This window comes from Macrosteles quadrilineatus, unplaced genomic scaffold, assembly GCF_028750875.1.
Source record: "Macrosteles quadrilineatus isolate MER2022 unplaced genomic scaffold, UCM_ALF_1.0 Scaffold_3__2_contigs__length_128488019, whole genome shotgun sequence".
NCBI lineage: Eukaryota > Metazoa > Arthropoda > Insecta > Hemiptera > Cicadellidae > Macrosteles > Macrosteles quadrilineatus.
In genome coordinates, this window is record NW_026542596.1 from 100,383,203 (window position 1) to 100,527,381 (window position 144,179).

At 37.0% G+C, this 144,179-nt stretch overlaps 3 protein-coding genes across 3 annotated transcripts in view; 1 reads left to right on the plus strand and 2 right to left on the minus strand.

Annotated features, from left to right (window-relative positions):
• The first annotated feature begins 10,454 nt into the window (after positions 1-10,454).
• Positions 10,455-66,320, plus strand: LOC128989409 (mucin-5AC-like). Its single transcript, XM_054411299.1, has 14 exons — positions 10,455-10,562; positions 10,662-10,715; positions 11,130-11,183; positions 11,442-11,495; positions 11,910-11,963; positions 12,378-12,442; positions 12,846-12,961; positions 31,634-31,834; positions 34,742-34,838; positions 42,572-42,634; positions 46,508-46,571; positions 58,288-58,404; positions 63,137-63,217; positions 63,372-66,320. Exons 1-14 carry the CDS (start codon positions 10,455-10,457, stop codon positions 65,865-65,867), a joined length of 3,624 nt encoding a protein of 1,207 aa, XP_054267274.1. The 3' UTR covers positions 65,868-66,320.
• Positions 66,321-79,553: 13,233 nt separating this feature from the next.
• On the minus strand, positions 79,554-118,291 carry LOC128989410 (uncharacterized). The gene is made up of 7 exons (XM_054411301.1): positions 118,172-118,291; positions 115,325-115,411; positions 113,425-114,658; positions 110,207-112,387; positions 109,227-109,412; positions 107,583-108,595; positions 79,554-79,754 (listed from the first exon to the last, which is right to left on the minus strand). Exons 1-7 carry the CDS (start codon positions 118,289-118,291, stop codon positions 79,554-79,556), a joined length of 5,022 nt encoding a protein of 1,673 aa, XP_054267276.1.
• A 16,490-nt stretch (positions 118,292-134,781) lies between these two features.
• LOC128990994 (fatty-acid amide hydrolase 2-like) overlaps positions 134,782-144,179 on the minus strand; it is a 13,806-nt gene continuing 4,408 nt past the window's right edge. The window contains exons 4-11 of the mRNA XM_054413685.1: positions 141,337-141,554; positions 140,853-140,964; positions 139,602-139,759; positions 138,743-138,883; positions 137,312-137,407; positions 136,775-136,933; positions 136,354-136,536; positions 134,782-135,883 (exon numbers count right to left, since the gene is read on the minus strand). Of these exons, the coding sequence (XP_054269660.1) occupies positions 135,782-135,883; positions 136,354-136,536; positions 136,775-136,933; positions 137,312-137,407; positions 138,743-138,883; positions 139,602-139,759; positions 140,853-140,964; positions 141,337-141,554 (1,169 nt within the window). The 3' untranslated portion in view covers positions 134,782-135,781. The remainder of the gene's footprint in view (positions 135,884-136,353; positions 136,537-136,774; positions 136,934-137,311; positions 137,408-138,742; positions 138,884-139,601; positions 139,760-140,852; positions 140,965-141,336; positions 141,555-144,179) is intronic.

Consider the following 144,179-nt stretch of genomic DNA (forward strand, 5'->3'; position numbering starts at 1 on the left):
ACTCCCTCCGCCACAATAACCATAACAGTTTCCGGCACGTCGACTTCCGGTTCCGCTGTAATCACTTGATTATCTTCTACTTCCGCCGCGCCATCTCACCGCGTTGTCTTTATCTTGTTCTTCAAGACGCTGATTGCAATTTAATGTGTTCTGCAAGAACTTTTCCCCGTACGTACCAACCGCTTCACTTCAGTAGGCTTGTATTTTCTACTTTTCTGTGATCGGGAAGTATAAGCTCTGTGTATACTCCCAGGAACTAAGGACTGTTCGTGTGTATTATTGTGCGAGATTGTGACAAGAACATTGCTCGTATATATGTTCTTGTAAAAAGCAAAGTAACAAATTTACATTTTTGACTACGATAGGTATAAAAGATTAAGATGTTATAAATAATGTATGTTTGGTTTCTGATAAGTCACACCAGCTTGTCTTATTTTTATATTTTTCGACATCAATTTAATTTATTAATAAAATACTATGTATAATTTGTGCTTCAAGCACACTAAGTTGGATATAATAAAATTGAATTAGTTTCATTAGATATTATTTCTCACAATCATATATATTTTCGTCTATTGCTATTACCATTCCTTTACCTCCATAATTTAAGTAGCTTAAATTTTCTATTTTCGAATTTCTTTCAGTTTATTTACCATAATTATCATATTATATGTAACTTATATATAGTTTCTTTTTCTCCTATTCTCTTCTCCAATTCTTGTCTCCAATCTTTAATGAAATGCAATGAAAGGGGTTAAAGGTCCTGAATATTTATTTCACATCTACTTAATCCTGTTGTAAACCACGATCCAAACGCTCTGATAACGTGAATGTAGGATAAACAAACCGTTCAGGTTGTAAAACACGTTGGCCGTGCAGTGATAAGCCCGACTGATAAGCGGCGATAAGCCTGAACTGCTCTCGCCCTCATACAGCTCCGATTGTGACACAAACACATTGATTGACTATTTTTATGAACAACCAAACATTTGTACTGTTTGTTTGGTACAATTGTAACGCCAATGTAGGATACACCAACGATTGTTCAGGTAAACAAACCACGCTTGTCGAACACGTTGGCCGTGCAGTGATAAGCCCGACTGATAAGCGGCGATAAGCCTGAACTGCTCTCGCCCTCATACAGCTCCGTGACACAAACACATTGATTGACTATTTTTATGAACAACCAAACATTTGTACTGTTTGTTTGGTACAATTGTAACGCCAATGTAGGATACACCAACGATTGTTGTAAACAAACCACGCTTGTCGAACACGTTGGCCGTGCAGTGATAAGCGGCGATAAGCCTGACTTACAACCATACTGCTCTCGCCCTCATACAGCTCCGATTGTGACACAAACACATTGATTGACTATTTTTATGAACAACCAAACATTTGTACTGTTTGTTTGGTAATTGTAACGCCAATGTAGTATACAACGATTGTTGAGGTAAACAAACCACGCTTGTCGAACACGTTGGCCGTGCAGTGATAAGCGGCGATAAGCCTGACTACAACCATACTGCTCTCGCCCTCATACAGCTCCGTGACACAAACACATTGATTGACTATTTTTATGAACAACCAAACATTTGTACTGTTTGTTTGGTAATTGTAACGCCAATGTAGGATACACCAACGATTGTTGTAAACAAACCACGCTTCAGGTCGAACACGTTGGCCATGCAGTGATAAGCCCTACTGATAAGCGGCGATAAGCCTGACTTACCACGACATACGGCTTGATAGTGACAAAACACACTAATTGATTGACCCGGCCGGGATTGACTGGGATTAGGCAAATTTGAGCAGGGATTGAGGGGGAGGGGTGAAGTTTGTAAACTCGCTTAACCCTCAACTTGCGCATAACTTGGGATTAGCCCTTTAACCATTTCCGTGCAGATGCTAATTCCACGTACGTTTTCCGCTTTTAGAGCTTCAAGTCGGGAACTTACGCTTGTACTTAGTTTACTTTGGAAACAATTCTAAGTGTTATCTAAATTATCTGTTTGATCATCCGTATCCTAGATTGTGCTACTTCTGGTTTGTTTCTAGTTAATTATATTATCAATTTCAGTTCTTCATTATTTGAATAGTTCGTGTTCTGCAAACTTTAATTACAACAATAATTAACTTTCTTAATTAAGTGGCCGTTTGGATTGTGCTGGAATAAGTTATTGACCAGACCCGTATTTTAATACATAGAGTGATCCTACTATAGATATTTTATATTTTAAATTTTAGGGTTTCACACTAAGACATCTGTAGTTGTGCCAAAAGTCAATGGTTTGATGCAGAGACCGAAGGTAATACCGCCATAGACATAAAACGAACGTTACTTTTGTTTTTCCACAAATGTTTACAACTTATTTTAAATTATCAATTAATCATTTTCTTGTTGCGTCTAGTTATATTCAAAGACATGACTACCATTACTATTGACAGTTTAAAGCTTTTCTCAGAACACCCCAGCGACAAAATAACGAAAACAAGTGAAAAACAAGTTTAGACGCCCCCTCATTACAAAAGTCCCTTGGCAATCCTTTTGTTGTAATTAAACAGATCTTCCAAGTTTCCTCCGGATTGTAACTTTGTTCTTTTACCTCTAAAGCTACATTTTCGTTTTTATTTTGATTTTTTTAAACTAATACATCAAAATTACTTACAATACAATTTATCGGCTTTGACGGAATTATAGGTACGTAATACAACAGTTTGGTAAAAAATGTTTCTAGCAATGCTATAACCAAAATCGTCAATTGACCATTTAAATATATTTTGATTATTTATATCCCAGTTTCTCTAAATTCATTTCATTTACAATAACTTCCCTATCAATCTTTCCTTATTTCCCATAATGATTTATACGATGGTTACAACAAAGAAAATTTCATAACTCAATATATTTCAATAACTAGCATCATATCCTATTCTCTAATACGAGCAATGTGTGTCTGTCTGTCTGTATATCTCGAAATCCAGCTGATGGAATTTGACTGAATTTTGGAATTAGGGCCTTTTAGCCCAAAAAACGTGATTGGCAACAGCCGAAAATTCGTACTTTACTACACAACTCATTTAAAAATTTAACATTGGCCTTAACTAAAGATTACTCGATAGGGGAAAATTTTTCCGATCATATAATTTACTGATTATTTTACTTGGCTCTCTTCTTACAAAACTTAATCCCCGAAGTACCGAGACAAATTGTTGGTTTAACAGTGAAATAAATATTTAATAATATTATATTTATTTTATTATTTCTTTTAAAATCTATATTATCTATACCGAGCCATGACTCGGTCCCCCGGTATATGCAAATTTAGTTAGCATCATAACTGCATTCTGAAATCTTACCGTCAAATGATCTCCATAAATATTTTGCTAATGATCAAATTATTTGCGAATGCAGTCATGATATTAACTACATTCGCAAATAATCTGATTGTCAACAAAATGTGGTGATCATTTGACGATCATATTTCACAATGTAATTATGTTGCTTCGAAACTTGCCATCTGTAGTTAATAGTGGATAAACAAGGGCAAACTGTTGGCAATAATTTTCACCCAAATCGCACATACATTGTCACATGGACAATGCTAAAGCTTACGTATCTTCTATATAAATAAAATTAGAGTTTTGTCTGTACATTGCTCAGAATTATATACTTTTAGGTTATTTTTACGTTTTATACATTAAAGAAGTAGAAACGAGTCTTATCTCAATTTCTGTCTGTCTGTCTGTCTGTCTGTCCCTTTGTCTGTAACACTCAAGATGGCATTTTACGCAATCTTCTCCGTGAAAACCAGAGTACATATCAAGATCCAAGTCATTTTAATGTATTCACTGGATTGGCGAGAGTGTCTTTAGTGATTTAAATATAGCCTCACTACTTTGTAAATAAAATTACGGACGTTCAAAAATGCAGTTTTGTGCGATTTTTGTCAAATTTTCGTTCAATTTTTATCACATAATCGTCTATGAAATAACGAACAGCTGTTCGGATCAAGATTATTTTTTCTAGCTGTCAATGACATGTTTACAAATGTTGTTTACAAATACCGCAACTATTTCGAATCACGTTTTGAAAGCAAATCCCAACCAAGTGAGATTAAAAACGTTTTTCTTACATAACGGATTTAATTAATCGCAAGTGCAATAATATAGTCTAATAGTGTAACCGTAAATGAAATTAAATAACTAGACATCGTCCAAATCGGAACCAGAAATTCTTTGAGTATAAAATGTTTCTTGAGTTTTGAAACCAGAAAGAAGAAGACCTTGAATCAGTGTTGTATAGGGCTGTGACACTGAAATTATCGTCGCCAATAGCTTACAAAAAAAGTTTCCACTCATTGACGGCGCTTCAATGGCGGTTGTGTAAAGTGCAAAGTAAAAAATCACAACTGCAGTGGGTGATTGTAACAGAGGTTTAACAGAGGAAGAGCTAAACTCGCTTTTCCAATGTGTCACTTTCTGTTTCTACTCACCGTGTGATGCAATCGCTGGACCATACAGCCAATAGGCCCATAGCTCATATCTTGGGTACGTAAGCCTACATATTTATTCATAACAACCTTTTTGACGACGATCCTTGATACCGGTACTTTTCCATATAATACATGGCCTACCTACTTAAAAAATAAAATTACAAATGACCAAAACCCCAACATTGTGTGATTTTCGTCACATTTCCTTCTAATGTTAATAGATATACTAATCATTGTTTAGAGAATGCGTAATCCATTAAATAACAAAAAGTTGTTTGGGTAAGGTTGCTTTTTTTTCAAACTGACACCGATAAGTTTACGCTATAACTTTTTACGAGAAAATCCAAAAGCAAGAGATCAATAACCTCGGGACTAGATATTAATGTATTTAATTGGTCCGATTTACTATAGTTCTTAGGTAGGTTCTTACGTAGGTACTGGTTCTTTTCCTTAGAACCGGTAGTTTACAAATTTGATATCGTTGGTGTTGCACCTTATTTATTAGAGCCGTCCGTATTCAATTTAAGTGATGTCTTAACTCTGTATAAGTTTTGCTTTTTCTGTCTGGATTCCAAATCTTAGCTTACCCGGTATGCTAAGAAAATGATAACCTATTTGAGTAAAACATTTGTTGGGCAAACCATCATGAATTGTTTACGCCTTTATATTGTTTATGTATCAATAGTTCGTGGCCTATGTTGGATTGTTGTATTGTGTTGTTTTGTTGTATGTTGGTAACGCATTAATGTCCTTATTTCTCAGTGTTTCACGGAATGGACAAGAGCACCTTTGATACTGAAAATGTCAACCGGAATAAAGTGTTAAATGGTGAGGTTGAGGTAGTACTTTAAATACGTTTAAGTTAACCAATGTGGAAAGTAACTTTCAATTATAGGCCTACTTTAGGGCTACGCTTCATGGATCTATAAAACATTTTTTAGTTTAATCATTGGACATATGGACCAACACGATCCGGGTGACATTTAATTGCGAAGCATTTATTTTGGCTTGAACTGTCAGATACTGTATTTGCGAAGGTTTATATATAATAGTTTTGCCAGCATATCTGCAAATATGCAAACTAATTGCTGTTCTTAATCTTAATATAAGAAGGTTTCAACTTACTACTATAAGATCCCCGTGCGTAGAACGGGCACACAGCTAGTTAAAGTATAAAGGGTAAGTCAACATGTTTCGTCCCTCCCCTCAAATAGGAATATTATAATTGCACTTCCCCTCTGTAGCATCACTTGCAGCCTGTTTCCTCCCCCCATCCCCCCCCACTTGCCCCCACCCACTTACTAAATTAAACCGACCATCTGTTGTGTTTCTGTGTCCGTGGTACTTGCGTATAATCCCTCTCTACACACGCACACACTCTCACCTCGCTGGAGGTCCGGAACATTAACACCTCCGTTGATAACTGTTGACAGATTAGAGATTAACAGGTGGGGAGTCGCCTTCCTGATAAACGGTTTACAGCGGAACACGAAAACGATGAGTTGGAGGAGAGTTGACTAGGCTTTATTATCAGGAATATGTGGAGGAGGGAAAATTCTTTGATTGGAAATAATGGTTGTATGAGTAGTATTAAAGATATTTCGCAGTTTAGAATTTATAGTAAACTAGCTGTTACCCGCGGGCTTTGCCCCATTTAACTTCTTAATTTTCAAGATGATCTCGTTCGCATGGCTCAATCACGACCTGGTTGAAGTTCGTTCGCTACGCTCACCCACCTTTAGGTTGGAGCTCGTTCGCTACGCTCAATCACCTTTAGGTTGGAGCTCGTTCGCTGCGCTCACTTGCCTTCAGGTTAGCTCGTTCGCTACGCTCACTTGCCTTCAAGTTAGCTCGTTCACTACGCTAACTCGCCTCCAGGTTGAAGTTCGTTCGCTATGCTCACTCACCTTTTGGTTGCAAATTAGCTGTTGTCATAAATGTAAAAGAAATAATAATGCTGCACCCTGTTGGTAATCCTTGTAACTTTAATGCTATTGAACATCATAGAACAAAACCAACTTGTTTAATTGAAACAGCTGTTAAGATTCATTAATTCCATTTCTCATAAGGTTAACATGGGAAACTCTAGAGCCACTGGGGCGGAGCCGATTGGACGGATCACGAAATTGATGGTGTATAAACCTATTCCATGAAATTCTACACGTATGTACCAAGTTTCGTGACAATCGATTCAGCGGTGTCTGATTTTATCACTGCCAAATATATATATATACAAACATCCTCTTTTATAATTATAGATTCACTTTGATATTTTTTTGGGATATGTGGAATAGATAATGTGTTGACCATGATTTATAATGTTCGAGAGAAAATTCTTTGACCATATAGGATTTATGATTACCGTACATAAAAGTAATACAGTGAAACTTGGTGTATTGGGCGTATATCGATTCAAGATTAAAACAAATTAGGTTATGAGAACGAGGGAGAATTCTTTGAACAGTATTCGTGATCGCTATTCGATGTTGTGGAAATTTTGTTTTTTTGGGATAATATTTGTTCAAGATGAAAGCAAATAGTACAGGGTATGATTGTTCGGCTAGGGTTATGATGCTCCCTCGAAGAAATATTGAAGGAAAGTATTATTGACTCAATTTGTATTACGTATCCAGATAAAAGTATATTTTAAATGTGATACAATGGTTTGATAGCTAGGATTAATAATTGAATATTGATTAAATATTGATATGAATCCAGCTTTTGTTTGATTTTGACTTAGCCAATACAAATTGTATATTGTTAATTCTGGCTGAATAAATGATTTGATTTGATTTGAATAATTTATAGTACTACTACATGAAAGTGGATTTTGTACGTGAAAGGGTGGAGAGTTCGTTTATTTATGATTCATTCAAGACCTATATTAGGCTAATTTGAGGATGAAAATTTTATAGACTTGGATAAATGGTCGTGGATATTTGGCGAACTAGGATTCTTTCATTGATGCACAGATGGTAGGTATAGTTTTAATCGTTATCGTAGAACGTATATACAACAAAAACATTCGCATAGGCCTCAGTATGTAATCGAAATAATCTAACAATCAAACAAACCAAATGTACATAACAGGCCAGCAAGAAACAATTCAACTAGAGCTGCAAAACTTGAACCGTGACAGTGACAGTAACGATGTACTGAGCGATTTTGGCGCGGCTCCAGAACTGGAGGGGATTGGTGAAGTGAGAGGGTAATTTCTTTGGGGTTGGAAATCGCTGCTTTGCGACGGAAAAAAGTTTAGAAGAAAAATGAGAGTCGGCGAGTCAGGGACGGTCGTGAATCAACCTGAGCCGCTCGTTACCGTGGACAACTGTGAATCGGTCTTGCGTGGCATTCCGGCCCCGTTGTGAACCAGCCGAACTTATCTTGGTTAGTTAAAGAGAGGATTGTCAATTTTGATTCTCTTTGATGTTCACGATGTTTGAATAAGTTTCAATACTGTGGTCCTTTTATGAACTCGTGCAAAATATTGTTTATACTTTTAAAACAATTAACTGATTTGTAATTTTTTTCCGATTCTAAGTAGTAAATGCATCAATTAGCTACTTGGCGTGCTATAATCACTGCGAGGAAGCCCACTTTTCAGGTGACTGTAGGAAAATATCGCTTTGACCATGGATGTTGATGTTTATTCTCTTTACTTACAAAAAATAAACAGCATAACTACGTCTTAGTCAAAGCAATCGCTCCCATTTTAAATGCGCTTACAGGGTGCAATAAATAAAAGAAAATGTATGGAGCAATTTCTACAATGGTCGGAGAGGTATTTATTTATGCATAAGCTGGTGGAAATCAAAGAGATGTAAGCTATGTCCAAAGTCGTATATTCCAAACCTATGTGTTCATTTACTATTGACATTTCTATGACCCAGTGGCCACCTCGTAGAGGAAAGATAGGTCTCTTATTTCAAATGCAAATATATTTATTTAGGATATTACAAGCATGGCCTCGCCAAGTTTACAAAACTTGTCGGCGAGGACCAATAGATTCAAAAAATTACAAACAAAGTTTACAGATTTTTTTTCTTTTTCTTTTGTTTTGTTTTCTAAGTACAAAGAATTATGAAAACTAGTTCTAAGGCGGTTCGTGGCAGTCACTTATTAATAGCAAGAGTTTTTTGGCAGCTAAACTTAATTCTAAAAGCGTTAAAAAGAAGTGTAACGAATAAACAATAAATTCAAGACAACAGTTTTGTACTAAAAATGTTCCACTACGAAAAACCAAAGTATTTTTTACCACGTTAACTTATCATGACTATTCCAACAATGTAACTTTATATCGTTGGACTATTCAAGCTGATTCAAAAGGAGTTCCTGTGTCGCCATTTGTGTTGGCCAACATACATTATGGAGATTAATTCCACTTCCATAGACAATTGGACACCTAACACTGCCTTAAGAGTGTTGGATGTTAAGTGATAGGCCTACGCATAATCTATACGTTCCTCTAATGGTATTAGATTGTGTACTTGTGAAGGCCGCGATGGAATCTATTGAATATTATCGTTGAATTATCCTAATAACATGATACAACATAATGTCAAGGACTTTGAGAAACATTGCATTAATCCGATCGCTTGTTTATTTGAATTGTAAATCTTACACCTTTATGACTATTAGGCCTAATTATTTCCAAATTTACGCAAAGAGCTTTCAAACAATTTTTTGGAGTAGGTTAATTATATTTTTTGAGTGATCCGTGATAAGTTTTAAATGAAGAAACTAATTTGTGGTTCATTTTGTCATAGATGTGCGTGACTTACTAAAATTAAACGTGTCATCTTTATTAATGAATGATATTCATTTCACCGTTTATGATAGGCTATTATGAATTTGCGATAAAAATACAGCGTGTGTTCATTCAAGTGTACACATAACAATGCATGTATTGCAGTAAAGGATAATGTACATGCTTTAGAAGCAATAAATAAGTCGTGAATAGCATCCACGCAAGATCTTGGTTGATTCGTGCTAAAATAAAGCCCACAACTTCCTCTGACGAACTTATGTGTTGTTCTACACAAAGTTGTATTCGCACCACGCGAGAGCTGAATTAACACTTTATTATGTGGTTTTACCCTTTAAACTTGCTCATTACTTCACAACACGTTACGTAATGTGCTAAGTTGACAATTTAAAGATGTTACCAACTCCATATGATATCAATTTATATAATTCCATTATTATTTTTACTCTTATGAACAAACTAATGAATCCACAAAAAAATACGTGTTTGATACTTTCTGACGACGTTATTGGCACTTAAGGCTCACATTATGATGAAACAAACTATTAATTTATACGATTTGTTTTTTCCGCCCTACACGATAGCTAAATAAACACCTTATTATGCGGTACGTTGCTTTAGGGAGGGCGGGGATAGCATCTGTCCCCGCAATAAAAACAGCATCTCCCCAGTATTATAACTTCCGTTCAACGTGCTCCTAACCAGATTTGTATTTGAGGAATTGAGATTGAACGATTGTTTTTGTTGTCTCCAATAACGTTTTTGTTAGATGAAGATTCGTTAAATATTTCAAACCATATTTTTACCCAAATTTTCTTGCATAGCCATCTTGTTTTGCAATGAAAGAATGACTTGATGTTACAGGAATTATTTGTAACAATGTGTATGATTTAAATACTACAAGGTTGTTGGTGGGCCTTGCAACAATATTTTCCGAAAACAGTACTTCGAACCTAGAACAGCCTCAGTCCAGCCGTACCTAGCTAGTGCTGTAATCTGTGTCATGGATACTTCATTGACGCGACCACAATGGCAGAATGTCCTCTTCTGTAGACATTCCCCCACCAAAGTCTACTGATGTATGTTTACAGGATGCAGCATACCTGGAGCCGTGTCAGACTGACAGAGGTCAACCCGCACCTAGTGTGTGTCCTCTGTCATGGATACTTCATTGACGCGACCACAATGGCAGAATGTCCTCTTCTGTAGACATTCCCCCACTAATGTCTTCTGATGTATGTTTACAGGATGCAGCATACCTGGAGCCGTGTCAGACTGACAGAGGTCAACCCGCACCTAGTGTGTGTCCTCTGTCATGGATACTTCATTGACGCGACCACAATGGCCGAATGTCCTCTTCTGTAGACATTCCTCCACTAATGTCTGGTGTATGTTTACAGGATGCAGCATACCTGGAGCCGTGTCAGACTGACAGAGGTCAACCCGCACCTAGTGTGTGTCCTCTGTCATGGATACTTCATTGACGCGACCACAATGGCTGAATGTCCTCTTCTGTAGACATTCCTCCACTAATGTCTTCTGGTGTATGTTTACAGGATGCAGCATACCTGGAGTTGTGTCAGACTGACAGAGGTCAACCCGCACCTAGTGTGTGTCCTCTGTCATGGATACTTCATTGACGCGACCACAATGGCTGAATGTTCTCTTCTGTAGACATTCCTCCACTAATGTCTTCTGGTGTATGTTTACAGGATGCAGCATACCTGGAGCCGTGTCAGACTGACAGAGGTCAACCCGCACCTAGTGTGTGTCCTCTGTCATGGATACTTCATTGACGCGACCACAATGGCTGAATGTTCTCTTCTGTAGACATTCCTCCACTAATGTCTTCTGATGTATGTTTACAGGATGCAGCATACCTGGAGCCGTGTCAGACTGACAGAGGTCAACCCGCACCTAGTGTGTGTCCTCTGTCATGGATACTTCATTGACGCGACCACAATGGCTGAATGTTCTCTTCTGTAGACATTCCTCCACTAATGTCTTCTGATGTATGTTTACAGGATGCAGCATACCTGGAGTCGTGTCAGACTGACAGAGGTCAACCCGCACCTAGTGTGTGTCCTCTGTCATGGATACTTCATTGACGCGACCACAATGGCTGAATGTTCTCTTCTGTAGACATTCCTCCACTAATGTCTTCTGATGTATGTTTACAGGATGCAGCATACCTGGAGTTGTGTCAGACTGACAGAGGTCAACCCGCACCTAGTGTGTGTCCTCTGTCATGGATACTTCATTGACGCGACCACAATGGCTGAATGTTCTCTTCTGTAGACATTCCTCCACTAATGTCTTCTGATGTATGTTTACAGGATGCAGCATACCTGGAGCCGTGTCAGACTGACAGAGGTCAACCCGCACCTAGTGTGTGTCCTCTGTCATGGATACTTCATTGACGCGACCACAATGGCTGAATGTTCTCTTCTGTAGACATTCCTCCACTAATGTCTTCTGGTGTATGTTTACAGGATGCAGCATACCTGGAGCCGTGTCAGACTGACAGAGGTCAACCCGCACCTAGTGTGTGTCCTCTGTCATGGATACTTCATTGACGCGACCACAATGGCTGAATGTTCTCTTCTGTAGACATTCCTCCACTAATGTCTTCTGATGTATGTTTACAGGATGCAGCATACCTGGAGCCGTGTCAGACTGACAGAGGTCAACCCGCACCTAGTGTGTGTCCTCTGTCATGGATACTTCATTGACGCGACCACAATGGCTGAATGTTCTCTTCTGTAGACATTCCTCCACTAATGTCTTCTGATGTATGTTTACAGGATGCAGCATACCTGGAGCCGTGTCAGACTGACAGAGGTCAACCCGCACCTAGTGTGTGTCCTCTGTCATGGATACTTCATTGACGCGACCACAATGGCTGAATGTTCTCTTCTGTAGACATTCCTCCACTAATGTCTTCTGATGTATGTTTACAGGATGCAGCATACCTGGAGTCGTGTCAGACTGACAGAGGTCAACCCGCACCTAGTGTGTGTCCTCTGTCATGGATACTTCATTGACGCGACCACAATGGCTGAATGTTCTCTTCTGTAGACATTCCTCCACTAATGTCTTCTGATGTATGTTTACAGGATGCAGCATACCTGGAGTTGTGTCAGACTGACAGAGGTCAACCCGCACCTAGTGTGTGTCCTCTGTCATGGATACTTCATTGACGCGACCACAATGGCTGAATGTTCTCTTCTGTAGACATTCCTCCACTAATGTCTTCTGATGTATGTTTACAGGATGCAGCATACCTGGAGCCGTGTCAGACTGACAGAGGTCAACCCGCACCTAGTGTGTGTCCTCTGTCATGGATACTTCATTGACGCGACCACAATGGCTGAATGTTCTCTTCTGTAGACATTCCTCCACTAATGTCTTCTGATGTATGTTTACAGGATGCAGCATACCTGGAGTTGTGTCAGACTGACAGAGGTCAACCCGCACCTAGTGTGTGTCCTCTGTCATGGATACTTCATTGACGCGACCACAATGGCTGAATGTTCTCTTCTGTAGACATTCCTCCACTAATATCTTCTGATGTATGTTTACAGGATGCAGCATACCTGGAGCCGTGTCAGACTGACAGAGGTCAACCCGCACCTAGTGTGTGTCCTCTGTCATGGATACTTTATTGACGCGACCACAATGGCCGAATGTCCTCACTCATGTAAGTAAATCACTTCTTTCAAAACTAAGTCCGTAGTGTTTTTAGTCGAATACTAGTGAAATACTTATGTTCTCCAGTCATGCTTTTGAAAAATAAAATGAATCTTTTTTGAAACCACATTCTGATGCAATAATATACAGTGGATAAAAATGTATGTGCTCGGACAAAATGCCTAGATAGTGAATTTCACATATCACTCTCCAGCACGTGGTTAATATATATCTTTTAACATATTTTTTAGGTTTACTTTAAACGCCAACTGAGAGAGGACGCCTCTGCCGTATTTTACGGCCAAATATAAATTATGGTTAAAATGTAAAATATAAATAAAATTAACAATAGATGGTTTATTTAGCATTGTTACAAGATAAGCCAATCTGTTTCTTTATCCATTATTATTGTTAATTAAAGTCCCAAGGATAAAGTGCAACTGGACCTAATATGGATGTACAACAGCATCATGAAATACCCTGATGAAGTGTACAGTATGTCTTTTCCGCCAGAATACAGTACCAAATAGGGAACCTCGAATGTTCCTATCACTAGGAATGGTTAGGCCTAGTCTCTCCATTTCACTGTACCCCTCTACTATCCACTACCGCTTCCCCTCCCTCAATTGAAGGAAGTAGCACCAGCCTTGCCTTCTGCGCCTCCGCTGCGCAACGTGTTGGAATGCGTTGCGCTGCGCCTCCTGAATCGTGTGCCATGCTTGCGCTTGTGCGTGTGTGCGCGTGCCGCTACAACTCTCTAATTATCCATCACTGTCGTATAATTGGTTTTAAATTTTACCATGACCTGTTTATTTGCTCTTGTATAATTTGTAGTCCCCAGTTTTGTCTGTTTACTGTTTTTTGTGGTTGTGTTTGTTTTTTCCCTAAATTAAGCGTTAACATTCTTTTTCGAAAGATCCAAGTTATTTTAGCAAATTTCCCTATAGGGAAGTAGCTATTACCGTAGGTGGCACGATAAGACATAGACCCGGGACCGATTTACTTTTTCATTTTGATGTCTCCAGAGGGCAAAAACACCATTCGTTCAAATTTATATATATACGTCCGTGAACGCGATAACTTAAGTAATTTTTGTCCGATTTTGATGAAATTTGGTTTAAAGGTGTAAAGCTGGATAAACTTGAATGAGTTCGCGAACCAGCATGATCGGACCATAGGAACGGGGATTTACGGGGGGTTTTTATGGGGTAAAAATTGGCTTTTCTCACTTTTGACCCTCAAAACACAAAATTTCCCAATTTCTCTTTAGACCCCATTAAAGAGCTAAAAAAAAATATATTTTAGTATATAAAAGTATTTTTTTCGATTATTGGTAACGGAGAAAATTTACAAAGTTGTAAATTTAAAATTCCCATGTTATTCTTATGGAGAATATTGTAAAATGTTGCAGTTTGCTTGTTTATGGATTTATTTTGACCAAACTTGGCAAATTTATTTATGTTATACTAAGCTATCAATATCTTACTAAAAAACACACATTATTAGTTTTATTGTACTGTAGCAGCAAACCTAGGTACTCTTTAAAGGGCTGTACCGAAACTGCCACGACGTTTTATGATCATAATCCATACCGAAACTGCCACGCCAATTAGTGAGGATTATAAGGGTGTTTTTGAGAATGCTAGAAACACTGAAACTGCCACGGCGGATTCCTCAGGAAGGGGAGGTTGGTTTGGCAACGTGCAGGGAGAAACGGGAATGAGAATATCCCTCACTCATCACAGTGACGATTTTGAAACACAACACTTTACTTTGCTCATAACTTAGTTAAATGCTTTTCATGTCGCTACTTAAAAGAGGCCATACTAACTTTGTACTTATTTAAATCAAGTATCAATAGAAAATCCATTTAACTACCGATGAAGTCAGAAATAATTAAATAATATTGTTCTAAAGGATTAAGATTGCAATTGAATGTAAAATGTTTCTTACTAAATGTATTATATGAATGCTCTTAACCCGTTATAGTGAATTACTGGCGTTAAAGAACTCGATAAACACATATTTTATCATTAGATTTGAAGTTTTCAGTTTATAAATATAACAAGGTGTAGGTAGGCATCGTCAAAATTGCACAAGAAGAAACATAATCTAATGCAAATAATAGCACAACAGGATACGTGTCCTGAAGTACAAATAAAACACAATTGTGATAAATATGTTGATCATATTTGGCGAATTTATTGATTTCATCCTATACTATTAATATTTTGCAAAAAAAAAAACACTTAACCTCGCCGTAGCAGTAAACTCTATGTATTTGTTAAATCTAATGTTATTTAAATGGGGAATAAATATGTCTTGTTTATGGACAATAAGAATCTAATCAAACAAATTGAAATTCACTTAGTGTGCAGGTTTGCTGCTGGCTGCGGTGGAGGTAATGTATTTAGAAATGGGCTGGGAATACCGTGAAAGGGTCGCCGGATTTCTACCCCCGGATATTTACCCCCATGAAAAAACGCCTACGTCACTTTGACGTCACATGTATGGGGGTAGATTTCCGGCCGCGAACTTTTAGGATGGATAAATTATTGTATATTCAATCAACTCGCATTTCACGGTTTACTTAACAGTTGTAATTAATCAAAATGCTAATAAACCTGACACCGGAACTTTACCCCCGGAAATCTACCCCCAGACATCCACCCCCGGACATCTACCCCCGGACATTTACCCCCAGACATCTACCCCCGGAAATCTACCCCCAGACATCTACCCCCGGATATCTACCCCCGGACATCTACCCCCGGACATTTACCCCCAGACATCTACCCCCGGATATCCACCCCCGGAAATCTACCCCCAGAAATGTACCCCCAGTGGTCAAATCATAAATGTCCGACCCCGGAATTATTTATTTGCGACCCCCAGAAATCTACCCCCCGTGCTACACTACGTATCGGTCAATATTCATTGTTGTAGTTGATTTTAGTAATTGGTTTATAAAAATAATCAATGGCTCTTCGTTTAATAATTACTCTCTAATATCTAGTATTAAGCATGTGATATGTCGTTGTCTTGTTTAATGTCATCTATCTTCCCAATTAATTAAGCTGTTACTGATTTAGGTGTAATTTTTAAGCTTTAAGATTCAGTGCAACGCAAATGGTAATTGAAAAGGATATTTTGATAAAGGGCTCCAAAAGTGTAACCCATAAGCATTTGATTTATTTTCAGACAGTGATTTAAATTGTTAACCAATTTTCACATACATTCATAGCTAACGGCACATGCACGAGCGCAGATCGTGAAATTTAAAACATATCACTGAAGGAGGTTATTTTCTGATTACTAGTGGTAAAAATGCAATAAAATGTTGATAAAAAGCCTGCCACAGGTAGATTAATGAATTAATAATTTTTTCATTATCAATTACCTCCTAGTAATAAGTAGTAATTACCTCCTATGTCGTAGACACTATCCGGAGTTTTACATTGGCTAAAAAGTCTAGTTGTTTACACATATAAATAATCGTAAAAAATAAAACATAAACATATTTTATGATTGGTTCTGGTTGTCAGTGCTGGTTGTGAAATAACGGAGAATAATGTAAAAGCATAAAATTGGATATTTCGGGATAGGGAAGGTATTTTTACCTCATGGTTCTTTTGGTTTTACAAATTTATTTTAATGAAATTGGAGTTTAGTATGAACATTGCTTAAAATTATTTATTTTTGTCATTTTTACGTTTCATACATTAAAGAAGCCAAAACAAGTCTTTATCTCAATTTCTGTCTTGTCTGTCAAGGCCCAGAAGGCATTTTACGTGGCCTTCTTCTCAAAAACTAGAGCATCGATCGTGATTCGATTTAAATAGCCTTTTTGGATTCGGTGGATTGACACGAGTAACTTAAGCCATTAAAATATGGCCTAACTACTTTTGAATTAAAATAAATTTGGTTCAAACCCCCAATTTTTTGAATTTTTGTCAAGTTTAGTCTACTCCTAATGTTTACCAGTAATTAATGAAATACTAATAATTTGTTTGGAGAATACGACATCAATGAAATACCGAACAGCTGTGAAAGATGAAAAGCTGGATAAAGATGATTTTTTTCTAGCTGTCACTGGAAATTTGTTATTACATTTAGTTTACAAATACTGCAAACCATTTCCGATCATGTTTTGTCATAAAATCCAAAACCAAGTAAGATTAAAAACGTTGTGACTCACGTAAATAAACGGATCAAATAAATCGTAAGTGCAATAATATGTATTTAGTGTACATGTTGCTCGAATTCGAGCAATTGCAAAGTATTAAAGGAGTTATTTCAAAATGAATAACAATGAATATTTACAATGAGTTTAAATGAGTCAACTCAAAGATTACCGGTGTGTAACTAAAACCATGTTTATCTTCGTTATTGATAAACCTAAAGCATTCATCCGGCTGGTTTTCTCCTTCTCAAAATGCCTCGCTGTACAGGCAACACAGGTTATTGATAGAGGGCCAATTGAGAACGAAAAGTCGTTTTGGGGTAGTGTTCCATCTCTTGTTTACAGATGCAGACGATCTCTTCTGGTTTTCAACCTGACTTAAAAATGGAACTGATTAGTAATCTGCTCACATTTCACCTTTAAAACTGTAACTGTATAGTGTGAAAGTTGGTCAACCATTGGAAGCACCTTCTAGGAATAAATCAAAGGCTTAGGGGTCAACCTTTTGAAGCCCTAATCAAAATATCCTTTTTAATTGCCATTTTGCTCTGCGCAAGATCTTAAGCTTTAAAATGACACCTCAATCGTAACAATCGGCGAAGAAGGTCGGGTGAAAAAAGGACTGTTACAGCTTATTGAATTAGGAAGATAGATAATGTTAAACAAGACAATGACATATCGCATGCTTAATACTGGATATTACAAGACAATGCTTAACCGAAGAGCCGTTGATTTCCGGGGGTAGATGTCCGGGGGTAGATGTCCGGGGGTAGATGTCTGGGGGTAGATGTCCTGGGGTAGATATCTGGGGGTAGATTTCCGGGGGTAGATATCCGGGGGTAGATATCCGGGGGTAAATGTCTGGGGGTAGATATCCGGGGGTAGATTTCCGTGCTATGGCAAATCACTTTATAATCAAACAATTACATGTTGATTATTTAATAATATATTGGGGGTAAATTTCCAGTCGCGGGCTATTTCTCGACCGTGTATAGGCCCCGCCCCTCGTGACGTCAAAATGACGTAGGCGTTTTTTCATGGGGGTAAATATCCGGGGGTAGAAATCCGCTACCCCCCGTGAAAACATGCTTTTCAGCAATGAGTTGGAAATACTGCGCGCACTGCGTTCCAATTGTCTTAGGAATTGGCGTTGAAGTTAGAGATCCTTTGTGATGACTAGAATACACAGAATTGAGTTCGAGTCTGTCCAGATTTTGTTTAGTACGAAATACAAATAAAATACAAGACTAGGCCAAGAAATATACAGATACAATTATACTTGTATACATAAGGCGAATAATGTGTAGGTTTACATTAATAATACCAGAAAAACTTCAAAATTGATAAGTATACATTTTAGATACGGTTAATAAAAAATAAATCCTAATAGCCTAGGCTACTTGTAGTGATAATTCAGGGTCACCTAATTCTGCCAACCTAGCAACCGGGAATAGCACGTGAATTTTAAGAATCAGGAAAAAGTCCATGAGTTGTAATTGAATTTAGTAAGACACCGGGAAATAAAAATGGTCAAATATTTGCCGTAAAATCCACCCGAAAACACAAAGCTTACACGTTTTGCGTAATCGAAAAACGCCATTGCGAGAAACTACTGTAGAAATGACCACGAATATTGGCGCAATATCGATAAATCATCACACACTAAGCCGCAAGTGCAAGATGATCGTTAATTTTTCGTCGATCGCGAAAAATAGTTACGGGTGTTAAAATAATCGCTGGAGATGAATGCGAATGTTGCCGCAATTGTGAAATCATCACCGGTCATCATCATTGCTGTCGTAGTTTACCATCACAGTTATTTCTACGTTTGATCGCTAGAAATTATCACGGATTTGGCCACGATCGTAACATACGATCACGGATGTTCGTTTAAGTTTCTTACGCCGATTCTTTATTTTTAGGCGTTTCCGTGATCGCAAGTAATAATCTCGGTCGTTTCTATGATCACAGAAAATTGTCACGGATGTTACGCCTGGTGGGAAATCAACACGAATTTGTTTCCCATTTTCTCATGTTTAATTAGAATGAAATGAGACTCGGTGTATGTTTTTGCATATTTATTTAGTAATATACCTCAATTATAAATTTCGTTTATTCACATATACAGGGCTGGGCAAAAGTATGGACATCACCAGTTAACTTTTTAACGGGTTACGCCAAGAAAACAAAACTCTGTACACGTCTCTATATCACGCAAGTGAACTTTTTGTTGTATTCAAATTTTGTTCTTAAACCAAAAATGGGTTATTTTGGTGGCCCCATCGAGTGACACCTCATATTAATAGGCCATTAGTCGAAGAAATATATATCGAAGAAAGAATATCGACAAAAGCTAGAGGTATCTATCTAAACTCAACCCACTACAACAGTGACTGAAGAATGGTACGCGTTAAAATCGTTTCAGTTACTGTTACTCGTTGTTATATATATAATATGTGAAGTATTTTGCTCGACATCCTCCCCGATTTTTCTCTACCAAAACCACTTATTAACACCACACTTTGTATAACAAAACGGTAGCCGTCTACTAACAACGCCGCGCCCTTTCTCTTCGTTTCAAATATCTTATCCTCCATCGAAAGACTATCAACTAAGTATAACTAACACACCAACACCCTTACTACTAACTCTCTGAAGGATGGCACAAAACTGTTGAGAAATACGGAATTTGAAAAATATTACATGAGTCAAGCTAATAGGAGGGCATTCCACTGAGATTCCACGTGAACGCCCCTCTGCAGACCATGGAGGTTGGTACAGTATTTGTAGTTCTGCAACCTAGCGTCTTGGGCGAATAAAACTATTTTTGAATATTACAGTTTTACAGTATTATATTAGTATTTGATCACCTCTCGTGTAATTAAAAGCGTCGAACAGATCATATAAAATGCAGTGTTATAAAAGTGGTAAATGAAACATAAAACTTGTTTCTTAGTGGTAAATAATTATTCATTAAAGCAAATATATTCTCAAGAGACGGAATAAATACTTATAAAGTAAATACTCTAACAGTCGCAACACTAAAAACTTAAATTAACGTAAAATAACTCCTATACGAAAGGGCAAATCAATCACTTATTTTTCCAATCAACGTATTATTGTGAAAGAAAAGGTTAGGACAGAAATGGGAATTTTGAGTCTCCCGTTTCTCCCCGTCTATCTGGGGAATCCGCCGTGGCAGTTTCAGTGTTCCTAGCCCTCTCAAAAACACCCTTATAAAGGTGCATTGTCCCTGAAGCGACTCTTGCGATAGTAGCTGAGCGACAGTAGCTCAGCGATAGTAGCTCAGCGATAGTAGCTAACCATGTCATTGTCCCAGAAGCGATTGTTCTAGAGCGATTCTGTTCATTGTTTGCTGACTTTCGAGTGAATTGGTGCTACTGTATAAGTGCCATGACACCAGCTAATTTTAAAACGTTTTTATTAGCTCACTTTCTTGTCCGGTACAAACTTTGCAATCAATAACTAACTTCCCGACGAGCTAGAGAATTGAAACTTTAAAAATAGCTCACAAATGGACGACAATGCAATATTATATCATTTAATTTTCATATTTCCCTTGGGCTAAGCCCCATGGACTTCCAAATTTTTCACGTTTAAATTTTAGAAGAAGAATGTAGGCTTAAATATATCAATTGAAGTCAGCTGTAAATATTAAAATCAGCTCAAAGGAAAGATAAAACATATGATTACATAAAACATGTGATATGATAAGTGTCGGTTATGTATTAACAGGCCATGTAAAATAGATTTAACATATTTACACATTAAAGACTAAAAAGTATAAAATAATTATAAATAAAAGTAATTTAAAAAAATACTGTTTAAACGCACTAAAAAGTAAAAATAATTTATAAATATGTGGAGAGAATAAATACTTGTAAGATTTAAAACGAAAAACGTGGGGCGCATGCAATGGATAATAATAGTTCAATAGGTGAAGATAATCGTAAAACTAGTATGCGCCCCACGTTTTTCTTTAAATCTTCAAGTATTTATTCAATACATTTTCTGTACTTTATAGTGCGTTAAAAAACGTTGCATTTTGAAAAAGTTTTTTTTATATTTATAATTTATAATAGTAGTGATTTAATATTATGTACATATCTCATATCTTCTTCAGGGGTAAAAAGCAGTTTTGTATTCTTTGAAGACATTACGACCAAAACCCGTCCACACCTACAAATCGCTCAGCGACTGCGACTCTGACTCCCCTCAGAGCAGACCCGCTACAGTCGTTGTGTTCAGCCGCTAGCCGCTCCAGTCGCAGTCGCGTCAAGGACAATGGTCCCATTTAAAACGACGCTAACCAGTGCTCAGCTACTATCGCTGAGCTACTATCGCTCAGCTACTATCGCAAGAGTCGCTTCAGGGACAATGCACCTTAATCCTCACTAATTGCCGTGGCAGTTTCAGTATGGAGCATGATCGTAAAACGTCGTGGCAGTTTCGGTGTCCCCCTTTAAAGCTAATGTTATTTAAATATATTTAATTTAAAAACAATTCAGACAAATGGAAATTCGCTTAGTCGGCAGGTTTGCTGCGGCGGGGGTATTTTTAATGTGAAAAGCAATTACTTTTCGGCAATACATTACTTTTTGAAAGTTTTAGTTTACTGTTTTTGTAGACCCTTAAGTTTAAGGGGAACCGTGGATCTACAAAATCTATTAAGTTACCGTTGGTTTTATGGATCAACAATTAAATGTCTATAGATGTTAATGGATTAACAATTAATGGATTAGGTTAGTCTAAATTGAATCTCAACAGTCACTTATGCCCTCTGGTGGTAACATTTATCAAGGATTTTGTATTATACAACAAAACTGTATATAATCTAATCATGCAACAAGTACCAACAATAATTTGTGTCTGATGATAACACAGGGTAATACTAATGTTAATGATTTCTATTGATAAATATGTATAACTAAGTATTATAATGAATGTATATGACAAATGAGCCTACAACTAAGGTGATACCGTGTGCTCCCGCTATCTCCGCGTCCCGCCACCTCCGAACCGAAATCTGTCCCGCCACCTCCGAATTCTTGAGTGACCCTTATAATCACGTCACTGCCTGCGTTGGTAGCTGTCATTGCATCCACGGCTGCGAAGTCCCGTGGATAGAAGATTTAATGATAATTTAAACCGTGGGTTAGGTTAGGTTAAGTTAGGTTGGGTTAGGTTAGGTTGGGTTAGGTTAGGTTATGTTAGGTTAGGTTATGTTAGGTTAGGTTAGGTTAGGACGGAAAGTCTTAACGCTAGTAGTAACCGAGGATTATAGGGTCACTCTGAAATTCGGAGGTAGCGGTACACGGAGGTGGCGGGACGTGGAGATAGCGGGAGGTAACCGGTGATACACATTGTGGGACAGGGCCATTAGACATTTACAACGCCATTAGACTGTCATCACGTGACGTCACCGTTAGTTAATGACGTATTTAATGGTTACTTGACAACTCTTCCATCCCTTAAACACCGCCTCGCCTCAACCCTTCCAGACAATACACTGTTGTGATTAATGGAGTTGAGATTGGGGATTAATTGAGTTACAACAGCGTTTAGCCGTTACTGGGTTGTTATACATCGATAGTAGTTACATGCGCATGGAGAATTGTACAAACGATGGCTAAAACGTTTTAGAAAATATCATAACCTATTTTTATATTGGGGAATTGACATGTTTGTTAAAGGATTAAATTGATCCTAATTACGTGAGATGAAGTTATCATAACTTTCTCATTGTAATGCATTTTTCAGGTAGTTATTTGACACATTGTTTGAACGAAGGAACGTCAAGTAAATGGTAGAACGAGGTAGTTATTGCTTATCAGGGTATTCTCATGCTTCAGGCATCATGTTTAACTCTGTCCCAACAATAATTGTTGGGACAGAGATAAACATTTATTAATTATTAATAAACCCCTTCCGCCGAATTACCCCAAAATCGTTAAAAACTAGGTTGAAAATGTGATTGGAGTTAAAGGTCCTAAACGTGTCTGCAATTTTAAGATTTATTTGTGTTTTTACGCCACTGACATTGTTTTGTAAGGACTGGTCCAAGCTCGGTTCTTGTTACTATAACAACTTTTCGCTGGAAAATGATTAATTTATAATCAAATGACAAATATCTGGACCCAGAAGTCACATCACTTGAGACCTAATCAGCAACCTTCACATTTTAAGTCGGAGCACTACAACAACTCGACCAGGACAATATTCATACGGATCCCTCTAGATTAGAGTTAAGGCATTACAATGTATTTTAAATATCGTGGGGCTGACCACAGTATAGAGCTGTGTAGTTGGGTTTGGGTTATGAGAATGGGTAGAGCCTTTCCCTACACAACACAGTTGCACGGAGTCGCGCCGGGTCCGATAATGTATTCCCCCCACCACACTAGTGCCGGTTTCCGGTTCCGGGGAGGAACAGGTGCTACGGCTCCTGGAATCCTGCATCCTGCTGCTCCTGTTTGTGGTGACGTCAGCAGCTGCCAGTCCTGTCGTGGATGTATATGTATACAAACATTATTGTAGGAAACATTGTGCTCTTAGAAACCTGTAGTCGGCCGATCACTTGCTTATCAGCCTGAGAAAGCTCATGATAACAAGACAGTAGATGCTCAAAACCATACCCAGACATTGACCATTGGCTGTTTAACATGGTCCTAGCTGAAATAAAAAGGCCGGGCCATTTATTTATTATTATATCTATTATAGCCATATTGGAACCTTAACCAGTACGTAGCTCATTGCTGTCGTAGTTGAATTATTAAATTGTTGTAGAACTAATCTCACTAAAAACCATGCAATTGAATTTTTTGTGGTATATAATTGGGGCACGGTTGGTTTAGCAGTCTTTTAGCCCAGGCCTTGTACTGGGTTCCAGTGTTTCTCATCACAATTTAACCGCTATTTAAGTACTCAGTAGTCTCTTTTATCTAGAAGTAATCCTATCTTTAAAACTATTAGGTTCGATTCAAATGCGAAATAGATTTCTCTGTTTTGGATGATTTCCTCCACTAATAGTAATTTAATAACTAAGATATTAATATTATAAATAACATTTCAAGTTATTCAACATTAACAAATCGAATTTAAATTTAAGATGATGGTTTCACCAAGGTTAAATCAGCTCGAAAAAAATATGCATGGTACGGTATTTTTACGATACGTTTAAAACAATAGTTATTTGTGTAACTAGTGGTGAAAGTGGCACTTTGCTGCACACGAGAGCAATGTTTACGCACGAGCCGCAGGCGAGTGCGGAATGATCTCGAGTGCAGCAAAGGCCTTTTTCACTCGTGTTACACATTATATTTTTCCTACAGTCACTATAAAGTATATAAATAATTAATTAGTCTTTCAAACACTATACAACACGTTTTTAGGTTCAGCTGGCAACACAAATGGTGCCCTAGAGAAGTAGTACCCGCGGTCCGTATCACTCCGCTATTTTTCCTCGGCAAGAAATGTGCTCCGTGTTTTGAGAATATAGTTCCGTATGTTTTTGTAATTTGAAGTGGTTTCCGCGCCTAAAAAAAATGCTTTAAAGGTATTTTCTTGTTTATTAAGATCGTAGGAATGTTTTAAAAACGTTTAAAAGAAAAGTCCAGAAAGTTCAGAAATACCGAAACTATAAACACGAAATGACAGGTTAAATCGTAGTTATAATAGTCAATCAGCTGCTCATAGTATTATTATCTTTAAGTGTTGCCAACCTATTTCCAAGCGTACACGGATTACGTGCATAATAGAACCACGCTGTTTTGTGTTGTTTCGTTGGAATCCTGATGTGCGGCAAAGTATAAACCGTACGGCAAAGTATAAACCGTACGGCAAAGTATAAATATGCAGCAATTAGTAGCTTTCTGTACTATAAACAGTACAAGGAAGCCAACTTTGTCGGGTGACTGTAGGAAAAATCATTTTGCAATTTTAGACAATTAATATGTACAACTGATATAAATCCTATTCTCAAAAACAAGCACGTGTACGGAAAAACTTGTATTTTCCCTCAAGGATTTTTATTTATTATGGGGTATTTGGCCACGAGAAATCGATTGGAGTTGGTCACAAGGTTGGGTAAAGTCCAGTTTCCGACCTACAGCCGTAGACAGTACCAGTGTTATCGTCAATACCTTTTTGTAGCTGCAGTTAATAAAAACCACTGATACAGGTAGTTTTTATTGCAATCTATGTAGCCTATTTATAAAGGTGTATTGAAATGTTTTCTTCGAATCATCCTAAATGTATTCACATTGGTTACGATACATAATAAATTTAATTAATTTTGCTAAATAGCTTGTCTAATGAATTTAATATTTTGTAAAATCCGAGCAAAGCTCGGTCTCCTGGTACTATTTATAATAAAACTAAGATAATTGGCTAAGTTAAAAAATACTCCAGGATTAACCTTATCGGGCCAATGAGGAAGGTTTCACCTCACTAAAATAAAAACTCCTCTCAATCCCAGCATTATATTCGACCACAAAACTCTGTTGTATTCATCACAATGCAGACAATATTGAGTGGCTGGCCACAATGGCCGAGCTGCCGAACTCTGAATGAGAGCTCAGCTTCAATTGATCGCAGCTTCGCCTGCAGCGTCGTCGAGGCTCATTTACTAATGATAGGGAAAATTAAAACAGGGACGGAGGTGCGAAGTCGCCCGACGCCGCCATAATTACCCAGAATGCCTCGTTTGTTATCAATTTGGCGGGAGATTACACGCGGGAAATGAGTGGGGGGAGGGGAGTAGCGACTCGAGAAATTGTCACCGAATGGACGAGGGATTGATTACTTAGTTTAAAATGAAGCAAAAAAATATGTTTTCAGGTTTTTGTTAGTAAATAGTGTTCCTAAAAAAGTTATTTGGATTTTTGTTATGCTAAAACAATTACACACGTTCGCATCAACGAACAACTACATTACTTGGAACCCATATTGGAACTACAATTATTTACACTTATAAAACAATACAAGTTACAACAGTACTTTCAATATGTAGGATAGTATTTTTGTACAAAAATGTTACCGTTTTAAAATTTTAGTAAAACTCTGTTTGATAATTTATTGGAATTTCCACTGCGTTTGATCGAGTCTTATAGGCCGACCACTTAGAAAAGAACCCGCGCGCTAATGTTAATAGCATTAGCGCGCGGGTTCTTTTCTAAGTGGTCGACCTATAACAAAATATCACAAATCTCAATGTACTAAGATTGTCGTTGCGCCAATTACAGTACAATGAAGGCATGGTAATTATTGATATCATTTATCTATCTACAGCATTTTCTTTGAACAAATACATACGAGTACTTAGTGGTTAATATAAAAATGTATAACTTTTTAGTATTCAAATGGGTAATATAGGCCTACCTACAATAAATTGTCTTCGCTGAATTTTCTTATTTTGTCGTATTTGTAGTGAATTAGGCCTTGTATATTCTCACAAATACACATAAAGCTAGTTTCGTCTAAGAAACCTACATTTTTTTAGTTTCTAGGTTGGTGGTAAATAAAAGCTCATAGTAGGATCCGAACAATCATATCACAACTTGTCACATACAGCTTCAAATCTGGCGTTTGACGGGATTCGAACTCGCGTCTCTAGAACTGTCGAGCATACACTACAACTAACAAATAAATCATAGTACAGTACTAGGAATTTTAAGTAAAATGTGTTGTACCATTGTCTATTAGTCTACGGATCTAAGGATTAATAGTCAATGGTTCTATGCCTACATTATTTAACAAACTAGGCCTAGCTAACACAAAATCAAATTTCTATTACAATATACCACAAGCATTTCGTAAGTTTTAAAACGTTTCGGAAGGACCATATAATGCGGCTACTCAGTAAAGATTCATTTTATCGCCCCCGATTTTTCTCCGGAATCGAATTATTTTCTCGTTCCGCTCGTTTAACTCAATTCCGCAGTTCCCCATCCAATACATTACCAAGGATGCCACCTGCCCTCTCCTGGCTATTTACATTTTAACAGAATCACTTATCTCTGGCGGTTCTTCTTGTCGATGCATATTTAAATTGTCTTACTATTTATGTGAACACGAGATCTCCTATTGGGTTACTATTTAACCCATTGACTTAAAAATACCTCTCGTTCTTTTGTAAGGTAATGTATTAAAGTAACAATAAATGAATGGCATTGATGCAGTGAAGAAGGGAATGAGCTGTTCAAGGCTAACCTGACTAAAATTCCTGCAATAACTGTTACTAAAGCTACCCAAGTAATTTTACTGTATATCACAGCCATAACAATATGCCTAGTTGAGTTCCGTCCTCATTTTGAACAAAGTAGTCTGCAGAAACATCGTCACTTCAACTTTCTAATCTAAGCTACTCCTACTTCAACTTAGTTAAAAGACTAACCTACATGGTAAAGTTAAAGATCAATCAAAAGCCATACAGTATAATGTTTTAAGTACATAAGTAGGGGATATAACGAATTGAATAGAAATTGGAACGTTATTTGTTGCCATGAAGGTTTTATACTTTTCCTGTATTTGCTTTCTTGAATACGTGTTATTCACTAAGGTATATTTTTAGACGAGGTACCTATGTTATACGGATTAAAATAAATTCACAAACCAATCCATAGATGAAATGGGACTTAACTTAGCTAAAAGTTTTATCACCAAAATATTAATTTCCCTTTTAACGGGTAAACAACGTTCTACGATCAAAAATAAAATCTTAAATTTATCTAACCTAAAGCGGAAGAAGATCAAATTTGCAGAAAAAAATCAAAGTTAAAAATCCTTCACCAAAACAGTTTTCCCTGTTAAACATAAACAAATGCATTCATCTAGAGGTTGGATCTCGAGTCATCAGTTATCACGGGAAGGGAGTAGACAGGAGCATTATTTTGGCGGGAGCGCTCTATGTTTGGCGGGAGGGGTGCAGACAGTCGGACCGTCACAATCCACTCAGCTGATCTATTATTCACCCCCTCCCCCCCTCCCCCCCGGCTAGACTGCGGGTTTATCCCATTGCGTCGTCCCAACCATCGCCTTACCATGTCTAAGGACCTGCGAAATAGCGGGAGCCCCCGAGGGATTTGTAAAGGGATTTTTATTAGGTTTGTTTGCGGGTGAGGCTTATTGAGTTGTTTGTGTAATCCTGTTTTAGAGACTTTTTTAGGTTGTTTGAAGGTTTTTTTTGGATATTTTCCACCAGTAATTGTTGAAGAAGTCTTTCGACGTTTGAAAATCTGGAATATTTCTAGGCAAGAAAAAACAGTTTCTTATAATATACCGTTGGGTTTTTTCGAATATATGAAAACAAAAACTGTTGGACAGTTTATACATTAATCACGTTTCAACCAAAGTAACGTATGCAATGTGATGATACATAAATAAAATACATAAAACATGTTGTCTTTATGCCCTCATCTCTAATCAACGACGAAAGTGCAAGCTTATGAGTATAATTACTGATCATGTATGTTTCAAAAAAATGTTAGGGTATTTGACGATGAAATTATATATTTGCATACTGAATCAGTTTACTTGAAAATAAAGTTGTGTGACTTATGGTGATTATATATACATATATATATCCAATCAATATTATTTTACTCTCCAATATCAAGAAACTCTGTATTCTCCAATTGTCTTCACATTGACGTCCGTGGCATCAAGATACTTTTTTTCGTATCAATATGATAATATTGACTTTAGGGACTTTCCCTTATCCAAGTTAGCTACAATTGCATTCGAGACAAGAATTGGGAAACGAGGGAAAAACTTGGCCTGGTGAATATTTTAATACTTTCACCCTCCAAAATGGCGCATATCCGTCGCGGGGCTTAGTTCGCCCCAGCCTCCCCTTCCATTGAGGAATTAGATTCGAGAAATACCATTTTACTGCTACTTCAGTAGTGTTTCACATTCATATGTATAACACGTTGGGCGTGTGTAGGTTCAATTTTGGAAAGGTCTTACCTAAAACTGTTTACGAAAAGGTGCAAAATTTATAATGTACTAGTGGTCGTCCAGTGGTCGAAAACTCGACCGAAAATATGTAATGTGCTAGGGCAAATTGTTAAAATGCAATGCTAAGACCACCTTCCTATGAAAGTTCCCTTGTTCTTCAAGGGGATTTTTTTACTCGCGGCAATGGTATTACATGGTTTACCATAAATAATTTTGTATATTTTGCTAAACACTTCCACAGAGTCTGCAAGATTTCCAGTTAACATACCCGAACTTCTCAAACGAACCGCCGTAAAAGATCTAAAGTGAAAGGAACAACCTCACCAAATGTGAAACTAATTAGTGGCTATCTCCTTGAAAGTTTACCTCCAAGTGTTTATTATACGTTTAATTAATGGCTAACGGATCCAAAACCCATAAAAACGGAGGCGCTCAAAGCCAAGTGGGAAATTACAGTATCAAATACATATTCATGATGGTCGTGACAGGTTCGTTGCAATTAGAATATAGAAATGTCTTCATTAGACGATCCTGGCAATTATATATTAGTTACACTGGGTATAATTACATATGGAGAGTTATTCAGGAATTTCTTTATGCACTGATGCGTCGAGTGAGGAAAACACATTTAGAAAGTGAGATGTTCATAGTCTGCCTTGAGTGAATAACCAAACATGGTTATTGAAGATTTGTCAGAATGTATAACTTTTCCACTGAGTAGGCTACTTTAAGTTTTATCACTTATTTCTTCGCTTAGCTATACAATATAAATTGTCTAATTGCTTAGTTCGTTATTTAAATCCACATTTGTTTTCAAGAATTGGATTGGTTCGTGAGCCACGTAATTTGACAGAGGTTTTAAATCACTTAATTCATCAACATCATCATCATCGAAATCTTTGGGTGTTGAAAGGACTTTTCATGGGAGCTTGAAGACTTTTTGTCTCTTGGACATGGCTTTAAATTGCCAAGTAGTAATGAAGTTTTTAAGGAATTCCAGGAATGTAATAATATCAAACCAATAAGAGTACTTGTGGCTTTTGTAATAACTACATTACTTATAGACTGAAATGATTTCTCTACTAATTTTCATGCCTCTTGGTTAATGAATTTGCTTCATGAAATTGCTTGATTCGGCTGTTGTTTCAAAGAATCACCATCTAACACCTAGGGATAACCCTTTTTTTTGGGGAGGGGGGGGGTTAACAGTAGACACTCTTAATATAGCACAATATTATTAAAATAAGTCAAAAAAAAATTGTACATGAGAAAGAGGATGCACTCCCCTGCAATTAACTCATCCTTTTGCTGTTTAAGTAGCCCGATGTTTATATGATAAATATAAGATAAGGCCCACGTATTTTGTCTAAACATATCTTACATCCTATCATTGAAGGGAGCATTTTCCCTTACTCCTCTCCAAATCTTACTCCCGTCCCCCTATTAAAGAATCTACACAAATTCCTCTGAAAAGGTTTGCTTCTTGCTAAAAATCTTTTCTAACGAAAAATCGTTACGTACATGTAGACGAAGTTGTACACGGATGTTATGGGTTGTACAAGTAATTCCAACGAGCTGAGCACTGTGTAATTTAAATCCCAGCGGTCTAGACAGATGGAAAGGTAACACTAGTTATGTAACTAAGGTTATCCTCCGTCGTTGAATAATACATGTCTACATCACCGTACATCCGGGGCTCAAGTACAGTACAGCCAGAGGTGTCTTACTTCTCGTGTCAAATATGAAGACACATCATGATGTGTATTTGGCCACCAATGGATGCCCTGATTTGTTAACACTTACGCTTTAGTGAAGCTGAACACAGCACTAACGACTACAGTTGAAAAATTTGTTAGCAATATTTAGACGGTTTTGTGGCAATAAACTTTTTCCAGCGGCTTAATCACGATTATAACATTGGTACTTGTCTTAGGGTTCTGAAATGAAGTATCCAATTGTTTTGAGGTTCCAAAATGAATTCCAAAAGTCTTGCTTTCCTTGTTCATTGACTTTTGATAAATGGTGCTAGCTGAATAAAATTATCTAGTTTGTAACAAAGTTCTATAGCTTACTCTATTAGACCCTCATTTGCATTAATGGTATGTTCTAAATACGAATATTTAAAATCGCCGTCTCCAAAGTACTGAAGATAATTACATAACTCTATGTTCAATTTGGTGGTTTTTATTGTGAGGTATAAGTCTTAAACTGCTCAAATAAAGTGTTCCGTCGTCTTAAGTACCAAAAAATTGTTCATAGTCTTAGGGATCTAAAATGAAGTCTCCAACTGTTTTGAGGTTTGAAAATAAAGTTTTTCTTGACGAAAATATTCTGTCTTCCTTGTTCCTTGGGCGTTTGATAAAATGGTCCTGGAAACAGATTATCTTAGTTTGTATCTAAGTTCCAAAGCCCACCTTACTCCATCCTCACCCCGAAAATACCGAAGAATAATGACTGTAACATCTAAATCTCTATTATCTTTAGTTAAACAGTATAATATTTTCCTTGTACTTGTTACAGTCTGCCGCAGTTGCATCGTCCTGTACCTGGAGACCAAGGCTTACTGTCCCATCTGCGAGGTACAGATCCACAAGACCAAGCCTCACCTCAACCTCAAACCTGACAAGACTCTGCAGGACATCGTGTACAAGCTGGTGCCGGGGTTGTACCACGAGGAGATGCGACGTAGGAAGGAGTTCTACGCCAAGTATCCCAACAGAGGTGAGCGGAACAGAACTCTCTGCAATGTTGAAGATGGTATACCTATGATAAATACGCCTTTAATTTGTTGGCCTCGGATACACCAGATTGACGCTTTACATCATAACCATTGTACTATGGCCAGTACTAACCTAAGACAACGCTAAACATTATCTAGATTTTTTTCAATTTATCGTAAGAATATTTGTTGAATTTGATTAAGTATGGGTGGCCCAATCATTGTACACCGTGGGTTTGAATTAGTAAGTTTTCTCCCAAAACATAATTCTTGGAAAGTAAAGCCTCCCTCAGCTCGTTTCACTGGGTAATCTAATCTCAGATAGGCTTACAAAGAAAGTCGGGAAGAATTTAAAACATTTTTTCACACGTCACCCAATGTTTTACTCCTAATTACACAAGCTAGTGAACGCGTTAGAAGTACCAGCAGAAGCCCGGTGGCTGCCGGACCCCCACGATGTCTGAAGATCTTAATCCCAGGCAGTTTCGTTTATTGTTGACACACAAACCCGTTCCGGTTTTCACACTAGGCTGTTTTTGTCGGCGTTCCTACAAATAGTCTCGCATCCTTGCCAGGACCTTTCGAGGGGGCAAACTGTAGGGTGACGTTTTTACCGAGAGTCTGATTGAGTGTCGAACGACAAAATCCTTAAATCATGTTTGAAATAAACCAAATTGTGTGGAAATTGAATTGTCTTAAAATATTCACATCTATAAAATAAAAATTCCTTTTGTGTCACTAACGGCAATGCCGTTTGCGTAGGTAGTGAACAAAACACCAAAGAAGGTTTGTTAAATCGCAGAAAGGGGTTATAATACAATCAAAGGATCGATATTTATAGGGATGCACTGTGGATGCGATGCTCCCTGGTGTGGATTAACGTCCGCACTAGTGAGTACTACGACTATCCGCAGTACTATCCTGATAATTAGACCAATTCGAAAATTACAAGGAAAAAATGTGGTTCGGATTCCACTATAAACTGTAGGTCCCTTAGTTGACATTAGCTAACGGCTATTAATTAACAGCTGTGTCTAAGGAACATGTCGGCCTTAGTCACTAACAAGACTACAAGATCGTGCCACTCATCCTATACTCATCCTTCACTCATAATTGGGTTAAAATACACACAAAGTGGCGTCCCCATCTTAAATAATTGATAATTGATTCATAATGCTGTAAAAGGACGACGTTAGATAGATATATAGGTTTTACACAACAATGCCAGGTTTTTTACTTTTCCTTTAAAGGATATAAAATCACAGTAACCAAATGCTGTTCGTCGCTTACGTGTGTTTACTGTTTAATTTTTCACCATTTTCAACCTCCAGAACCACTCTCGCCGTTACTTCTGCTCGCTGTGTCGGGTGTAAAGGTGTGGGAAAGCCATTAATGCGTTTTCTCTGTTACGTAGACTCCGTGACTGATGCGAGAGTAACGGGTCATGAGAGGAGAAATTGGAGTGGATTTCCACCTCTTTCTCGTGATCAATTACTAGGACTGTGAAGAACATATGGGTACAGCCACAATATATGTTAGATATGTACCTTTCACTGTACACTTACCGTAGACATGTCTATGGTCTCCTTGTTGAAGGTATACCACTGAAGTTGTATACTGATTACTGAGGTAGACATTCCATCATTATGGATGTATTACTCGACGCCTTTTACTGAAAAAAGAACACAGTTGAACCAGCCTTTTAGAGAGTTTGCTATGACATTTTTACCTTTTATTTAGTTTTGCATACTGATAAGTCGGTGGCGACATGAAAGATGCTGTAGTTTACACTTTCAGTTTCTGATGAAAAAAATTTTTACCGATGAGAAATTATAATTTGAAGAAGATGAGAAAGGAGTATTTTTCAGGAACGTACTATTGTGACAGAAGTGTGATATTACAACGTTAAATATCGAAGCCTGGTTGTGTTTCTTAAATTTAAGGTTGTAAACAGTAAATTTAATATTCAAATTAAGTAATAGCGGTTCGTAAATCTCCCTATGGACATTTCCCTACGGTTAATCATACTTGTATGTACACTAAATTAAAATACGCCAATCGGAAAAAACAGAGACAAAATCTACTCATTATTTTGAGAAAACCAAGTCATTCGATAGAAACACCTGCACTAAATACCACTAGGTAATATAAGGATACCAGATAATATTCTTTTTATAAACAATTACATCCGAAAGAAACAAAAACGCTTCCCTTCACAAAATAGCTTTGTCACCAACACAGAATGTCTAAGTATTTGACGTGGGCGGTTCGTCGTTAGATGGTCAGAAGTGTTCCGAGGGGGAACTGGACGAGGGGAACGCTGGAACATGGTCCAGGCAACTGTAATGAAACAGGGAACTGATGAAAAATATCCGCGTCCGTTCTGCAGTTCCTTCCGCCGTCAAAACAACGCTCCCTCGCCCGCCGGGCATTGTCTCTGTGCTTCATTGGCAGTAAATTGTATGGCTTCTGAACCTCGGGCAGTGATAAATATCGGACTGTGTAGAGTTTATTTTGTAAATCCGAGATGTTTCTGGATTGTATGCAAAGTAGCTTCGTCCTCAAATCCTCAAAAAGAATCATTGATGAAATTGGACTCGCTCATTCATTTTGAGTGAATGTATTAGTGTCACGAAATTAATTGACCACTTGAGATACTGATAACTGTGGTTACTAGTGTTTTTAAACAATCTGGGCATACGCTCTTAGACCTAAATACGCAGATACGCATCTTTTGGCGATTTTGTTCACCCAAACACATGAAAAGGTGATTTTAAAGGCACTTAAAATTCTTCATCGACGTTCAAGAATCATGGGAGTTTTGACTGATTTAAATTCCCCAAAACTAATACAACTGTAGCTAAGTCTTTAGGGCATTTTCTTGTGTTGACTTCCACTTTCTTTTCTAGACCTGTACCTGAGCCCCGAGGCTCGTGGTGTCGGCGTGGAGAGGATCATCTACTCACCAGAGGATCAGATCAGCCTGTCCTTGGAGTACTACGACGAGTGAGTAGCCTTGAGATGAAGTAGTAGTAGCTATGGTAGAAGTAGAAGTATCATCATTAGTAGTAAAATAACACACGGGTGTGATCGCCTTCCCTTGCCTTTCTGTAGATCTTCTAGAACAGTAGATCATTCTCTCATTTAACATAGTATCATCATCTTCTTCTTTATTAGGAGTCAAATTATTGCAGGTAATACTGTTCTAAAAGGAATACGTCAGTTAAAGAGTCATAAAGAAGAGTTAAACCTCAAAATTAAATAGCCTAAAAAAAATTGCTGAACAATGTTGTAAGTTTTTTTTTCAATAACTTCAAATAGTTTGAAAATGTATCGGGAATGTTTCTAGTCAGCCGTACAAAATCAAAGAAATATATTTATAGATAGAGAGCACGCTATTGAAATTCACAAAGTATATCCCCTGTTTCGTCATTACCATTGAAACAAACCTCACAGAAGAAACGGAGAACATTTTATGGACGCAGAGAACATCGGATAGAGGGGGATGCAATCAGTGTTTTCGGTTGAGCGCAAAGCTCTTGAATCATCAATGACTGCGACATCACACATCATACGGTCGAGGGAGGGTTGGGGAACTCTAACGTTGATTTGCTGGAAAATCAGGACTTCAAGTGTAAATCTCATCATTCGGTTATGTAAAAAAGTGATTTCCTTTGCTATTATTAACTTTTTTTAAATAAATAATAGTTTTATTTTCAGTAAATTGCTATAGGGCACGAGTATTTCAATCAATTTACTATGCAATAAGTATAAAAGTGGCTTTTACAATTTAATTTACTAAAATTAAATAATATTCCTTTTTATTTCAAAACGGATGATCAAAATGATGTCCCTATTCTGTAGTGACAGTGAAGCTCAATGAACGCAGCCGTAGCTCTAGGGCGTGGCCACTATTGATCTACTACAAGGCCACGCTGCTGCATCTCTCTCATCCGTGTCACAGTTGTGTAGTGACAGTGAAGCTCAATGAACGCAGCTGTAGCTCTAGGGCGTGGCCACTATTGATCTACTACAAGGCCACGCTGCTGCATCTCTCTCATCCGTGTCACAGTTGTGTAGTGACAGTGAAGCTCAATGAACGCAGCTGTAGCTCTAGGGCGTGGCCACTATTGATCTACTACAAGGCCACGCTGTTGCATCTCTCTCATCTGTGTCACAGTTGTGTAGTGACAGTGAAGCTCAATGAACGCTGCTGTAGCTCTAGGGCGTGGCCACTATTGATCTACTACAAGGCCACGCTGCTGCATCTCTCTCATCTGTGTCACAGTTGTGTAGTGACAGTGAAGCTCAATGAACGCAGCTGTAGCTCTAGGGCGTGGCCACTATTGATCTACTACAAGGCCACGCTGTTGCATCTCTCTCATCTGTGTCACAGTTGTGTAGTGACAGTGAAGCTCAATGAACGCAGCTGTAGCTCTAGGGCGTGGCCACTATTGATCTACTACAAGGCCACGCTGCTGCATCTCTCTCATCTGTGTCACAGTTGTGTAGTGACAGTGAAGCTCAATGAACGCAGCCGTAGCTCTAGGGCGTGGCCACTATTGATCTACTACAAGGCCACGCTGCTGCATCTCTCTCATCCGTGTCACAGTTGTGTAGTGACAGTGAAGCTCAATGAACGCAGCTGTAGCTCTAGGGCGTGGCCACTATTGATCTACTACAAGGCCACGCTGCTGCATCTCTCTCATCCGTGTCACAGTTGTGTAGTGACAGTGAAGCTCAATGAACGCAGCTGTAGCTCTAGGGCGTGGCCACTATTGATCTACTACAAGGCCACGCTGCTGCATCTCTCTCATCTGTGTCACAGTTTAGTAGTGACAGTGAAGCTCAATGAACGCAGCTGTAGCTCTAGGGCGTGGCCAATATTGATCTACTACAAGGCCACGCTGCTGCATCTCTCTCATCTGTGTCACAGTTGTGTAGTGACAGTGAAGCTCAATGAACGCAGCTGTAGCTCTAGGGCGTGCCCACTATTGATCTACTACAAGGCCACGCTGCTGCATCTCTCTCATCTGTGTCACAGTTGTGTAGTGACAGTGAAGCTCAAGAATGTAGCTGTAGCTCTAGGGCGTGGTTACTATTGATCTACTACAAGGCCACGCTGCTGCATCTCTCTCATGTGTGTCACAGTTGTGTAGTGACAGTGAAGCTCAATGAACGCAGCTGTAGCTCTAGGGCGTGCCCACTATTGATCTACTACAAGGCCACGCTGCTGCATCTCTCTCATCTGTGTCACAGTTGTGTAGTGACAGTGAAGCTCAAGAATGTAGCTGTAGCTCTAGGGCGTGGCCACTATTGATCTACTACAAGGCCACGCTGCTGCATCTCTCTCATCTGTGTCACAGTTGTGTAGTGACAGTGAAGCTCAAGAACGCAGCTGTAGCTCTAGGGCGTGCCCACTATTGATCTACTACAAGGCCACGCTGCTGCATCTCTCTCATCTGTGTCACAGTTGTGTAGTGACAGTGAAGCTCAAGAATGTAGCTGTAGCTCTAGGGCGTGGCCACTATTGATCTACTACAAGGCCACGCTGCTGCATCTCTCTCATCTGTGTCACAGTTTAGTAGTGACAGTGAAGCTCAATGAACGCAGCTGTAGCTCTAGGGCGTGGCCACTATTGATCTACTACAAGGCCACGCTGCTGCATCTCTCTCATCTGTGTCACAGTTGTGTAGTGACAGTGAAGCTCAAGAACGCAGCTGTAGCTCTAGGGCGTGCCCACTATTGATCTACTACAAGGCCACGCTGCTGCATCTCTCTCATCTGTGTCACAGTTGTGTAGTGACAGTGAAGCTCAAGAACGCAGCTGTAGCTCTAGGGCGTGCCCACTATTGATCTACTACAAGGCCACGCTGCTGCATCTCTCTCATCTGTGTCACAGTTGTGTAGTGACAGTGAAGCTCAAGAATGTAGCTGTAGCTCTAGGGCGTGCCCACTATTGATCTACTACAAGGCCACGCTGCTGCATCTCTCTCATCTGTGTCACAGTTGTGTAGTGACAGTGAAGCTCAATGAACGCAGCTGTAGCTCTAGGGCGTGCCCACTATTGATCTACTACAAGGCCACGCTGCTGCATCTCTCTCATGTGTGTCACAGTTGTGTAGTGACAGTGAAGCTCAATGGACGCAGCTGTAGCTCTAGGGCGTGCCCACTATTGATCTACTGCAAGGCCATACTGCTGCATCTCTCTCATCTGTGTCACAGTTTTGTAGTGACAGTGAAGCTCAATGAACGCAGCTGTAGCTCTAGGGCGTGCCCACTATTGATCTACTGCAAGGCCACGCTGCTGCATCTCTCTCATCTGTGTCACAGTTGTGTAGTGACAGTGAAGCTCAATGAACGCAGTTGTAGCTCTAGGGCGTGGCCACTATTGATCTACTACAAGGAAACGCTGCTGCATCTCTCTCATCTGTGTCACAGTTGTGTAGTGACAGTGAAGCTCAATGAACGCAACTGTAGCTCTAGGGCGTGGCCACTATTGATCTACTACAAGGCCACGCTGCTGCATCTCTCTCATCTGTGTCACAGTTGTGTAGTGACAGTGAAGCTCAAGAATGTAGCTGTAGCTCTAGGGCGAGGCCACTATTGATCTACTACAAGGCCACACTGCTGCATCTGTCTCATCTGTGTCACAGTTGTGTAGTGACAGTGAAGCTCAAGAATGTAGCTGTAGCTCTAGGGCGTGGCCACTATTGATCTACTACAAGGCCACGCTGCAGCATCTCTCTCATCTGTGTCACAGTTGTGTAGTGACAGTGAAGCTCAAGAATGTAGCTGTAGCTCTAGGGCGTGGCCACTATTGATCTACTACAAGGAAACGCTGCTGCATCTCTCTCATCTGTGTCACAGTTGTGTAGTGACAGTGAAGCTCAATGAACGCAGCTGTAGCTCTAGGGCGTGGCCACTATTGATCTACTACAAGGCCACGCTGCTGCATCTCTCTCTTCTGTGTCACAGTTGTGTAGTGACAGTGAAGCTCAATGAACGCAGCTGTAGCTCTAGGGCGTGGCCACTATTGATCTACTACAAGGCCACGCTGCTGCATCTCTCTCTTCTGTGTCACAGTTGTGTAGTGACAGTGAAGCTCAATGAACGCAGCTGTAGCTCTAGGGCGTGGCCACTATTGATCTACTACAAGGCCACGCTGCAGCATCTCTCTCATGTGTGTCACAGTTGTGTAGTGACAGTGAAGCTCAATGAACGCAGCTGTAGCTCTAGGGCGTGCCCACTATTGATCTACTACAAGGCCACGCTGCTGCATCTCTCTCTTCTGTGTCACAGTTGTGTAGTGACAGTGAAGCTCAATGAACGCAGCTGTAGCTCTAGGGCGTGGCCACTATTGATCTACTACAAGGCCACGCTGCTGCATCTCTCTCATGTGTGTCACAGTTTTGCAGTGACAGTGAAGCTCAAGAATGTAGCTGTAGCTCTAGGGCGTGGCCACTATTGATCTACTACAAGGCCACGCTGCTGCATCTCTCTCATGTGTGTCACAGTTGTGTAGTGACAGTGAAGCTCAAGAATGTAGCTGTAGCTCTAGGGCGTGGCCACTATTGATCTACTACAAGGCCACGCTGCTGCATCCCTCTCTGCACGTTAACATTACGATTGAAGCTGTCTGTTTTATTTATATTTTTAATACATTAATCTCTTATCAATTAAATCAGTTAATTATCCTTTAATTACTTCAATAAAACAGTAGTTGTATTACATGAGTGTAGGATTAATTTTGTGTTCTTACATGAACCATCTAAATTCGTTTTTCATTTATTTAAAGTTATTTACCTTTCATTTTATTGAAGAACAATTTACTGTTTCTCGGTTTGGACAACAGTTTTTAAATGGTTGGTGATATTTCACAACTACATAACTGCAATTAAACAAAAGAATCTTCTTGTTGTTCATTTTAGCGAATTTCCCTATAGGGAAGTAGCTATTACCGTAGGTCTCATGGTAAGACTTAGGCCCGGGACCGATTTACTTTTTCATTTTGATGTCCCCAGAGGCCAAAAACACCATTCGTTCAAATTTTTATATATGTATATATATATATATATAGACTTATATATATATACGTCCGTGAACGCGATAACTTGAGTAATTTTTTTCCGATTTTGATGAAATTTGGTTTAAAGGTGTAAAGCGGGATAAACTTGAATGAGTTTGCGAACCAGCACGATCGGACCATGGGAAAGGGGCTTTACGGGGGGTTTTATGGGGTAAAAATTGGTTTTTCTCACTTTTGACCCTCAAAACACAAAATTTCAAAATTTTTCTCTAATCCTTCTTAAAGAGCTTAAAAAAACAAACAATTCAGTATGTCAAAGTGTTTTTGTACGGTTATTGGTTACGGAGAAAACTAAAAAAATTGTAAATTTAAAATTCCCATGTTATTCTTATGGAGAATATTGTAACATGTTGTAGTTTGCTTGATTATGGATATCTTTTGATCAAACTTGGCAAATATATTCATTTTCTACTAAGCAATAATTATTTTACTTAAAACACACACTTTATTAGTTTCCTTGTAGCAGCAAACCTAGGTACTCGTTAAACCTAATGTTATTTAAATAGATCGATTGAAAATCAATTCAGCCAAATGGAAATTCGCTTAGACGGCAGGTTTGCTGCGGCGGGGGTATTTGTTCTTAATACAGTATTTTATTCGTAACGAGTATTAATTTAAAAATCAACGAAGTAAAAATACCTCATCCACAATAGTGCTGTTGTAGCCCATTCCCACATTGATTATCACTCGGTCGACCATCGCCGCAGTATACGGGTAATTAGCGGTTTACGCGAGGTTAATTTCCCGCCAACATTAACATTAACGCGCCAAACCGTCCCCCCTCACCGCGGGGTCATAACTCTCTGTAGTACGATGAAAGATGTACGTGTCATTAAGGATGTGCAATGAGGTGTAACTTTATCGGCATTAGGTGGCTCGGCGTGCTCAACGTGGTAATAGCAAGGGCGCTATATCAGTCCCTTGCAGTAGTCCGCGCCCTTACAACCCCCCCCCCCAGAGAGGGGGGCAGGGGGGTTAAGCTCCCCTCTAATGTCTGAACTGCCCCTTTTTACTGCCTCAAATCACATAACAAGTGAATAAAGGATTGATCAAAGATTCGAGAGGGTGGGTCGATAGTTTACTCGGTCAGTTGGCTGTCTTTGCATCTACTTGAAGAGGTCGGGGTAGGATTTTGACAATGTTTCGCTACTCTCGCAAGTTACGTGTCGCCTGGTCTGAGTAATATGCTGTACTATCGTTCCCTCTATCTGCTGAATAGTTAAAGTAAATACGAATACAGCTGATATAATAGTGTATCTTGTTTTATCATAATGCTTACTTAGGCCTAACTGAAAAACTTGTACATCAAGCTAGGTTAATTAAAAGATTATATTTCCAAATAGGTTAAAATCCGCTAATTTCAGAGTCTAATTTTAACAAATTTTACTTGACGCCCTCCTCCTGATCTCCCCCCTTTTGGCCGATGTCCCGATTTAGGGTCAACACATTATGGTAACCTTAGCTATGACCCCAATGAATTTCGTTATAGTGTTTATTTAGCATGTTTTCTTTTTCAAAGCGGTTTTCTTTTTCAAAGCGCAAAGTGGAGACAAATGAGATATTTTTAAACACAACTACATTTTCGTTAGTACGGTTTTTGAAATAAAATTATTTTATTTTTGTTGGTGCTTTTGAGATTCTGCCGTTACGGAATGGTTGTTATAGAACAGTATCATATAGTGGTGAATTATTTTTGTAAATATAACATCACTACAATTTTGTCAAAATGGGTCACAAAATCAATATAAAATGCACACGCTTTACATTAACACGAGACTTCATGAAGATCAATATGTTTATTCCAGAAAGCGTTGATCCCACAACATCGTGATACATTTACATAAAGTAATACTAAACATAAATAAAAAAATTTCACCCTATCGGTGAATCCCGGTGGTCGTGGAAGGCGCCATGTTTCGCGCCCGCGCTCAGCCAGCTGGAACGACAAACACCTGTGTAAATAACACTATAATAAGCAGTGTTGCCAACGCTGTTATCAGATAAACGCGTAATTCCCTCGGTCGACTTTCACCAAGATAACATCGCACAGTTGTACCAACCTGGAGGACGGCGAGCAAAGGATTCCGGGAACCTTATCAGCTGATTAGTGCGATAGTGCGTAAGAATGTGTTTTCTATTGTTTCAGGAAAACTCGTTGGACTTTGTTAGAAATCGTTAGCACGGTAGTGTGGAATATCCCACGATTCACCGAACTTTCAATCTTCGGATATAATATTTTAATCAGGTCTCATTATTTTATTGCATTATTATATTATTATTTATTTCTGATTCAAATTCAAAGATATCAAATCCATATTTAAAATTCATAAATTGCTATTTGTTGTAAAACTTCGAGTTTTACTGTACAGAGGTTAACTGTAAGAAAGGACCATGAGGTCCTAAGTTCGCCTCAACAAAGAAGGATTTTCATTTCATTTCATTTCAGATGTGGAGAACATGTATCCCTTCTTCGGCGATTCTACACTTTGACCCGTGGTAAAATCAAAGAGTGGTCTTCAATGTATAATTGGACTGACTGTAAAATAAACATCTGTATTTTGTGTGATTTAGCGAAGGGGTGACTTGTTTCTATCTGTATTGCTTTGTACTCCCGTAGAACTGTTGAGAAAGGCTGTGTGATTTGTTTCAGAAGTGACAAAACCGAAGCAGAGGGTCACAGACTTCGCAAAAAGGAGAGAGTTTCGAATCGATCGTAAGTGGTTTGATTTTGTGTGTGTGTTAAGTTTAAGATTTTATATATTTTTCGCAACTTTTTGAAATTGTTTTCATATCCTACGAAAAACTTTATTTTAAATAATGCCAAGGATTTTTGCGAGGTTTTTTCCTATTTTTACGATTAAAAAAATGTATCATCTTTCTTATCGATATCATCATTATCATCTTTTGTTTGCATGATGTACTAACGTTTCTTTGGCATTGGTGTGGTATAGCTATTAATTTGTGCATGTTGACTGTTGATGTTGTTTTAGTAATCATAGATAGGCTTTATAGCGTTTAGTTCCTGAGTGTTAAACTAACACAACGCACAATGTACTTCCTTTAGGTTAAAAAAAATATTTTTGAAATGTAGCAATTTATTTTAGTCTTTAACATATAAAGTAAGAAAAAATATAGACAATAAAAGTCTACCATATTTTGTTGCGGTTTTCTATTTACATACTCACTTACCTGAAGTACGGGTTTTAATTCCTTATCAGTAAAGGAAGATAAGATAAGACAGCAGGTAGTCGTCAGATAAGCGGGAACAGCTGCTGCCGTTGCCATAGTAACGGTGGGGGAGGGGATCGATAAAGAGGGGAGGGGAGAGGGCAACAATTAAAATGTAAGTAATGCTTATGCATGCACCGAAGCACTTGAATAGGATGCAGTGCTATTAGTTGGTGCAATGTGTGCTGTTTGTTTCACTCTTTAATCCCAGGTGTAGGTTATTTTGGTTCTGTTCTGTTTATTATTATGAACTCGAATAGAATGGGTTTGTTTAAAATAATGAATTGGATTAGGTATTTATGAATTAATTGTGAGGATTTCGAATTAACTGTAAAATTTTTATTCGTATTCAATTAATAATTTGACCTAATATTCATGTTGAAGAATTACCTATTTTGTTCACACACTCAACTTCAACTGAACCTGTCATGAAACTAAACAAGCATACGTTTTTACATTAGGATGAGAGGTCTACTAGCAGTAGTCAAAATCAATCAATTTATTAATATAGTAGAAAGTTGTATATTGAACTATTCACGTTTTAATCTGCAATATCATTGAGTTTTGAGGTCATCAAATTGATTTAAACCAATTGATTCATATTATTACAGTGAAATAGGCTACTTCTATTTAACTTTCTACATTGGTTATCGTACGTAGCCTGACTATATCCCATAATTTCATTCTCACACCTGTTGTCTAGCACATTTGGCGCCATTTTTACAAGACTAAATTACCCGCGTAATTGCTTATAAGGAAGCATGTCTTGTAATGAAACACAATAGTTCTAATCAACTCATTTCATACTTACAGCTGTCACTTTTGTCGGGCAACAACGCGTTTTATATTGTTAGCCTAACGTGTGTTCATTGTTACTCATAAACGCTAGGTTTGATATTGTATGAAGACGCAATGGTCTAGTTAGCTGAAATAACCTAACTTATTTACAGCACCAACTTATCGTCAATTTCAACTACACTATTGACTTTGAATAATGTTACTAGACGAGTAATCCTATTTTAAATTGTAATACACGTGTTTTGATGTGAGGTTTATGCCCGGTTTTCTCCAGTGCGCTGGTAGAGATCCTATGATGGTATTTTAAACACTCCGTGTCTTCTATACAATTACTATTTCACTTTATTACAATAAATCTATAATTTCAACAAAACATTGAGAAATTCCTGAGGGTTTTTACAAATCTACCTTCGTTAAACCAGACCCTTCCAGCGTTACTAGCCGAAACCGGGAAAATTTTAATTTACTCATGCCAAACTTGATCTGTATTTATTAAACAATGCATGTTTGATTTTGTATCAAACATATTTTACAATTTCATTTCCTGCAATACTGATGTTGATGTACTTTTGATGCTCCACAAGATGATTTGTTCAAGAATCAAAGCTTTGCCGCAGACATCCTGCTTTAAGGATTACAAGCTTTGAGATGCTTTGACAGCTTTTCACAGGCGAGGAGCTAGAGAAGCTTGTCTCACAGTTTACCTCACACACTCACTATCTCTCTCACTCTTAAGACGCAATTCTTCATCTAAGCAACGTTTACTTTGCTCAGTGCCACTTCATGGATCATACACGGTGTTTAAAACATGTAGTGTGACGTAATCACTTTTGGAAATTGTAAAACTACTCAGTTTAATTTTATGTACAAATCTTTTCTCCATAAGGTTAACATAGGAACTTAAAAATCAATGGGGCAGAGCCCTGATGGAATTTCTTGAACACGCTTCTTATTGCACACTTGATTGAAACCTCCATGCCAATTTTTTAAGTTCTTAACTGCTTGTAGTTTTTGAGATACAGTGATCAGTGAGTCAATGGTATTTGACTTTTATAAGTATAGATACAATTTTTATAAATTTTTAAATTACGAGAATAGTCTTGGCTTAGACATTTCGAAACTCCTACATGTTGCTTTTATTTATTTTGTTACTATCGTGGAGAGGCAAAACAAGTTTTTTTTCAAAATACCACCTTGCAAAGATATATTTCAAAAAAGGTTTCACCAGTCGACTATATACAACATTGAAAGAATATTGGTAATAATTTAACCGTTAATTTGACTCAATATATTGTCAAATGGTTGAAATTGTCATCACACCCCTTACTCTATACACGGTCAGAATAACTGTTGAAATTTACCCTACACACTATCAAATGGGTTTAATAATCATGCACATTTAACTCTATACACCGTTGAACATTTATTTAACAAATGTGACCGTTTTACCAGTCATCCTTATACACTGGCTTTATTTCAAAGAGTCAATCCATTTACGAGTTAACTCTTTACATTGTAAAATACACTTCTCAACTGTAATTTTTTACTAGTCAACCCTACAAACTGTCAATAGTTCACAAAGATACCACGGGTGTGGTTCGTTTACCAGTTAACACGTGAGTGCGAGTGAGACAGATAGATGCAAACAGTGCATTACCCACAATTCACTGCGACACTTGTTAGTGTTTATAGCCCCCCCCCCTCCCCCCGAACCTCTTGCCGCGTCACATGTTGCCTCGTTTGACCTTTCATTTCCATTTTACGGTCTGATAACTACTTTTTATCGCCATGTCCTCACTATAAAATCACATCATCACGTGGCTGTGGGCTTATGATCGTTTCAATGTGCTTGTTTTGTGTCAAGCTTATCTTTGTGTGCATATGATTGTTACTATGGGTGACGGCATGAAATGTATGAATCTTATTTTGTAATGTGTTTAGACTGTTATGCAAATCCTAATATAGAAACTTTTTGTTGTTATTTGTTTTGTAATACTGTTCTTGCATTTTGTTGAAACTGCATGCCTATCAAACCTACTTTTTATTAATACTTTTATACTTTCTTATGAAATGGCGACCATACAAAGTAGGTATTTTAAGCCAAGTATGAATGGAGATTTATATGTATATGTTCTTATACTTTTTCACAAGTGTGAACAGTATTTTAGCTTTAATCTAGCAAGTTTCAAGTCTTTTATCCTCAAATGCTAATCGGCGCCTTCGAATCGGCGCATTCCGCCAAACTTTACTTAACCTTTTCTCTCACAGCATTCATACAAAACTCTTTGTCTTTGAATAAAAATCAACAAACTGTTAAAACATACATTTTGCATTTTGGTGGTAGTTTCGTGTTTTTGCAAACATTTTTACAAAACATTTTCACAAAAACATTTTTTTTATATAGTAGGAAGTGTCCTGTCACAAGTTATATCTCTGACGCAATAAGCTGAATTAAACATTAGTTGTATAATCTTACAATCTTATCTAATCTTATTAAAACCATATGAAATGCTAGGTTTGTGTTCCAATACAGTTGTTTCACTTGTTACTTTTGTTTCAGTGACCGAGAAAGAGAGGAGTGGGCTCCCACCCGGCCAGGCACCCAGCCCGTCGTCCCACTACAGGTAAACATATTACTAGATATTGAACCTTTGTAATTTATCATACCATATGAAATGTTGTAAAACTAAACACATGATCTTAATCTAATCTAAACAAACCAACCGTAACCATCATTATTAATTGGTATGGAGACGCCACCTCCATATCTCCTCCATATGTGCGTAACTAGCACCACATAAAACATACTACTATAACCCAGAATGCCAACCGCTTAGTAAAAAGCGTTAAGCACTTTGAGAGAGCTTTGCCTGTCAGTTCGTAGGCAGCGCTACCAGCGTTGCTATGCACTGTTTTCTGTGCTAGCACCCAAATATGAGTGAAAGATGAGGGTAGAATGGAGTGTGCCGATGTGTGTTGTTTCTGACTAAGATCAGCTGTTGTGCCAGAATCAAGCCCAATGATCAGTCATGGACAGCTAGGTCCAATTTTGAACAATCAAAAGTTACTGACTTTTCCCAAGATCGGTCCGGCATCCTTTTGTTAAAATTCATCAATACCCAACCCAAGTTCAAACCTAAATGAATCGATTCTTTCTATAACTAGAAAAGAGATAAGCTACTTCAACGTCTGTTAAGCATGCAATGGATGGCTAATAATCAAAAACCTTTCTAATCTTGAGAAACAAGTTATTTTGAATCCAAACATAGTCTTACCAATACTAACCTTTAAAATCATCCTTTGTCACAATCATAGCTTTTGAAGATAGTGCCTGAGGTTTGAATTTTTTCTGCAAAAGCAACTGCAAAAGAGCTTCTTGGTCTAGGAGACCCCCTAAAGCTTTCACCAGCTGATACGGTAATCAGTAATCGGCAAGGCAATCATAATGCATTATCCACCATCTGATTGAGATGCGCTCTACGTTCCCTTCCCCCATCCTCTGTCTCTGTCTCTCTCACTCCCCCTCCCTCGTCAGGAATGGTCCTCTCCTGGCTGTAACTATCAGATTACAATCACTTATCAGGTAATTGAGTCAATTACATCTAATAACAGGAGTGATTGTGAAAACCTTCAACCAGAACTTGCAGCCACATAGCTCGAGGTATCATATCAATTCCTATAAACGTTGTTTAGTGCTTTTGAGTGTTGCTAATGAGGGCAAATATTTTAAAATGTTTTTAACTACAATGTTTATCACCTCATTGTTCTTTTTGTGTCTTGTTATATTTGCCTATTATTGGCATTTCGTGGAGCAAGATAACTTTGACAGCTTAGTTGATTTTTTATTAGATTATTTATTTTTTATAACAATGCTGCATAACAGGATAAATCTAGCTACATTGTAGCATTAATATTCTAGAAATGGTTGCATACACATGTCCTTGACTCCAATGCAAATCTCATTTTGTATAATCAATCTAGTCTATCAAGGAGTACATTTTCAAGTCAGTTTCCCATATCATAATTAACATAGTTGTCGTTAAAAATCAACACAATTCGTTCAACCTAACTGTATCCTCCCAATTTTTTTCACCTCTAAGTGGGAGTTAGTTAGCCTGCCGCGCGAAATAATTTGTAACAAACATTAAGAAGGCATGTTTCATTTAGTTCTACGTAAAATAAAAACCTCAGATGATTATTGTCATTTTATGTAGTTAATATTATTATCCTTTACCAAACGAAGAAGGTGAATCTTGTTTTAGCGAATTTCCCATATAGGGAATAAGCTATTACCGTAGTACTCATGGTAAGACCTGGACGCGGGACCGATTTTTTTTTTCGTTTTGAGGTCCCTAGAGGCCAAAAACACCATCCGTTCAAATTCATATATATATATATATATATATATATATGTGTCCGTCAGCACGATAACTCGAGCAAAAATGATCCGATTTTGATGAAATTTGGTACAAACGTGTAAACGTACGTTTATTCGAACGAGTTCGCGATCCAGCATGATCGGACCATGGGAACGGGGGTTTACGGGGGGTTTTATGGGGTAAAAATAGGTTTTTCCCATTTTTGACCCAAAAAACATAAAATTTAGCAATTTCTTTCCAAACCATTTTGTAGAGCTTCAAAAAACAAATAATTTTGTATATTGAAGCGTTCTTATGCGCCTAATGGTTACGGAGAAAATTCCAAAAAATTGTAAATTTAAAATTCCCATGTTATTCTTATGGAGAATGAGTAAACTGTTGTAGTTTGCTTGTTTATGAACATATTATGATCAAATTTGGAAAATGTCTTTATTTCTTACTAACTATTAACATTTTACAAAAAAAAACAGTTTTACCCTCCCTGATGCAGCAAACCTAAGTACTTGTTAAACTAATTCTATTTAAATCGGGAATAAATGTTATATTTTTAAGTAGACATTTCAGTGTAAATCCAATCAGTCAAATGGAAATTCGCTTAGTCTGCAGGTTTGCTGCGGCGGGGGTATTTTTTCACTACTGTCAAGGTCAATTGTGTACCAACCCCTCACACAAGAGTGTATTGAACCACCAGTATCTTACTGTTAAATGCAAACCGTTATAATCGACCTCCCTTACACCCAGAGATGACGCTTAACTTGTGTAATTAATGGCCACTCGGTTAAAATAGCGACTGCTGAGAAAACGTAATTGTGGGATTAAAATTTCCGGGGTCGCCTCAGTAGGGGGGGGGGGGGCAAGTGGACTCCAAACACTTTATTACCCCTCGAGGGGCTAGGGTCGTCCCATTAGCAACGTAAAACAACGATTTGGGCGCTTTGCGTAAATAAAATATTAACCTACTCGGCCACTCTGCCTCTTCCAGCCTTCAAACTACTTGCTCAAAGCATATTTTCTTGTTTGTTTGCCTTTTCTCTCAGAGTTGTTCAGTTTTGTTTTTTTTGCACTCGGGAATACTTGAGATGAGTTTCAGCTGGCTTTGGTAGGAAATGGTCGGAATATTGTGTGATTCGTAAAAAGAGCATGCTGTTGAGGGATGGATCCTTTTAACTATTTTTTTAAGTATTGTTTGGTGCTGAGGTAAATCGCCTTGCAAGAAAGACAGGTTCTCAATTTCGTGGAGAACTAATTTTCACTTTTTATATATGTTGGAAAAATAACACCTCGTCATTCTGTGAGAGTTGTATATCGTTGGTAACGTTGGTATATGTTTTGGATTGTTACGCTATTTTATGTGAAAAGTACGGTTTGGTTACATGATGAAAGTAGAGCTTTCCTATTTTATAACTGTATATAGTTTTGTAATTCGAAAACCGCATTTCACGTCAAATAGACTTCTAAAGAAAAATACAATTGTGATTTATTATGTAATTAAACATTCAACTTACCTTTCCCAATTCTTGGGAACTTAATCCACGAACTAAACAATTCCTAGAACGATTAACTTAGTTAACTAATGACGAATCCGACCCTTGGATGGACGTCGACAATTTCCCGTTAATAAACACGCCGCCGTTATCTAGAGGGCAGTGGATGATAACGCCCCCACAGTCAGGGGAGGGGAGGGAGATCTATTGATATGCCCCACAGCCACTGCCACACGTATAGCGTCGTCGCCGCGGCCGTGAATATCCACTGTTGGATGAATACCAACTAGAAATATACATCGCGTCAAGTTGGCACCGCTGGTCTCTGCGGCCGAATATTTATGTCCGTGAAAAAACTGAATATTAATTATCAATTGTGTACACTTTTAATTTATGGTTAGTTCGTTATGAAATTAAATTAAATTAGGACTACTTGTTTCTGTGGCTTAATTTAAATTAGTTTGTTTCTAATTTAATTAAGTTGGTACCATTGCATTGTCATTTGCAGCTAAATATTTATGTATGTGAACCCGCTGATAATTGATTTCATACTTTTTCTTTTAGATTCGTACATTGTGTCCTTTATTTCACAATAAACTTCTTTCACTTCCAAAGATACCACGTTTGCTTGGTTATAAACAAGATTAATGTTTCATCAAAGTGGAACCTCGATAACAAGACTCTCAGTGGTAAGTCGCCCTTGATAACAAGTGCCCCTTAGATTTCATTTTACCCCTAATCACATGTTATTGCAAATCTCAAGAAGTCAACCTTGGTAACAAGTCTAATCAATTATCCCCGTGACTATGAGAGAGTCTTGTTATCGAGGTTCTAACTACAGTATACTTGGATTTACTTGTTGCTGTACGAGCAAACGTAATACGGAAAATAGATTTGATATTGAGTCGATTTGGTATGATATCAACTAGAATCTGTTTATTTTTTCATTTACTTACAGTTTGCAGTCCATTTTAGGCCCCGGCCACACGAGGCGAATTTAAGCCGCGCGGCTTATCTTCGCGCGAAGTTAAGCCGCGCGAAGTGCCTGGCCACACGGGGCGGATGAACCGCTTCCTGTTGGGTTTTCCCAGTATCAGTACTCTATTAAAACATAGTTCGGTTCTCTCTTTTTAGTCATTGGTGAAACACTTAAATGTTAGTTTGTGCATTAAAAGCGTGTGGTGATCTGGAACGTTAACATAAATCATTGGGTCCATCCCTTCATAACGGAAAAACAATTTTTTGTGTTCCAAACCTTTTACGAGCACATGCGAAACCATAGTTCGGAGTTCATATGTATCAACCATTGTTTGAACACCACACAACCGGTAAAAAATACACAAAACAAACTCAAAAACCACTGGAAATGTCCGAAGAATATCTCCAATAAGCGCGGCTGCCGCGCGGTCGAACCGTATCGTGTGGCCACTCTCATAAGACTACATGTGTCATCCCCTCCAACGCGGCTTAACTTCGCGCGGTCGGGGGACGACATGTTGCGGCTCAACCGCACATGCGGCTAAACTTCGCCTCGTGTGGCCACTCTCATTTGATTCAATGTGTTGTCGAAGCCCTTAACTTCGCGCGGCTTAACTTCGCGCGGTTAAACCGCCTCGTGTGGCCGGGGCCTTATACAACGTTGTTTCAAAACCAGGCTTTATACTTATCATGCGGTCAATACTAATTCTGTCCAAATAGGTTCTCTTCTATTTTCTTTGTTTAAAGGAAAACTCCAATACTATATTTATATTAAATCTTAGTAAACTAAATTACAGTGGGTAATAATATAACATTACAACGTACTAGGCAGTTTATGCCAACCAGTACACTACATCTATAGCTAAAATGGAAAAAAAAAAATTACACCTAGCTATACAGTCTATAAAACATACAAAGAATATTTTTCTTTAAAAGTATACAAAAATTTATTTTCAGTTTTCAGTCAAGTGATAAATATATACTGAGGTGTTATACGGTCGTTTTTATGTACATAATTTTATACCAAGTATGTTATTTGTATTAAATAAAATATTTAAATAAACCTAATCAAAATCCCACATTAATATTCCCTAGACAAGATTTTAGTCCAACTTTTCCAGTTTAGTCCAAGAACAAACAAGTCAACTCAATAAAATTCTCCCCCGAGTTCTAATATTTAACGACATTAATAAACGCGAATTCCACTCGAGAATCTGCGCGAGTAAAAACTTCTCGTAATTAGTTCTCAACTAATTTAAATAACTGTTTTATCTCTGTTTTGGGTTCCCTTTCTTTCGGCTCTTAATAACCCCGATTTAGAAGTTGCCGAGTTTTCTCCTCTACCGGGGATTTTCTTATCACCGCATCGTGCCCGGGACTACTTTGTTTAAAAGCCAAGGGCTATCTTTACTTGTTGGGGCTCTATTGGAAATCCATTCACTGGAGGTAGAGGTTTTTATTACGTTCATTGAATTTGTTTCAAACGGATACATCTGCAGGAGAAGTTTACATAAATATGTCTTGTTTTTTTCCATTCGTCCTTTTCCATTGAATATTTTGTTTTACCAGGCTCTCGTTTTTGTAGGGAAACTTTTCTTTCCAATTTTGTTGACAGAACAATGTCACGTGATTATTATATTTCGATTCTTCATACCGTACTATACTGTGATTCCTTACCAATTCATTCTGGTTTACTGTTTTTATTTTAGGACAAAAATATTTGTAGCTTCCATTAATTCAATGCTTCTGATAACCAATCAGCGATAATCTATGGTCTATGTATTTTCATAAGTTGAACTTACGCGTACATAGAATCGTTTACGGTTATGCTAATAAACATAATTAATTGAAACCGCATTCTCTGCATTTTACAACAGATTTTGATACAAGTTTTGCCTCGATACTTGCTAGCCACAAAAGGTTTTAACATACTGCCACGATTGGAATTGTGACCGGGGGCGTAACCGGGATCGATTTAAATAATAAGAATACTTTAGTGAGAGGTAAAAGAATGTTTAATCGTTATTCAAATAAAATGGATGGACAATATGATAAAGATAATAATAAAGACAATAATAAAAATGGATGATAAAATAATTACAGGCTCCTTTTATTTAAGTAGGCCTAAGCAAATGAAATTTATATATAAAACTCTAATAATTATAATTCTTTTTGACACGTTATTATATTCAAACAGGAATTTAATAGTAGCTATATTTATTCACACAAATTATAAATGAAATCAATTATTATAAGAATGATTACGATTAACATCAATCAATCACGGTATTTACTCAGGGGAGGTATAGAAGAGGCTACGATGACAGCTGAGGGCTTCTTATTAGCTGAGGGAACGCCATTACCGTAACAAAACGTTCGTTAGCCATCGGCCTCGGTGGTCTAATGGTTAGCGTGCCGGGCTGATATACTGTAGGTTCCGGGTTCGAATCCTGCTAGTAGCTTTAACTTTTTGCCCACGATTTTTTTATTATCAGCAAGTTTGGTTGGTTTGGTTTGGTTATTACAGTTTAATTTTATTATTAAGTCATTATAAAATTTTAATTGAGCAATTTCTAGTTTTATTTAATAAACAGAATTATTTTCCGATTACTTAACTGTTGTTATATTATTTCCTTATCAGCAAGTTTGGTTAGTTCGGTTAGGTTATGATAGTTTAATTTTATAATTAAAAAATAGTAAAATTAAATTTGAGGCATTTATAATTTTTATTTTACGAACAGAACTATTTTTGAGATTAGTAAACCTTTATTGCCAAAGTGCTCTCTACTACAGCGCTGTTCACGGAGGAATTTTGAACTAAATGCCTCATTTGTACCTCCCCTAAGTCAGACCCATCAATCACTGACTTTAAAAGGTTAAGTTAGCCTGGACAATCACAAAAATTATAAAGTTAAATATTAATAAAGAAATCGCCTTACCAAAAACCCGGAGACCGGCGAAGTGTCCCTTTTGACAGTCTGGGGCCAAGTGTCTTCCTTTCGGTCAACTCCGACCTCAGTCTCTCCAAAGTACAATTGCTAAGTCTACGGTTTTTGTGGGTCGGTCGATTGAGCAAGCTACGTGTCATCAAGAATTCTGTCTACTAAATGCCAATGTTCTGACACTGGTATATGCATTGTGAAATCCATTTACCAGGTCTTTTACTTTTGAAATATAATCCCAAAATTTAGAAAATAATTTTTGGTGACTACCCGTCACAATACCTATTACATTTTAATTTACAACAATAATTTCTTCCACATTAAAAACGCGTAGGTTTCAAACTCATAACAACGCTCCAATAACTCGACCTCAACATTTTTACCTTCTCAAGTTAACTTAGTCACATATTTGATACTTTGATGTACCTCATCCTCCCACGTACTCGTGACGCTGGCCACCAATTATCAATAATGCCAGTGTAGAGCACATTCATATTTCCGCCCCCAGTGTGACAGGACGCGGTTGTATATCAGCTGTGCGGGAGGCGGCGTTGCCACTTCTCCTTCTCCCCCCCCTCCCCCCCCTTCTCACTCTCATCTGTAAACAGCACCCACATGGTATCTCGGACCCCGTGTCTCGCTCGCACCCGCACGATGTCGTCAGGTTTTTAAAAGGACGAACGTCTGAATGAATGGAATGTTTTCTAAACTGAAGCAGATGTTTTTGGTTTTTGTGTTTTGTTGAGATATATTAATGTGTTCTATCTCGTGTCGTAACACTTCGGCCCAAGTAACACTTCGGCCCAGTAACATTTCGGCCCGAAACCCTCAGATGTGGCCTACGGTCCAACTCTCTACCTGCCCACTAGTAACACTTCGTCCCAACAAAATATTTGACAGGTTAGGTTAGATTCCACCGATTCTCCGTCATGTGAGGTCAGAGGATGCAAGGGGTGACGGTTGGGCGACATTCCACCAGAGGGTGGTTGCAAAGTATACAGGTCATGTACCTCTTACTACCTAAACTGCGTTCCTCAACCCTTGTCAATTTTTCGTCGGGCCGAAATGTTACTCCATTAGCTTATTTAATCATCTGTAAAAGCGAGTGGGACGAAGTGATACTGTTTTTCTAAGAAATTTGAGTTTGGCCTATTTGGATCTTCCACGTGAAAAATCGTTGTGTTGCCTAGGTTACGGCTGGTCTTGTGGTTAGAGTGCAAAACACCTGCTCTGGAGTCTCCAGACTGAAGATTTGGGTTCAAATCTTACCAATAACAAGGGGTTATTATCAATACTTTTAAATTACCCAATCCCTTATGATATTATTGTAGCCTATACGTTGTTATATTTGAAAGGTACTCAACTAGAACCTATCGAAAAATGAAAAGATATCGTTCTAAGTCGTGATTAGTGTCTCTACCTAAGGATTTCCAGAAAAGTGCTGGCGTACAGACAGAATTATTATATCGTTCAAAGTTTGAAGTCTAATTTGGATATTTATGACGGTATATCATGCATTTTACAGAACACACATTGGGACTAGTTCATTGAAGGAAAGCTATCAAGAATGTTTCACCATAACTAGTGGAGTATTTTATTGTCAGCGGAGGAGTTAAATAACTCACAAGATTAATTGTAAAACTATTTAAAAATGTTAAATCTCAAAAGGAAGTTTGCACCATCCTCTATGTGTTGTATTCACAAGCGTTGGGGTGTACTAAATACCCAATACATTTCGTACAAGCTAAGGCGCAGTTTATGGACGTAGTAATTCTCCCAAGACAAACTGTTGTCCCAATTTTGAAATGTCAAAGTGCGGCTTGGCACGGAGCGGCTCCCGGAATTGAAGAGAAAGCTGTCCGACTCTTGAGGCGCGCCGTCGCGGGATTCGGCGGGGAACTCGTGCCCCCCTTGTCCCCCCCCCCTCACAAACACACGTACACACGTACAACGATGATTGGTGATGATAGTGATGATACACATCACCACAGCTTTGGCGGAGTTTGTCGGATTGTTAGATATGCGTGACGATGAATTTGCTAGCTTTCGTCGTCTGCAAGTGAAAGACCCAGCGTAAATGAACGTTGATAAAATTTGCTGATAGTACAGCGTTGACGGAGGTTTACTTCTTTGAACCTACGATTTTGTTAGACTTCGTTGTCTGCAATTGAAACATTCTGGGGACATTTGCTAAAACTATATCATTATGGCAGGGCCCCTGAACGATAAATGCGAACGTTTATGGACACTCCTACATTGCTAAGGGTATACTTGTTACTGTACATTGTAGCATGTTAAAATAATCGCAGATTTATAATGAATTGACATTCCTCGTACACGTTAAAACTACCCGAGAACTGATTTTTTTGCATGCTGACTTTTTTTGCACTTGTTCTCTACGTTGACTCAAACTTCACATAAACTATAGAAACGATCCAACGAAAATAAATGAAAAAAGAGTCAAAGTTTGCTTTTGTCTATAGTTACTAAATATTGTATTCATAAAATGAGAATGAATAATTGTAATTCATAATGAAACCAGTCTACAGTAAAACTACTTGGTCATGTTGACTTAGGTTGAATAACTTCTGTAGTCTGATTTTAACTCTGCTTGATTTCAATTTAATTCTTATAAAATAAAAAAAATAAAAACCCTAAATCAGGTTATGAAATTATGTTTTGATCATTTATAGGCTACGTAAACACTTCACCAGCAACAAGTCTATTATATCTTTAACACACAATTTCTCTCTCTTGTGGAAATCATTAAACAATCCGTATCAACGTTGACAAACAAACAACTTGTACAGTTCCTAGAACGATTCAACATTGTTTACCGTTTACAGACCTGTATTTCCTGTAAACGCAGGGCCGGATTTCCCAATAGGCCCGGTAGGCCCGGGCCTATGGGCGCAAGCTCCCAAAGGGCGCACGGCCGAGAGGGCAAAATTTTTTTAATATATAAAATAAAAATAAATAGCCATAGCTTAACATATTTTGCGAGTTGATATAAAAAAAACTCTTGCCAATAAAGCATTACAATTTTTAAATTAATTAAAAGAAATAACCGTTAGAAAATATAAACAGTTTTTCAACATTACGCATCAATTTCGTTACAACATTGATAACGAACCAGGCTGTAGGGATGTTGTCGAGTGCCCGAGCGGTACGCATCCCGTATCGTATTCCGTATTGCCAGTTGCCACTGTACTCTTTGCACTGCCACTATGCTGGCTCGGCGCCACTGATCTGAGTGATTGGAGGCGTATGCGTGTTAGACACCGTTACCACCCTTACCTCGCAAAAAGAAAATGTATTAACTAATCTTTTGATCAGTTTACAGCAATCTGCACTGCAGGGTCAAGTTAAAATATATAATACGTTTTGAATATTAAAAATACGATAAGTGTATCTTTAAAATTCAATAACGAAAAAATATCTGAGTTTGCAACAGGTTTTAGAAAAATTAAATCCCCTCCAAAGCACCATTTGATGTCATTTTCTCCTCAGCTCAGACCTGAGGATAATTATGATTGGCCGGACTATTGCTTTGCAAATATAATCTGAATGCAGTACTACCGTATGTTTTATCTATGGTACTACCATAGATTAACCATAAACTCAAGTCGACTTGTTATCATATTGTTAATCCTAAAAATAGTTTTTCATGTCCAGTTCATATATGTTGGTCACACTGGAAGTTAGTTTTGACGTAATTTTGTTTCTATTATTGTCTATTATTCTATTGTCGGTGTGAGTGTTTTAGTTTCTTGTAATATAACCAGGGGACGACCTATTGTTTATGATTAGATCGTTTTATTTTGGACAAACTAGGTTTAAATAACATATAACTTAAATAAAAAGAATTGTTTTCAGCTAATCCCTAAGGATGACAAATCTACTAAAGGCCTATGTTTAATCTAAGGTATCACGTACTGTTATGGAGTTCATGTTTTGGGGCCTGAAATTGGAATCAATGGACATGATTTTTTTGCAGAAATGCTCTGTGGGTTGGATTGTTTTGTTTCAGTCCCACAAGCGTGAGCATCTGCCAAAAGCATAAAATTGCCAAAAGTGTTTAAGATGGCATTTTGTTAAGGCTAAACAAGACAATTTAAAAACTTGCAATGATAAAATTCCGACGAGGAGTGGAGTTCAAGCAATTAACATAGGCCTTTAGGCATGATATAGTTTTTAATAAAGGTTTGTAGGAAAGAAACTGTGACCAGAACAGGGGGCGGAAAAATTATTTGGGCCTAGGGGCGCGAAAATGCTAAATCCGGCCCTGTGTAAACGCTCACTCCCGAATAAGCATACCGCTGTTTTAGAAAATGGTGAATTATAACGCTCTTGTAAGAGATTGGGGAGGGTCTTGATGATCTAACCGAAGATCGTAGTGCAATCATGACCTACTTGTCATCGTCCATCGACTCTTTAGTTGTCTATAATAAATGTTCGCAAATTCAAGTTTTGTCAACTACTAATCTTGCATTAATTGCAAGGAAACTGTGTTAAGAATATTCACAGTTGCTAACAGTGGTTGATGGTTTGTTCCAGAAGCCCACACCAGACAGTAATGGCCTCAAGAGGTATCTTCAGTGTCCCGCTGTGGTCACCATGAGACATCTCAAGAAGTTCCTGCGGCTAAAGTACGGCCTCTCACCTTCATGCACTGTAAGTACTAACCAAGTACTGTACTTCAAAGTTTTAGATTTTGATGTAGTAGTTAGCATAGCTGAAATATTACAAATTTTCTAGTTCAGCCCCCGAAAGTCGAAAGTTTTACTCACGATCGATTTGGCCAAATCTCGCTGTCTCCCTTGCCTATTCCAGAATTACATTATATGGTATATTTGTCCACCAGAGAATCTTTGATGAAACATTTCTTATTATTCTGAAATTGTCCATATTTGCCCTCCAGCAAACGCCTTTCTAAGCATCTGAATTCTTTTCCATCAATCTCTACCTCATCTTCTTCTTCTTCATGTCTTCCAATTGGTTTTACTGTTTTCATTCCTTCATTCTATCAATAAATATCGCTATTCCTTTTGTAAACATTCCTCTCATTCCCAATTACCTCTGGTGGTCGCATACTGTCCATATTTTCGTTTTGCCTTTTTGCGGCCCTCTCATGTGATCTTTTTGTCTTCTCCGATTCCAAAATAGCCTGTTGTATATGCTTTCCAAACTTTGAAATCCCGACGTTGCAAAATCTTACTACTTACTACTTTACTTTTTTATCTACATCTCGGAAAACTACGAAGGGTGATGCTAATGCTCAAAAACTGTTCATATAATGTTCATTCATCCATAGGCATATTTCGTCCTTGCTAAACCCTGAGCATACCAACATCCGTTATCTCGATATCAACATTTTTCTGATTACCATTCCCGTCTACCCAGCCATTCGCCAGAACCCTGTGGTTCCACGACCGACGACCTCCGTGTAGCGGTCCAGGGTCGCTGCAGCGTGACGACCGTAGACCGAGGATCTCTCAAGTCACGCTCACCAGCCCGTCACGTCGTCAGTCTCCCCTCCAGTGCATCTGAGTTCCCGGGGACTATTGAGTTAAAAATACGGTTTTAATGCAAAATTAATGCATATCATTCCCTCGTTTCAAGATATTATTACACCTTCGATTCGGCAATTTCTTTAAATTACTTGTAGGTACTGTATCAGAAGGGATCGTAGCGTAAGTTGTTTGTTCATGTCCATCCTCTGGTCTGATTTACTGACAAATAGGTACAACGCAAAATGGGTCTTCTAAAGGGCATAAATGTTTAAATTACAATTTGAAAACTTACCCTATGAATTAATCACCCGAAACCCTTGGATCAATCATAGAGGATAAATAACTTGTTATACATATTAGCCTCCCCCTAACATTTTCTCTGCCATCATTTTACTCCCTCTCTCTCCGTTGTACTTGAAAATAGTTTTCACAGTTCAACAAACCCCTATGAATGAAAATTACACTGAATTTCTACTAGATGTAGACTCTTCAAATTCAAACAATACCGAGTTGATTGATTCGAAAATTAAGAGTTAGAATACGTGTTAATGTAATCAATTTTCCCGATGGACCGAAGGGTAATAATGATATTCCGACCGAAAATCTCCCAATCAGTCTTAATTAATTCGATTAAATCAATTTCGGAACCGTCTGGGGGCTTAAAATCGGCGGGTCGCGGGTAAATTGATTGCCACGATAAAGATCGCAGCGATGTCGCCGCGGGAGGTAATGACATGCGCCCCTGGCCGCTCTTGACCCGCTTTCCCGCCTTTTCTCTGTGCATTTGCCGCCATTCTCGCCTAGACTGCCAATGAAGAGCTGGGCGCGACCGATGCGACAGGCCGTAGTAGGTTGGTGCACACTGATAACGCACTGTGACATTTGGGAAGCAGTAATGTTTCGTGGTAGATTTTATAAAGTTAAAATCAATTTTAAAAGTGTATATAAAGTCAGTTACTTGTGACTGCCGTTCGTAAAGCACTTTACCATTTTACATCATATATATCTAAACGTAGAACAAAAAACATCGTTTAACACTAGCTTACTTTTCTCATCAACTTTTGCAAGATAACTTACTTGTGTCTTTAGAGCAGATCCCTACGAGACAAATAGATTGCTGTTTAAGAGCACGTTACACTCAATGATATGTAACTTCCTAGCCCGTTTTACAAGATAGCTGAGTTGATCTCTACAAGACACAGAGAGCGTTGTAGTAGCACGTGTTTCGTGTTTGTTGTCGGCCATCTTGAGACAATACGCGCTATTTCCAGCAAACTTCCATTCTCTCCGCTTCGACAGCCCAGTTAAGCCTCAGCTGTCGCTCGTTTTCTAGAGTAGATGGGATGAATGGAAGGAATCCTGCCATCGTATTGTGTGTAAGATTATCCAGATTGTTTGTTGTATTGCAAACCTTTTGCGTAATACGAGAGGGACAGTTTAAACTTTCTTCGAGATAAATCTCAACTAAGCTTACCTCAAGTCGACATACCAGATTTTAGCACTAATTTATTAGGCTTATGAGGGTGTGTTTAATGTCATTGGTTTCCAATGCGTTAAGAAGAAATTTATTCTGACTAGAAAATATTTTCCAATCAGTTAATTTATTTGACTAAATCAATTTTGAAATCATATGGGGGCGATTAGGAACATGGAAAAACAATATTCAAGCCGTTCACCCATAAATGACTAAACAATTGAATATAAACCATAGCATCAGATCACAAAGCTTTACCCCCAATATACAATCTTGCCCGCCAAAATACATGTGCGCGCCGCCGCCCCGCGCAGCACGCGTCTCCCCTCCTCTTGTGGCACCCTCACCACCTTTCTGATATCTTTTTAATGAGGACAGAACGCCACATGTGCGGTATCACCTGCCGAGGCGATTGTTAGCGTTTCTGTAGGAATTGGATAACGTACCTCTCTCGGGACTCTGGACTTGAATGAATAGCAGTTTTGAGGACAGTAGGGATTTCTGGGCATAATGTTCCGAGCTGGTTGAAACGAAGGATGATTAATCTTAAAAATGGACAATAAGGCAGACAATTATATGGTCTCTGGGGGGGGGGCAATGTTTTTAAATCGTACATATTCAGATATGCTAAACCCTCAGGAATAAAAATCATTTTGTGTAGTTTTTATTGTGGAAAGTAGAGACAGAATGCGGAATCCCTACTGTCTAAAGTAACGAGTTGCTTCTTTTCAGATTTTACGTCAACAGACCACCTCTTAAAAAATATCAATACAATTTACTCAATAAATCACACCATTTCTTGCATCACGGTCAAACAGAAAACGCAACCAAACGTGTTATTTCTGCTTCTAGAGACAGAAACAACAGACAGGAAAAAACCATCAGCTATCCCATTACGAAAGAAGCGTCAACATCTGTAAAAAATAAATAAACCCCTACACTTTGAAAGATTGTAGTCGCGATCTAAATGTACCTCTGCGACTGTACATCCCATCACGAAAAATCATTTAGTGTAAAACTAATACAAGCTATACCAAAAGTTTTCTGATTTCAACAAAATATTTGATCCTGTTATCCTTAGTTCACGGTTCGTTTTATTTTCAATGTGGAACTTTGAATGTTTTTTTTTTAAATTATAATACAAGTTTCACACAACTCTTTAATAAGATAAAAAATGTCTTGAGAGGCCCTTAAAAAGTCCTTGAATAGCTCATTCCCATTTCTACCACGTCCAATGACATCTATTTTCTCGTACAAACAGGCCCCAAGTATTGAAATAGAAACGCTCCCAATATGTTCCCCTGCGACATCCCCTGCAGGATATGAAGACCCGGGCCCGATATGGCGCTTATTGTGAGAGTCTATCGATCTGACCCGCTGCCCTACTATAGGGGAGACCCGCACTCCACTCGTCACAATCAATAATTACACAACGATCAGTAAATGTTATGGTGCGTCTATTGCAGCCAGCAGTTTTGCTTAAAGTGTGTCGTGGGAAAAAGTTAGGGTGTGACAATGATTCGGGATATGTGCGTTGTTGCTGTAAATTTAACGTCGTAATTATTTCTTGGAGTACAAATGGTGGTTTGTATACAAATATTGTCATTATGGCTTCTTGATACATGAAGACGAGATGAAAATCCAAATTCCATAACTCCGTCCGTAAACTTGTATTTCACTGATTAGGAGTATGACAGTTGTCCTTCATTATCCTTAAAAACATAAACTTATCGACTTAACCACCAACAAGAACTAAATAACTTTCCATTGCATTCTTTGAAGGTTTCTATACTGAAAGGCAGAAAGTTACAAACTCGCAATACTGTACTAATTAAACCACCTAAGCAACCACAAAAAAACATACTAAACGAACAATGGACTATTAGCTAAGAAGTAAAAAATATGCACTGCTGATCCAATGATTAGTGAGAGATGTTTTAAACCTGAATTTAGCCATGTTAGTCAACGCCAGTGCAAGCGGTGATTCACGCGGGCGTTTGAATCTGAGCCAAAACACCTAATCTGACCCATCTGCCAAAATGACCGCTGCGATGTGTTTTCAACTCGTAAAGCGTTGTTGTCCTGGTTTAGAATGTCCTTTCGATATATTGGTATGGGTATTTGAATGAATTATGTCAACGCAGTTATGTAATAGGTACTTATTGGTTGGTGATGTTCAGTTATTTACGGCATATTGGGGATAATGACTGGCTACTTGACAGTTTCTTGCCAAAAGCCAACGTGTAACAAATTTTACTTTAACGACATTGTGTTATATCTCACGTTATGGAACAGATTTTTAATATACTCTAATTTTATGTAACGGTGGTTAAATTTACTTGTTTTATATCTATGAAATATTATCATCCCGTGAAATCTTTCTTGTTGTTCATCAAAATGACTGTTGTTTTTTTTTCAGGTCGAAATCCTTTACAGACGAGAATCTTTGCCGGATTCGTACTCACTGATGGACATCGCATACATTTACACGTGGAAAAGGGTGAGCAAATACAATTTTGCACATAGGTTTATTAAAGCTACTGTTTTATGTTGTATATTGTCATTGACTATTGGATAAGGTTATTTATCAGCTTAATTTAATTTCGTTTAAATATTAGCCGCCTGTTATCATTGTATTCTCAATTGTGTTGCAGAATGGCCCTATGCGGTTCTACTATCGCATCCACGTGCCCACCACGCTTAGAACCATCCTTCCTCCACTAAAGCCGTCCTCGGAACCCATCCGAGACCTGGGTCCACCCAAGAGACATCCTGGATCAGAGTTGCTGGACGCCGTAGGTCTTCGCCCCAAGCCCATAGACCCGCCGCGAGATCCGACATTAGATCCGCCACAGCTCGAGGAGAAGCCTCATAAGAAGGGGGTGGAAGAAACAGCAAAGCCGACTGACGAGTTGAAAACTAGTGTAACTAAAGAAGAAAAAGATAGAATCAAAATGAGCCCAGAGGAGAGCAATGCAGTCAACCAGTTACTCGCTTTGAGCTCGGGTCAAATACCTGTCGCAAATTCGTCAAAACCAAAGGAGACATCAGAACCAGTATCGTCAATTTTGACGACACCTACAGAGTCAGGTGTAGTTACTACCCCGGCAGTAGCAGCGACCGTGTCAGTTACACCTGGTGCTCCGAGCATAACGACAAGTGTGACTGAGGCACCGACCAAATCGACCACCAGTAACGGCAACGTGTTCAAAGTACCGCAGTCGATGACGAAGCGATTCGTCCTCAACGGTGGCAAATTGGTCGCGGCCAAGAACAAACAATCGAACGCCAAGGTCGGCGGCAAGCTCGGGGAAAAGAGCAGAGTGAATGGAAAACTCGTCAATGGGGACAATACCGTTGATAGGTACACAAACCCTCTCGGACTTGGAGGAATGCAAGGAGGCAGACTGCCGCCGGGCTCACCGCGACCTCCACCCAACTCTGATAAGATCATGAAGACAAAGTACATGCCTCCGGCGGGACTACTCATGAGTCGTCTTCCCGAAGTGACCGTGTCCCAGAATAAATCACCATCCGAACAGCGTGTGGCCCAGAAAACGCAAGTCCCTCAAGTATCTTCTAGTCAGCCTCAATCGAAGCATAACCAAAATCAAAATCGTCCCGTCTTGAACGCGAACGGGAATAAAACCGCGTCGCCAAATGGTCAGCCCCCGCACAGGAAGGAAACTAACAGGCTGGAGCAGATTGTGCAGAACTGCCTCAAGAAAGAGACGACGCAGAAAAAGGAAACGGAAGCGCGATGTGAAGCTAACGGCATGAAGCGGAACGGGACACTGAGTGCGAACGGGAGCGAGAGTGCGCGCGCCGCCTCGTCGATACGACCCCCTGACCACGCGGGTGTCGATAGAGTCGATAGCGCGGCGGTGGGGACGAGCATCTTGAAGAGGAAACTAAACGACAATCCCTTAAACAAGCAAGCCGCCCCCGAGGGACTCGGAGATGCCAAGAAGAGGCGACTCGTCACACCCGACGTGTCCATCGAGTTAACGACACACCCGTCAAAGGACAAACAGAAAGAGCGAAAACCAAGTGATCTATCGACATTAACGAAACGCTTCTTACACGACATACAGCGAACCTCTATGAAAAAGATAGACTCTGAAATCAAAACCAACAAGTTGGAGCAAATGTGTGCATCTACTGTGAAGATAGAGAAAGTCCCGGCGCCCCCTAGTCGGAGTGCACCTGCGCCCAAAACGGCCGTGAATGGAACGGAAAAGACCAAACCCATCGATAGTACCGAGTTCAGTAGTGACGAAGATCAACTGTTCATAGACATAAGGAACAAATGCGAGGCATTAAAAAGAAAGAATCCCGAACCTGTAAGCATCGCTATTGAGAGAGTTTCCGAGGACCCGAACGCCAAAACAGACTCCGTCCAGTCTCCCCCTTCAACAGACACTGAGGCTACAACCACAAGTTCTACTCCTCCAGTCTCCAACACAACAACGAATACGGACGTTACTCCAAAACCTTCTGGAACTCACAAAAAGCTACCTCGTCTCATCGAAATAAACGCCCCTCCCCGACCCAAAGTGCCATCTCTCATCAGTGACCCGAAACAAAAAACTGGGGTGAAAATGACCACCGTGAGAAAAGAGGTGCCGATCGGAAAAGAAGGGCCCCAAGTACGTCGTGATAGTAATGGTGCTTTGGACCTCTCTGCGGGAATGTCACCACCCAGCAAAACCGGCAGCAAGTCTCCCTTACCTCGCACACTGTCTTCAGAAAAATCTCCGACTCCTTCGGCGTTATCACCTCTCTTGGCGATGTCTTCTTTTCCCCTCCCAGAAACTAAGGCTTCCCCTATACGGATTCCAAATATAAAACCCAAAACGTCTCCAAACCCTCGACCCTCTTCTCTATCCTCGTCCTCGCCATCGCCTCCAGCAGAACCTAGAGCCGCCTCTGAGGTTTTCCCTTCTGCTGCGGCCTATCAGCAACTCTACCGCCATCAGATGGAGCTGCAGAGCAGATTTCTCGCGTCTCAAGTCAACAACAACAACTGGTCCAGGGAGAACCCTCTGACACCCAAGAAGTTCGAGGATTGGATGAGGAACGTGATGAATCTTCCTCATCACCCTCTCATGTTCCCGTCCCAGCTGAGCCCAGAGTCGGGCCGCAAGTGACGGACTCCAGCTGATCGTCAACCCCTCAAGACTGACCGGTTTATATTCATGTTTTCGGACTAGAAAGACTTAGTGAAAGTTCCTTTAGTAAGATGCCTTTGATAACGACGACGTAGCCGTTAGCAACTGTGTACAATTCTGAATGCAAATTTTAAGACTGAATGACGCCTTCGATTTCAGTTTTCAGGACTATCAGGGTTTCTTACGATAACAATGGTTGTATATAATGTATTTTAGTCTATTGATATAGGTCAAGTTGTATTCTATTGTTATCCGTAATGTTTAGACGAATAAGAAGTAATCTATATAATTTGGTTTTATTATGAGTTTCTTTTTCTATACGAGAATGATAAAATAAATTGCTGTTAGTTGTATTATTTCTGTGCTTTAAATTAACGTTTTAAGTTTTTAAGAATGAATATATATTTTTAAAACTTGCTTTTAATTTGTAACTGTGAGAATCTTGGTTTTTTTTAATGATTTACATATGGACTTAAATGTTCCCCATTTTTTTCTGTGCAGTTTGCTTAAAATGAATAACTAAAAGTAACAACATGAAACCATAATATTATAAGTTTGAGGTTTAAATGATGCAATAATTTTGTATTGAACGTCTTTATTACACGTATAAATAATAGATTACACGTCTAACCGTATTCTTATCTCATGTTTGTTTTACTATTATGATATAGTCACAGCATTGAACAGATAATAGGTTACATACTATTGTTTTATATTTATCTTTTAGATATAAGCTTATTTATTCGTTAGTGTAAGCGACAACTGATGGTGATATAGTTAAGTTTCGTTTGTACATAAAATCGCACTACAAAGATCTGATGTACATTGTAAATAACTGTATATAGCTGTGTATTTTATTACGCATTTACAAAATATATCGACTCCTTATTATCATAATGACTGTGTTTTTACTTTCCCAAAATCCAAATTACGGTTTTGAGAAGTAAATAAACCGGATCAAATAGATTGCACTTTTCGAAAGTGGTAAGAACTGTATGCGATTGAAGGACTTATAAATGATTTGCCATATAGGTACTAAATATTTTAAGAAAATGTGTAGTAAGAGTTATATTCTAGTAGAAAGAATATTACTACATAGTTCATGTTCGTCACTTTTAGTATATTTACAAATTTGTTTCAATATGAACGATGATTGTACACTAGTCAAAGGCTTTTAAGGCTAACATTTCTTGTCAAAGAGTAAAAATGTGTCTAATGTGATTAATGTTCATTTTAATACTCGCCTATTAGCCTATAACCAAAGAGTAGGATTTCCTAACACAAAAAAACACACTTAACATTAACATAGGTGATGTGCACATCAATCCCAAAATTTCTGACCTTAGCGAAATAATTAATAATTTTGCTACAAACTTGATAGTAGATATGCAGCTAACTAATGAAACAGCTGGTTAATTACAAACAGTTAGTGCATACTTAGTAATTAGTACTTAGTAACAAAGCTACACAAGGCATCACACTCCATTTTACACTAATCCTTCACTCATATATTTGGGTTAAAATACGTAGGCCTTGGCTTCCCCATCTCAAATGATGGTGATAATAATTAAACAAAATAGGTCATGTCAGCTGCCAACAATAATTAATATCCTTGCTTATACCATAGACAAAAATAATTAAACACAGTCTGTCAGCAGTGCTGCGGTCAACATGGTTACCATAAAGGTTCTGACGCACACCGCTATAAGCGCCGTGTAGTTACGTAACTACTTGGCGCTCCCAGCGGTGTGCGCCAGAACCTATGGTAACCGCAGCATGGCTGATGGTCTATATTTATAATTATTTTTGTCTATGCTTATACTTTATTAATACCAACGACGGTATTTGCATTCAATACATTTGTACAAATCAAGTAAAACAAAATATGCCGTAATCTACTAGACCAAATTTGGCCTGCAATGTATGTAGACTTAAATAAGAAAGCAACAAAAGGAGAACAAAGTCCGCTACTGAGGTGTAAGTATCCAAATACAGATTACCATTTGATGGATCTGATTTGATGTGTAGGTTATGTATTTAAGGTAGAGAAGTGAATCTCTTTTGACACCTAGTAACATCGGTCCTCCCGACTGCAGCCTTTGCGTCCTAGTAGTATATATCGCGACCGATCGCGACACGCTTCCACCACTTTCCTGCGAGAACCAAACTTCATGATTGGAACTACCTCCTTTGCATTAGCAATAATAGTTTTATCGTATTTCAGTTTCAAAAGACTATAATCTAATCTGTTATAACAAATTCGTACTCGATGACAAATTCATACTTTTATGTTGTTTGGATTTTATTTGCATATCGTAGGCCTATACGTCATAAACAAATAACTAATTCCTTTATTTGTTCCAGTGCACTCTATTTCCATATTTTACAAACCCAACAAACCTGTTCAATACAGTAAATTATTATTTATTTATTGTATATAAAACATAAATATTAACAAATAAAGAACCAATTTAAATGTACAGTGATACAAATAAAATTAGATTCTTTAGCCATATTTTGTTTCCTTTCTAAAGATGGGCTATCATGATTCGGATATTTTTCAAATTCAGTTTCGAAACACACAAATAAACCACAAATGAAAAAAAAATTCTCAAAATTGAACAAACATCCCCAATATTACACGTAGTTTAAACGTTATCTATAACTAACTGTAAATGTACAAGCAATCCTATAGAGCTAATCCTACTATTCAGTCTGTGTCTAGGAGAATGTATATACCATTCTTACATTCCTTTCCAATTAGGCTAATGATAACTTTCAAAGCCATTCCGGGCTCTGCAGATTATCAGATAACCTCAATAAGTAAGCCTGGGTACTTAAGGCCGAATAAGTGATTCGGCTTATGATTGTATAGGGAGATTTAGAAATTGTCTGTTTATGTAAAATATTATGTCAAAGACTTATTATTGTATAGCATTTCAAAAAACAAATAAATCTCCAATACAGTTAAAGTTTGCTACTTGTTTTTTTTTCTTTCGAATTTCAAATGTGGCGTTAGCTTACCCCAATATCCACGATACACTGGAGGGCTTTCCTTATTTGTAATATTACTCCTGATAAATATTTGTCCTATTTTGACCAAGAATGACATTCTTGGACAAAATGAGAACAATAATATTTCTTCTCTGCATAATATCTAGATATGGTTACATTTAATTTTTCCTGGGGAAGATGGTAATAATTCAAACTTAACAACATTCGCATATACAATTCTAGAGGGTAACTACTGTATATACTATTAATTTATCCTGGTTCGTTGATGACAATTAAGACAGTAGTTCTATCTCTCTAATACGTGTAGACTCTTGGAGTACTACTACTATTTATTTTTATTCTGGCTAAATAGACAAAAGTGTCCATCCTACTTTGTAGTCTGGAGGACTATTACTATTTATACCTCTCGGTAAATATATAGAAATAGTACTACTTTACTATGCTTAAAAAGTGCATAGGAAAAACACTACTCATTTTTCCTATGGAAATAAGTGAAAAGTGAATTTCCAATATTTTTTCTGATCACATCGCATTTTGTTGTACAAAGCCGGTGATGTAATTGTCTCCCAACAACTTTATCGATCTCAGTCCTGTGTTGCTTGTTACCGCGAGTGTCCTGTCTGCGTCTTGTCCTGCAGGAGATGGTTTTTATAAGGACGTTCCATTCCAATTGTCTTGTAATGCACTTCACTTCCCCTCCTACTGCGCTGAACCCGTGAACAAGAAATATCTCATCTCCCCCTTACCCCCCTTCTCTTCTCCCTCTTCCTTAGAGATCAAAAGAGACGAGCGCCCACGCGGGGCAAGCGAACAATTACTTTTAAGGCTTTCTTTTGGGGCGATATTTACTGGCAGGAAATAACTTTCTTCATCTTATGATGTGTTGTAAGTTTTCCTTAGAGTTTGGGGGTGGTTTGGCGAAAAGTTTGCCGTGGTTTTACCAGGGTTTTACACTACAATTTCTAGAAAGGGGTTTTTATGAAACTGATCATTGACTTGGGGCATAAAACACTGTTTTTGATGGACCGTGTCAAAACATTAACACATTGACCCGTCATTCGTGGTTGTATTTGACAACATTATAACGCGTTTGGCGAATCACAGTATTTGAACCCGGGGATTCTAGAACAGAAGTCTCTAAACGTTAATAGGGCGCACCCACCCCATAGTAGACATTTTATATGCACATTTAAAACGAGTCACACACAGACGTGTAGTCTTGAGATGAATATTTTTTCCTTTTATAAAAGATGTCACCTTTTATTCCATGTTCATTTTTTGGAAATAAAGAATCTTGAATCTTGAGTCTGTTACTTTAAATTAAGAAAAAAAATATTTAAAGTGTCAGTGTTAGTGGCCATTATTTATTATCATTACAAATACATAAATATCTATATTATTAAAAGAATTTGTTGGATTTTTGTATTCAGCAAATCGACCCCTAATTATTTATTTTTATAGGCATATAGGATATCTAAGCTCTTATCCTATAGTTGTGCCTTTTGGGGGGTTGGATGATATCCTGTAAAAGCCTTTCGTCCTATAGGCTTTTAAAATTTCAGAGTTTGTGCTCAATTCTGTTGTGAATCGTCTGCACGTTTTCAAGATTACATTTTTACATCAAAACAGATGGCCGTGATACAATTTGGTTTACATCCATACGAAAATGGGGTTATCGTTACAGTTGGTGGAGTTTTAGTGAATTCAAGTAAATAGTATATTTCACTAAACGGGACTTTCGTCACGAGTATTGAGTGATACTTTCTATCACGATAAAAAAAACTACTTCATCGAACTTAAAAATATATCTGATATTTCGTAATACACTCATTTTTCTAATCTAAACACAATACGGCTGTACAATTAATTTTAGCGTAAAATTTAGCTGATTGTAACTTTGTTGATGTCAGGCAAAGTATTGTTTTGTGTAGCGAAGTAATGTGTATGTCAGGAAAAGTCAGCTGATCACTATTTGTTTTTGGTGTATGGAAACTGAAGATTTTCGAAGATCTCAGCTTTATAGAAATGCGCTATTTTCGAATACAGAGTGATGGACACATTTTTTACGTACTTATCTAAAGAAGTTATTTTTTAATCAAAGTTTGTTTAACTTATCATGCATGATTCCATTATATTGTATTGGGAAAATTAATTTCAAAGTTATGTTCAGGGCTTGCTTGAAAAATTACAGTGATAAGTTAATGGTTATCACGTAATTACGTAAAAATATATAATTTTCAACTTAACTCAGCGCAATTATAAAACTGTAAATTAATTGAAATAAATCGTGGATTTTAAAGTCACGAAGTGACGCTGGCTGCTAGTATAATGTTAACCAAATTGTTTTATATTATTTATAATTTTAATCAACCACATTAGGTACTTAATTTGATTATCGTATGAAAAATATTTTAATCAATATTTTTTAATTAGTCACCAAGTTATTGGAAATCTAGTTTAGTTTAACTAGTGAAAAGTACCTCTGCAATATAACGAGAACGGTTGACAATGAAACAATAATTGTCCAAACATTTCGATGTGCAGTTTGTGTGGACAAATTTAACTGACAGGTTCATTTTCCAACGATGCAATGTTTAGTGTAAAGTGTTTTCTGTGATTAACAGTGTGATGAACTGTTGTTTGATTGGCTGATGATGTTCTTTGTCGCCAAACATTTGATGTGTTGTGTTGTGGAATGTCAATTGAATATTCAGTTTTCAGTTCATTGTGATGTTGTATCCCTTTCAGACCCAGCACACTCATTTGTGTAGGTAAATTTTTAAGGCCTGACAACCTAAAAACACGATTGTGTAGGTTAGATGTTTGTTTTTTTGAAGTTTCTGGATCTTTCTGTTGCTCAGACCCAGCACACTCATTTGTGTAGGTAAATTTTTAAGGCCTGACAACCTAAATAACACGATTGTGCAGGTTAGATGTTTATTTGTTTTTTTGAAGTTTCTGGATCTTTCTGATGCTCAGACCCAGCACACTCATTTGTGTAGGTAAATTTTTAAGGCCTGACAACCTAAAAAACACGATTGTGCAGGTTAGATGTTTATTTGTTTTTTTGAAGTTTCTGGATCTTTCTGATGCTCAGACCCAGCACACTCATTTGTGTAGGTAAATTTTTAAGGCCTGACAACCTAAAAAACACGATTGTGCAGGTTAGATGTTTATTTGTTTTTTTGAAGTTTCTGGATCTTTCTGATGCTCAGACCCAGCACACTCATTTGTGTAGGTAAATTTTTAAGGCCTGACAACCTAAAAAACACGATTGTGCAGGTTAGATGTTTATCTGTTTTTTTGAAGTTTCTGGATCTTTCTGATGCTCAGACCCAGCACACTCATTTGTGTAGGTAAATTTTTAAGGCCTGACAACCTAAAAAACACGATTGTGCAGGTTAGATGTTTATCTGTTTTTTTGAAGTTTCTGGATCTTTCTGATGCTCAGACCCAGCACACTCATTTGTGTAGGTAAATTTTTAAGGCCTGACAACCTAAAAAACACGATTGTGCAGGTTAGATGTTTATCTGTTTTTTTGAAGTTTCTGGATCTTTCTGATGCTCAGACCCAGCACACTCATTTGTGTAGGTAAATTTTTAAGGCCTGACAACCTAAAAAACACGATTGTGCAGGTTAGATGTTTATCTGTTTTTTTTGAAGTTTCTGGATCTTTCTGTTGCTCAGACCCAGCACACTCATTTGTGTAGGTAAATTTTTAAGGTCTGACAACCTAAAAAACACGATTGTGTAGGTTAGATGTTTATTTGTTTTTTGAAGTTTCTGGATCTTTCTGTTGCTCAGACCCAGCACACTCATTTGTGTAGGTAAATTTTTAAGGCCTGACAACCTAAAAAACACGATTGTGTAGGTTAGATGTTTATTTGTTTTTTTGAGGCGGGTTACACACCGGTGTCGCGGATATGATGTCGCCGATATTTCTGATGTCGCGGACATGATGTCTGCGACCTGCGACATGTAATAAAATGCAACCATGAGAGAAGGGACACGTGCTGGCGACAAAGTTTCTGGATCTTTCTGTTGCTCAGACCTGTACGCATCGATTGGGTAGGTTATGGAGATCAGCTGGGAATTTTTTTTTTGCAGTCTGCCTTCATGTCTCATGGTAACACTGATTGTTTTGTTGCAACTTCAGATAGGAGAAAGAGGCAACTGTTAAGGTTAATGACTGTTTTATTTATGTTTTTAAACGTATATAATGCTAATTATTGCTGAAACTGAAATGGTTATTATGGTATTATGAAGGTTTCGTCTTTATAACAAACCTAATCAATAATTTTAGTATTTGAAATCCAGGTTAAAAACCAACATTTATTCAAGATTAGCTCAGGACTTAAAGCGGTCGAGATGACTAAGATTCCGGGTCTGAAAGGGCACGTGTTGAACAAGTTGCCATTTTTCCTGGGTTTGTTAAGTTGTTTACACAGTTTTCACAACTTTTGAGTCCTTCCTTACTATTTATTGAGTAAAGGATACGAATCCAAATCCCAAAATTACTTTTTCTTTTACTAACTGTAATGGAGACGTTCTGAAATAATCCCTTAAATTACAAAAGTAGTATATTTAACTACTAGTGCAGAAAGTGACAAATTTCGGGACAGATATTAGTTTACGAGCGAGACAAAGCTGAGTGCCGAAAACACCTCCCGAGCTTCGGAACCATTCTACATAACCATCCATATCTTCCTTGACGAGTGGACAATCCTTCATAGCGATGCATATAGGCACACAATGCTTATTAGCTTTAACAAAACTAATAACATCTTGGTTACAATTGATTCATAAGTAATTTATTGAACAATAGATTCCACAATAAAAAAATACACACTTCAGTTCTCCTGCTAGCTAAAACGGGGACTTCCTGTATTGTTTGGGACAGGAAAAGTAATGTGACACATGGCTTCTTAAAAAGGCTTATATCAGAAGAAGTTCACATAATGTAACTTTCTTTATAGGAAGATAGGAGGCTTCCTAGATAGGAGGGCTCTTGGCCACTGACATGACTTACTGTAGTTAAAAGCGATTGGACAATCAAGCTCGATTAGACAAATGCACTCCGATTGTAACCTTTAAGTAGCTAATAAATACTGTCATGTTGATGTTAAATAGTTTGTAGCTTATGAAGCTTTAGTTCTTAAACGCCATTTTTTAAAACATATTACTTTATACAGTACTGACGCTTTACTTTTACGATTTTCTAAACTTCCCCTCCGTTATAATAAGGATTTCTTAAAACAACATTCACGTCCGCAAGTCTTCAAGGAAATAAATGGAATTGGCTTAGTTTCCGTCAAAATAACAGGAACAAAACACAAGTAAGAACAAATTAATAGAACGGATACAGGTCTAATTGGTAGGGGAGAGAATGGTAGAGGGGAGAAGCATCACCTGCCTTAGCTCCCCTCAGGGTGGCAACACTGAGTCTACAGGCGTACCAACTGCACCGACGAAATAACCGTTTGTTACACTAACACAGCATCACACGGTACATACATATAGTAGGCCTACATAGCGTTACCAACATTTGCCACCAAAATATATCCATTGGTTATGGATGCCAAGTCTGTTAAAATACTCTTGGCAGTATTTTTCTTAAAGCATTCTAGTCTAGTGTTTTTCCTGTCAGGTGGTAACACCATTATTAGTACGGTGCAATTAGACCTAAACCGGGACATCCAAAAAAAAAGTTTCAAACCAGCGCCAAATTGTTGAATACACTTCCCTCAATATGTAAAAAAAAGTTACACTGATTTGAGTGTCGGGTTTGGGGGGGAGGGGGTGAAAATGGGGTGAAAATAGGACTTTTTTTACTTTTGTGCAAATACCTCAAAAACGGTGAGTTTTTCTTAAAATACAATGAATTACAAAAATAATCTACATTAAATTTAAAACAAAATGATACCATACAATACTTATCTACAATGAACGGTTCAGGAGATATTGAGGGGTAAATGTGATTTTTTCTTAAAATTCTAAAAAAATTGTTTTTAAATGGAGAAAACCCATGGACACCCATAAAAAAGTTTCTATTGAGTGCCAAATTGTTCAATGTACCTCCCTTAATATGTGTAAAAAAGTTACACTGATTTGAGTGTCGGATTTGGGAAGTAGGAAGAAAATGGGTGAAAATAGGACTTTTTTTACTTTTTTGCAAATACCTCAAAAACGGTGAGTTTTTCTTAAAATACAATGAATTACAAAAATAATCTACATTAAATTTCAAACAAAATGATACCATACAATACCTATCTACTATGAACGGTTCAGGAAATTTTGGGGGGTAAATGTGATTTTTTCTTAAAATTCTAAAAAAAATTGTTTTTTAAATGGAGAAAAACCATGGACACCCATAGAAAAGGTTTCTAATGAGTGCCAAATTGTTCAATAGACCTCCCTTAATATGTGTAAAAAAGTTACACTGTTTTGAGTGACGGATTTGGGAAGTAGTGTTTAAAGAAAATGGGGTGAAAATAGGATTTTTTTTTACTTTTTTGCAAATACCTCAAAAATGGCGAGTTTTTCTTAAAATACCGGTACAATGAATTACAAAAATAATCTAAATTAAATTTAGAACAAAATGATACCATACAATACCTATCTACAATAATTGGTTCAGGAGATATTGAGGGGTAAATGTGATTTTTTCTTAAAATTCTACAAAAATTGTTTTTTAAATGGAGAAAACCCATGGACACCCATAAATTATCTTAATCCAATAAAGAATTTTAAAATGGTGGCCATTTAAATATTTTAAATTTAAATTGCAAAAAAGGCTATTTTTTATGAAAAATGTAATGAAAACTTTTATTTAGGTTTTAAAATTCCCTATCAAACGACACCAAGCTCAATAAGATTGAATAAAAATAACTAAATTATAACTATTTTTAGTTGTAAAATTATTAAGATCAAGGCTTCGCTATTCAGGTTTGCCTCATTTTACAACTAAAAATTGTGATATTTCATTTATTTCTTTTATTATTTTCATCATTTTAAAAGCTAAATGAAGTTCATAAAAGTCTCATAAAATTAGTCATTTTTTGCAATTTCAATTTAAAAAAATTTAAATGGCCGACATTTTGAAATTTTTAATTGGATTAAGATCATTCTTTTTCTAACGAGAGTCTATTTTACCTCAACATACATACCAAGTTACATAATGATCGGTAAAAAAATTCAAAGATAAAATACTGTTTATGTGTAAAAAAACAAAATGACAAATATCTGGTTAACGAAGTGATTTTGGGAAATAATTTATTCTTGATTTTCTAATTATTTTGACCCATAGAACCATTTTCTGGAGATTGGCTGTTCTTACGGGACACCCTGTAGGATGTCTCACGTAAAGTGAACCAATAGCGTTGAAACTCACCTTTTTTATTATGAGTTAGTTATAGAGTTGACTTCTTATGGAGCACTTCCCTTTACTTTTTAGATGTTTTTTGGGATGATTTCCAATTTTAAAAATATGTTTGCCATTTTCCAATATGGCTGACAACTTTGTTATTTCTTATGGAACACCCTGTGGTTTATGATTGTTTTATAATTCAAATGCAATTTTAAGACATTTTTAATTTTGACATTTTCTCTTAAAATCTACTCATTTAGGAGTTACAACGTAACGTGTTACACTTATGGAAAAAAGGCTTGCTGTATACATTCCGCATCCTGTAGCTCATATACGAATAAGTTTATAGAATATGCAAAGAACAAAAAAGAGTTAAAATCGCATTTATATCTTAAACAGACCATGAAATACAGAAGGTTCCAATATTAAAGTTAGCTGCCATTTTGGAAAATGGTGGAAAGTTTTTTTACAAGGAAATCAATATTTTTATTGTATTCTATTATTTTATTAGAATGTAGTTGAAATTTTTACAACCGTGCATAGTTGATAGGTATTGTAAATACGTATGATTGTGTTTGAAATTCAATAAAGATTTTTTTTTTTGTAATTCGTTATATAAAAAAGCACCCTTTACGAGCCTCCCTTTTTGAAAAGCCCTCCTACCAAATCAGAGACTCAAATCAGTGTAACTTTATTACACATATTAAGGGAGGTCTATTGAATAAATTAGCACTCATTAGGAGATTTTTATGGGTATCCATAGTTTTCATGAATTTAAAAAAACAACTTTTTTAGAATTAAAAGAAGAAAATCACATTTACTCCTCAATATCTCCTTACCCGTAAATGGTAGATAGGTATTGAATGGTATCATCTTGTTCTAAATTTAATTTAGATTATTTTTGTAATTCATTGTATTTTAAGAAAAACTCACCATTTTTGAGGTATTTGCAAAAAAGTAAAAAAAGTCCTATTTTCACCCCATTTTCTTTAAACCCTACTTCCCAAATCCGACACTCAAATCAGTGTAACTTTTTTACACATATTAAGGGAGGAATATTGAACAATTTGGCACTCATTAGAAACTTTTTTATGAGTGTCCATGGTTTTTCTCCATTTAAAAACATTTTTTTTAGAATTTTAAGAAAAAATCACATTTACCCCCCAATATTTCCGGAACCGTTCATAGTAGATAGGTATTGTATGGTGTCATTTTGTTCGAAATTTAATGTAGATTATTTTTGTAATTTATTGTATTTTAAGAAAAACTCACCGTTTTTGAGGTATTTGCAAAAAAGTAAAAAAAGTCCTATTTTAATCCCATTTTCACCCCCTCCCCCCCAAACCCGACACTCAAAACAGTGTAACTTTTTTTTTACATATTGAGGGAAGTGTATTCAACAATTTGGCACTGGTTTGAAACTTTTTTTTGGATGTCCCGGTTTGCTCTTTTTTTAAGCTAATTGCACTGTACTATATGTGCTCGTTGGGTAACACTGGGTCTCCACAAGCTTTCTCGCTGCTGCATAATATCAGTATATTACAGTACTGCCATTTTGCTTCAAACAGAATATTAATTGTTACTATTTTGTTACTATTACTTTTTGTGTTAATCTAAATTCCAACTGCGCCAACAAAATAAAGTAACATCTTTTGTTTCTAGGTGTTACCATATATTACATTATCTATTATGTTACTAATGTTTTAATTGTAATCCTATTCAGGTGCATTTTCATTCAAAACGGCAGCACTGCATCTTTTATACAGAAAACCTAACAAAATTCAGTTCCCAACTAGTTTGGCTATTTCTAAAAAAAAATGAGTTGTATATTTTTTGCTGCACCGAAAAATAATAGTTACTAATTTATTACCATTACACATAGTAACAAAATTTTTTTTATTAAACTGTTACTTGAAAATTCCTTCCTCTTATTAAGAACAAAAACGCAGTGCCTCAGTGAAATTTCAAATATTGTGGCTTATACTGTTCCCAACACCAATTAAGTTGCCATATATATATTTGAACCGACTCCTTCCTGTATCCAATCATCAATTATAGGTCTCGGAAGTGAAACCAGTAGCAGGTTAACCAACCTGATCAATTAGCAGTGATTAACGCTAATGAGCACGGATACAGTGTTACCAACTGCGCCGCTATTATGTCTATCTAGTCAGCTGCTTGATTGATGTCCAAGTTTCTCAGAACTGGTTTATGGAAGTGTTGATAGATAGGTTCCTATATGTATGATTACAAAACTATTATTCTTATGACATATTCCTATGATTAATAAACGAGTTTTCCCTCACCTGTTATTTTGTTTTGTAGAAATTACATTCTATTTGTATGATTATTTTGGATATATATACTAGGCGAAACCCGTCGAAAACGACGGTTAACTGTTGAGGTTTCGAGCTAAATAATTTAATCATCAATCGATGATAAATAACTCCATTTTTGTGATTCAGCAGCGTGCTTCAGGTAAACCGATTCAGCAGGCCGATGCTAACAAACAATAGCTAAAATAAAAGCTGGTATATCACTGAACGTTCTTAGACCAAAACTTATAGGATAATGCAAAAAGAACTAATGAAATCCATCTTAAAGTGGGAATTGAAAAAAAAACAAATTTATGTTTTTTCATCGAGTAATGGATAACGGATGATGCTTGATGGCAAATCTGTGCGTGCATACCTTTAATTTAAGACAAAAATTATGAAAATCGATCGGTTAGAAGGGCCGAACCACGAACTGACTCGAAAGAGAAAAACCAATATTTTTTATATATAGATGATTAGAAGTCGACTTTCTATAATAGATTTTGTGCTGAACAAACTGTTGGTTAATGGTTTTGGATATGTGTGATAACCAGTCACCGAACTGTTTTATGAGCATAATTATACAGAAAGTCTCCCAAATGCAAATGTGACTTTTTCTATTCGAAACTGTTGTTTAATGGTTGGTATTACTAAACTGTATTTTTATCAAAGGTGATGTTAAGCGAATATCTTTCAGGCTTAACAGAAGAAAGCCTTGAATTTTTGAAGAAAGCTTTGAAGAAGATGTCGTTAGTTTATTTTTCGTCGTAATAATGTACGATTACTATTTTGTTTTATAGCCCTATCTGAGCAAAATGCTGAACAAATCTGTCATCAATAATATTGAAATCAAGTTCTGTAAGGTTTATTACAAAACTTATTGTTTGTAGTTTCGTGTTTGAGACACGATGAATACAAAAATGTCTTAAGAAGAATAAATAGTTATCATTTATCTGGCAGATATTAAATTACAACAAAAGGAGAACAAAGTCCGCTACTGAGGTGTAAGTATCCTTCCAATTGACAGTAGTTACTGACAACTGGTCGGTGCTGACTGATGGCCTAACAAGGTAGAGAAGTGAATCTCTTTCGACACCTAGTAGCATCGGTCCTCCCATCCGCAGCTCGATACGGCCTGGTATATATGTCGACGCGCCGACACAACTTTCCTGCGAGAACCAAACTGGTTAACTGGAATTATTGTGGATTTCCGTGATATTTACCCAAATACAATAACGGGAGAAGCTTATTTTGTAATTATACATTACATTAACAACCCTGTTAATGCCTGTTAATTGTTTTTGGAATTAATTGTTTTTAATGCAACATTAACTTTTGGACATAAAAATTATATTTAAAAAATCCTACTCACCTAGTATTTCTACATTATCACAAAAACTTTCGAAGGTTTCTATATTTTTAATTTATGAATCTTTGGGTTAGTGGTAGATTAAAAAAAATGTACAGTAAAATTAGATTTGTATACCTTAAGATTTTCTTCTTGGATTCGTATACTCTAATAGCCAAGAAATAATCTATTTGTAAATTAATTTTTAGTATGGTTTGACTAAAATGAGAAATACGTTGTTCTAATAAAATTGGATCCAACCAAATTTAACACAGTACTGTATTTAATATGTTAATACTGTATTATGTTCATGTGTTTGACTCGTATGATTCAATTATTACTTATTTACTATCTTAGTGACACACATTTTTGTTATAAAACTAATCAATAGAATTATTATGAATTATTTTATTAATTAGTGAATCAATTAATTTTAATTTATCGCATAGTATCACAATAAACACTATAAACGGATGTATCATTTGCCAATTAATTAAAAGAATATTGAACTTGAAAGAATATTGAACAATGACGTCAATTATGATAAATTCATGAGTCAGAAAAATTAATTTTCCAACATGCTCGGAAAGTTTATACATAAGAATGACACACAGAAAACGGGCAAACCTTGGTTATTTGAAATTAATCATATTTTCTTTGTTTATTAACGAATAAAGAGACCAATTAGATACAACTGCTTCGTTTTAGCGAATTTCTCTACAGAAAAGAGGCTGTTACAGTAGGTGATATGGTAAGACCAGGCCCGTAACCGATTTACTTTTTTCATTTTGATGTCTCCAGAGGCCAAAACACTATTCGTTAAAAATTTTATCTATGAAATATATATTTCCACAATATATTATGTTTTTACAATTTTAATTTTAGCCATCATGTACTCGTTAAATCTAATGTTTATTGAAATAGGGATGTACCTAGGCACAGAGCATTGCTCGCTGGTATTTAATTTGTAAAGAGGTTAAAAATATAAAGCATGCATATTAATGATTTCCAACAGATTTTACTTTTCATTAAAACCATATATATAAATAAAATTAGAGTTTTGTCTGTACATTGCTCAGAATCATAAAGTTTTAGGTTATTTTTACGTTTTATACATTAAAGAAGCCGAAACAAGTCTCATCTAAATTTCTGTCTGTCTGTCTTTCTGTAACACTCAAGACGACATTTTACGCAATCTTCTCCAGGAAAACGAGAGTACCTATCACGATCCATGTCATTTTAATGTATTCACTGGATTGGCGAGAGTGTCTTTAGCCATTAAAATATGGCCTCACTACTTTGTAAATAAAATTACAGACGTTCAAAAATGCAGTTTTGTGCGATTTTTGTCAAGTTTTTGTCCAATTTTTATCACATAATCATCTATGAAATAACGAACAGCTGTTCTTATCAAGATTATTTTTTCTAGCTGTCACTGATATGTTTACAAATGTTGTTTACAAATACCACAACCATTTCCGATCACATTTTGAAGGCAAATCCTAACCAAGTGAGATTAAAAACGTTTTTCTTACATAACGGATTTAATTAATCGCAAGTGGAATAATATAGTGTAACCGTAAATGTAATTAAATAACTAGGCGTCATCCAGGTCAGGAACCAGATATTCTTTGTGTATAAAATTGTTCTTGAGGTTAGATAACCAGAAAGAAGACCTTGAATCAGTGTTGTATAGGGCTGGGAAACTTAAATTCATTAATGATCGTCGCCAATAGCTTACAAACAAGGTTTCCACTCATTGACGGCGCTTCAATGGCGGTTGTGTAAAGTGTAAAGTAAACAACTGCAGTGGGTGATTAATAGAGGTTTACGGTTTATGGATGATGCTAAACTCGCTTTTCCAATGTGTCACTTCGGTTCCTACTCACCATGTGATGCAATCGCTGGACCATACAGCCAATAGGCCCATAGCCCATCTCTTGGGTACTTACGCCTACCCAATTATTCATAACAACCTTTTTGACGACGATCCTTGATACCGGTACTTTTCCCTAGAATACACGGCCTCCCTACTTAAGAAATAAAATTACAAACGTCCAAAAACCCAGCATTGTGTGATTTTTGTCACATTTCTTTCTAATGTTAATATATATACCAATCATTGTTTAGAGAATACGTAATCTATAACAAAAAGTTGTTTGTATAAGGTTGTTTTTTTTTCAAACTGACACCAATAAGTTTAGGCCTACATTAAAAGTTGTTTACGAATAAAACAATTAATGGGAAATAACTTTGATTGCCGATAACTTTTTACGAGAAAATTCAAAACCAAGAAATCAATAATCTTGTGACTTGATTAACGCATTTAATTGGTTGAATGTACTTTAGTTGCTAACTGTAAACGTTGGTTTTTGGTACTGGTTCTTTTCCTTAGAACCATTGGTAGCAGCAAGAATCATTTTTACGTACCAACACTTCACTGTAATTTACAAATTAGTTATCGTTGGTATTGCACCTTATTTATACAGTCGTATTCAGTTTAATTGATGTCTTAAATGTATAAGTTTTGCTTTTTCTGTCTGGATTCCAAAATGTTAGTTTATGCCAAGAAAATGATAACTCATTTAAGTAAAACATTTGTTCAGCAAACCATCGTGAATTGTTTACGATTTACGTTGTTTATGTTTTAATAGTTCGTGGCCTATTTTGGTAATTTGTATTATAAATTACCAATCTAAATCGTCTATAGTACTTCATTTCATATAGTAAGCAGTCATTTCGACAGCATTTCGCGTCATCTTCGGTCCAAGCAAATATAAATTGATAAAATTTGATGACATTGACAAAGATTTCAAATATTAATTTTACTTTGTTATGCTTAAAACGTAACAAATTCCCTAATTAAGTTCTGTATTTTTTTGTGTATGTCTGTTGGTAACGTATTAATGTCCTTATTTCTTAGTGTCACGAAAAGGACAAGTTGAGCACCTTTGATAATGAAAATGTCAACCCGAAAGTGTTAAATGGTGAGGTTGAGGCAGTACTTTAAATACTTTTAACCATTGTGGAAAGTAACTTTCAACTATAGGCCTACCTTAGGGCTATGACTCGTAGATCTATTTCTCATAGTAGGCCTATAAAGCTTTTTTAGTTTAATCATTGGATTTAACATATGGACTAACATATGGGGTGACATGACTTTTAATTGCAAAGCGTTTGTTTTGGCTTGAAACTGTCAGATACTGTATTTGCGAAGGTGTATATATAATAGTTTTGCCAGCATATCTGAAAATATGCAAACCAACTGCTGTTCTTAATATAAGAAGGTTTCAACTAACTACTATAAGATCCCCGTGCGTAGAACGGGCACACAGCTAGTACTGTAATACAGTATTATAAAATGGGTAATCTAATGAAATTTATAATGTATTAACTTTAGATAATACTAATACAGTACTGGTGCTATTTATACAACAATTTATTCACAGTTTTATAATCTTAAGTCATTAAAAACCACTGTAAATAATCTTGCATTACTAACACAGCTCAAAAAGTAAAAAAATAAAGATATCAATATTTGAACACAGCATAACAGAAGAAATAGTTTGCGAAATGGATGTCTTAAAAATGTTATATAAATTATAAATGTCTGTATTTTTAATACGATGACGTTAAAACAATAAGCTACATTAAAGTATAGCTTGTAATTCCTAAGCAATAGGTATAGCTGTAAAGTGTTATAAATTACAAGTAATTTTGGACACTTGGTCATAAATTGGGTTTGAATTAACAACAAACTGCAAATGCAGTTTCCTCGTAAAATCGAGTTTAAAACTATACAATTTTAGAAAAACTATTTTAAACAGTTAAAGATAATCTAACGTAATTGTGTGCGCAAACGTTACTCGTAGTGTGGACTTACTTTAGTAAAAATCCTATCAGACAAATTGAAAGTATACAGGATTTCTGCGGCGGGGTATCGTTGGTTATAGTTATAGTCGTTGGCCTACTAGTTTCAGTGAGATTTTATTTCTTCATTCCGTATTTGATATTACATCAAAAAGTTATAAGCCATTATGCAATTCCCAACACATGTTCGCATGTTTACAGATGCGTTGATTAGGCCCAACAATTAGAAGAACGATATCACGTAGGCCGTGGCGTCAGCGCTATCACATACAGTGAGTCAGCGTCGCCACAGCCAACATTCAACGTTACGTAACCTGCAAGGCTATCAGCTGTTATCAGTCATTCCATTGTTGTGGCGACTGTGCCAGTGTTGCCAACACGACGAGACCACACATCAAATTTCCCCGAAATCATCCCAACAGTCGTAGCCAACCCCAAAGCCCCAAACCTCCACGCGCAAGCCATTGATAGGTAAAGCTGTAATTTTAGGTTTAAGCACTGTAAACGCTTTTAAATTGCATTTACAGATGTATATGGTTAAACAATAGCCTTAATTGTTAAAATGCTATCTGATTTTAGAACCATGACAAGGTCAACGCCATCAATGAGTAGTAGCCTATATGGTAGCTCAGTGGTTATACAGTATTGCTCACAGTCAAAATGCTACCGCCGGTTCGATCCTGAGCCTGAGAAAAGTATGTAAGTTTTTCATGGTTCGAAACTGGACCCAGTTAGTTTTCCTTGGCCATTGGACTCTTAATAATTGGTCCTGACTAATGAAACAGCTGGTCTTAAGTCAATAACAAAGCTACACAGATCATTTCACTCCAATCTATACTCAAATTTGGGTTAAAATACTGTGCGTCATCATCTCAAATGATAACTATAATGAAAAATTAAAAGTACATTGATGTCAATATGCTTTCTAATGATTCTAATTTAAGACAATAAATTGTATAAAGGCCAATTATAGTTTGTTAACGTTGTTTAAATGAATCGATTAAAATAAAATCCACATTGTGACTTTTCCAAAGTCTGTGTGTATCAAATAAAGACCTCAATTACATTTAAAAAACTGGTTTCAAAATTTGAACAAAACTTTTTGCAGGAATCTCTTCTGAACAATAAACAGTGTGTTGGTTCTCGCAGGAAAGTTGTGGAGTAGTGTCGCCATATATACAGAGCCACCGAGCACTGTTCACTGGAGGACCGATGCTGCTAGGTGTCGAAAGAGATTCATTTCTCTACCTTGTATATACAATAAACGCAAGTTCGTTGATTACAGATCCTTACTGCTAGGACTGTATGATACATCAATTACACCTCAGTAGCGGAATTTGTTCTCTTTTTATTTTAACTTACGAGTGTTTGATATACAGTATGTTATACTTCAGTACAACAATTAAAAATTCCCCCACCACAGAACAACCTGCAGACTAAGCCAATTCATACAGTATTTACCTAGTACGATATTCACTTAGACATTCCTATAAATGCCATAGGAATGTTTAACGTAAAAAATACAAAAATTTGAAAAGCTTCACAGTAAAATAATTTATTTAACATTCTAAAACTTTTTTTTGACAGACATCCACAATTTTCTGTTAAAAATGTTGTCTTACAGAATTATAATAAGGATTAGGTTATTACAATACTCCTTTCCTTTTGTGATTTGTGAATTAAGTTCTGATTATTTTTAATGGTAATTTGTTTGTACACTTTTTCAAATATTTATGACGCATTTATGACGGTTCGTAAAGATAAGACTTCTTCCCAACCAACACCCAAAATAATAATTTTATTATTTATTTTATTAATTTGTCATAAGGCCCTTACATAAATTCAAAATATGGACTATTAATATACAAATTCTACACGGTTTTAACCAATTTTAAACCATGTTAAATCGTATATAAACTTGCTCTACGAGTTAATACAAGTCCAAATTACCTCTTATTGGTGTTTAAAGATGCAGCCCTTGTAACTAGTTGGGCCACAAGACATAGTTGGGATGCAGTAAGGGTAGTTTTTTGTCCCATTGTCCCGCCCTTGCTATCTCTAGGATGCCCTAATACATCAAATTATAAAATACCTCCTCCATTTTATTGCCCGTTTCTGTTTATTGGATTCTCAGGAATGTCTGAATGGGATGTTTCGGCCTCAGGTGGGTCACTGGAAGACTGCTCCCCGGAAAACTACCCCCCAAGCAGGTTCCTACGTCATGTTGACGCAGATATCGGGAGGGGCAGTTTTCTATTCACGGACACTCACGTTTCGTTGTCAAACTCTTCTTAACTAACCTACCAAACTTGCTGTAATATTTTAAAGGTCTTTTTATATTCCCCAGTTGCCTTTTCTGTAATCAAACGGAATTACTCGAATTAAAATTACTGTACAGTTACATAGCATTACATTTTGCTATACTCCTCGCCACCCTAACTTGAGGCAGCTTAAGGCCGCACGCCGTATATCTAGTGCGGGCTTAGGCTGCCTCAAGTTAGGATGGCGAGGACTATAGAGGCGTAGTATTCCAGTCACAGACACGGCTACCATTTGGTTAGTTGGCAGATTTCATGATGTCACATTTAACCTGGGGGTGGTTTCCGAGGGGTAGTATTTCGCATTCCCAATAAGAGATCATCCTTATGTAATCCTTATTTCATTACTAATCATTTAGGAATTCAGCTTAAGTTTTACCTTTGACTATTGATACAACTACAAATTTCATTCCCATGTTAAAGTTGCCACAAGACAGTTCGTGCTGAACTAAATTACTAAGTTTTACTTTCAATATTCGAACTTTGTGTACCTAGTCAAACTAATGGAATTTCCTATTGTGAGTTATAGCAACTGCTATGATCTATCAACAAGGCCAGCCACAAAAAATAAGGTAGAAAATATAATTTTAGACACCAGCGCATTCTGTGTCTGGTTCATACAACTATGTTCTTTATTTGTTAATACAAAATTGGCTGAAAATACTATTATTTATCAACAATCCGTATGATTTTTTATGAAAATAGATGAAATAGATTTTGTTAAACGTATTATTGTTATAACTTTTTATTAGTTAAGATACAACTTTTTACCCTAAAACCTTTTCTATTGGCCACATTTTTTGGATTAAAACTACGTTTTAATGTCCCATCTCGTACCGTTATCGAGCTACAGTCGTTTCAATGCATAGCGCGTTCCGCCATCTTTGCCCCCCTCCCCCCAAGTTCTCGACCACATGAAAAGTAGGCGAAATGCGTATTTTTTTATCACCACAGTCCATATTACAACTATCAGCAAAGATATTTGATATTACTTCTTTGCGACACTCACAAATTAATTCTACTTTCGGTAAAAAAACTACACGAAAAATCAATGTTTACATATTTTATACAATAACTTGTTTATTACTAGAGATACGACCTCGGGCCTGATAATCATTATTGTAGTACACATTTTTAGAATTACAACGACGTTTTAACCGATGTTCTATCTTTTACCGTTTGCAAACCGCCATGTTTGCCCCCTCCCCCCACCTTATCGACCACTTTTGAAATAGGCGACATACGTAATTTTGATCACCACAGTCCATATTACAATAATCAACAATAACATTGCGTAGGCCTACTACTTTCATGCATGCTCAAACCCCCTCAGCTCCTGGATCTGGACTATTCAGTATCCAATCGTCAATGTGGTTTTACTTAATGATAAAGTACAGTTAATACGTTAGATAAGCAAACTCACATTATTTTTCAGCAATTTTCTTATCAAAAATGTAAATGTGAATGTAAATGTGAATGTAAATGTGAATGTAAATGTAAATGTAGATGTAAATGTGTTTCTAATCTGGTCGGGAAAACGTTAGAAGGGTGAAGCTCTCTAGAGGAAATGATTTTTAAGCTATCATTCGTCACTCTGTAAAATCAAAAGATTTACAATGACACCTCAATAGTGACAATCGGTTTAGTGGGACTGGTGAAAAGGGATGTACAGAAAAAGCAAGAGTAAGTTATTGAAGTAAAATATAAAGATATTAGATTCGTCACAGGATTAAACATGCACAAACAGCACAATTGTTCTTCAAACTGTTTTGTTATCAAATTTTCGTCACCGGTTTCAACGCCACAGCTCAAAAATGAGTTTACCACTGTACTTGCAGTTAAATTCCTTCTCCCCCTTCACCTCCCCCCATTCATAATTCTCTCTCCCCTTCTCGCTTTATTGGTTATGATTGGTTTTCGTTTATCGTATTTCTTTCTTGGACAAATATTTATCTATATCGTGATCTCGTGTTATTTTCACCTATTGCAGGATTTTGCCAATTACAATATTACATTTTCATATTTTATTAACTTTGATTTTCCAATCAAAATCTGGTTGTGTCATTTTTTTACTTACTTGTTGAAAACTATGTATATATATTCTTGTTTACTTATTTATTCATTTAAATTATAATGTGTGACTAAAATATTCTAATATTTAGGTAATTATGTTTCCCTATTTTTAGAAACTTAAGTAAGATTTTCAATAAATGTTGAAGTACATTTATTGAAAATCTTACTTGATTCTAAAAGGCATTTTAGGATTTTAGATACTCGTTTACTTTTTAAGTTCAACACTAGTCTATTAATTAGGCCTTGTATTAGATCTATGTAATAGGCTCATGCGGTACTAACATGAAGACATCCTTCTTACATTGTATTGTTTCGTATTTAATTATTGTGGGTTTACTATATAACCTGAATGTACAATTTTTAAATACTGACACTTCACTGGTCAATATGATAAAATTGTATCCAATAATGTATAAGGGCAGGAGCTAGTGCTCCTAATAAGTATATCCAAAGTTTAGTTCTCGCAGGAAAGTGGTAGAAGCGCGTCGGCATATATACAGCGCTGCAGAATGTGCTGGCAGGAGGACCGATGCTACTAGGTGTCGAAAGAGATTCACTTCTCTACCTTGTAAAAATATCATCTTCAACAATTCCGAGCTGTCTACTGTCAAACAGTTACAGTCGGGTTGAACACTTACACCTCAGTAGCGGCCTTTGTTCTCCTTTTAATTTGATGTTTGTTTTGGTAGTAGTTTTCATATTTTGTTTTATTTCTATTATATGTGGGTTGAAGTAGTACTCAGAATCCTTTAAAGGACTTGCACTACTTGCAGATTTGGAATAAATATTAACTAGGATGATATTATCCTTCAACAGAATGTGCTGACGTTAGTTACTAATTTGCGTAGTCAAACTAAAAGGACAGCTCATAATGAACTATATATTTTATCATATTAACTAACATTGTATAAAAAACATAGAGAGAAAATATCCATAGCCAGTCTGTCTCCCTACCATGTCCGGTAAATAATAGGCCTATTTTAAATGTAAAATGTTTTTGGTGTGCGTTGTTATGTCCTTTGGGTATGATAGGAGGTCACCTGACGATGCCTGAATAGGCGAAACGTCGTGAGTTTGACCGCCACACTTTGTTAAACTGTTGACGTAAAGTTAGGCCTATGCAATTTTGAATATTTTAACTAAGCAGTTTAGGGAGTACGTAATGTATTTTAATAAAATATAATTCTAACAGGCTTTTACCTCGTCCGCTTGTTGTACTATGTTCAATTTGCATAAACATTTGCTACAGCTGATATAGATAAGATCTTGTTATCTAAAAGCTTTCATCCAATAGTCAATGTTTAACCATTGACTATTCTGTGTCCAATAGTCAATGGTTTAACGCCAATGGATGTATCTTGAAGCGCTGTTGTATGCTTAATGGGTACGGAGAACAGTTGAAGAAATTGTTTATTTTAAATTCATATGGGCTTTATTCTTATAGATGATAAGTAAAATCTTGTTACTTTTTTTGTTTTTGGATATAGGTTGATAAAATTTGCCATTTTTTCATTTCACACTCTATTGACATTTTACTAAAATACACTTTATAACATTCCCTGTAGCAGCCAACATAACTACTAGTTTAACCGAATTTGAATTAAAAAGGGAAATATCTGACATTTTTAATTAATTAAATCAGATGAAGTAAATCTGTCTGGAGGTTAGTTTCGGCTGGGGTATTTAATAATCCAATAATATTCCTACTTATTATTAAATCAATTTACTCAGAAATGATTTATTATTTTTTTTTAATTTTACAGAACAAATTTCCTCACTGTAAACCTTTAAACTTACCACAAACAAAAAATTCGGAAGATATTATTGTTCATTAGTGAAATATACACAAACTTGAAGTTAGTTCTCGCAGGAAAGTTGTGGAAGCGCTTCGCCATATATACAGCGCTGTTGATTCAGTCCACAGGAGGACCGATGCTACTAGGTGTCGAAAGAGATTCACTTCTCTACCCATCATAGTGTCGCGACCCAGCAAGACCCATCAAATGGTGATCTGACCTGGATACTTACACCTCAGTAGCGGACTTTGTTCTCCTTTTGATGATCTTTTTTATCGATCGTTAAAATATAGATGTGTTGCGTAACCACCCAAAGTTGAATTACTCGTCTGCTAAGGACCAGACGTGCCTTTAACGTATTTATTTTTATAAAATCATAATATAATATGCTATGTTTTTCATTTTAACTGCAACCATTAAAACTACAGTATTTCTAATTTATGAAAGTATTTAAATAAAACAGATTTCAAATGTAGACTACAGTATTTTGATCAACGGGTTCAATACCAAAACGAGTTTGATATTGCTTTCAAAATATTTTTTAACTTTTTACCAATTTGAAAAGTATTTTACCATTGAACGTTGTGTACCTGGATATAGAATAAGTCAACGGAAGATAAACACCTCAAAAGTCACTCCGTTGTAGAAGCAGTCTTACTTCATGTTTTCTGTTTCTTTCATATCAGCGGTTATTAGAATTAACCACCTTTAAAAATTTGCTTTTTCAAAGACTCAGTTTCACCGCTTCTATATTATCAGTCTCTATTCTTTCTGTATCTGTTCTATCCTCGCAAGTAATCACGTCTCCATTCGCATATTCTTAGCACATCTGTCTTTATCCTACCAGTTCCTTCAATATGGTGTTCATATTTAGTTACGTCACGTTAACTCCTTTTTAGACCCCATTACACCAACAGGTATGCTGATGCCTGTGCGTGTGTATGCAGTGTGTGTGTGTGTGTGTGTGTGTTGTGTACGGCAACAACTGTCAGTTTATAATCGATATGCGCGCGCATGTGCAGACTAGACCAGTTTCACGCCGCGTACCGCGCTATTTAGGTGTCGGAGAGAAGTTGTCCAGAACAGGCTGCTTAGTCGGGCCTCAGTCGACAATTTCTAAAAGTGAAGGGATTGAATGTTCACAGTTGAAAATTCTACGACTAAAGATGTTCTGAATTTAATACTTTAATACTTTTCGATGAAATGGCGACCATACAAAGTAGGTATTTTAAGCCAAGTATGAATGGAGATGAGTGTAGTATGAGTGGCGCGATCTTGTAGTCTTGTTAGTGACTAAGGCCGACATTCCTTAGACACAGCTGTTAATTAATAGCCCATACAGCTAATGGCAACTAAGGGACCTACAGTTTATAGTGGAATCCGAACCACATTTTTACCTTGGTATATGTATATACGAATTGGTCTAATTATCAGGTTAGTACTGTGGATAGTTGTAGTACTCACTCGTGCGGACGTTAATCCTCACCAGAGAGTATCGCATCCATAGTGCATGCCTATACATATCAGCATGAATAGTTTAGTACAGTATATTGTACCGTATGTAGCATGTAGTTCAGTTTATACAATTTGATCATTAATGTTTCGCTGACTATAGACTATACAATTTTTGAAAACTTAATCCACCGATGCCTGTTTGGACACAACTATATGTTCTACGGTATCGTGTACATTACTCAGCCGTATAACCTACTGAATCCTATACAATTTGGATTGTACTAACTGTGTATCCCTCTATATGTAGCATAACAATTTGAAAACAACTGAATATCCTATTATGTAGCCTTCTAGAAATGTTTAACATTTAGACAACTATATATTCTGCCATATAGTATACAAAATATGCTTAGAAAAATGTATGTTCTACCTTATCCTAAGACATTTATGCAGCTGTTAAGTAGTTTAGTCTATGTTTAACTGTGATTTAACTAAGAAAAAGTATCGTCTTATTATCAGTTAACTTCTCGCTGCTTGCTAACTTCGGGAGCGTTTAAAACACGTTCGCTACTGAGCGTCTCATATATGCGACGCCGCGGTCATTGCCACAGACCGAGGTATACATTTCAATCTTACACATAGACCGGCTGTCACTTGGATAACAGTACACACAGACCACGGGCGAAAACCTGTAAAACAGTTATAATTTACATTGTAATACGCTACAATAGTGTTTGTAAGTAAATTGTTCTTGTTTTTTTGTATTTTTTATAACCTTTTGTAATGTCGCATATTTGCGACGCCCGGTCTACAGCGAAGACAATAGTGAAAATTATCATAGTTTTCTTGAAATAGACTAAACGTCGCATATACGCGACGGCTCATTTTTTGTGTTTTAAGGTGAAAGTAAGTAAAAAAATAAACAGATTATTCAAGAACAGTTTATAACTGAACAAATATAAAAGCTACATAGGATAATGCAGCATACATACTGCATACATACATACAGTGATGCAGAAAAGTAAAGACCAGTTTTTCCTACTATTATATGACGTCACCAATCATCATATCCACAGACCAAGCGACGCAGTTGTGCGTCAGACATCTCTGTAGACCACTGCAGGGAATTCAGTGCCTTCAAATAGACCACTACAAAGATATAAGCATTTTAATAAAATTAGAACCCCGACGCAAATATGCGTCGGCAGTCTATTTTAATGTGACTAGCCGTCGCATATATGCGACGGCAGTCTATGGATGGAAACCGGCCGTCGCATATGTGCGTCGCTGGTCCATGTGAATGGAAAATTTCGTACTATTGCAGTAGTGAACGTGTTAAGTTTTGTTCGATCATACCAGAGGGTTTTTTTCTATTTCGGTTTGAAAGACTAATTGATTTTCTAGGTCAATTAGTATTGACTTCTAGCCCTTCTAGCAATGTTTAAGAGTTCGACAACTTTAGGGCTTAGCTTTCTCATAATTGAATAGTGATTATAAACAAATAAACTTTTGACAAAGGTTATTTACCATTACCATTCTGGACAATGTTAGCCCTGCTAAAAATATTGAAGTATTTTGGTACATGTTGGTACCAAAACATTTACATGTAAATTTTATAGGTAATGGTTAAACCTATGAGTAAAGGAGTAGACATACGTTTCAATAAACCTCTTCAGAATGGCATAGCTGAACCACCGACTCGCCGACAACAATCCACTATTATTTCTCAAGGCGTTCCATCGTTGGAGTATTTTGAATCACCCTAAACCATTTCACGAGTCAGTTTTAAACGTTTTGGCTGTTTTATGTGAAAGACCTCATTATATTTATCTAATCACCATTGATTAAACATACTCTCTTGGTTCTGAAATGGTTTAGTTTATTAGATGGCTGTGCTATTACTTAGTACTTTTTCTCCCACACCACCTTACTGAATTTTAACGAGCCAACAACTGATACACACTGAAACAACTGCAGTAATCATCAAACTTTATTCGTCTGATATTTATATAAAAAATAAATTACTTATACCTCATGGATAAGGTCATACGTCTCATACATGTTGATTTGAATACTAGAGTTTTGGTCCATATCTTCCACGGTGAACTAATTAATTGTATTCCTTGTTGACATCGGTGATAAAACTCAACTCATTCAGATACTACAATGAATAAACATACAGGGTGAATAAAAAGTCAAGACCCCCCATCTAATATTTTTCCCAGTAAATATACAGAGATGTCCTTTTGGGGGTCGTGCAATTTTAGCAGGAGGTTTCATTTTATGATTTTGACATTTTTGAGTGTCCCCCAAAAGGGGAGATTTGGGGGCAACTAAAAATTTTTCAATGTAAACCCCCATCAAGTGACACCTCATTTTGAAGTGTTTACAAAAACATAAAGAATGGTGAAAACCAGAGTTTGCTATCTCTTCTCTATCCAAAATGGCAGCCAATATTACCATTACGAACCAATATTACCATTGATTTTCCACAACATTTGACGGTCCACCATTTTGGATAGAGAAGAGACCTATAGTTTTCACCATTCTTTAAGTTTTTGTAGACACTTAATATGAGGTGTCACTTGAAGGGGGTTTACATTTAAAGAAATTGAGTTGCCCCCCAAATCCCCCCTTTTGGGGGGACACTCAAAAATGTCAAAATCATAAAATGAAACTTCCTGCTAAAATTGCACGACCCCCAAAAGGATATCTTTGGAAAAATATTAGAGGGGGGGGGGTCTTGACTTTTTATTCACGTATACTGTACGTGGAAATTTGCTGGTTGAGTGAATGTATATATTTTTTTAGAGAGGTTGGCGGCCTATTGCATATTGCCTTGTATTAGCCCGTCCACATAGACTAACTACCCGTGCGTGGAACGTATCCAGGTTTAATTAATTTTGAGTAATATCGTTTTGACACAGGAGACAAGACTACAACTCCAATGCTGCATGTAGCACAAAGTAATCAGAGCAGGACTCGTTTATCTTGATGTCTCAACTTTCGTCTGGAATGATGTGAATCCAAGTGAACACCTAATTAAGGATTGTGAGCGCCGTCGGCAGACCCCCCCCCCCCCAGGAGATCCCCTTGCAACCCCCCCCCCCATCATACACTCAGCACACACCCTCTCCCTTCTCAAGTATTACATTTCCCTTTATCCATCCTCTGTTTATTTGGGCTAAGGTTTCAGAGATTCGAGAACGAAACCGCATCAAAATCTGGCATAAAGTTTGAGAAATTTGTAGGAATACTTTTCTGTGGTTCGAATTAGAATTGAAAGTGTGTGAATTGAAAGATATGTTCTACAATGTATTTCTAATAACGATTCTAATAATACAAATATGTTTCGTCTTATATTATAGCACAGTTATTGTATATTATTCATCGTGTTAAATATAATAGTAAAAATAAAAAGAAATTAAGGAAAAAGCAGCCAAATGTAATGTTACTTTAGTAATAAACTTTAAAAATCGGATTCTAGAATCCCAAATCCAAGGATGACTCCAAATATATAGATTGTCATGAACTCGTTTGTCCCAAGTTTTATCAGTAGTGTTAATGGAGTCTTGAAACGAAAACAATTTTGATGAATTAATTAAGCTTGTATGCTTTAAAGTACTGTTAGAAGAACCCGAGATTTGGAGGTTTCCCCCAGAAAATATGATATTTTAAAGTCTGTTGGTGACATTCTAAAGCCACTTTTAGCATCTTCAACTGTGTCCAAAAACCTCTGTTGAGTTTTCCGTAATGTATGTTTAACTTATTTTCTAGCGTGTTATGGAGGTCCCTTTAACCACCACTGAGTATTGTTTTATATTTTCTCTCAAAAAAAATTTCCTTCGCTTGAAAATCTGTATACAAAATTCAATTGATAATGAACAAAACTGATAAACACATATACAGATTTGAGATGTATAACATTTCGTTAGAAAAATTAAGTACAGAATGATCGTTGTTAAAAACACGACTCCAGAGAATTTTTGTTCAGAGATACTCAAACGGCTACGGTTACTATGGATGCGAATTCTGACGAAATTTTGTTCTGACGAGTACGTCCGAAAACCTCGTCCGAACAATGTGGTTACACTGCGGGTGTCCGGGCAATTGCGGACACGGAATATTGGGGACACATCATTAAAGAGGGCATAAGCGGACACTAGAGATTATTGCTACCTGACAAGGGGTTTACAGGTTCCTGCAAATATTTCAAGGGCGGAACATTGCGGACACGTGTATCTACGACGGGGAAAAAGGTGCGAGGGAGGGACGATTTTGTTTGTGCTTACAATGTTTTTAAAAATTGCTCAAAGGATTTCAAAAACTCGAACTAATAGCCTTCAACAAATGCTGTTATTGATTATGAATATTTCGTAGAGCTTTGCTGTTGATAATTATATTTTCATTAGAGATCGCTTGCCGGATTGATAATGTTTGTTAATTAAATAAAGAATAAAGACGGGGCATCGCTAAGAGGTTTCTTACTTTATTAGCAAACAGCTGTTATCTGGACTAAATCATTGTGTGGGAAGTTCGTAGTGTGGCGTAAAATTTTTTTTACCGTGCACTTAGCTGATGAAATAAACAGCAAAATGCAACGGCTTATTTTATTTTCTGAAATATAAAAATATTATAATTTATGTTATATCCTAAACAAATTGTTTCATGAGTTTAAAATGTACTTTTACTTTACTTGTAAATGTACTTTAAAATGTAAACCGTACTCGCCCTGTAAGCTTCACTGTTCTCGCACGAAAATTCTGCGGAAATCCGCGAACTGTCGTGCCTGCACGGTTAAACACCTATTGTAAACCTATGTAAAACTATGTAAAACGAAATATATCATATGTACTTATAAACAATATTATCATTACGTTAGTTATAACAATTTAGTTTCGAGTAAATTGATAAAGTTTACTGGTATTTTTCTGTTTGGAATTTTGCAAACGTACAATACAATACACAGGGCGAGTTTACCAGGGATGGTATATCCAATAGCACAAATGGAAATTCACTAAACATAGGTCTCATTGCAAGACCTAGACCCGGAACCGAAACAGATTTTATTTTTTTTGTTTTAAGCTCCCCTGAGGCCAAAAACAGTTCGTTCAAATATGTAAGTGCAATATAAAGATATTTATATTTGCGTCCATTAGCACTATAACTCAAGAAAAAATAATACGATTTTGGCAACATTTGGAACAAACGTGTGAATCAAGTCTTTTCAAAGGAGATCGCGAACCAGCATGGCCGGACTAAGTAAAAGAACCAATATCTCTAGTGATACCTCGTCTTTATTCTTTACTAGCTGTACCCAATTAGCTTATGGTTGAAGTTCGTTCGCTACGCTCACTCACCTTTTGGTTGCAAATTGGCTGTAGTCGTAAATTTAAAAAAATGATAGTGCTGCACCCTGTTGGTAATCCTTGTAACTTTAATGCTATTGAACATCATATAACAGAACCAACTTGTTTAATTGAAACAGCTGTTAAGAAATTCCTTTTAAATACTAGGGTTGCTTTCAGAGAGGTGAAAGCCAGTTGAGCGGAACAAACGTGATTTGATATTTGTATAAGTAACTAAATGTAAAATAGTCAATAGATGTACTAATGATGGTTTTATTGATTAAAATTATTATAATTCAGATTTGTTTTTACTACATCTTGTTAATCAGATACCTCTTCCAAAAGTGCATTATGGTAGTTTTGACCAGGAAAATATTACAGTAGTTGGAATCTGGTATTAACATCCAAAAAGGGCATTAAAGTATAAAAAAGAGAAAGGAAATTTAACATTCAAATTCAACTGTAGCCTACAACAAAAACATTGGACTTCATTTTTTTCACCCTTACAATCGGTTAAAGTAGGCTATATTGAAGTATAAAAGAAACAGTAACTATTTAAAAAAAAAACGAGTATTAAGTATTACAACAGGAGGGGAAATTTGACATTTAAATTCAACTGTGCAACATAAACATTGGTCTTCATTTCAACCCCTGCAATCGGTTAAACTCAGCTTTCTTTGCTAGAAATAATTTATGATTGTTAATACCAAGTATTCTTGATGGAGGATATGATTGTAATGTAACTGGAATGTAGGTCTTCTACCATTATTAGGACGATTTAGAGACGGCATTTTAATACTGTCCTTAATAATACCATTGGCCATTGGATACAGAAGATTTTGATGAAAAAGCTGGTTACAAATTTAACATGGGGATGGAATGTCTCTAGTTGTATTGCTAGTCAAAGATAAAACATAGGCCTACGAAAAATGTAGGGATATTTTAACGTAAGACTCAAATGTAAAACACCTTTAAAAGACTAAAATGAACTGCATTATTAATCATATATTTCAATGTGAAAAAACTGCAAAAAGACTTACTTATTGAACAATAAAATAAGATGGCTGAAATGTAGGCCTAAACATAAGTAATAAGTAAACATCGCATTCAGCCACAGCCACCTCTACTGTATTAGAGGTGGCTGTGATTCAGCTGATTTAAGTGAAAACAGAATAATAATGAGAAGGGAAGTCATGCCTTAAAAATACAATGTAGATAATATAATTAGAAATTAGTAGCCTACTTCTGGACAGGCCTAGACGATTGTCCATACCTTGTTTAAAAGTGTACTTCTATAAGTCCAGGTAATTCATTATTTACTTATTACGGTTGTAACTGGACGTATGTATAGTCCGTGGCTTGGCAATCAAATAACAGTATTTATATAGGATAGGCTACTGTTGTCAACATTTGAAATTACTAAATTGTTACCAAATTACTGTTTCACAAAACGCAGATTCCATTTTCAGCCGAGCCATTAAAATGAGGATTTGCCGAACAATTATTAATATTACAGAATAGTATTTAATGATATACAACTTTTCACATTTAATAAATTATATGTTAGTTTTGCTATGGTGAAAGGTCCAAATTCAAATGTTCTTTTCATTTGGTTTTTATGTAGTAATTTGCTAGAATCATTGACTTTATATAAAGTCAATGCTAGAATACAGTAGATGGTTTGTTATGACCATATGCAAACATTTTTGAAATCGTTTCCCCGTTTAACCAACTGTTCCAAAAGATAAAAATTATATGGTGCAACACAAATAAACAACTCGATCATCTACCTATAATCTACACTTTACCTCCCTAATCTAACCTTACTTCAAAACACTTAATGTTGTCACGAATACTCATAAACCCCGACCTACCTAATTAGATCAGTGTTCAATCTGCGTTTTATTAATAAGTGTAATAACTTACTGCACCGTCGATGTAATTCAACATAATATAACCTGTGATGAATTATCGGATTAAATATCGATTTCAATGCGGTTCGATATATCGCTCATTAAATCCTGATTTCTAACATTGGCTGTTTTTAATCAGCTGGCAACACAAATAGGTTCCCAAGAAAGTAGTCACTGGTCTGTATCCCTCCGCTCCTTGTTTATGCTCCGCGCATTGAGAAAGTAGTTCCGTATATTTTCTCAATTTTCAGGGAATTCCGCACCTTAAAAAATGTTTTAACGGCATTTTCTTGTTTATTAAAATCATAGGAATGGTTTAAAAACGTTTGAAAGAAAAGTCTAGAAAGTTCAGAAATACCTTATGATTCTCTTGTTTACATTTTTCTTGTAAACAAAAAACTGTCATATGGCTGCTTTAGTCCCATAAGCCTAATGTTAAAATTTGGAAATTTTAAGTTCGTTTTAAATTGCGTTAGCATTATCTAATTGAAATTTGTTTGTTTATTAACCATCTCACTATTAGTCTAAGTAATCTTGTTAAGTTTAGCTGAAATGTGTTCTGCCGTTATTGAGTGATGTTGCTTTATTTGTTGCATTGAAGTTGATCCCAAAGAGCTACGCTCAATGAAAAATCATAAGGTTAACATGGGAAACTCCAGAGCCACTGGGGCGGAGCCCGAAAGCCCGATCAGAATAAAAACTACTTAGTTTTCCTATTTAATGCCCAAAGAATCGGTGTACCGAATTTCAGCCTCCTAGGTAAATGGGAAGTGGGAGAATTAGTAGTGATGAGTGAGTGAGTGAGTGAGTGAGTCAGTCAGTCAGTCAGTGAGGGCTTTGCCTTTTATATATTTAGATTTAATTAATAAACATTTTCAATCTGGCAAGCGATCTCTAATGTAAATATAATTATCAACGGCTTTAAAATCAAAGCTAACAATTATAACTATCAAATTAATTAATTATCAAAGCTCTACATAATATTCATAATAAATAACAACATTATTTTGTTGAAGGCTATTAGTTAGAGTTTTTGAAATCCTTGCAGTAATTTTTAAAAACATTGTAAGCACAAACGTAACGCGTATAAAATCTTCCCTCCCTCGCACCTTTTTCCCCGTCGTAGATACATGTGTCCCCAATGTTCCGCCCTTGAAATATTTGCAGGAACCTGTAAACCCCTTGTCAGGTAACAGTAATCTCTAGTGTCCGCTTATGCCCTCTTTAATGATGTGTCCCCAATATTCCGTGTCCGCAATTGCCCGGCATTCACACTGCGAGCGTGTTCTGATCTTCTAGCAATCAGTACGTGTCAAAGTTGCGCAGTGAAATGGATGAAATTAATGAAGAATATTTACTTGAAAGCCCGTTATTAAAGATATTGCTATTGAATAGTGGAAAAAACAGAACATGTTAACAAGATATTTGTTAGTAGAGACGAGAAAGGAGAGTTTAAAATGTTGTTTAAAGATTTGTGCGACGAACCAGAAAGGTGTTTTTGAATATTTTAGGATGAGACCATCAACATTTGAATACACCTGTTCTCGTACACAATACTAATTAATTTCTCAATATTCATGGTGAAATTAGCTATAACTTGCAATTCAACGCACCAAACAGTCGCTGGTCGCACGAAATAATCAAACTTGTTTGAACGCTCAAATCGTTCTGACGATATCGTGTCCATTCTGACGTCTAATCCGCTTCCACTGTAAACATACTCATTAGACAGGGGGCGTTTGTTCGTTTGGACGACTTCGTACGAACTGATCAGAAGTAGTCAGAACAAAATTTCGTCAGAATTCGCATCCATAGTAACCGTAGCCTAATGTCTCTAACATGTCTAGTAGACTCTAATATGTCTCTAACTAACTAATAAGTATTATCAGTTCAAACCCCCCATAACAGGTTCTGTGATCAGATATTGGCGATGTTCGCGGACTAAACGATAACGATAACAAGACAACTTCCGATGAACTTTGGTGCAGATTCAGATTTGTTCCATAACCTTTACGACGATTCAGCTGTGACGTGTTTCGTTCAAAAGAACAATTCCTTCATGAACCTCACGGTTCGACTCACAGAGGCAAAAACGCTTGTTTCCGAGAGACCTCATTAGAGCAGTGCTAATCATCGTCTCCCAGCCCAGAACTGGTTTGGTTTGCGTTCTCGGTTCACGGAACAGTGGAAGAGTTGCGCATCGTGGCGCTGTGTGGTGCTGTGTGGCGCTACCAGCAACCAGGATCGCGATACTAGGACTCTCGCTCGGTGGATGAGATCACATGGAATTAACAAGAATATCGCAAATATATGGCATCTATTGGTGGACATCTTCGAGTTGGGGCACTGTATTTAGGATTATCTTTACCTGATTTGTATGCAGATAAAACAAAAGTAGTATTCAGGCCAGCCAAGAGCTGTCTAGTAAACTAGACTAGTATACTCATATTGGCTGCTAAGTGGAGTGTGCTGATCAGCAAACTCGTCTAATTATAGGTTACCTCCCGCTATCTCCGCGTCCCGCTATCTCCGTGTACCGCTATCTCCGAATTTCAGAGTGACCCCTATAATCCTCGGTTACTTCCTGCGTTAAGACTTTCCGTTCAAACCTAACCTAACCTAACTTAACTTAATTTAACTTAACTTAACCTAACCTAACCTGACCTGACCTGACCTGACCTAACCTAACCCACGGGTTAAATTTTCATCAAATCTTCCATCCACGGGGCTTCGCAGCCGTGGATGCAATGACAGCTAACAACGCAGTCAGTGACTGGATTATAAGGGTCACTCAAGAATTCGGAGATATCGGGACAGATTTGGGTTCGGAGATAGCGGAACGCGGAGATAGTGGGAGCACACGTAATTATAATATCCAAACCCGATAAGAACAGGTTTTGATTTTGATCATGGCAAAACTCAACTGAATTTCTATAGTAGCGTCCTGAAGAAAGTAGCATTTTAATTTCAAAACCATGGCCACCTCCAGAGTGGGCAAGGTCATGACTGCTATGGAGGAGAGGGGATAACAAAATAGCGTTTGTATGATATACACATATTTTTGGGAAATATGAGTGACTACGTTGATATCTAGTACTGTACGACATATAAAAACACAGATGTTGCTCGTCTCGACATCTTGTAAAAAGGACTTAAACCCTTCTCTTTCTAGAAGATTTCCAATGGAGTCCGCAAACTTCTTTCTTTCCTGGACCCCTGGAAGCAGCATATGGACGGGGACAGTTGAGCCTCAGTAACTTGCCCCTGTGCAATTTCTTTGCGGCGACCTTGAAACTAACCAGTTCGTCACTACAATAAACATTTAATATTTTATAGAGCCATATCTTTACCCGTATTAATAAATTGCACTTGGGTAAGAATGTGCCTTTAAAGATTAGTAAAATAAGTCGATTGCGAATTCAGCGTTTCCAATTTTCATGGCAAATGTATGCGACGAGGTTCCATTATAATGTTCGACATTAATCTCCTTCAAGATGAGTCAAACTTTACGTGCATCTCATCCCCAATATCCTCAAAAAGCTGGATAGAGAACCGATGAAGGTCTTCTTGTTGCCCATAATTTGTTCGGTTGACGTGATTTGCAACAGTTGCATTTACTTTTTACTAACAAAATTAAATTACCGTTAATAGTTGAGTTAAGTCGTAACAAGTATCCAATTTCTGAAAGTATTCGCGATGTTATAAGCGTTCTGCCAGACGCATGTTTATAGAACCACCACAACTGTTGGCTAAAATCATCTAAAATTCAATATTCTAATCGTCTCATGCACTATATTTTTAACATGAAACATGCATTTATTTCTCTAAGCCATACTAGTTTTAACGAACTTCCCACGCATCACGAGGATTTAGTTCATAAAACTGCTGTTTGCCGCTAGCTCAATCAAATGGGGGTTCATTACGTAATACTGTATTGTGAGTTTTTACCGGACACTAGCTGATTATATTTGGCAGCGGGCGGTTATAAACAAAAACATAACCTCTCTTAGAGGTATGAGTAGTGACTGCTAGTCCTGTAGTCGGTGGAAATATATAAGGTGTTTTACAGGTTTTTTATTGTTAAGTTAGCTTAGGCCCCGGCCACACGAGGCGAATTTAAGCCGCGCGGCTTATCTTCGCGCGAAGTTAAGCCGCGCGAAGTTGTACCTGGCCACACCACTATCTCCGCGTTCCACCATCTCCGAACCCAAATCTGTCCCGCCACCTCCGAATTCTTGAGTGACCCTTATAATCCAGTCACTGCCTGCGTTTTAGCTGTCATTGCATCCACGGCTGCGAAGCCCCGTGGATGGAAGATTTAATGAAAATTTAACCCGTGGGTTAGGTTAGGTTAGGTCAGGTCAGGTTAGGTTAGGTTATGTTAGGTAAGGTTAGGTTAAGTTAAGTTAAGTTAGGTTAGGTTAGGTTTGGACGGAAAGTCTTAACGCAGGAAGTAACCGAGGATTATAGGGGTCACTCTGAAATTCGGAGGTAGCGGTACACGGAGATGGCGGGACGCGGAGAAAGCGGGAGGTAACCGGCCACACGGCCGCTTCCTGTTGGGTTTTCCCAGTATCAGTACTCTATTAAAACATAGTTCAGTTCACTCTTTTTAGTCATGTACGAAACGCGCATGTTAGTTTGTGCATTAGAAGTGTGTGGTGATCTGGACACAAATGTTAACAGAAATCATTGGGTTCATCCTTTCATAACGGAAAAACCATTTGTGTTCCAAACCTTTTACGAGCACATGTGAAACCATAGTTCGGAGTTTTTTGTTATTACCGTATGTCTGTAGCATCTTTGACAAGTTCAATTAGATTGTCTGTATCAATCATTGTTTGAACACCACACAAGCGTTAACAAACACGCAAATCAAACTAAAAAACCCCTGGTAATGTCCGAAGAATATCTCCAATAAGCGCGGCTGCCGCGCGGTCGAACCGTATCGTGTGGCCACTCTCATAAGACTACGTGTGTCATCCCCTCCAACGCGGCTTAACTTCGCGCGGTCGAGGGACGACATGGCGCGGCTCAACCGTACATGCGGCTAAACTTCGCCTAGTGTGGCCACTCTCATTTGATTCAATGTGTTGTCGATCCTCTTAACTTCGCGCGGCTTAACTTCGCGCGGTTAAACCGCCTCGTGTGGCCGGGGCCTAGAGTAGTATGGCGTAAAATATCCTAGACTTCGTCTCGCACGGGGACGACCACATTCGTCCACCAAGCACTTATTTTCAGGACTAGTAACTTAATAAGTCTACATTTAAACAAAAGAAACCCAGAAATGTACTTTGAGTTATGCCCGCTTAGCGGTGACAAAAAATCCAGAAAGTTCCGAGAGGTGGAAAGAAAGCCAGTCTATTACTGCCTGCAGAGGGTAATTTGTCAAGAAAATCCCTCGAGCTTTGCAGCCCTTACATCACGTTTCACGTAGAATCATTTGTTCATCGTGATCCTGTTACTAGTTCATTAATTCTCAAGTTGTGCATTCTGAAAAGGCTCACATAACTGATATTGTTAAAAATAACATAGCAACAAAAAACGCCAAAAAGGCATATTACCTTGTAAAGAACTTATCAATATACCGGGTGTTTCATAAGGAATGGCCGGGTTTTAACGCTTTATAACTTTTATACTATTAAACTAACCGCTATAAAATACACATCAAACGAAAAAGCAACTCAAAGAGTTTATGCCTTCCAAAGACACATTATTTAACAACATCGATCCAGCAGAACTTTAGATTTAAGTACCGGGGGACCGAGCCATGGCTCGGTATAGTTGATTTCGATTGTAAAAGCAATATAAAGGCAACTTAAGTGTTGCTAAAGCAATATCTTTAGGCCAGCTGTGTTTTATTATTATCAGGTTAACCACAATATGACTTTAACTTATCCACGGATTTCACAATATCAAGTCTTATTTACAACTAAGCTGCCTTGACTGAACTCCAGTATTGGCTTAAAAAGTGGAGGATAAAAGTCAACGAAAACAAGTCCAAACATATTGTTTTTACTCTGAGAACAGGGTACAATCCTCCTGTAAACATTAATAATGTAGCCTTAACGGAGGCAGACAGTGTAAAATATTTAGGTCTAACTCTTGACAAAAAATTAAATTGGAAATCTCATATCTGGTGCAAGAGACAGCAATTGGAATTAAAACTTCGTAAACTCAATTGGCTACTAGGTACGAATTCAAAATTATCATTGGCTAACAAAATTTTACTGTATAAAGTTATGATCAAACCAATTTGGACATACGGAATTCAACTTTGGGGGACCTCGAGCAAATCCAACATCGAAATTCTTGAACGATTTCAGGCTAAGGCACTGAGAAGAATTATTGGCGCACCCTGGTTCGTATCCAACACTACAATTAGGAATGACTTCAAAATTAAATCAGTGAAAGAAGAAATTACAGACCTTAGCAAAAATTATCAAGAAAAATTAGAATATCATCCGAACAGTCTTGCTGTTAATCTGCTGGACAATAGTCAGTGCATTAACAGGTTAAAAAGTGTTGTGCATGTGCTGGACCTAAGCTACAGATTTCTGTAAATGTTTAAATGACTGATCAAATTTTTGGCAAGACTTGTTGATGAACAGGTGCTTGCTTCCTGACATTGCTTGATATATGTTTTACTTATTGTTCTCATATTTGAAGTTTGAACAGATTGTAAAATAAATTCTGATAAAAAAAAAAAAAAAAAAAAAAAATTATTTAACTTCAAGTGGAATTTCCATTTATTATGATGGAAAATTTAACCTGACAATCCACAACAAATTATTTTATTTTACAGTCAATGGAAAAAACCTCATATAGAGGAACTTCAATTATTACTATTGAGCAAAGATTATACTGAAAATTAATCAATATATAAGGGAAAATATCCCCTATATAGATAAATTAGTGTAATCTTTGCTCAATAGTGACATGATGTTTCCCCCTTTGTACTGTAAATTGTAGTATATTGTGGTTGGCTTATTATAAACACAATATGTTACAAGTCTTTTGTTTTTCTTTTTACTTATTATTTTGTTCAACCAACATAACTACTTAGCAGCCCATGTGGCAAATGTTAAATTGTATATTGTTATATTGAGTTGTATAGTGAAATGCGAATTTGCCTTAGATGTTGGTGGTCGTCAATTACGTTTTTAGGCTAGAAATAAATTATTTCCAACATTTAAAGGCTGTTGTCAAAGCCGTTTTCAAGTACTTTGTGAAATTATACATACAAGCAAATAAGACAAATAATAAGACATTTATTAGACATTCAACAAAATTACAAAATTTTTCAATAAACAGTTGTATATGATTCACATTGATAAACAAGCAACATTAAATTGAGCTAACATCACAAAAAACCATGTAATGTTTAAAATCTAAAATTGGGCTAGGCTTGAAGACTCTATTTTAATATTTAAAAATTCATCCAATGTATAAAATGGGTTCAATTGTAACCAATTATACAATCTATTTAGTGCTTTTTTAAGCAAACTCTGAAAAGTCAATGGTAACTTGTTGAAAAATGTTACACCTAAATTAACATGATAATTCATTGATTTACTTAACCTAAACCTTTGTTGATCTAATTTATTCCTAAATCTGATTACATGATCATGTATTTTTTCTCTGACAGAAAACATATTTAAATTAATTTTGACAAACATCAATACCTCTAAAATATACAACTTAGTGTACAATAGTCAGGGTCCCCGATGAGACAAAAAGTGGCCTGGAGCGGGCTAACCTTTCTGAGTCCGGCAAAACTCTAACAGCTTTTTTTTGTTTGATTAAATTTTTTTTTAATTCCAACTCCGTTACTCCAGATTATCCACCAGATAACACTTTCATAAAAAGCAAAATATGCCATTTTCAAGTATTTACTGGAAACATGTCTTTTTAGATTTATTAACAAATGTACAACTCTGGGCAATTTATTATTTACAAAATTAATATGGTCAGACTATGACCGCTTACAGTCTACTTTTATACCAAGTAATGATACAAAATTTTCATTATAGTGAACAAATTGATGGTATTCATGATTCTTTTTCAAGGTCACCAATATTCTCTGTGTTTTTTAGAATTTAAAAACAATCCATTTACTGTAAACCATTCTTCAGCATCTTTAAAAACAGAATTGGCAACATTTTCCATACAATCTAAATCTCTATGGCTAACAAGTAAAGAGGTGTCATCAGCATAAATTGTTGACTTACAATTTAAATTGAAACTAATGTCATTAATTAAAATTAAAAACAAATGTGGCCCATAACCGAACCCTGCGGTACCCCGACCTTTGACCTTGCTGTTTTTGATCTGCAAGCAAACATTGCTCACATAAGAATATAAGATTATTATATAAAAATGAAATATTCCAAAATATTTCAATACATTTAAAGTATCCCTAAAGAGCAGAGCAAGTAAAGAACTTGCCTGCATCTGATACAGTACAATGCATACCTTCAATAAAACTAACTATCAAAGAAAATGTTTACAACAAAACAAATAAAAAATAGTTCAAGAAAAATAGAATTTCATAATATAACAAAAGTCTTTTCTCAAATGCACGAACCACATCAATTAAAAACTTCGGTCCACACTACGTTGCGTGTACGACCACCTGTTTCTGGCGGTACCACCACTTTCAATGCACTTCTACGCTTTACCCTTGAAAATGCAACGTATAGCATGCCATGCATGAATACAGGCGTTTGTAGCACGACGCCGACATATTTAAATGTTTGCCCTTGCGATTTATGTATTGTCATCGCAAAGGCTGGCCGAATAGGGAATTGGTGTCTTTGTAGTGAACACCCTAGCTGAGACTTGCATGAATCAAGGGTGATTTTCGGTATGTGCACGTCTCGGCCAGAGTGTTCACCAGTGATGATCTTGGCTTTTATTATGTTAGGACAGAGTGCTGTAACTATCAGTCTAGTGCCATTGCACAGACCCTCTGAGACGTCAAGGTTACGAAGGAGCATGATAATGGTATTACTTTTTAGCCTGAGCTGGTGTGGTGGTAGGTCTGAAATCTCGATAGAGTTTAGGAATTCTGGGGGGAACTTTAAGGCACCTTCTGGTTCATCTTTAATTGAATCGTAACTTTTATAAATGGTCTCGGTTCCAGGAATTAAATTGATAACGGTGTTGTTAATTGTGTCGACGTCCTTGTTTAGGGGTGCAAGAATTGCTCGATCCTTCATGTCCTCAAAGTTTCCGTCGGAGAGACATTCTCCATAGATCTCGTTAACAATGTCATTAGTATTAGTGATGATGTCATTAGGGAGTTCAATTTCACTATCAGCGTTGGTATCAAGCTCTCCATTTCCAAGTTTCAGTAGGTACCTAGCAAAGCACTCCTCTTCCGCATCAACTCTCATATTTTGTTCCAGAGAGAAAACCCTGAAGTACCTCCAGAGAACACTTTTCTTGATGGAAAGGTCTAGAAGTTCGGTACGATTTGCCCTTGGCTGGACCGGTAGACACTGTCGAAAATCTCCTCCTAAAATCATTATTTTCCCGCCAAATGGGGAGTTCCTGTCACCTAGATCACGAAGGAGCTCGTCCATGCAGTCAAGACCGTATTTAGGAAGCATTGGTGCTTCATCCATCATGAACATGTTGACTGCTTCCAATTCCTTGAATTTTGAAGATCCACGTTTGATTGATGATTTTGAATCATTAGTCAAAGGAACTTTAAGACCAAATGTCTTGTGGGTTGTGCGTCCTTCTGGCAGAAGTATGGATGCAATGCCTGTAAATGCCATGCATTTAACAATGATGTTTCGACTTCGGCAGAGGTGGTACAAGGTATTGTAGACAAATGTTTTCCCTGTACCTCCAGGTCCATCAAGGAAGAAACATTTTGGTCCTGAAAACAAATCAATTCATGTGTACTATCACAACATTATGTTTTGTTACAGTCAGGATTTTAAAACTGGTGACATTGTTTGAATAGTATAAAGAAAGATAGTATACAAAATTGAAGCTAAAAAATGAATTTAATCAGATGACATTGATTAAAAACAAAAATGTACAATTTACAGTTAACTTCATTATTATCCTAGCTTATATTATCCAAGTCTGCGGGTTTCTAAAAGCTGATGCAGTAGGATTCTGTTTTTTTTGTTCTTTTTTTTGCAACAAATAATATGTGTAAACCATATGTTTTATTTCAAAACTGAAACTGTATTTTGATAACTAACTATGTCATTTACTTGTAAATAAAAAAAGGCTTGACCATTATTTAAATAGTTTCAAAACATACTGTTCTAAATATTGAAGTAACCTCCCTATTATTCAAGGTTATTGGTATCCTACACAATTACTAGAAAAATACCCGGTATGGATCATAAACATCAACAAATGACGTTTTTGGCCCGAAAATAAACATTATTTAACATTGGTTAAATGGAATTGCTAAAACATATGTTCAATGCTATTAGTGGTATCCTAGGTATTCTCGCACCTGAATTTCTCAGTTTATAAACAGTGTACTGTACCTGAACTCTCATCATCAAGTGTTTGGATGACAGCATCAACAAATTCCTTCTGTTTATCATTGAGGTTGTTGTAGAGGCGATGGCCAATTTCATGAGATTGCCCTACGTTAAAAACCTCCTCATTCATCTCGAAGTCGTTAATATCATCCATTCCATAGTTCTCTACCCAAAAACGGAAGTTGCGTCCTAAAATAAGCACGTTTAAGTGTTAAAAATTTCTAAAAAGTGTCATTAAAGTTTTTGGAACACATCACAAATAACGATAAGTTAATAAAGCTGAAAGAATTTGGGTAAATAATTGGGAGTAATTATAGGTGATCAATCACCACCCAAAGGCTCAAAATGTTTGTTATTAAGACGATTTATTTTGCTGGAAGATCCGCAATTATGTATGTTTCAAGGTCGATATCTCCCAAATTAAAGTACTGTTTACAACAATGGTTAGAATAATGTGTGTCATGAATGTATTATTCATGAGTGAATAATATGATTAAATGGGGTTTGTGCTCTCTTATTTAAAACACACGCTAATTTCCAACCCTTTTTTTTATATTAAATTAACATATTTTAGGTTAGTTTTTAAAGACTGTTATAAAAATATCTGCAAAGGTTTGATTCTGAAATCATCTGTTTTTTATAAATTTGTGATTAATAAATAATAGTAAGGACTGTATTAGACCATCTTTGTTAATTATTTTGAAATGACTTTTAAAGACATTAAAATAATTGAATATTGATATGGTATTATGTATGATATGTTGAAGGAATTCACTAAAGATTGATATTTAACTTTGGTAGACCAATAGACAACATTCATCGACCATTGGCATGGCTAACCTACTCGCTGTCAGTTTAAGAGAAAGATATTATCATTTAAAATAAAATATAAATAAATATATTACAAATTTTGAAGGGGTATACACCCAAAATAAACTTAATTTAAGTTTTGTAATAAGTAATATTTATAAGTTGATTATTACCTTCTGTAGCTTCAGTATTTAGCTTGTAAGCTATGATTCTATATGCTCTGTTGTAAGCATCTTCTAGAGGGGTTCCAGAAATCTCTGCTTCTCTAAGAAAATCTTCTGCCAACTCGTCCTTAAACATATCCCAGAGACGTTTAGGGTTTTCTGGTGATCCGAGAATCAAGATTTGACAAAAGAGTGTCCTCATGACACTCGGCATCTTTGACAAAGCGGATTCCCGCAGCCCATCAATCCATTGCTGGTCATCATATGTAAGGCCTTTTGCCAGGCATGCTTGTTTATAAGTGGAATAGGCAGTCCCATTTACAAATTTAAGGTCTTCAAAACTTTTGGCATCTTTGGTATGAAAGAGGAGCATTCTCAAGTGATAAAGTTCAGGTTGGGCCACTAAGTTCACGGTGTGGATCCTTCCAATAGTTTTTGAGCTTCGCTGTCGTACCACCCATTCACTTGTTTTGCCTAACCATTTGTACTTTTCTGGCATCTGCCAGTAGAAGTAGTAGGTTACTTCATTCCCATTCTCTTCTTCTATGTGAAGTTTAGAGTTGTGTTTAAAGTACGCCTCTAAGGTGGACCCTTTCAGGCCAGTGTCCGCTACATCTTCTTGTGTCTGTTCCATGTTTCCCACACGGTACTGACCTTCTAGATGGATGTCCAAACGTTGCACCGAATGGCTTTTCCTTTGGATTTCATTTCCAGCCAGCCTCCAACATGCTTCAGGGGGCGAAATATAACGTGCCTCAACAAATGTTTCTGCTTCATTATACATTATTCGGGCCACATTTTCAACAATTTTTACATTTGCGCAGTCATGCCCTTTATAAATGTATTTATAGAGGTACTTAACGGCTCTAACACTACCAACATACTCGATATTTATGTGACACATGTATTTCTTCAGTAAATAGCCATTGTATGGAGCAACATGTCTATTGTCCCGTGTAACTTTTTGTCCATCACTGTTTTTGCGGTACACCGCATGGACGTGAGAAAATTCTGGGTTATTTGGATCCAGTTGTGGGTCATACCGTCTCTTATAATTCGGTTTTTTGTTGTCAACAATTGACGTAAACTCTTGATGAGCTTTGGGGAATCCAAAGCGGCATTTAGCTGATCCACCCTTATTCTCCATACATGATGCAGACTGATTAAGTTCGCCACATGGATTGTGAATCATCCATTTGAGGACCAACTCCCTTAGAACTGGGTCATCATTAGGAATTTCTGCCGAAATGAAAGTGTCTACTTCCTCTGGAGACCGGAGTTTGTCTTCATTTGCCATGATGACAAGAAGATGTAGGTGGGGTAATCCTCGTTTTTGAAATTCTATAGTGTAAACAAAAGCAGAAGACTTCCCAAAAATCTGTTTCTTACTGATATCTTCAACTATGCTGTCAAATTTCAATTTGGCTACCCTAGCCACAATGTCAGGTCTTTCTTGGGCGAACTGTTGTAGTTTAGAACCATCAGAGAGCTCAATACATGCAGCTTCTTTTAGTTCTGGCCATGTTGGACTGCACGTTATTGTGATAAAAAAGTCTGGAGAGCCAAACCTTCGGACAATTGCCATAGCGTCTTCAAAGTGTTCAGTGAAATATCTCGTTGATCCGGGAAAAGATGATGGTAAAATCAGTTTTTCAGCAACTGTAGCATTTTTCTTTTCAGCCAATTCATTTAGAAAATGTGTTACTCCTGCATACCGATCAGCTTGAAGTTTCTTTTGGTTATATTTGATCCACTGAATACGATCACGTTCAACACGGATGTATGTGTCCACGACGTACTGTTGAAACAGTCTACCACCAAAGTGGAGAGCATTAAATCCAATCGACCTTAGATCTAATCCCTCTAGCAATGGTTCAGGAGGAAGAGCCTTGGCTTGTTCTGGACGAAAGGCTAACCTGTATTGAGCCAACTCCATCCTCGTCATGTGTGCACGGCTTGCATAAGGCGTTTTAAGAGGAAGCCCTACAGTAAACCCAAAAGTTCCTTTTGGGTAGAGGAGTGGGTAGGTGAATGGTTCTACTCGGCTGTCAATGTTCTTGAGCGTTATTAACTGTTTTCCTCGCTCCTTAATAACCATCTCATTTTCCGGGATGCTTTGGTCTGCATTTAATGTAATTACAGCAGCAACTTCATTATAAGTTGGTGAGTTGAATCGCCTGGGATCATCACCTAAAAGTAAACATCATAAATTAATGATATGAAAAACAAAAAATCTTAACTTTAATCATTATTTAGTTCTAAGAGAAAAATGACACAAAATGTAGGTACATTCCATATTTTTCTCATACATAACTTTACTTTTGAAACATACCCGTATAGTCTTGCTAAAGTTTAAAGATTATTCATTTATAAAAATAAAAAAAGACTGAATTAATTGTAGAGTGTTCGTTTAATCCAGTAAATGAATAATAGTATTTGACGACTCTTCAAAAATACAAATGTACTAAAATCCTCTTTTCAATAAAGTTGTTTTGATGCAATTATTAATTATAAAAACCTCATTCAGAAAAATGTCAAGTTTATAAATTGCGTTACGCTTAATAACAAAGTTTGGTATGTCCCAAAATTAATGCCGCACTCTTAATTGTTCAAAGCTACTTTATTAATGATCGTAGACAAATTAAACTGGTGCCATCTGAAAGAGCAGAGATTACCAAGTTTTGTTTTTATTATTTTAACAGTCTGTTGTAGTCATTCTTACATGTAATATAGAATAGCTACGGAGAAGAGAAGAGAAAGGAAATAAAAATGGCTACGGCTTGTTTGCTTATGCTTATGTGGAATTTTTCAGAGTTTAGTACTGAGATTGCAACAAAACGTTTAGTTGTGGCGCCCTTTAATTAAATTTCCCTTCAGAGTTATCACATTTATGGAGGAGTAACACGAGACATCTTACTTGATAAGTTTGCATAAGTTTTTATGTTTAGTTACTGTTTATTTTGTATTTCTGATTTTATATTTTTTTAGCAACTACAAATAACATACAAAATAATTGTGACTAGAGAAAACAGTATTATTTTACCTGCACGTTCAGCAAACAGGAGGTGGACATGGGGTGGTTGGACACCAAGAGCTGCAGCACGTTGATTGTTTTCCTCAACTATCTCTCTCATCATCATAAAAGCCTGTGAAAATGGGTTTTGACTTCTCATGACCTCCTCTAAAATCTGTATTAGTTCTTGATTGATGCCTTGGTTCATTCATACGTTCTGCAACGGCTGTTTCCGGGTCAATGAAGTACATTTGGCCATATCTAGGTCTTTCCAAATCACCCTCACTGTTGCTGACTGGCTGAGCCGCCAAATTTAACTTGTGATACACTTGTCCACCAGCAGTAAATGTATAAATACCTTTACTATTGAAAGTCCTGTCATCAGCAACATTGAATGAAGAAAAAGCAAAACAGGCAGAAATATTTCGAATTTTATCGTGGAACTGTTTGGCTAGTCTGTGTTGTTTTGTGTACAGCAATGCCAATTCATTGGGAAACTCTGGCGCAGCTTGTTCAATGCGACCATGAAGGCAACAGTCACCAAACGAATTAGGGTGAATTCTGTTCTGCACTCTCTCTTTCAAAAAATGAACAGCACCACAATGAACACATGCAATGTCATACATTCCCAAATTGCTGTACTCTACGAGACTTGAGGCAGCGGCTTTATAGGTTGGAAGTCGACTACGCTGAGAATTCTGTCGAATTTCAGCTGTACGACGACGCTGTTCTAGAAGGCGTTGAGCACGCTCGTCAGCCACTTCAGCATCCCTGCGGTTGGCATCTATTTGCCTCTGTTCTTCAAGACGTCGAACACGCTCGTCTTCGTTCTCGGAGGCTCTGCGTATAGCGGCTGCTTGCCGCAGTTCTTCCAGACGTCGAACACGCTCGTCTTCGTCCTCGGCGGCTCTGCGGATAGCGGCTGCTTGCCGCAGTTCTTTCAGACGTCGAACACGCTCGTCTTCGTCTTCGGCGGCTCTGCGGATAGCGGCTGCTTGCCGCAGTTCTTTCAGGCGTCGTGCTTGCTTGTCCTCCTCCTCGGCAGCCCTGCGGTTGACATCTCTTTGCCGCTGTTCTTCGAGGCGTCGTGCTCGTTTGTCCTCCTCCTCGGCAGCCCTGCGGTTGGCGTCTCTTTGCCGCTGTTCTTCGAGGCGTCGTGCTCGTTTGTCCTCCTCCTCAGCAGCCCTGCGGTTGACGTCTCTTTGCCGCTGTTCTTCGAGGCGTCGTGCTCGTTTGTCCTCCTCCTCGGCAGCCCTGCGGTTGGCGTCTCTTTGTCGCTGTTCCTCAAGGCGAATGGCACGAACCTGGCTGTCTTCTGATATTCTTATTTGCTCAAAATAATTTACCCTTTCTTCCACCATAGACTGACATATTTGAGCACTTACATCTGAAATTATCTCCAGAGCCCTTATCTTCGCACATCTAATGGGTTTATTGAAAGTCACCAGCTGTACAAATAAAAAATCTGTATTAAGGTTGTGTTAATTTGTAATACTGCAACATTTGTAATCCTAGTCTACTGAGAGTAAAAATTTAAGTATCACCTGGCCAATTTTAGAATATATTCCTATCTACACTTGGTGCGTTATATCTTACTCGGCATACTCCAATACCAGAATCAGAATAACTTATCGTTATGGAAAATAATAATAAATGTATAACAATTTCAACAAACAATAACAGTAGGTCTATTTGTTTACTAGCAACAGTATAGATTCATGAAACTATATAAGTATCCTCTTCTCCTATTCACCACCATTAATGGTTACTTTGGGCAAACGTTATCTTTTCTATTGCGGTCTTTTTTTTGTTTGAATTAACCACAAAAAGAACGAATCAACTTTTTAAAATTATTTACTAGTACCGTTAGCAATGCGGTTCAGGTATAGTTACTCATACTCACATTTTCATCTGATTGATCATTTAACACGCGCACTCCGTTTGTGACCTGAAATTTAAATACTTATTTGACTTTTATGCTTGTTGAAAAGGTAATTTTCTTTGTACCTAAGTATTATTAATTTATCACAAAATAAGATTTATAAACAAAATAAATTAATTGTTTTGAATAATTTTACATTAATAATACGGTTCAGATGATAATAAAAACTCACATTTTGTTCAGATTGAACTTCTGAGACACATACAACAGACCCCTCAGGTCCTTCAGTTTCAGGAACAGGTTCAGGTTCTTTTGCAGCCTGAAATTAAAAAAAAGTTTTATCAAAGAAAGTAAATTTAAGCTCCTTTCAAAAGGTCGTAAAAAATGGTAACTAACCACATAGCCTACCTCTACCTCCACATGCTACTTACTTACATTCCGTGTCCGGAAATCAGACTTTGATTTTCCAGAAATTAGCTATACCAATATGGCTTTGTCATTCGCTTGTAAAAGATCATCTAATGTGCAAGACTGGTCTAGTCGTGGACATCAGTAGATGGCTGGGATCCTGAACAACACCACACGCACACAAGACGTTTTCTTTGTCTTGTGAGAGACCCATAACTATTTCAATGTTAGTGATGTTTACAAAAGTGTAAAAAACTCACATCTTCTTCTAGTTGGGACTCTATAACGTTTAGGCAAAACGGGTGTCCATTAGCTTTGTAATTAAATAAATAAGAATGTTATCATGAAAATTGTCATCTAACTTTTTAACGTACCTCACACAATGAGCTATAGAGAAATATAAAATAAGTAACTTCCAATTTCTGTATTCGTGGTGTAAGCTAGTAATGACATACCACACACATTTAATGTATGTAATTAAATTAATAAAGGTATATTTTTTAACTTACCTGGTCTTCATCAGCTTTTTTGTGACTTTTACAGAAATTCCCCAACTTTTTCAAACTTTTATTTGGTGGTCGTCCTCTTTTCATGATTTCAGATTTTTTGTTGAGTACATTTCCATCTAGTAACGAATTTCTTGAGGCAAGATGTTTACAAACAAAATTCTATTGTTGATACTTTAATCAGAAACATGTGACTTTTAACCACATGTGCAAAATGCATAATTTTTATTTCAGTATTAGTTTTGCCATAATGCATAATGACATAATACAATCCAATCGGATTGAGTCGACTCTAGATTTTAAACTAAGTTGAGTTGGCCACAATAAGAATAGTGATATAGTCTAAATGTATATAATACACTTTTTACCGTTCTAGAGTTACTGAAGTATGCGCTATAACCAAACAGTGAGACACAAATAATGAGAAACAAACCCTAAAATAATGGAGACAAATTGTAAACAAAACACGACATCTACAGAAAATCGGACAGAACTAACAATAAAATTGGCTTCAGCTGTTCCTACTATCCAAATGCCGCAGACGCTTTCTACACTCCACACTGCTAGCTACAAACAATGCATCGAGTAATCTTCAGTATAATCTTTGCTTAATAGTAACAACTGATGTTTTTCCCTTTTGTACTGTATTTGTAATTTGCTAGTATACTGTGGGTAGTTGGCTTATTATGAACACATGCTACAACTTCAAGTCTTTTGTTTACCTTTTCCTTGTTATTTAATTCAACCAACATGGTTACTTAGCAACCCATAAGCCTAATGTTAAAAAAATGTGACTTTCAGTTCCATTTTTCTACGTAATTAGATTTTTGTTGGCAAGTCTAACTTCAGTAAACTCGTTTTTAGGCCAGAAATAAACTATTTACAAAATTTGAAGAAAATCGTCGGAGCCGTTTTCGAGATCTTTGTGCAAGCAAGCATACATACATACAAGCAAACATTGCTCATATTAGAGTATAGGATAGGATTGTACAAAGTTTTTTCACCACTAGAAATTTGGAGGTTGCTTGACGCGTTTTTTGCAAATAACTTTTAAATGGTGAGTAAATCGACCAAAGTGGAAGGTAATATTCCGAAAAGAATAAAATTTCCTACAATCGACTATTATGCATTTCTTGAAAATACTCAATAAATGTAGCCTAAATTTGTCTTAGCATAAGAAGTGTTACATTTAATGTTTGCTATGTCTATTGTCTACATTGAAGACGGGGATTTTTAGTTTGTACCTTTATTATTTTCAAGAAATGCATAATAGTAGATTGTAGGACATGTATACAATCTACTACTCCGTCACTCACACACGGTCGAGTCGAGCTGACCAGTCCTTTTCGCGAAAATAAAATACACTAAATCTACAAGAAGGTGTGTGGGAAATGATTCATGCTGTTCCTAGGAAGATTTGTGTGAGGTACGGTGGCGATGAACTGATGAACACCACCGAGGCCCGTTAAATACAAGTTTTACTAAAATTATTACCAACTCTGTCTTTTAGAACAGCATGCGAGTCCTCCCGGGTATAGGATCTTGAACAATGACAGTAAATATGTTTCCATAGAAACTATTTATTTAATTAATTCCTTGACACAGAAAATACTCGCAAGATGAAAAATGTCTCCTCCTGTCAAAATTATTTAGAGGAAGACAACAGATTCAAGAAAGTAAAGTATATTTGCCCCATTCCAGAGGGTACTGTAGGAACTAGTAGAGAGTCACAATAGTAAACAACCAAGCAGCAACTCCTGGGGAAAATGGTATGTTATAGAACTACTTGGAGGCCTGATGTTGTGCTGTATTGCTTCAGTAAAGCAAAAAGTATCCATAGAGTTGAAACAATGAAAGAGTAACGTGCCAGAGGAATCGCCATGGAAAACTGTTTAAGAAACATGATGAAATGTAGGAGAAGAATGCGACCATTCATGAGGAGATTGAATTCCTGAGGAGAAACTTCAAGAGGAAGAAACTGAAGAGTTCTGCAACAACACTGTGAGCCGATTGAAAACACGTGGACGTTGAAGTACAAGTCCAGAAGAAGATGGAACAGTATGAGTTAGAACCAACTTGTTAGTTATAGTATCTAGTATTGTATCTTTGTACCTAGTGTTAGTATTTTATGTATCTTGTAATAAAGTATCCGTGCGCTTTCCTACTTCAGCGTATACGGAGCGTCCCCTGGGTGGCGGATAGGGGGAAGGTCGGTGGATCTGCTTGTCAGTCCTCCCGGCTAGGTCCGATGGACCCGCTGACCAGAAGTAGGTGCGGTCCTCCATTCATATTGGGGGTTGAGGTGATGGGCTAACCACCCTCGTTTGTAAATCACCCCTGGTTGAACCATGTGTTTGTATCTGTCGCTGTTTTCGGTCGCGCTGCTCTTGCCGTTCAGCTAGGACGAGGCCTAAAGTATTGCTTATAAAATGTCTCAGGGAAGATGGATCACATTGCATTGATGTAACCCTTGAATGTAGATGGATTGAATCCTTGCTTCTCAGTAGGAAGGTTAGGCTCTCACTCCACAATGATACGATCGAGGCAAGAACTACTCGAGGATGTCCTCAGGGGGGGGTTCTTTCTCCTCTACTTTGGAATTTGGTAGCAGACGACCTTATAAGGACCCTCAACGAAAGTGGGGTTTTCGCCTTAGGTTATGCTGATGATGTTGCAATCCTTGTGGTTGGAAAGTTCCACGGAACCATAACTGACCTTATGAATAGAGCTTTAAGGGTAGTGGACCGTTGGTGCCAGGATGTTGGGCTCTCTATAAATCCCAGGAAAGTTGTAATGGTACCCTTCACAAGAAGGAGGAAACTGGACGGGATCGGCCCACTAAGACTGCAGGGTACTGTAATAGAGCTGCAGAATCAGGTGAAGTATCTTGGTGTAATTTTGGACAGATCACTTCACTGGGGACCACACCTTCAAAAAGTCATTGAGCGTGGCAAATGGTCCCTTATGGCATGCAGGCGGATGGTAAGTGGCACATGGGGGTTACAGCCTAAACTTATGCACTGGCTGTATGTATCTGTTGTTCGACCCGCCCTTACATATGGTTCGCTTGTGTGGTGGCCAAAGATGGAATCAACTATAGCTGTCAAAGCTTTAGCAGGAGTTCAGAGGCTTGCTCTTATTATGATAACTGGGGCAGTAAGTAGCTGTCCTGGAGCGGCACTTGACTGTCTGCTTGACATGCTACCTATTGACATTTATATTAAGGTGGTAGCAAGTAAAACAGCCCATCGCCTTAGATGCGAAAACTTATGGATAGCCTCAGGGAACAATAAAGGGCACTCTAAAATTGTTCAGGTGGTACATAATGATGAATTGGACTTACCTTCAGATCACATGTCCAAAAAATACTCCTTTGGAAAGCCTTTCAAAGTACTAATACCAGATAGGAAGGATTGGTCTGGCGGAAAAGGACCCATACCCACAGGTGACTTAGAATGCTATACTGATGGTTCTAAGATCAAAAATGGGGGCACTGGAGCAGGTGTGCATTGGATGAATGGAGGCACTGGTATTTGTCTTCCAATGGGGGTGTACCCAACTGTCTTTCAAGCGGAGGTCACTGCCATTCTAGTTTGTGCTCAAGAACATCTTAACAAAGATATCAGAGACAAAACAATCAATATCTTTACTGATAGTCAAGCGACCTTAAAAGCATTAAACTCTTACGAATTCAACTCCAGGCTCGTGTGGGATTGTCTTGCTTCTGTGTCTGAGTTGGGTAGGAGAAATGACCTTACGCTTTGCTGGGTACCAGGACACTCAGGCATTGAAGGAAATGAAGCTGCAGACAGATTGGCAAATACTGCCTCTGCGACATCATTGTTAGGCCCGCAACCCTTCTGTGGCATCTCACGAAACAGTGTTTGTTCTGCGATTGCGTCATGGGCCAAGGAAAAGCATCGCAAACGCTGGGTCGATGTTCCCCTTCTTAGGGTCAGCAAGCTTACTCTGTTTAGGCCTTCCAAAAAGGTTGCCTGTGACCTCTTGAGACTAGACAGACGAAGAATTAAATTAATTGTTGAACTGATAACTGGTCATGGAAGATTCAGGAAACATCTACAACGGATGGGCTTATATGATGGTGAACCGATCTGTAGGTACTGTGATAGGTCAGAAGAGACAGCTGATCACTTACTCTTTGATTGTATTGAGCTCTCTGACGCTAGATCGATAACTCTTGGAAATATGGCTAGAGGTAGATTTCTTCCTGAGGATGAACTAATTGGGAAGCTACAGGCATTCATTGGGCGCCTCAACTTGTAGGTCAACAAGAAAGCAATTAAGTATCTGGGGTGCGCAATAATTCGATTTCGGATGAAGTGCTTTAAGGTCTCGACCTGCCCCTGTCAGATAAGATAAGATAAGATGTAACCCTTGAAATAAATCAAATAAATAAACTTACTTTGTCTCTGAACGGGCTTTCCCAACTCCGCGCGGTGGTCAGAAATATGACAAACCCGACTATCGAACTCCGCGCGGTGGTCACTTCGGGTCCCTCGCGGCACATGTCCAACTCCGCGCGGTGGTCAATTTTGGCTCTCACAGCCCTGACGGGTGTGAGGTTGTATTTGAAGTTTGAAATTGTTATAAAAATGAACATTATTTAGAACTGTATGAAACCACAGTAACTAATAACATAAAGTTAATTAGTACAAATTAGAATACTTATGTTTCATTTGAATTTACCTATCATTAACCTAACCTAACCTAACCTGTCACATGAATAAAGTAGTTATGAACAAATAAAAGTGTAACACTACTTTGGGGACACAAGGTATATATATACCTGTATCTTATTTATTTGTATCTTATATTAAACACATCATATCTCATCCGAAAGCACAACAAGGTAGCGTAGAGATTAGATGTGGCCACCGCGCGGAGTTGGACTGGACCCTTCGGGGGCCATAAAACTTTTCCTCGGCTTAAATTTGACCACCGCGCGGAGTTGGGCTATCACCCTCTGAACACTTCGTGTCGTCGAACAATCAATTGAATGTTCGTAAGAATAATACCTAATACATTGGACGAACATTTACCGTTATCCCGCCGACATCGAACGATATTATTTGCTAACGACAACTTCACAGACATTAAACGAGGTTGTATGTTTGTTTGTAAGGATTGAAACCATATTTTAGTGAGTCAAAATTGAGACCTTTAGTTTGCGTTGTTAGTTTTATTTTAACACGACCTTCAAAATGAGAGGTCACTCAATGGGGCTTCACATTTCAAATTTTTGAGTTTTCCCCAAAATCCCCCATTTTGAGGGATGTACACGAAGTGGCGGTTATTTCCAAAAAGTACTTCATAACATGCCATAAGAGTTTACTTTTTCTAGTAAAAAACAAAAAATAAAAAAATAAAAAAACTAAAGAAAAGGGCAGAAGGGAACCCCACAATTTACACATTACTAAATTTATCATCAACTGCACGCACTAAAATTCATTTGTCATTTGTCATTGCCATCTATACCTCACGCACATTTTAATTTGGTTTATACATTTATGCATGTTCGTCAGTGTCTTAGGTTCATTCATATTGTTCAAAACTGTAAAAATGTCCGTTGAAATGTAAAATAAATAAATTAAATTAATTAATAGTATGGGTCGTTAAAAAATTGACAGGGGGTCTACAGATTTTGTATTAACCCATATAGATCTAGTTTTAGCAAATAGTTAGTCAAAAATGGGAAACCCCCATTTTTTCCGCATAAAACCCAGTTCCCATAAGTCCGATCATGGTGGTTGGCGAACTCGTGCGAAAAAATGTAGATTTACACGTTTTTACCGTAAAACGCCTATAACGGACATGTTATTGGCCTCTGAGGGCATCAAAACGAAAATGATTACCTTTTTATAGGAAGCTTACGGTAATAGCTTACTCCTTTTAAGGAAAAGTCATAAAAAAATCTTGACTGCTACAGTAATTAGGAAAATATATCGGTCATCGTAATCTATTGCAAGAACAAGACAATATCATCCAATATAGCGGGACAGTTTTATTTGTTCCACCGAGTTATTTACACCATAGGACACCATACACCATAGATATACATAGGACATAGGACGCTAGGTTCTACCCCGGAACAGTTTTTACACTTTACTTTAATTAAACTATTCGTAATCGTAGAATATCACGGCATTACCATATAGATATATTCCATTGGTAATTGGCGGGATTCGAACCCGAGACCTCGGGATCCAAAGCCCCCAAACCAGCCCAGCTCGCTCCCAAGATAGCGGGGCAGTTAAACCACCTCATTCCAATCTACATTGCATGTATCTAGTGAACGATTCATATTTCTTGTCCCGGTTTAGTGACATATTGCTAATCAGCTGACTTGTGTCACTTTGTCACGGCAATTATCAGACGTGACAAGACCGCGGTCATCACCCTTGTCACTTGTCACAGATTCGCTCTATTGTTGCACGGCCTTCCCCGTTCCCCTCAAAGCTGAAACAACAATGGCAACCTACTGGAGTGAGATTTCTCTTTTAGCTCCATTTGCTGACTTTTCCTTCTACAGCCATTTATCTTCACAGGCCTGTATGGAATAGGAGAACAAACAGAGATAATCTTTTCGACAATATTAATAGACGACTTACAACACCTTGGTCGATTGTCGCGTTTTAAGATAGCATTGTGTGTGATGGCGTAAACACTGCAAATAAGCCTGTCTAAATGAGTGCAGGGCCGAGTGCCGTTTGCCTAGACACTTTGACGAGGATTATTACAGCCTGAGGCTTGGCGGGGCGAGTGCCTGAGGTATCAGTGACCGGTTCCACGGTGCGGCGGGTATGTGGGTGGAAAGATCGACCAGGGGGGATGAGCAAAATTTGTTTAGAGGATAAAATGAAACTGTTATAACCTAACCTAACCAAATTTGCTGATTAAGAAAAAACTGAATAAAGGTTACTTATCAAATCGTATTAATTTTCAATCGATATTAGGGTAGCCCAGTTAAGAAACTGTACCCGGTCTCCGTTACATGCTGCCCACTACACCCCTTCCACTAACCCCTTCCCTGAATCATTCTACGCTCTGGGGAGTCAAACGGCATTCGGGCTAATCTGACGGGTTTGACAGTTTCAAAGAAAAGAACGGCACTCGCTCCGTTTCCCTGTCTAAATACGTTCAATTTTGATTTTGACCAGCTCATATATTGACGGGAACAGGACTTTTTGGTTGCAAACATTTGTAATTTGGATTCAATTAATACATTTAAGCTCCGTCTTGTTTGCAGCTCGAGTAAAAGTTATGAGAAACTAAAATTTGTGTACTTATTTATGGGATACTTTGTAATGGTTATATTTTTAAAGTTCTGTTTATGGTTTTGTGTGAAAGTTTATACTTTGGTCTAAAAGTGTCTTGCCAAGTCCTAGAACACAAGCATTGTACTTATTATTGTTAACTATCAACTGGGTTATCCGTCAACAAAATTGAAGAAACCACGATTATTAAATGGCGAAACCGGTGAAACCATTACAAGACTGATTGGACAAAAATTTGGATATAATCAGTAGGAAGAGGCGTATTTGTATGTAGGGAACAGAATAGTATTAATCCAAATTCTAACACTTATCTGAAAGATATGCCGAACTTATAGTAATATTTTGTTCTCTTTCGTTAACCAAAATTTAGAAAACTGTGAAAATAAAATCCCATACAAGTTCCCAACGGAACAAAGAAGCAGATGGGAATGCCGCCTGCGATACAAAAGGCCTAGTCGTTAAACCCTGAAAAGGACTGGGTGTAAAAAACCAATATGGCCGCCGAGGGTCAACTAGTCGAGAAGGGCGCGCCCTGCGTCACTTATGCTTTGTTGGGAAGTAGGGTTGCCTGGGAGCGAAACAAGGTCATCCGAAAGTCCCCGTACATGACCGAACGGGACCGGTGACGGCTGCCAGGTTTGGTTCGTCTGGCGTCCGCAGTATGGCGGTGGCAACGGCAGCACTGTCAGCGAGTTGAGGGAAAGATTGTCGATTGTGGAGCGGAGGATGGGCAAGGAAAAGTTGTCCTCTGCTTCTGGCCATGAATGCCATGATAAAGTATGAAAGTCATACGGCCGCTATACTGCTTTGATCTTGTATTGACGGTAGATACAGTAGGTTACCTGTAAACGCTATGGAAGTCAGGAAAATAATGATCTTTTGGATAACTGTAATTGAAACAATGGATTTCGAATATAACTCCTCTAGGTCTACCATCCTGTTAATCGTCATATTATGCAACTGTTGTGAGATAAGGCATGGTGAGATGAAAAGATTAGTTATATTATTTAGAAAGATTAGTGAAATTTAGGCATCCACCGCTTGAAAAGAAAAATTCTGAACCAAAGACAGTAATAAATTAGGAAAAATCCCTACAAAGACTATTTATCTGCACGTGAGGAGATACTTCATTATTGAAATTGTTTATGTTACCGATATGGTACCTTTAATAGACCTATTGTCTAAAGACAAATTGAGGTCTAACTAACATTGCCAAATCAATGTATTTTTATGCCATTAAGGCAAAGTCAATTCGTGCTGTTCGAACAAGTTACTAATGTTAAGACCAAGGCCTGTGTAATCTAATGGACACATAAACTTAAAATGTAATCCGGCGTAGTTTCAGCTGTTTAAAAGTGTGTTATTATATTCAGATACTAGCATAACCTACCAAACATAATTGATTGATCAATTTGATTTATGTAACTATAACTTACCACTATGACTATAGGCCAAATCCGTCTAAAATACCATCGACCACTCTAAAAATTTACCTTGAATTTACTGAGTAAGTTATCATGTGACCATTGTAGAACTGAAATAACGAAACAGAATAACTCATCAGATGTAACTAAGGATGTTTCTAAAAAACGACATATGTATTAAACAATAAGAAGGCAGATTTGAAGGTAGCTCGTAGATGATACCTAGCACAGAAAGTCATAGACAGCAAAATCAGTTCAGACTTCAGGCAAGGGCAAAAGACAAACATGGTGAAAGCTGGAAATGAATCATCCGTTCCTTTGTCTGGAACCTTTTCACTTTACAAATGAAAGCCAATATGAAATGAAGCCGTGACGTGTGCAGCATGGACGACAAGAAGAGGACATTATTGATTTTAGAGAACCATTATACTTTTTTGCGCCTGTTCCAAAGCCGCAGCTGGTGATACAGCTGTTGTTTCTAGCGCCTTCTGATTGGTGGAGGCGTGGCACAGTTAGGCGGGGAGAGGTTGCGCGCGCATCCAATAAGCCCCTCCTCTTTGTGTCGCTGGCCAATAGGTGAACTGCCTGCCACCGCCTTCTCAAAGTGTTTTATTTTTGTTTTAAAACTCGTACCTTATACTGTTTTTTTTACTGGGAAAATTGTGGTAAAGAATAACCGTTCCTTACAAACCCACGTTTTTTTAGACCAAAATTATAAGTGTTAAGTTAGTCAGTCTATGTTAAAAATCCTTGAATTAGGCTTACCAGTGTCTCAATAAGTTACTGAGAAATCGGCAAGAGCTTTAGTTTAAAGCAGTTCAAGTAGACTTCTAATCCAGTTCTTATAGTACCTAATACCAGAAACAAAAGAACCCTGGGCCGTTTCGAGCCGCGCAGGTTTGAAGGGTACGTCACACCTACCGGCGCGAACCACGTGATCTTTTCGTTTCTGCGCAGGTTGTTTTGTTCTTGGTATGTCTATAGTTCTTGTTATACTGTTGTAAAATAGGAAGCCTGTTGCGTAAGTTATTTTATCACTTAATCCAGGGCATAAAAAACATGGTTTTGGATAAGTTACTGCCGGCATATTTTTTTTAATGATTCACATTTCAATGTACCGAGATTTTAAAAGAATTAAAAAAACAACATTGTGTAAATATTTCTAGAATTCGTAATTAAATGAAATGATATGGACGATTTACAAGCAAATATAATCGGAAAATGCATTACAAGATACGTAGAAATGTGTGATTTTCTCTTTAATCTATGGAAAAATTTCCGGCGGCCCCTGCTAAGTCCGGCACCACTGTCGCCCAGTGGAAGTGTGATTTTTCTTAACCTGTGGTTTCTACTAGTACTGGTAACAGTGTGCTGCTGCTTCGAGTGAAAGTTTGCTACCAGTACACTCTCGCCGGGTAATTCGGGTGAGACTACACTCTCGCACTCGCCCCCGGGCCCCGCTCGCTTTGCCTCGACGATAAGAGGTTGGCAATAATAACCACATTCATAGCCACATTTCTGTTGTCAAAATTATTTTACTGTCCGATGCGTACTGAAAAAGTAATCATAGGCCCTGTCTTGTCCATAGGATTCCGATGTTCGCAATCGCAGCGCTCTGTCAGAACAGAACGACGCGCGACAGTACAATAGCATAGCAGTGAGGGTGCGAGAATGCGCGGGAGATGCGCGCGCCGTGGCGGGAGCGCCCCACGAGTCACCACGCCGCGTCGAGTATCAGGAGAGCAGAGAACACTAGCAGACTGCTGACGACGATACGGCCACACAGGATGGCAGTAGCGTTCCAACAATGCAGCGGCGACCGGCGGAACTAACATTTATGTGGCGCCTGATACTCATCTAATCATCTGTCGCCAGCTGAATCATAGCATTGACTATATAACACTATAGCCACCTCTGGATTGAATATAATAGGCCTGATATTTTATCAGAAATTCTACGAGAGGTGGTAATGTATTTTTAGGGAGGGTTTCAACAAGACTGCACGAAAAATAAGTAGACAATTTTGTAATATCTGAAAACTCTGACTATAAATAAGTACCTTAGAACCTCCATTTTTAATTTTTTTGCATGATATTATAATTGTAAACCAACGTTATAGCTATAAATATAATGTGAAATGGCACGGTTTAAAAAAAAATCACAAATAATTCATTAAGCCCATTAAGTGTCATCAAGTACGTAGGCCTATTTTTGAATACAGTGTCAGTAAAATGGCGTACTTGGTTTTGCACACACTGTTGATGAATTGGAATCAGTCCATGAGGTTTTTTAGAGTTTGCATAACGCATGCAATCGTTTCGATTTGTCCTGCTAGCAAAGGCTTCAAAGTTATTCATCCATAGGCCAGCTTTCCTTGATAGCACGGGAGCCCGCAGCGATAGGCTGGACTCACAACGAACGGAAAGTGCGCTGACATATAATAATGTCACTCGGTGGGCTCGGATAGATGTACAGAAAAAAAAAACTATTAAAAGATTAACAGTCTTCAATATTTAAATTTTTCTTCGGGTGGTATTTTCTACATTTTATTTTTGTGCTATAAAACGTAATTGAATAATGGTAACGGAATATTTTGTGATAATGGAAACAATTTAGACTTTGGTTATTGGTTATACGAGTACTTGTAGTAAGCATTTAAACATTCTTTGTAAACCATTTAAAATAAAAATCTTTACTTTCTTATTTTTAATTTCTTCTTTATTTTAGACCCGGCATTTCAAGTAAAAACGCGCCTTTACTGAAACCCCTCTTCATGGGTCTCCATGTATAGGCCTATATAAATTTTACCTATGATAGAGACATAGTTGGCATTATTTAAACTATTTAAAAATAAATTAATACCAAATGTATCAAATAAAATGACAAGCACATATAAGTACGTTGGTTGTAAAATGAGACCTTTAACCCTGTGTCTGCGTGTCATGTGTGACAGTAATCCCAGTAACTCCAGCCATGGCAGTTAATAAAGTTCGAGTCAGACCAGTCCCTATTGCAGAGAGTTGCATAATTCCAGCTCCACAGAATTTATTACTTTCCCATGCATTTTAAAATTAATAGTTATTTGTGTAACTATAGTTAGGCCGCTTAGAAAGCGACCTCCTCCAGCATAGGATTAGCATTAGCGCGCAGGTCGTTTTCTAAGCGGCCGAACTATAAGCTGCGTTGTCCAAGGCGCGTCTGTTGCGTCTGACGCAGAGCGATGATCGCCGAGCGATGATCGCTGAGCGTCGATCGCTTAGAGGCCCGTTGTCCAAGAACGCGTCTATTCAGTTTAACAGTTGGTTGCTGACTGTGTTAAAATTGATTTTGCTCTCACTATTAGCGTTAAGAGCCAAGTGTTGAAGATCCTATTCATCGAAGAGATAGAAAACGAGGAAATTCTGGACCTTTAGTGAACCTCGATTGTGTACCCACAGTGTTTTCAAAAAGAGAAGTGAGGAAGGATATTTTAGAATACTATCAAAAACCACTTTAATGCAGACAAGAGTCTGTTAAGTGATTTTTTTTACTTTTAATGGAAACAGTTTAAGTTCCGTTAAATCCTTTAAAGTTTAAGTTGTAATAATTTAATTTAACACTAATTTATTATTATTTTGAAAATTTTCTTTACTTAAATACAGATATCTCCTATTCTAAATAACTCCCAATATGTAATCCATAGCTAAAATAAAAGTCAATACTTTGGTGAATTATTTTAGACTATAACTTTACTTTAATTTTGATTTAATTTTGTGTTTTTGTTCGTAGCGGGTCTCTAACTCGTCTGATTTTAATTATCAATAACTCAAATGGAAGCCCTTACATTACTGAATATTTTAAGGTAGAAACGAACTGCAAGCGTTAATAAAAGCTGGAGATATTAAAAAAAATATATAAAAGTACGAAACGTCTATAAAAAATGTATGGGGAAGGGTTTTCGTTTGAATATCTTTAAAACGAAAAAAAATAAAAACGGATTCCCGCATTGAAAATCTAGTTTTGTAAATGATGTGTCACAAAACTATCATTACATAAAAACAATATGTATATCCAATATGGCGGATCCAAGATGGCGGCCATAAACGTGTTTCCTATCGAAATGAAGTACTAACCACCCAATAAATACTGGTGGTGATCTTAAGTCAATATCTCGAAAATGTGCATAAAAAATGTATGTGGAATCTTTTTTTATTATTTTTCCAATGTTGGGAAAAGCCACCATTTTTTATAATGATTTTAGGGGGTTTCCCATGGACCGATTTTTGGCAACCTTTAGTATATCACTCAGCAGACTCAACACTACAAAATAAAACCCTAAAACATTATCTTGCTTATATCTTATATTTCTTTGACTATAGCCATTACATTAAGATACTGTATATTATGGAGTATACGGGAGAACACAGAAACAACAATGCAATAGACGCAATAGACGCTGGCCGTCAGCGATCCCGTCTGCTCCCGGAGCAGTGCCCCGCGTCAGACGCTAGAGACGCTCCCTTGGACAACGGGTCCATTGAAATCAATGCTTAGCAGTCACTGAGCGTCCATCGCTAGCGTCTATTACTCAGCGTCAGACGCAACAGACGCGTTCTTGGACAACGGGCCTAAAGGGCATTTGCGCTCGTGTTTACACATTATATTATTCCTACAGTCACTAAGAAACTACCACAGTAGTCGTAGTATCTTTAAGTGTTACTTATTTACAAGAGTACAAGTATAAACAGTAATAATCAGTATAAACAAGTTGATTGTTCTGCAAAATATGCCAATAAAACATTTTCTGACAATTTTGTAACTTTCTTAGTTATGCACTAAGAGGAAAAGAGTTTGTATGCTAGTTCATAAACTTACTTCTTTCTTGATCTTTTCAGTTAACAGGTTTAATGAAACCTGTTAACATTTTTTTCTGTTTGAACATTTTTGGCCTTTTACTGTCATTGTTTCTGATAGGCTCAATGCTTGCATAGCTTGATTTTTATTTTGGATCTATTGTGACTGCCCAGACAAATGTTATGTCTATTAGTTATGTTTTATCTAGTTTTATTTTCTGGATTGAACTTGTAACCTCATTGTTGACTTTGTCATATGCATGTACCTTGCAAAAAGACAATAACAAGTTTCTGATTTCTGAAACATGTTTTGCAGTTTCTGCTATTTCTTCGGGTCTACACAATATATTCACAATCACTTTCACTCAGGGGCGTCATTTGGGAGGGGGCAGGGGGGGCATTTGCCCCCCCCTGGTTCCTGGGCTAGAGAAAAAAAATTCTGTACTAGCTAATATACAAATATTTTCTCCTGTCAAATCCTAAAAAGCACGGCAGACAAAAATCTTGCCTATTCTTCTACAGTAATTCAAACAAAAATATTATTTTTTAGCGTATCAGTAGCACATTCAGATTAATTGTCAAATTATTTTATTGATAATAAAATTTGATTTGCTTTTAAGTACTTAAATACTTATGTTTTATTTAAAACCCAAATTAAACACCGTTATGAACTATAGTCTATGAATACAACCGTATTCATTGCTATATAGGTCTAAGGGGCGGTTTGGGAGCTCGAGCCCAGCTAGTACGCGCCTAGTGTTGGACGCGCCTAACTTTAGTCCCAGGACCAGAAACCAGGCTTGGGAGCTCGCGCCTAAGTTGAAATGGTCGTAGATCAAGTATAGTCGCGTCTAAGCTGCAGCGCGGCTAGATGGACAGGGAATCGCGGGGAATTCAGGTTTTGACGTTGGCAACGGCCATTGCAGAACCCGTTACCGTTGACAACAACAAAAAATGAACACTTTTTGAAGATGGATACAATTTTATCTTGGTATATCAATGGTGGCTAATTAGTAGACTATGGTGTATGTTTCTGCATTGTACCATTTCAAAAATGTAGTTTTGTAAGATCGTTGTTTTACATCCCAATGACTGAAGAACCGTAATTATATATATAAAATTCTTTTAAGATCTAACTTTATTTTCACTTTACGAATTATAATTATTTAATCAGTTGTCCTTAAGTACTACTAGTTGTCTTTTAAGTACTAAACCTTATAAATACGTACAGAGCAACATAGGATTAACATCGGAAACTCGGTTTCATGCAATAAAAAGCTTCAAAATTAAACAGTAATTTCCCAGTATAATATAGGGGTATTGAAAAAAAAAAATAATAAAAAGTAATTGCAGAGGTTATGATTGTGTGAAGCCAAGGTAAATGTAAAAAAATCTTGTAATACAGTACTTAGAAAAAATTGTTGTCAATTTAAATTTTTTTTTTACATGACACTCTTTTATCTAATTTTCCTAGGGAAGTATCTATTACCGTAGGTAGCACTTAGTTCCGGGACCGATACACTTTTCCATTTTGATGTCCCTAGAGGCCAAAAACACTGTTCGTTCAAAATTTTATATATGTATAGCCTATATATAAATGTATTATATATACGTCCATAAACGTGAGTAATTTTTGTCTGATTTTGATAAAATTTGGCATGAAAGTGTTAGGCGCGATTCTCCTTAATGAGTTCGCGAACGAGCATGATCAGACCAAGGGAACCCGAAGTTGTATAGGATAAAAATAGTTTTTTTCTCAATTTTAACCCCTATAATTTTAAAGAGTAAAGAGTATTTTAAAGAGTATAAAAACAAATTAATATCTTAAAATGTTTTGTACGGTTATTGGCTACAGAGACTATTTGTAAAATTGTAAATTTTAAATTCCCATGTGATTCTTATGGAGAATAAGTTAACTGTTCTAGTGTGGTCGTTTATGGATATATTTTTATGAAACTTGGCAAATTTATTTATTTTTTATAAAGCTGTTAATATTTTGTTAAAAACACTCTTTATTACCCTCCCTGTAGCAGCATACCTACACCGTAGGTAGTTTCAGGTGCTTGTTAAACCTAAAGTTATTTAAATAAATTTAATTGAAAGCTCTATTAGGTTATTTGGAAATTCGCTTAGTCTGCAGGTTTTCTGTGGCGGGTTATTGATATACTGTATATATTTTCTTATACTCCAAATAATCTAGGTACTCCATTTTGATGTAACTAGAACTTGGTCAATGACACTGAACTGAGCTCTATCACAACGCAATAAAAAGATAACGATTATGACTGTGAGCTATTTGCAGTTTTTTTATGTTTTGTTTACTATCTCTTCACTCTTTTGTAGGGGGTGAGGGGGGGGGTATGCATGTGGTTGCTAATTATTTCCTTACTAATAAAATATTTATAATTAAGGTACGGGTGCTTATAGCCAAACTCTCAGTTGAAATAAATTCTATTTAGGGTCCATATTTGTATTGCAGTTAACAGTAAAAACAAAAACCAAATAATCTTTCGTTAAATTTAGCTTTCTGCAAGATTTTCGTTTTATTTTGAACAACAGAAAACTAAAAAAAAGTTTTATCAAATATACTTTGAGAGTAATGAAAATGTTCGGAATTTAATAACGAATTCCAATATAACATTCTTTTAGTTAATATGTAAACAATTAACTTGCTAATGAGCTAATACCGGCATGATGTCGACTTAGACCTGCCCCGTGGCAGGACTAAAGTTGGGGACTAAACTCACTGATTTTTATGACGAAAACATATCTCTTAGTCCCGAAATTGGTCTCCCAAACCCACCGAGACTATCTCTTAGGCTGGTGCCTAAGTCTACTTGACTCCCAAACCAACAATATTTAGGCGCGAGATTATCCCTGCACAAGTTAGGCGCGCGCCTTACTGATCCCGAGCTCACAAACCCGTTTTCGAGGCGGCAGCCTAAAATACCGGAAATATCCGGATTTAGTCGCGGACTAGCGCTAATACCGAGCTCCCAAACCGCCCCTAAATGTTGTACAAGAGAATTTGGTCATAAATCTAATAACAAAAATTATATTAATACACCATGAAACTATTGATCACGTTTCTTAGATGACTAACCAACATATTATTATGTTTCTGTCTGTTATCAATAATTGTTAGTTTCTTTAATTTTCTGCCTGAATTCAAATAAATTTGACTCATAATTTTGTTTTTATTCGAAGTGCTTTTGACAATTAAAATAAGCTTAAACCCCTCTTTTTTTGTTTGAAAACTGCACAATTTTCCAGGGGAGGACCCCCGAACCCCCCCCCCCCCCCGTTTGCTGGGGGGTATTCCGTACCCCCCAGTATTTGCCCCCCCCCAAGGATTTGGTGAAATTACGCCACTGCTTTCACTTTCACTGACTTCATTATTTTGGCCCACTTATAATTATTAATCTTTCAAATGCTACATTGTAGGACGTAGGTTATGTTCAAACCAAGGTTGGGAAGGTTGAACGAAAACAGAACATAAACACGAAATGACAGATTAAATCATAGTTATAGTAGTCAATTAGTATTATTATCTTTAATTGTTGCCAACCTATTTCCAAGCGTACCTTTCTTGGATTATATGCATTATAAAACCACGCTTTTTTGTGTTGTTTGGTTGGAATCCTGATGAGCGCCAAAGTATAAACCTTACAACAAAATAAGTAAATACAGCAATTAGCAGCTTTCGGTACTATAAACAGTGCAAGGAAGCCAACTTTGTCGTGACTGTAGGAAAAATTTTTCAACACTCTGTATTTGAAAATAACCTATTTCCAGACAGCTGAGATCTTCCAAAATTGTCAATTTCCATACACCAAAAACAAATAGTGATCAGCTGACTTTTTCTGACATAAACATTACTTTCGCTACACAACACAAACAATACTTTGCCTGACATAGCGCTTGTACCACAGGCCGAAAGGTTTTTACAGATCTCAGATTGTTTTAAGATCTTCACTTCTTTTTGAACTTCGAGCCAGCAAAACCGAATTTTCGGCCCTAGGTACGAATTTATTTACAATAAATAGCCTATTGTTATAAAGAGCTTATATAAATAGCGTGAGTTGAGTAGCCTACTTCCAGTAGTTACTAAGACCATGAATAGAGTGTTTACTCCTTATTTAACACGTTCGCTACTGAGCGTCGCATATATGCGACGCCGCGGTCATTACCACAGACCGAGGTATACATTTGAATCTTACACATAGACCGGCTGTCACTTGGATAACAGTACACACAGACAACGGGCGAAAACCCGTAAAACAGTGATCATTTATTCTTGTTTTTTTGTATTATTAATAACCTTTCGTGATGTCGCATATTTGCGACGCCCGGTCTACAGCGAAGACAATAGTGAAAATTATCATAGTTTTCTTGAAATAGACCAAACGTCGCATATATGCGACAGTTCATTTTTTGTATTAGTATTTTGAAGTGAAAGTGAGTAAAATAAAAAAAACAGATTGATCAAGAACAGTTTATAACTGAACAAATATAAAAGCTACATAGGATAATGCAGCATACATACATACAGTGGTGCAGAAAAGTAAAGACCAGTTTTTCCAACTATCATATGACGTCACCAATCATCATATCCACAGACCAAGCGACGCAGTTGTGCGTCAGACATCTCTGTAGACCACTACAGGGAATTCAGTGCCTTCAAATAGACCGTTACAAAGATATAAGCATTTTAATAACATTAGAACCCCGACGCAAATATGCGACGGCAGTCTATTTTAATGTGACTAGCCGACGCATATGTGCGTCGCTGGTCCACGTGAATGAAAAATTTCGTACTATTGCAGTAGCGAACGTGTTAATCTATGCTTGGACCGTATCTTTTATGATTTTAATCTACTAACAAACTACAAGTAGGCCTACAACTGTGTGATACAAAGTTATTTTGAGACTTATCTCTTTTAATTCACCCCTTACCTGGAACTTTCTCAATTTCGAACAACAATTACTTGGTAATAGATAGTTCTCAAGGATATTATTATTAGTTGTTGTCTATTTATAGAAAAAAGTGTGTAGATTTGAAACTGTAAAATACTCATGGCACCCTTTTTACCAACATAAGTACATATGGTCATATGTACATATGTCCGCATGGTTCTGAAATCTTTGTAGAGACCTTTGATTTCTTTCAGGAAATGGATAGTGTAAAAAGGAACAAGTTAAAAAATACTTTTTTTATAAATCTATAAGAAATAATAAAATTTTATTTGATCAACATTAATATAACCCTTATATATATCTGAACACAAAAATGATCCAAAATGATAACATATGTGATAACTAAGATATTAACTCAATTTAAATGGAATGCACTTAAAAACACTTGAGTATTTGATCTTTGTTCTTATTTTCTAATAATCTAATCCCGGCTACAGTTTGGTATAAACTTATTATAGTATTGTTCACAGTAGGCTTTACAAATTATGTTTGCTTTGTTATTTCTTGTTCCTTTCTTTTGTTCTTATAGCGGACGTTTCTTAACTAACTGTCATAAACGTATATCTAAAGTAAAAAATGTTAAATAAACTAAAAGAAGTTGATCTACTTTGAGTTGGTTTAAAATAACTAATTTGTATGGTCACAATTTCATCGAAAAGTATTAAAGTATAAAGTAATGTATCACTTGATTTTAGTTTATAAACCAGTAAAACAGTACATTGCTTTGTTGATATTTGTGCTTGAATTAAATAGAAATTGTCTGACACATGCTTAAGACTTCATGCACTTGAAAACATAATTTTAGGATGCACAGTATCAAATATATTAAAACAAGCATCATTTGAGCTTTAAAAAAACATATATATACAATAATGGAAGGCATCTTAGAAACTATAAAATAAAACCTTACAAGACAAATAAAAAAACCAAATCTTGGAACTTATGTTTAGTCAACAAAAAAACAGAATTACAAAAGAATAAATCATTTAGAAACTAATTTTCTATTGCGAACTCAAAAAATTAAGCTTGTTATTTTTTAAGAGTATCTTATTAAAATCACATTGATTACATGTTTGTACAAGCTTATTGCCTGAAACATATCATATCAAAGATAAACGAGAGTTTGTTCATGTTTTTGATCATTATGATGTAAGAAGAACAATATTAATAATACTGCCTATACTTAAGTCCACAGCCATTAAACCAAATACCCGAAGTAGATTGTAACTTATAGATACTCTGTAGCACTAGTGGTTGACAACACAGGGCGGCACAAAACCACCAAACCCTCTCTCTAGCTCCTGAGCAACAGAGATACACAGGTGATCATTGTATGGAGCTGCGACAACCTGCAAACACACAGCAGAACTTTGTACAGTAACTTCTGAGATGACCAATCCTCATAGCATTGAATTTCAAATAGCCATGTTTGCATGAAGGTAGGTAGGTTACCTGCCTCGGGTATTGCATTTCAAGTCAACTGAGGCAGGTAACCTGCCTAACTACTGGCCTCCTGTTATAACACAGTTCAAAGAAGACATTCATTGATATAAACCAGCTTTAGCCAGTTTCCCATTATTATACATAGTAAAATGTGTCACTAACAGTGTGTGCATATAGTCAAAAGTTTATTCTTTTCACTTGCTGAGATACAGTGGTGGATCCAGCTTCACCTCTTATCTCGCACCCCCACACATTGTCACTGACACCCAGGGTCACAGCAAAACCCTGAATGGCCCCTGTGGTAACGGAACATCAGCAACGTTTTCCACAATCGTGGCAAATTTTTTGTTCATTTCCGCGTTTTCCAAATACACACCTGCAGACCCAGAGGAAGGCCGTTCTTGGACAGTCCCAGAGGCACCTGGGTTGCTGGGAAGCGCAGCACGTTGATGATGGCCCAGTAGGCAAAGTTGTATGGCCTGAAGAAAGGCACGCAGTGGTGCGTGGCAGGAGTTGGATGGCTCGGGAACAGCAGCACTCCATTGGACCCTAGCTCCTCCTGTCAAGCATAACTTTGTCACTAACAATCACATTATTACCTAAATCATGTGGAATTATTTTTTTCTGTTTACTGCCTTGTTATTTACAATAATTGAGTTTATCTGTTTGCTCCTGTTACGATGAGAGCGTTTCTCTTTGTTCTTTAGTTACTTACAATGAGAAAGTTTCTCGGTTTCTGTCTGATCCTCTGTTAATTACTAAGGGTGAGTTTCTCTGACTGTCCTTTTATTACTTACAATGAGTGAGTTTCTCAGTTTCTCCGTCTGCTCCTCGGCCCACTTAGCAGGTACTGCAGGGAACACTGTCATCTCCAGCAGCTTCAGTAGAGCTGGCAATGTGAACTCTGACTTGCCCAGGACAAACTTGGGCAGTTCCATCAGAACGTTCACTTCATGCTGCAACAATGAAAATTTCATTAATTGTATTTAAATTATATTACATGATTTATTAGTTATTAGAAGAAAGATTAACCACAAATTATAGTTATTGTTGGTAGAAAATAAAAAAAAGTGCTTCGTTAGTTTAGTTATACAGTTTGATTACCTTCAGTGACGTTGATGGAAAATAATTTTAGTGTTTGTATAAAATACCGCATTTTCATGCAATAAAAACCTTATTCTTCAACTACCTTTACCCATCTAATTTTATTGAACTTAGTCCACGTGTAATACCTTGTCAAAACCTCATTAAGTCAGCAAAACTCCAACTTGCTCTAAATAAAAAACACAAAATATATCTAGATCTAAAACAAAATATAAATAAACTGTATTCACCTTTCTGTTTCCCAGATCAAAAGCAAAGTTGCCTGGTTCCTTGCTCATCCAGTAGCGCCACAGGGTGTAGCAGTAACGGAAACCTGGCAGGTTCAACTGTTATGAACAATGAAATCATTATAACATATCATGTAACATATTGTGGTAACAATTACTATAGATTTGACTAGGATGAACTGCAAAATAGGTAAAAAGTATTATTTATTTATAATCACAATTATAAAGAACTTTTTAACTAAATAGAACTACCACAATGGGTCTATCCATATCAAGTGATCCAGAAATAAAATAATTGGTTGCTTGAACATTTTTTTAATAAATTATATTTTTATCCTAGACACTTATTATAACAATTCTGGGTTCAAACGCGTTTTAAAATTTTTTAAACCTCTTTTGTTACTTCCACGGTGACCATTTTTGTTCTGCAGAACACGCAAATTTTTGCTCATGTTAAGGGTTTGTGTTAACTTTCATAGCTCGGTAACAATTGGCACTAGAGTGATTAAACAAAAAGCATTTTAATCTGGAAGAAACAGCCTAAATATTATGTTCAGTACATATTTATTAAAATGTGTATCAAAAACAGCTTTCAACCCATCTCAACATTTCATAAGAAAACGGAAAAATTCTACTTTTTAAGGCATATTACCGTTGGAACGAATAAAATCTCAGACTTGATTTTTTTTTTGTATAGCAACTCAGTAAAACTTTGTAGTTTATAATTTTATGAACTCAGGGTTGATATTTGAAATACAAACAGTTCTACTGAGTTGCTACACACACAAAAAAATCTAGTCTGAGATTTTATTCGTTCCAACGGTGATACTCCTTTAAAAGTAGAAATTTTTTCCGTTTTCTTATGAAATGTTGAGATGGGTTGAAAGCTGTTTTTGATACACATTTCATTAAATATGTACTGAACATAATATTTAGGCTGTTTCTTCCAGATCAAAATGCTTTTTGTTTCATCACTCTATTGCTCATGGTAACTGAGTTATGCAAGTTAACGCAAACCCTTACATGTGCAAAAATTTGCGTGTTCCACAAAAAAAAAAATATTAATAGTAATAATAAGAATCTTTATTTGTCATAAGGATACATTAGATCATCAACAAAGTCAAAATCATGATCATACATCAATCGTCAAACAAAACAAAATCAAAAACACTTTCAATATTTTGACTTTACCCTATTTTGACTTATTGTGACGGACATCGACCACTATTACAGCCTCAACTTAGAATGAATTTGACATTTTGGACCTAATAAAGTAGGCTACTTAGGACTGCAGAACTTAGGGTTTTCACGACTCAGAGCCATCGTAAAGATAAACAGACTATTGAAACTGTATGTAAAATACTACCATACATTTTAGAATAGCATCTCAAATTTTGTATATTTGATCTGGAGGGTGTTTGTTGTATTACTGACCAGTTTAGCAGGAGATCCGGTTTGTTCCTCCAAGTGTGAGACTGCTTGTAGCATCAACCCCTTGATCTCTGCACTAACACTGCTCACTCTCAGGTCTCCGGGCTCATCGACATAACACACCTTCACGTCCTTCATCTCCACCTTCAGAGTAACACAATCATGTAAGTTCCAAGAGTAGATATAATTTTTATTACAATTAAATGATTGTACAGCATGTCTGATCTGGGGAACGAGCTGGTCTAGTGGTTAGAGTGTGGCACTTCGGTCCCTGAAGTCCCGGGTTCAAATCCCGCCTATCACTAATATGGATTTTATCTAATTGATAATGCCGCAACCCCTAGGTCTAGCCTGAAGTAATGTGAAAAACTATCCCAGGCTCGTGCCTAGCGTCCTAGGACAAAAAAAGTTTGAAGACAAAACAGAGGGGATAGAACAAGGTATTGAGAGGAATAGAAGCAGTTCCAGGGTGTCTACTACATCTGGCTTAAAAAATTCAAGGAGTTTTCCAGTATAATTCAAGACAAATTTCTAAATATTCAGTTTTACAATTGAAACTTTTATCACACCACTTTCAGTAACAACTTTAAACAGAATTTTAGAAAGTAATCATCATTTTTCATAATGCATTGAACTGCGTCTCCCACGATTACAGCAACTACCGTGAGAATAGCTTGGCAATCTGGGCGACAGTGGTCATCGTCCCCACGATCACGGCAACACCTGTCAGCATACATCTTGGCAGTCCCGGCTACAGCGATCATTGTCCCAACATTCGTCAGAATATTTTGTGGCATCGGCGATGCGGCCACACTAGTGAGTATATACTATGTTTTCTATACCTTGAGAACTAGTTGGCTACCTTAGTGTCCAGTTTCAGCTGATTGACGTTATCCCCCAGCAGCAGTTTCAGGAAAGGTGTGATGTCATCAGCATACCTTGTCATGGTACCAGCAGACACCATGGTGGGAACTTTCTCCTCCCCTGTACGCCACGTCATGCCCTTGGTGCTGATTAGGCCTGCAGATGAAACAAAACTGAGACATTGTGGTAAAGACTGTTTCACCGTGCGTGGCGTGTAGGGGAGGCAGTGCAAGAGAGACAGAAAGTCTCTCCCACCACGCTTCCCCTCCAGCTGTCAAGTACAGTCGACTCCCACCAATGCTCCAATAGACTCATGACTCACTCACTGCTGCACTTCATAGTTGTTTCTCGTCATAAATATTGATTTTATTCATATTACCTGTAACTATTACATATTTTCTTGTTCATTATTCAATTCTTAACAAATTGTATATCTTGAAATTTTTATTATTACTGTAGTGTCTAAATATACTTAACGGGACCCCTAACCTTAAAAATAAGTTTGATTTGATATTGTTTGTATTTGCCTATAGTTGTATTGTTTAATATTGTTAACATATAGCCTATACCTACTGATCCTAACGGAAACTTAGCAATTTTCATGTTTTAAGGTAGCCCATTTGATCTACTTTCATTAAATTTATAGTTTTATAGGTGTAGTTCATTTTATAAATTTGTTAGAGCGTTTTGTATAAATGTCTGCAAACTGCCAATAATGGTGTGACATTTGAGATTTGTTGATGGGCACCAAGAGGGCTAAGAAAATCGTTCATAAAAGCTTTGATATGAAACACGAAACTTTTGCTATGTTTCTCACAGAGGTTATAATACAAATTCTAGAAAAAAAAACTCTTAAACCCATCAGTTGAAACCTATATTTTCGGGGTAGTAGGGTATGTGGCGGGATAAAAACATGTTGTTTTCAGACAAACTTTAGTTACAGATAGTATACCAGGGCCGGACTTAGGACTTCAGGGGCCCGGGCAAATTTTCCAATGGGGCCCTAGGATTTCCGTGTGGGGGGCCTCCGGGGGGATACGGAATACCCCCCAATTGGTTTGGTTCTTATAGGCTTTTTCATGGTTCAAAACTGGAAGAAGCTACCCTTGATCTCGGTAAAAACCATGTCTTAAAATAGGCTATACACAGAAAGTGTGCTGCTCTCTTAGTAAAAATCTATGATAAAAGCTCCTTAAAAACCTAATATGCTAAGATCTGGGTAAATGTTAACATTGAAATGTTAAAGTACCTGTTGTTGGTTTGTGTCCGTATATTCCACAAAAGTAACCTGGCATTCTAGCTGATCCTCCAATGTCTGTTCCGATCCCAAAAGGAGAAGCACAAGCGGCAATTGCTGCGGCCTGGAAACAAAGCAACAAATCAAACTCAAGTATTTTAATAGCAATATTTTTTTTTTGTAAATTTAGATGTGATGAAAGTACAAGTGCTATGTCACTAAAAATATTTGCATAATTTTAATTAGCTTTCCTTTGACTTGGGCTACAATTTAAAAACGGTTTGAAAAATTAATAGCTTCATACAGTTGTGGTGTTTACATGATTGTTAAGGTTTTTGTTCAAATAATATACCGTACGTTTTTTTGAACTATTCATCGTCCAAGCAAAACCACAATCACCAGACAGTCTTCCAGTTACTTAAACTTTTTATTAACTATCTTCATCTTCATAATAAAACAGGTCACTATATGATTAAGTCATCAGTAATTAACACACCTCTCCGCCAGAAGAGCCGCCAACAGTCCTGTGAACATTGTAAGGGTTGTTGGTCTGTCCGTAGAGATTATTACGAGTCTCCTGCCACAGGTTTAGCTCCGGGACGTTAGTAACAGCCAACAATATCGCACCACTCTCCTTTACACGAGCCACTATGTCTGCGTCATCCTTGGCTTTGGACCCCTTACGAGAGAGCATACCGTACGTGTTGTTCATACCTGAAAAATTGTAAACAATATTACTTGGGCACTCTTTGATAATTTTACTAAAAACTCTGATAATCTGTATTCAACCATGAATTGGATCAAATAATCGTCATTTATAAATAATATGTTTTTTAATGAATAAAAGAATAAATAGTTTTCAAAGAATGTTTTTTTTTTAGTTTTTCCCCATCATTAACATTTCTTAAAATTTTATTGTAAGAAATGGTTCAAATACTGGTCTTGTTACTATCTAGCCTCGACCTTTTGTTCAGTAATATATTGATTTTATTCACCTGTAATGTAGAACAAAAAATATCAAAATTCCTTAGGTGCCAAGTAAAGGAATTTCAACAATCAAATGATTGTATCTAGCATGTAATGTATTGCTTGGTAAGCTGATGTCTTCCTGAGCGCTTGGTTTTGCCTGCATGGTGTGATGTTTTGCAGATACTTTTTGCTTTGTATGCTAGCATGTTTTATTTAATGCTTATGATTTTTATGACTTATAGCCTATTGCACATTGTCTGTATTGAATGGCCGAATGAATTATTATAATAACTGATTTGATTTGAACAGTACAGAATAATTCCGATTGTCAGTATCATAAAAATCCAAATATGTGGGGGAAAAAACTGTAATAAATTAAATTGTCCTACCATATTTATCTATTTTTCAATTTTGAGTTCAAAACCTAATTAAAAACAAAATTCTAGTAGGACTACAGTAGAGTCCCGCAAACTCAGCTCTCGATAACCCGGCAGTCTGGATAACTCAGCCATCACCTGGTCAGAAAATTAGTGATTTTTTGAGTCCGAGTTAAAAATGGACTCGAGCCAGCTCTAGTCAAATCATTCGCAACTCATTCCAAGGATTTGTTGAAGGCTACTACATCTGATTACTTAATACTGACTTTTAGTAGAAATATTAATAAAAAAGGCGGTTAAAAAGCTTAAAAGTTGTATTGTTCTTATTTTTAAACCTAGTTCCTGATAACCCGGCATTTCACAAACTCGGCACCCTTCCAGTCCACATTACGCCGAGTTTGCGGGACTCTACTGTACAACATATCAAAGGCAACAGTCTTGAGTGTATTTTTGTTTCATAAAAACACAAATGAAGTGGCAGATCTGTCATAACAGCTGCCACAGCTTTCATTGAATCCATTATTGATAGCTTAGAGAGTAAATCTAAAGTGGTAGGGTTGTTCATGGACCTCAGTAAAGCTTTTGATTCAATTTCTCATGAGTTGTTACTTTCGAAGCTCAGTAGTAGTGGACTAAATAGTACTGCATTGAACTGGTTCAAGTCATATCTTTTTGATAGAAAACAATACGTAGAACTAAGTCATTGTAATAACAAAAATTATAAAATTTCTTACAATTCTTGAACCATTTTCTTGGGAAGTAAAATATGGGGTGCCCCAAGGATCGATCCTAGGCCCTCTTTTACTCATCTTTTATTTAAGAAATTTTCCGCAACTTAGTGATTTAAGCAAGCTTGCCTATATGCTGATGATGCAAATTTAAAAATAGTCGCAGGAACATATGCTGAACTTGAAGCCAAGGCCAATTCTGATATATTATTACTTAACAGTTTTTTTAATTCAAATAATTTGCGTTTGAACACAGATAAAACAAATTTTATATTCCAAGCAGGAAAAACTAAACTGCAAAATCTGCCAAAAATTGTAGTTAATAACAACACAATTCAAAATAAAGACCACATCAAATTCTTGGGATTAGAAATTGATGAAAATTTGAAGTGGAATCATCATATTGATCAGTTGCTTTCTAAAATTTCATCTGACTTTTAAGCGCTAACAAGATTAAAATCCCTATGTGAAAAGGAAACTTTAAATATTATATATTTTTCATACATACATTCAATCATATCATTTGGAGTTTCACTTTATGGTGCAGCAAAAAAGAAAAAATTAAAATCAATTCTAAAAAAGCAAAAGAAAGCTATTAGAATTTTGTGCAATTTAACGCAGAACTTCAGTCAAAGAATATTTTAAAACTGAGAATATTATGACTGTTTATGGAATGTATGTCTATGAAACAGTATTATCAGTAAAATACAGATTTAATGAATTACAACTTATTGGAGACTATCACAATTACTTTACTAGAAATCGAGAAAACCTGGCCACAACCTCACATACTCTGCAAGTTTTTACGGAGACACCTAAGTATGCCGGTTCCAAATTTTATAATAAACTTCCTAAAGAAATCAAATTAGAAACTTCCAAAAATAAATTTAAATCAAAATTGAAAAAGTTTCTTATCAACAAGGCTATGTACTCCTTTGAAGAGTTTTAGTTCTATATTATTCTAGTTATTAAATTGCTCTATTTCATTTAAATCGAAACTTTTGGTTTAAAAATCATTTTATCTGTATTTTTAATTTTGATATTTTCTTATAGCCTATAAACTTTCATATTGCACTGCTTGTTTTAATTGATTTGATCTGGAAAGCTATTAATATTGATAGTATGTTGTTATGCCATGCATGATAATGATGAGTATTTTAGTTAAGTTAGTTTTATTAAATTACTCTTGACGTCATTCCTGTTTTTATGTATGTACTTAAATTAATAAAGTTATATGAAATGAAATGAAATAATAACAACATTAA

Coding starts and splice junctions, on each gene's coding strand:
- LOC128989409 (XM_054411299.1), top strand. CDS start 10,455: ATGTCCTCTTCTGTAGACATTCCCCCACTAATGTCTTCTGATGTATGT. Junction 12,962..31,633: donor GGCCGAATGTCCTCACTCAT/GTAAGTAAATCA, acceptor TACTTGTTACAG/TCTGCCGCAGTTGCATCGTC. Junction 42,635..46,507: donor GAGAGAGTTTCGAATCGATC/GTAAGTGGTTTG, acceptor CTTTTGTTTCAG/TGACCGAGAAAGAGAGGAGT.
- LOC128989410 (XM_054411301.1), bottom strand. CDS start 118,291: ATGGAGGACCGCACCTACTTCTGGTCAGCGGGTCCATCGGACCTAGCC. Junction 115,412..118,171: donor GACGCTCCGTATACGCTGAA/GTAGGAAAGCGC, acceptor TTTTAATTTCAG/GCTGCAAAAGAACCTGAACC. Junction 109,413..110,206: donor AAATACTGAAGCTACAGAAG/GTAATAATCAAC, acceptor TGCTTATTTTAG/GACGCAACTTCCGTTTTTGG.